The sequence below is a fragment of the Pecten maximus genome, chromosome 5 (genome assembly GCF_902652985.1).
Source record: "Pecten maximus chromosome 5, xPecMax1.1, whole genome shotgun sequence".
Taxonomy (NCBI): Eukaryota; Metazoa; Mollusca; class Bivalvia; order Pectinida; family Pectinidae; genus Pecten; species Pecten maximus.
Window position 1 is genome coordinate 12,558,240 of NC_047019.1, and position 140,745 is coordinate 12,698,984.

At 34.9% G+C, this 140,745-nt stretch overlaps 10 protein-coding genes across 10 annotated transcripts; 8 read left to right on the forward strand and 2 right to left on the reverse strand.

Moving 5' to 3' along the window:
* Positions 1 to 11,537: 11,537 nt before the first annotated feature.
* On the forward strand, positions 11,538 to 18,668 carry LOC117327187. The gene is made up of 10 exons (XM_033884042.1): positions 11,538 to 11,765; positions 12,537 to 12,682; positions 12,996 to 13,158; positions 14,821 to 14,878; positions 15,049 to 15,112; positions 15,771 to 15,926; positions 16,208 to 16,266; positions 16,796 to 16,901; positions 17,595 to 17,654; positions 18,216 to 18,668. Exons 1-10 carry the CDS (start codon positions 11,637 to 11,639, stop codon positions 18,361 to 18,363), a joined length of 1,089 nt encoding a protein of 362 aa, XP_033739933.1. The 5' UTR covers positions 11,538 to 11,636; the 3' UTR covers positions 18,364 to 18,668.
* Positions 18,669 to 18,678: 10 nt separating this feature from the next.
* LOC117327190 (nuclear migration protein nudC-like) lies at positions 18,679 to 38,773 on the reverse strand. The gene is made up of 10 exons (XM_033884045.1): positions 38,556 to 38,773; positions 25,954 to 26,031; positions 24,663 to 24,887; positions 24,029 to 24,091; positions 23,144 to 23,251; positions 22,546 to 22,614; positions 21,665 to 21,790; positions 20,312 to 20,395; positions 19,649 to 19,767; positions 18,679 to 19,242 (listed from the first exon to the last, which is right to left on the reverse strand). Exons 1-10 carry the CDS (start codon positions 38,625 to 38,627, stop codon positions 19,191 to 19,193), a joined length of 996 nt encoding a protein of 331 aa, XP_033739936.1. The 5' UTR covers positions 38,628 to 38,773; the 3' UTR covers positions 18,679 to 19,190.
* Positions 38,774 to 38,856: 83 nt separating this feature from the next.
* Positions 38,857 to 45,109, forward strand: LOC117327188. The gene is made up of 4 exons (XM_033884043.1): positions 38,857 to 38,969; positions 40,093 to 40,772; positions 41,830 to 41,974; positions 43,103 to 45,109. Exons 1-4 carry the CDS (start codon positions 38,881 to 38,883, stop codon positions 43,254 to 43,256), a joined length of 1,068 nt encoding a protein of 355 aa, XP_033739934.1. The 5' UTR covers positions 38,857 to 38,880; the 3' UTR covers positions 43,257 to 45,109.
* Positions 44,999 to 49,944, reverse strand: LOC117327189 (biotin--protein ligase-like). Its single transcript, XM_033884044.1, has 4 exons — positions 49,862 to 49,944; positions 49,017 to 49,191; positions 48,480 to 48,707; positions 44,999 to 47,777 (listed from the first exon to the last, which is right to left on the reverse strand). The coding sequence occupies exons 1-4, from the start codon at positions 49,892 to 49,894 to the stop codon at positions 47,194 to 47,196; spliced, it is 1,020 nt and encodes a 339-aa protein (XP_033739935.1). The 5' UTR covers positions 49,895 to 49,944; the 3' UTR covers positions 44,999 to 47,193.
* A 4,289-nt stretch (positions 49,945 to 54,233) lies between these two features.
* On the forward strand, positions 54,234 to 58,930 carry LOC117328542 (betaine--homocysteine S-methyltransferase 1-like). Its single transcript, XM_033886074.1, has 7 exons — positions 54,234 to 54,365; positions 55,187 to 55,377; positions 55,700 to 55,894; positions 56,924 to 57,035; positions 57,430 to 57,608; positions 57,776 to 57,857; positions 58,605 to 58,930. Exons 1-7 carry the CDS (start codon positions 54,353 to 54,355, stop codon positions 58,871 to 58,873), a joined length of 1,041 nt encoding a protein of 346 aa, XP_033741965.1. The 5' UTR covers positions 54,234 to 54,352; the 3' UTR covers positions 58,874 to 58,930.
* Positions 58,931 to 61,486: 2,556 nt separating this feature from the next.
* On the forward strand, positions 61,487 to 68,067 carry LOC117326857 (betaine--homocysteine S-methyltransferase 1-like). Its single transcript, XM_033883641.1, has 8 exons — positions 61,487 to 61,511; positions 62,995 to 63,048; positions 64,783 to 64,973; positions 65,271 to 65,465; positions 66,239 to 66,350; positions 66,699 to 66,877; positions 67,067 to 67,148; positions 67,799 to 68,067. Exons 1-8 carry the CDS (start codon positions 61,487 to 61,489, stop codon positions 68,065 to 68,067), a joined length of 1,107 nt encoding a protein of 368 aa, XP_033739532.1.
* Positions 68,068 to 92,239: 24,172 nt separating this feature from the next.
* On the forward strand, positions 92,240 to 99,092 carry LOC117327192 (betaine--homocysteine S-methyltransferase 1-like). Its single transcript, XM_033884046.1, has 7 exons — positions 92,240 to 92,431; positions 93,099 to 93,289; positions 93,967 to 94,161; positions 94,709 to 94,820; positions 96,504 to 96,682; positions 97,587 to 97,668; positions 98,342 to 99,092. The coding sequence occupies exons 1-7, from the start codon at positions 92,419 to 92,421 to the stop codon at positions 98,611 to 98,613; spliced, it is 1,044 nt and encodes a 347-aa protein (XP_033739937.1). The 5' UTR covers positions 92,240 to 92,418; the 3' UTR covers positions 98,614 to 99,092.
* A 4,478-nt stretch (positions 99,093 to 103,570) lies between these two features.
* Positions 103,571 to 109,878, forward strand: LOC117326858 (betaine--homocysteine S-methyltransferase 1-like). The gene is made up of 6 exons (XM_033883642.1): positions 103,571 to 103,807; positions 104,895 to 105,089; positions 105,946 to 106,057; positions 106,934 to 107,112; positions 108,497 to 108,578; positions 108,747 to 109,878. Exons 1-6 carry the CDS (start codon positions 103,571 to 103,573, stop codon positions 109,016 to 109,018), a joined length of 1,077 nt encoding a protein of 358 aa, XP_033739533.1. The 3' UTR covers positions 109,019 to 109,878.
* Positions 109,879 to 111,318: 1,440 nt separating this feature from the next.
* LOC117326859 (betaine--homocysteine S-methyltransferase 1-like) lies at positions 111,319 to 116,441 on the forward strand. The gene is made up of 6 exons (XM_033883644.1): positions 111,319 to 111,331; positions 113,360 to 113,550; positions 114,127 to 114,321; positions 114,576 to 114,687; positions 115,378 to 115,556; positions 116,250 to 116,441. Exons 1-6 carry the CDS (start codon positions 111,319 to 111,321, stop codon positions 116,439 to 116,441), a joined length of 882 nt encoding a protein of 293 aa, XP_033739535.1.
* An 8,818-nt stretch (positions 116,442 to 125,259) lies between these two features.
* On the forward strand, positions 125,260 to 133,866 carry LOC117327194 (betaine--homocysteine S-methyltransferase 1-like). The gene is made up of 7 exons (XM_033884048.1): positions 125,260 to 125,293; positions 128,716 to 128,906; positions 129,383 to 129,577; positions 130,562 to 130,673; positions 131,532 to 131,710; positions 133,104 to 133,185; positions 133,282 to 133,866. Exons 1-7 carry the CDS (start codon positions 125,281 to 125,283, stop codon positions 133,551 to 133,553), a joined length of 1,044 nt encoding a protein of 347 aa, XP_033739939.1. The 5' UTR covers positions 125,260 to 125,280; the 3' UTR covers positions 133,554 to 133,866.
* Positions 133,867 to 140,745: the final 6,879 nt, after the last annotated feature.

The following is a 140,745-nucleotide window of genomic DNA, read 5'->3' on the forward strand; positions in this document are numbered from 1 at the left end:
CATTTAATTTTTCTAATTCTGGAATTAATTCTGGAAACGATATAACAATTAGGCACTTAGCGCTTTAGCACCATTGGCAGCTGTATGATACAGGCTAATTCTTTGGTTCTATTTTTTCTAACTCTCAGTATGTATTGGCAGGTTCTGTATTGTGTGTCCTCTGCACCCCTTTGATTCAAGCTTTTTCCAGATCTATCAAGCGTTTTTTTTTATCGAGGTACCAGGACCGTCTCACAGCAGTCAGCAGTGTTGAGATCGGAAAGCCAACAGAATTGTGCAATAGCTGATATTTAGTGAAGTATTTGTAATGTTTGTTATGTCAAATGTTTTTGTTTACGTAGTTTCGAACGAACAGGATCAAATTCAGCTGTACTAAGTAATTGATATTGATTGTTCGTTTCCTTTATGTATTGTAACTATACTCATTCTTCTTTAAAATATCCGGAAGTGCCTTTTCAATCTTCAATTTATTTTATCAATTATATGCAGTGGTATGTCTATGCAGAAGTTGGGGTTTAAAGTCTACAGAAGGGTGAGCTTTTAAGTCTATACATCAGCGGAATAAGGAACGGTGAGCTTTTAATCTATACATCAGCGGAATAAGGAACGGTGAGCTTTTAATCTATACATCAGCGGAATAAGGAACGGTGAGCTTTTAATCTATACATCAGCGGAATAAGGAACGGTGAGCTGTAAAGTATTTACATCAGCGGAATAAGGAACGGTGAGCTGTAAAGTATTTACATCAGCGGAACACAGAAGGGTGAGCTTTTAATCTATACATCAGCGGAATACAGAAGGGTGAGCTGTTAAGTCTATACATCAGCGGAATAAGGAACGGTGAGCTGTAAAGTATTTACATCAGCGGAACACAGAAGGGTGAGCTGTAAAGTATTTACATCAGCGGAACACAGAAGGGTGAGCTGTAAAGTATTTACATCAGCGGAACACAGAAGGGTGAGCTGTAAAGTATTTACATCAGCGGAACACAGAAGGGTGAGCTGTAAAGTATTTACATCAGCGGAACACAGAAGGGTGAGCTGTAAAGTATTTACATCAGCGGAACACAGAAGGGTGAGCTTTTAAGTCTATACATCAGCGGAATACAGAAGGGTGAGCTGTAAAGTATTTACATCAGCGGAATACAGAAGGGTGAGCTGTAAAGTATTTACATCAGCGGAACACAGAAGGGTGAGCTATAAAGTATTTACATCAGCGGAACACAGAAGGGTGAGCTTTTAAGTCTATACATCAGCGGAATACAGAAGGGTGAGCTGTAAAGTATTTACATCAGCGGAACACAGAAGGGTGAGCTTTTAGTCTATACATCAGCGGAACACAGAAGGGTGAGCTGTAAAGTATTTACATCAGCGGAATACAGAAGGGTGAGCTGTAAAGTATTTACATCAGCGGAACACAGAAGGGTGAGCTTTTAAGTCTATACATCAGCGGAATACAGAAGGGTGAGCTGTAAAGTATTTACATCAGCGGAATACAGAAGGGTGAGCTGTAAAGTATTTACATCAGCGGAACACAGAAGGGTGAGCTGTAAAGTATTTACATCAGCGGAACACAGAAGGGTGAGCTTTAAAGTCTATACATCAGCGGAATACAGAAGGGTGAGCTGTAAAGTATTTACATCAGCGGAACACAGAAGGGTGAGCTTTTAAGTCTATACATCAGCGGAACACAGAAGGGTGAGCTTTTAAGTCTATACATCAGCGGAACACAGAAGGGTGAGCTGTGAAGTATTTACATATGCGGAACACAGAAGGGTGAGTTGTTAAGTCTATAATACATCAGCGGAATACGGAAGAGTAAGCTGTTAAGTTTACATAGCAGGGTTGGTTTGCTTTGGTTTCCGGGTTATACGTCTCCTTTCACAGCGATTTCTGTGTTCAGGCGACTTGAGGGGACTGGTGGTCGAGTTCCGCCGGTGTCTGTATCCCATCAAGTAAATCATACCTTCCTGTACGTCCAGAGGGCCGGGCATTTCCCTGTTACTGACATGGGCGCGGCGAGGTTGTTCTTCTGGGTCCTGTGTCAAACGCCATATATAGACTTTTCAGTCTGTTGGTATTTGATTTTTGACTAAGGCGTTGCAACTTTACTTACATATATTGTTTCCATAAAGTGCTACAATATTGTACCTGTTTATTGTTGGCAACTGCATCTCGCTAAAGCGACAAATATAAGATTATAAGTTTGCGTGTCTTGTTTCTTGATACATGTAATCAATAGCTTACCTTATCTTTATTTTAATGATATTTGAGACATGAATAATATACCAGCCATGTTTTCTAAGTCGTTTCACTTGTTTGTATTTGACCAGATTGTTGTTAGTGTCAATAACCATTGAGATCAGTAAAATAAAGCCTTATTTGGGTCTTTTTTATCATAAGTTTTAGAGGATGAGAGATGAATTTAAGAGATTTTGCTCATTAAGCAATCGTTTTTAATCACCTTAAGAGACTGTAATATGTGTTTGAGAGACATGTTGAGCTGTTAAATATTTAACAGAGACACAGACTAGACATTTAATGATTATTGATTTATGATCTATGTAATATTGAAACTTTCTATTTGTCTAGTTGGTTGGTTTACAAGTTGATAAGGTTATGTACCGATGTAAGTTTTCCCATTTTTAGTTTCAATGATTGTTTTTACCTGAACTGTCCAAAATCTCCAATGATCAGCACTTGAAGATTTACACTTGTTGCTTTGTCTACAATTGATCAAATATGTCAATCCAAGAAATATCTGTGACAGGGGGTCTACGTACATATATAGTGAAGATTATTTTCACTGTGACAGTAATATGAAGCTATATACATGTACCTTCATTCATTTATTCTGAGTCAGTCATTGTATGGGGGCATTATCTTAAATACATGTAACAAGACCTCCATCAGCTCGGGTTTGTCTGTAACTAACGATTTCTGATCAGACTAATGAGTACATGAAGAACATGGAGAGTGTGATTGTGTTGTGATAAAACCTACTGTTATTATACTGTAACTACCTAGGTGTAACCCCTTACATGGAAAACTCAATGTATCCAAATTATTGTTGAAATGAGATGTATTGTCATCTGACTATTTTGTGGAGATTTGTATGATTGACTTGGATGAAAACAGTGAGATTGTACTTCTATTTGTACATTATGTAGTCATAGTTTATCTACAGCTAGTACTGCAATATATGTGCCACCTTAGGTATAGACATTTTACTGTTTGGTATTTCTTTTCAAATATAGACATTGGTAAACATCTGTATTCTATTTTTGTCTTTATATTATTTTTGTTTCCTTTTTTCTAGCGTGCATGATTTGTAAGATGTAAGATTTCAATACAGGGAGATGTATCGTTTTATCAATTTTCATGGCATCAAAGAGGTTAACACGCACACGTACACTTTTCTCAATGAATGTCGTAAGCGATAAATGGTAAATATGTCCAGAAAACCAAGGTTATGCCCTCGTGAATGTTAAAAAATACATTTCATTCCTTATATCTACATAATTATTATTTTTTATTTACATCATGATTATTTTTATATACATCATGATCATTTTTTATTTACATCATGATTATTTTTATTTGCATCATGATTATTTTTATATACATCATGATTATTTTTTATTTACATCATGATTATTTTTTTATTTACATCATGATTATTTTTATATACATCATGATTATTTTTTATTTACATCATGATTATTTTTTATTTACATCATGATTATTTCTTCTTTTATCTGTTAAAGCACACAATACTCAAAAATGCATTGTTCAATGTGTACTATTTTTTCAGCTGTTAGATAGACGTAGCAAGACAGATGTTGTCTTTTGACATATATCTTGATGTCTAAATGAATTATTTTGTTGATCCCTATGAATTGAAAACAAGCCATTTTAAACCATTTTATGATTTTTTTTTATTTTACACCACCGTTATACAACGCATACCATGCAAAGAAGGAGCCTAAAAAGACCAAAGTTGTGCCTATTAACAAAATGCCATGTGCCTATTATCAAAATGCCATGTGCTATAAGTATAGACAAAAACTAGATGGCATACAGGTGGAAACCATCACTAAGAACCCCGCGGTTGCACATCTCCATGCTTGAAAGTTTGTTGAATTATGGCAATCGGTTTTAGAGGAGTTGTAGATTAACTCATTCACCCCTTTGATGATCAACTTTTTCTTGAGACTTTGTTAATGAATATAAGGGGAAAAACTATATCTCATGCAGTATATAAAAAGAAATTACAAAATTTGAATGAAAATAAGCTTATAGATTCCATTAAAGAGTTAGAACAACAAAATATACTAAATTTAGCAGAAATTGATAATAAGAAAAAGGACCTGGAAGAAATTAGAATAAAAAAGATTAAAGGTTGTATTGTAAGATCCAGGGCTAAATGGGACGAAGAAGGGGAGAAACCAACCAGTTATTTTTTCAGTTTAGAAAACAGAAATTATATATCAAAAATTGTTCCCCAAATTCAGCTTGACAATGGTAAAGTTATAACAAATCAAGAGGAAATCTTACAAGAAATTAGATGTTTTTATGAAAAGCTCTATAGTTCAGATGATAACCTAGAAGACGCAACTCTAGATTCTATACTTGATTTTGAGAATATTCCAAAACTTACTGCTTCAGAGTCTATAAAATTAGAAGGATTGATATCAGTAGAAGAGGCTGGCAGAACTTTGAAAAAAATGAAAAATAACAAAAGCCCTGGATCTGACGGATACACTGTAGAATTTTTTTAATTTTTCTGGAAGCAGTTAGGTAACTTTATTGTGCGATCTCTAAACTATGGGTATATGAAGGGGGAACTATCTATTACACAACGCCATGGGATAATTACTTGCATTCCAAAAAAGGACAAACCACGTCATTTTATTAAGAATTGGAGACCTATAACACTATTGAACATTATATATAAAATAGCATCAGTGGTAATAGCCAATAGAATTAAGTCAGTTTTAAATAAAATTATTAGCAAGGATCAAACAGGATTTTTGGCGGGGAGGTACATAGGGGAAAATACTAGGCTTTTATTTGATGTAATGCAATATACAGAAGAAAATGACATCCCAGGAATGGTTTTAATGGTTGACTTTGAAAAAGCTTTCGATTCGGTCTCCTGGAATTTTATAATTAAAGTTTTAAGATTTTTTGGTTTTGGAAACGACATATTAAAATGGGTTAAACTTTTCAATTTTAATGTGGGGGCCACTGTAAATCAAGGGGGAAATCTTTCGTCTTTTTTCAAAATTAATAGAGGTTGTAGACAGGGCGACCCGATTGCACCATACATCTTCATTTTATGTGCAGAAATCCTTGCGATTCGATTTAGGAATAATAGGAATATACATGGTGTTAATATTGAAAATACAGATATTTTACTATCGCAATATGCAGATGACACTTATTTGACATTAGATGGAACGGAACAGTCTCTGAAAGAATCATTAAAGGAATTGAATATGTTTGCATCTATTTCAGGTTTGAAAATAAATATTGATAAAACAGAGATCATATGGATAGGTAGTAAAAAGTATAGCCAGGAAATTTTTTTACCTGAATATAACTTACAATGGGGGAAAGAGAGGTTTACATTATTAGGAATCGATTTCTGTGTGGATCTACATAAAATGGTGAAAATGAACTTTGATAAAAAAATAGTTAAACTAAAATGTATAATCAATGCTTGGAAAAGGAGAAACATAACACCAATAGGGAAAATCCACTTAATCAAATCCCTTATGATATCACAATTTAATCATTTATTTATTACACTACCTAACCCAGATGAAAAAACAATAAAAAATATCAATTCCGTACTTTTTGAATTTTTGTGGAATAGTAAAGTAGATAAGGTGAAAAGATCTGTTGTAATGCAGGAATATAATAAAGGTGGCTTAAAAATGTTAAATATTCACAATTTTGTTGATTCACTAAAACTTAGCTGGGTAAAAAGATTATATTCATCCTCAGGAAAATGGAAATCACTGTTGTCAAAAGCTGTAAATTTAAATAAACTCTTGAAATTCGGAGGAAATTTTATAAATATAAGTCAAGAAATATCAAGTAATATATTTTGGAAAGATGTGCTAGGGGCATGGTCAAGACTGGAAAACTGTTATAATATGAAAGTAGTCAAAGGGAGATCACTCATACAAACCCCAGTATGGTACAATAACAATATAAGAATTGGTGGTGAGACTGTTTTTTATTCAAAATGGCATGAAAAGGGTGTTTATCTGATTAGTGATTTTTTAAAAGATATCAGATCCAAATCTTTTTTCTCATATGAAGAATTTTCAATTAGATATAACATTAATACAATTTTTTTGAAATATAATGGAATATTATCTGCCATTAGAAAATATTTACAAAATTTGGATACAAGTGATATTGAATTGTTATATCCTGTGTTGCCAACACATATTTCAGTATTCCGTGGAAATATCAAGGGGGTGAAAAGAATATACAAATTATTGAATACCAAAAACACACTTGAAGCCAACGGCAAAGAAAAATGGGAAGAACACTTTGAATATAATGATGAAGATTGGATAACTATTTATACTCTTCCTTATAAAATAACTAAAAATTCTAAACTGCAGTGGCTACAATTTAGAATTTCTCATCACATTCTAACAACCAACTCTCTACTGTTTAAAACAAAATTATTAAATAACCCTTTTTGTAACCTTTGCCATTCGGATAGAGAAACAATTGTGCATTTATTTTGGGAGTGTGATGAAGTACAAAATTTTTTGGAAAGCTTTGATGAGCTGTTGATTGCATTATACATCCCTTTCACAATAAATAAACAAACTTTGTTATTTGGTAAAATAGATAATAACAACAATCCAGCTTTTAAAGTGGACAATTTAATTATTTTACTGATTAAGCAGTACATTTATAGGTGTAGATGTTTGCATAAATCGCTAAATATTCAATCATTTTTGTATTCTATTGTAGATCACTATAAAATACAGAAATTCATTACCAACAAGAAATGCCAGGTTACAAAATACAAATTTGTAAATGATTGGAAGAAATGGGAAAAACTAATACAAATTTTTGGTTAAGACATGTTTATTTCTTACATCCAGTTGAACATTGTTATAATTATTTTCCTCCATCTTATTTATATAATTTTTAGGTCTATGACCTCAGCCCTGATATGTCAGTAGTGCCTATATCTAGGTTTTGCCATCGTCTCTCCATCCTTCTCTCGCTCTATTTCCCTCTCTCTTTTTCTCTCTCTTTTTCATAAGAAATTGATTTTACAGGAATTTCAATCCTCTCATTTTTTTTCTTCGTCTTTTCTTCTTTCTTCTTCATTTTTATTTTCTGTGTGTGTAAGTGAGTGCATGTGTAAGATTGGTTGTGTATATGTGTACTGTAAGTATATAAAAATTTCTATACGTCTGTTAAATGAATGTAGATGTATGTAAGGAAGTGCATGCGAGTGATATGTACTCATTCACCCCTAAAGACACTTAACCTCTTCCAATTCATAGGTAGGAATGGTTCATTAGGAAAGTTCAGGGGTAAATGAGATATCAAAGTGGGACAACACTGACCACGAATGACGATGACGACAGATAGAGACCATTATAAGTTCTGTACTTCATTATATAGGATACAAGGAAAAGTCATAAGTTTGAGAAGTTGACCTATGAAGGACAAATTCAGTATGCGACTCTAATCGTATACTGGTTAACACTCATGCAAAGTTTCATCTCTCTTCTAGGCCTAGTAATGAAACGGACACAAATGTGTAACGGACAGACATGCACGCGGACTCCTTAAGTTTGAGAACTTGACATTTTATGGCCAAATACGAATTTTGTATGCGTCACAAGTTTCATACCTGTACTATGACTGGTTAGAGAGTAATGAAGCGGACAATAGTGTTTCAGACGGACACACGGACAGAGCGATCCCTAAAGGGCGTCCATCACTATGTGGCGGTGCCCTAATGGCCCTTTGTGTTGAACGTCACATGGAAGACGCATGTCAAGTGTTTTGGGAAGTCAACATTTCTGTTTCATCAGTGCGAATTTCAACGTAAGGGTTAAGGTTTGAGCTGATTCTCACTGGTGGAACGTAAATATGCTTTGTTAAGGAAAAACATTATTGCAGAATCATGTTAGAATATATATATATATAAACACTAAACATATATATAAACACTTGACATATATATATATATGAGGTATTCCCACTTGTTGTGTACAATATCAAATTTCCGGATGTAAGGACCATTTCATCTGTAGTAGCGTGATCACTCTTTATCAACCAAGTTTATGCTCCCATATAATTTATCACCGTGTCTATAATATGAATACAACTGTCAAAGTTAAAATGCGCAGGTGTATTGCGTTACACCAAGTCAAATATGAGATGAGATAAATTAGAATGTGCAAAACATGTAAAGACAACCCTTAACTATATATATGGAAATCATTTTATGTACATATGTAGAATTTGTTAAAATGCAAAGAAATAAAATTAAAAGTGTTTTGTTAAGAAGCTTTACAGAATATACATGTAATAATATCTATATAATTATGACGTTGTCAATAACATATAACCATTTTATATGACATATGTACATTATGCATCTAAATATTTTTGTAAATATATATAAAAAAAACAACAACAACAAAAAGCATAAAAAACACAAACAAACAAAACAACAAAGTCAAATGACCTAAGAAACGAGCAATCACAAAGTGTGCCATGGCCCTGACACACAACACATGGGAATCTGATGCGAAATGCAGTGTGCACGCATGGTCACTCATTCGTATCAAAATGTGATTGTTACTCATTTCTGTCATTTTAAACAGTTAAAATTTTTAAAAATCACGACTTACAAAAAGTATATACAACTTGGTAACCATCCAGATTGATATGTATAACTTTTGTATTTGGAACTAGTTAATCCAATGGTAACAGGTAAGTCACCCTATTTGTAATAAAATAAGGCAAACGCCATTGATAGGGTACTAGCCTTATACGAGTACAAAGTTTTCTAGAGATTAGTTTCAACGGTGTTATAGATGAGCTGCAGACCAGAAAATTTTACAAGTGTTAAGTAAATTATGAAAAACTAACATTTGTTTCCATGGTAACAGGTAAGATATCGAAAGTGACATCTGTCTATCGTTATACAAAATGTATATTGGACAGTGAGAAGTGTGCTCGTGATTCCGTCTTTGCCTCAGGATGACAATATAATATATATCTGATTCATTTCATTAAGTATACGGTTATACTGGATACAACAACTGCAACAAACAATGTATACATCATCAGAAAAACAAGCGCCGATCCATGTCCGGCACCGGTCAAAAACGTGGTCACCTCACCTCCTCCCAGAAATGTGCTGGCCATCCAACCCGAGCTCCTGATCCGCCTCGAAAGCTGTTCGGCACTGAGCCCACTGGCGGTTGCCTGTGAGATACGTCTGTTCACCTCTTCTTCTAAGTCCCCGTGGTTGCTACAGTAGGCCAACAGTTGAACGCAGAACTCCTTGGAGAACTCTACGCAGTCGTCGAGTATAACGTTATATCTGTGTGGCGCGGCTCTCAACGCTGCAAACTCAAAAGCCTTGATGTTTACATCTTTGTACCTCCCAATGTAATACGATTTGGTGATTCTATGGACAGTGTCTTTAAACAAGCCCATTTTACTTCTGATTTTGTAAGTCCCAAGCTGTTCGTTTTCGAAACACAGCTCCAATTCACTCACCATTAATAACCCTGGAATGTCAAATGGATCTTTAGACAACATATCTGCGAATAGTTCCCCTTCGACCTTGTTAGCGGCACATAAAATAAACGCATGCCAGTACTTATTGACACAGATAAAAACATCATAGTCCGTCTTCAGACCGTCCTGAAGGATTTCCTCGATTTTGGCCGAGTCTTTGTCCTTGAATGCTTTCACGATTGCTGGATCGAATTCCGAGATATTGTTGACATAATACCGCATTGGATCATAGCTTCGTAATACTTGAGCTGCCATTTTTCAAGATTTGCAGCTTGATCCTATATGAATTATACGTTTCAGTAATGAGATAACTTGCCCCTGAAATAAAACCGTTTGATATGTATGTAGGTATTTAACATCCTGTTTGTGGCTTCCAGGTATTGTGGTACATATAAGCATAGAACACAGGCAATCACTCTAAAAATACTCCTGTCAATGGACTTTATATGTGCACACGTACATATAGCACAATGGCATTTAATGTACATGTAATATAAGACTACATATATATATACTAGACCTGTGAATGATTTAAAACCAATTAACTGGTCCGTTCTAGCATGTAAATGTTTGCCAGTGAAAGATAGAAATTTATCAAACTAATAAAACTTATATTTTCACTGCAGCGATGAGCAGTGAAAATATAATATTTTGCAGTGAAACTATAAGTTTTGCAGTAAAGATATAAGTTTTCCGTTTTTGACCAATCAGAGCGGACCTTTGTATTCACCTCGTTGTATCTTGCCGATTTTTCCAATCGAAGCGGGGATAGATTAATTGGTTATTTCGCTGTATTTCTGATATTTTCAGACTAGTTTTTGACAAAATACCCACTTGACGTTAGCTATTCATGCACAGATTCTCCTATAACAGCAGAAAACGCTTAAATTGCGTTGATCAGGCCTTTCAAAATAGCAGAAAATATAGATATTTTGTCAAACTCGTGAAATATATGTTATATTAAACGGGAAACCATTCAATATCCTCTATATATTCAAATAGTTCTTCCTCCGTGGTCCTGCCATAAACAATTGCTTTTATCGCTATTTCCTTTGATGTTATTGTACCCATTATTTTTACCTGATCGGGAAATCGAAATGGCTTACAGGTAGCCTACTTGGCTTTCGACGGTTCACATTTCTTACTATCACGTCCAATCGGGACCTATATGACTGACGGTAGTTTGCAGGTATCAAATTTGACGGAACACCGACTTGTAAATACTTTTCAGTAAACGCTTCTATACATGTATATGTCAAACATTGTGTGCATTTATAGATATAAGGGTTTTTTTCACGCTATATTCACTGACCAAGGCTATAGGGAAAGTAATTATCCGCAAATATAAGCAACTGTACAGTATGTAAACACCGGCAGAGACCCAAACTGACAACAGTATAAAAACAACAGAAGAAACGAAAGAAGAACAAACGAAAAGAGAAAACTAATAGAGGTAAGACAGACTTATGTAGAAACAACAAGATATATGGGACTCCAAATGGAAAAAGGGCGACATCTTCAAGGTCTAAGAAAATAGGAAACATGCGAAAAGACGCCAGAACAGGGGACGATAAAAGGAGACATATACGAAGTTCTAAAATAAAGAAAAGACAATGAGAATATAGGAGACAATGGAATATAGTAAGAACTGGATTTAATGAAGAACGAAAATAAAGACATCAATGTACAGCGTTATATTTGAGGCTTCTTTACAAATATTGTGATATTAGTGCAGGAAAAGCTGACGTAAAACGTTCCTCGAGATTCCCTTGTTTCCCTAAAACAATTGATTGTCAAGCTACACTTGTACCTCCTACCAAGGTTATCATGATACGTGACTCGTATACTATCGTATTGTGTCAACAGCTGATGTGTCGAGCACAAACTTGTAAGTTTGATAACAAGGCAAGGAGACAGGTAAATACACCAGGTAGCACACAACAAAACCACCTTGAGGTAGGTAATGTGTGACCTTGAATTATGTTCGAATTATGTTTTCATGTTTAGTACATTGGTTACTGTTTCAACTGAACTATTCTTTATGGTTCATAGTCACAACATATTATGGATAATACTTTATAATGCAAGATTTCAACAGATAAGATGTAAGCCACAAAGGTAGATGCACTTCGTCATATATGAATTAACTTATACGATGCCAACAGAACACGTACTATACAGCCGTCAAGACAAACCCTGGCAATAGGCAAGGCCAGAAATAACTCGCATACCATAAGCACTATATGTGTTATTATTTTTCAGGCCATTACGTACGTATGATAAACCTGGTATATAAGTATCCTTTTATTTGATAACAACCAGGATATATAGAGTCTCTCTTATATTTTGGAAAACAAAATCAAAATATCAGGAAATGTTTAATTGTGATGAATTCTCTACAGGGTATATATAGTCAACGTGTTTTACATAGGGACATTTTGACCGGTATATTTATTTATATAAGAAGTCATGCATGATAAATCGCATTATTCATATTAAGAAAAATACAACATGTGATATTACTTATTATTTGTTTATTTAATTGCAAAAATATACATTCCAAAATCCAAACTGGAGTGATGCCCCTTTAACTGTCTATAAAATGCTGTATGTGTTTTGTGTATTGTGTATTACTGTATACTTACTGCAGAATATGAATATATGTTTAATTACGAAAGGATTTTAACAGTATTAAGTGTATGCTAACAACGTTCCCGCTGTCCTCAGATGTCTATGGCTACCAATCAACCCCGATTCGTGGAGCTTGGGACACGTGCTTTGAAGTTTCCCTCGCCTGAACTCCAGGAATTGCAGGATTCGAACCATTTACTCGGAAATACAAAGGCATTGCGAGACAAGCTGCAAGAACAAGGGTAGGTCTTAATAGCTACAACAACTAGGTAGATTATTATTATCCCTACCATCAATACTATGTATTTAATAACTTTAACCACCACCGGATTTCAATCATTTTAAGAACTGGAATATCTTGGGGACAATAAATTGATCCTAATGTTCTCAACGGCATTTATAGATTTAAATTCCCCTTAAATTCATTAACGGTTTTCACTTATTCTCAGGATCGAATGGAACATCATCTCTTTTTAAACATAGCATGTGTTGTAATTGGTGATAAAATCTAGCAGACCCGAATTATGGTAGTTTGTAGAATTTCGGTTTTCACAGGTACCTGTTTATCCGAGGGTTTCACGACAGGGAAGAGGTTCTAAAAGCTCGGGAGGCAGTGATACGCCATGTGGTCTCGGAAGGCGATGGAAAGATTACGGAACCTGCAACAAAAGGAATACTAGACTCCAGATGTGGCATCGGATGCATACCTTTCATGGAGGTAAAATATCAAAGAAATACACGTGCCAGGAAATAAGCAACGCCTATTTCTAAACTAAAGGTATTTATCAGAACACAAATATATTTAAATTACATATGGTCAAAAGGGTATGTTTGGCCAGTAATATGCTGAGTTGTAAGCCTATCATATCCGTTTGAATGAATTATTCTCAAACGAGGGCTGATTGATATGTTGTGAGCCTTATATTGAAGGATTTGAATTTTGACGGACATCTTGTATTACTTTTCAATACAATCTCCTTCAGTATCTATACACTTTTGCCGGTGGTTTTTCAGGGCCTCAATGCCACTTTTATAGAATTCCTTTTCTTGGCTGTTCAAAAAGTCATCCTCTATTGTATTACGACTATATGTATTACGACATCATCGGACTGAAAGTGGGTGCCTGAAATAGCTGTTTTCAGTTTTGGAAATAGATGAAAGTCTGATGGAGCAAAAGCAGTTGAAAAAGGTGGATGCTCAAACAATAAAAGCCACAGACAGACTTGTGAACATGAGCATTGTCCTGATGAAATAACACACCTTTAGTGAGCTTTCCGCGGCGCTTAAGTTTAATATTTTCCCGTTACTGCCTCAGAACTGAAGCATGGTATGTGCCATTGATTGTTTTTCCCTTTTGGAGATAATCTATCAGCAGAATACCATCTGCATTCCAGAAAACTAGTATTTGCCTTCTTTGGCGGGGAGAGCCAGGCTGCTTCCATTGTTTCGATCGCTGCTTGGCCTCTGGGGTAACATGATTGATCCATGTTTCATCCACAGTGACAAATCTCTGAAGAAAATTGGTAAGCTCTTCCTCAAATAGGTTAAGATGAGCACGCGATAATGAGCGCCTTGTGTGCTTCTGATCAACTGTCAGAAGTCTTGGTACCCATCGGGATGAAATCATTCTCATTGCAAGATCCTCTTGTCAGAATGGAATGTACTCTTTCCGGAGAAATGCCAACTCTACTGGCTAGTCATAACAATATCCTGAACTTTATTGACCATTTCTGGGGTTGCAACATTGACAGGCCTTCCGAGTCGGGGGTCATCCTCAAGGCTCTGTCGACCCCTAGTGTTGCTACCATATCATTATGGATATCTTTAGGTGTTAAATTAGTTTATGCAAATATTGGATCACTGCTCTTTCACGGTTTTTTTTTTTCATTTTGCAAAAGCCGCTTGCATTGTTTACTTTAGAGTGCTACCTCGTGGAAATAAACTAACCAAATGAGACCAGTCCTTGGTACACGGACCTTTATAGTCAGAGAATAGTTGGACTTTAAAAGAACATCCTTCGGGTCCTCCTTCAATACAACATATCAATCATCCCTCGAATACTTTTAAGTTCATAGGGGTTTTTAATTTAAATGTTTTAAATGTTAAATGATAAGAAAGTTTTGTTTAACTTCGAAGTTTGAAATATTAGAGATGTGACAAAGGACTACAAAGAACGGGAATGGCTGATTGAAATTGACATGCATTAAAGATTTCAAAAAAGTCTTCACTTCATGACATAAGCTGAAGAACAGAATAGTGCAGCGAAAAGCGAAACCTTGCAGGACACCTGATATAAGTACAATTAATATATTTGATGCACTGGGGTCAAAAATATATTTGATGTTGATAAGAAACCCGTATATTTCAATCTCACCTTTAGGGGCGAAATGACATCACACACGCTGAAGAAGTAATTCGTGTCCTTGAGGGTCCAAGACGTAAGTATAAATCGATATATTGAAACCATGTGTGTTAATACAGTTTAACAGGTTATGTAAGACAATTGGATCTACCTACGCAAGGTTACAGGGTTAAATTTGTTGAAACGACTTCTTTTGAATAACCAAAAACCGCTGAATCATTATATCCCTATGTGTATATTTTTCAGCCAAGAAGTTTTTCAAAGAGTTGTTTGGATCCGACGGCATCACGTTTGACTACAAATGGCTAAGGTAAGCTACTGTATCCAAATTGTAATCAATTTCCATTGATACAGGTAACTACAAAATACCAGTAAGTTAGTGTATCCAAATTGTAATCAATTTCCATTAATACAGGTAACTACAAAATACCAGTCAAGTTAATTAAGAAGGTTAAATATTCATTCCATCAATGCACAGGCGTCTGCTTCTAGCTAGCATTGATAGAATTTTTAAGACCTTACTCATACATATGTTGATTTAGTAGGGGTTAATGTATTGTTCTTTATCAATACTAACCAAACGCAGACGCCTGTGATCAATGTGCCAATGCTATCATTTCAAACTGTTTGGATATACTGGTGTAGCAGTCTTCAACCGTTTATTATTGCCCCTCCCATATGTCTCCAGTAGGAAGACAACTATCTGACTGCAGTCGTCCGTCCGTCGTCCAGAGCTACGTTATCTCAGCTAACATGAGGGTTTATGATTCCTCTGATGGCAGAAATTTAAGGCCTCTAGTTCAGATACTTTTTGGCTATCTATCCACTTTAATATATTGCATATATCACTAGCATCCACTGCCTTCACTCTATTATAGATAGTCTTAATCATCCAGACTAAATGGTCTCCTACTATTTATACGATTCCTTTCATCGTTATTGTTGCCCTATATATGTCTTTATTTCAGGGGAATCCACCGTCGCGGGTTTACCGGAGCGCACGTGGATAACGTGTACATGGGGCGTGGCAGCAAGAATTTAGTGACATTGTGGACACCGTTCGGTGACGTCACTGTTGAAATGGGGACGCTTTGTATGTGTGAGGGGTCACACAAGCTAGAAGGGTGTGTTATGTTTGATATATAGCTTTGTCACGCCTCTTATATGGAATTTCTGTTAAAGTTCTGTTTAAGGACCAAAGTACATGCAAATCTGACGATAGAGATGAGCAAAGCTAATACAATTAAGTAAGAATCCTTACTTGGAAACATCGTGACGATGAGAACTTTCACTTGCTCTATAAAATGTGATGAACTTAATGAATAACATCTTGAAACTGATGTGTACATCAACTAAATGGACGTTTTAAATTAAAACAATAATAAAACAAAAACCTTCATTGCAGCTTTAAGCGGTTCCAGGAAACATACGGAAGCTTAGACGCCGAAGCTGCCAATCTAAAAGGTATGCATGAACAGATTCATTGGAAGAAATTAAATTGCCACAGTAAATATAGTATGCAAATAAAATGACTTTTTTGTCAAAAAGTGCATATAAAATCGTAAATACAATAGACTCTAACAACAGTATTTTATTGTCAAACATTATTGTGTATCAAGTTCATTTCCCGGTGAAAAATTATAGGAGTAGAAATACTGCTACATCATGATACTCTAATTTATCAACCTTCTCAGATGGACTCTTCCCTTTTCACTTATAATATCTTTTAAAGAAATCTTAGCAATCAGCAATTCCTTCAACATTGAGCACATTCGCATTAAATAAATTTTACTGTTAACATGGAGGGTCAATGGGCAAAAACTGACTTGTAAACAAAATCATTCAGAATCGATCACCGAGAGCAAAATATGAACATCAGAAAGAGAGAATGCTCTTGGAAACAATAATTATAGATCTATAGTTTATAAAGTATATTTTAACAGACATTGCTAATTCTTTCTCTTCAATTCGATCCATGCTGGTTACTGTTTAGGGAGCGGGTGGTTTACACACGATCCCGACGAGATCAGCGCCAAGTTTGGTGGTCAGTGGAAAACAACAGATTTCAAGGCTGGAGATGTCATATTGTTTACCATGAGGTTTGATATAACTTACTTCTGTACATAATTTAGTGGTATAATTGTACTTTGGATGCATCACTTACTCATTATGCTTGAATTCAGTCTGATTTGAGTACTCCAAAATAAGAACGCTATCAGGACATAATCATGAGATATAGCACAGGCCTTTGAAGTTTTGACTGTAAACTGAGATATAATACCATATAAAAAATAAGGGTATTTACTATTGTTATAGTAAATACCCTTATGTTTTATGTGGTATTATATCCCAGTTTGCAATCAGAACTTCAAACGCCTGTGGATATAGTATCGTCGTCACAGTCCCCATGTTACATTACATTTATATTCATTTACCAAAAATATAATTTCTTGTACAGTTATTGGCCAAAAGTAAATCTCCCAAAAATTGACCATAACATAAATTTGCACGCTTTGAGTTATTGGTTCATTCCGTTGCCATTATTAGCGAAATCAAACATGGAATTTTTGCGACGCAATTTTGACGATACTTTGGTAAGCGCATGAAGGAACACGGTGCCGCATGGCATTTGGTTTTGTTGTTAATTTTAATTTCTTCCAACATAAAGTCATCGTAATTGATAAAGAAAATTTGAATAAAAAATAATTTACAGTAGAATTAAATTTTCAGAACTTACTTTTGTACACTGAATGAATTAAGTAAATATTAAATTGTCCTTTTTTGCATGTCAGAACTGTCCATATGTCGACCTCCAACTTGACAGATTTCATGCGGATAAGCTGTGATACGCGGTACGTAGACACTTAAACATGGCCTAATATAAAATCATTATGATAGGACAGTGCATTTTTATTGTGAGAATGTTGAAAACATCATTAATCATATTCATGATTAAATCATAACTTGTTAGCATGATACAGAATTAGATTGATAATACTTTTAGTCATATGTATTTCATTCTCTTTACAAGGTGGACCAAGATACAATACAATAATCAACTTATTACCACAATGTGTACATCCAGTAGCTTTTCAAGTTTTTTTTTTCTAGAAATTTTCTAATATTGGGTGAAACTATTTAATAAATATGCGGTTAACAGCCCGTGAAAATCCTCCTTTAGTGTTGCGGATGATTTATCATGAGAAATGAAAAAGATATCATTGGATTGGAGATTTATTCTGAGATAATGTAATGTTTTTCAGATTGAAAAATTTTATAAAGAAATTCCATATCAACGATTGAAAGTCTTTTTCTTTTACAATCGAAATATCAAAATTATACAAGGAGGTTTTCGAATATCACCTGACTAACGTTAATGAAACAGATTTGAATTATATTGATTGCATTTGCAGGTGGCAACCTGCCTGCGACAATGTTGACAAGAGGTTCATGGGCCATTTTGCTGCTGAAAACGAGGTTCAGTATGGTCTATATGCAGACAGTGACGTAGTGTCGGATTCGGTTACCATGGAAACATTACGAAATGAATGGGGAATATAGCAGAATATAACATTTGCTCCATATATAAAAAAAGACAATGTTTGGACTTGTGTTAATTGTTTCATACTTCATACGCATTTAAAATTGTATAAATTTACCACCGGCCCAGTAAAGAAATATGATGACTAGTATGGAGTGTTGTTAGCGGTAACGGTTCACTGACAAAATCACTTCTATATTGACCTTTGCAATGACAAGCTTTCCTTTACATACATGCATTAACAGCAATATTTGTTATGGTCTGTGTAAATTCAAGCTGTAATAAGAAATTATCATCAGGTAATTAAAATACAGACATAAAACAATACAAGGAAATCATGTTTATTTTTCATTTATTCCAATTCTTGTTCCATGTCTCCATCATATTTGTCATCAAATACAAAATAAAAATGTGAATGCTTGGTGTGCTTTACCAATCCACTAATGATCAATGTATGTAATAAATCTGGTATGATTGTAATCATAAAACACATAAACAGTAAATGAAATATGAATTATTTCTTTATAAGGAACATCTTCAGTGGCTTGGTAAACAGTTGTTTTCTCAATGTAAATTATCTCTTTATTGGATTTCTCCTCAAAGGATTTATCTGTAATATTAATTTGCTGAAATGCTTGGCATCTCCTAGATGTACATGTAGTGTTGTATCAAAGTCATTCATAAAACGCAAATCAACAGATGTAGTATTAATCTCTAGTTGAAGATATCCACCGTGATGGGCAGTAATGGTCCGAAGTCCACAGTAACAACTGATGCCGAGTGTCCAGTCAAATTTTAGTAACATTTATGCATTTTCCATAAAAAAATGTCTCTCTTGTTGAAATGATCAGTTGAATTTACACTTGGAAAAGTCCATTTCTGGATGTTGTGACATAAATCTGAAGTAAAAACACAAAAAAACATTTTTAGATCATTTAAACATCTGTTACAAAATATGGTCAATGTTATGGCTATAAACTGTTAAGTCCCATGTCTTGTATTTTCCTGTAGTAAAATATCTCTAAATCTCTACATTGCAGTGAAATTAATTTGCTGTAAAATCTTGGAAATATCCTCAATGTCTTAAATTATTTTGATAATATAACATTTATGAACACATTTTAAATGAAAAATATCCAAATTTGGAGATCACTTATAAACACCATATCAACTCCTTCATGAATATATGCACTCATATTTTCATGTTGTAAAGACTGAAATATACCTACTCGACATGTTAAGAAAATTCAAATTTCCACTTGTCCATGTATAATTCAGTAAATTTTGTGGTAATTATTGACTTACTTTTTCATGATATCTGCCTTCTTTTGTTCCTCTGAGGTTGGTAGCCCCATCTCCTTCTGTCGCTGGTCATACATCATCTTCTCAACCAGTGATCGTGTGTCTCCGTCGAGATCAGACAACTGATTGTTATGAAAAAAAAAAAATTAAAACTGATATCATCTCGACCATTGACTGTCTCCATCCAGATCAGACAACTGATTGTTACGAAAAAATTCTGACATCAGTTAGAGAAATTTATTTAAATATAAGTTTCTTGTTTACAAACTCATCATTTTGATGTTATGACATAATTCAGCCTATAACTCAGTAAATCATATCAAAACATAAAAGTAATTATATTTATCACCTACCTACTCTTAAATGTGGTCAAGTGTGTCTTTTGAACTTGACCGATGAACATCAAAATGAGATTATCTTGTACACAAGCTTCGCATTAATGGACGAGTGGATGCCTGGGTACACAGACACTCAAAGTATTTCTATAACCCACCCCTCCCACTAATTTACTAAGTGGAGGTATGATAAGCAACAGTAGAGTAAAATTAAATTACTGACATTAAGTTTTTGCTATCTACTGATCTATGAAATTAAACATGCACACATTTATATAGGAATGTTTTGAGATATTTAGTTAAACTGGTTTCACAGTAGTTGTAGACTTACCTTTGAGTTTTCTGGTGAAACTTTCTTAGTGTTGATTTCAGGATCTGTCATGACTATTCGACTCCACCATTCCATTTTATTTATCTGGATAGAAACAATAAAACTAATCACATTCAGCTTAAACAGAAATGATATGCAATCCAAATCAAATTTAAAACAATGATGATAGAAGTTATATAACACAACCAATATTTTATGAACAAAAGACGCCAAGGGACACTAAATTCATATGACTATTTATTATACTAATACATTGGGCTAACAGCTATAACAGCTGTGGTGCTTAACTCTCTCTACTAGGTGACCTTGCCAACATAAAATTTAAAGATATATACTAAAAACCCAATGTAAACTAGCCCAAATTGAAGATGTACCACAGCTGATGTAACATTTCGATGACTACACTGTCACTTTCATCTCTATGAAGATCCTTTGACACTAAGTTTGAAAATAGTATGACGAGATGGTAAAAATAAAATGGAATCAAAGAAGTATTCAAGATGGTATGATTGTACTGTAGTCGAATCGGCTACGTATTGTTTAACACTTGGACATGGAAGATGAAGGTGACCATGAAATCATTGAAACGTCCTGCTCTTAAATATCATATCGGTTGTGTTGTGTAACCTCTATCATATTTACATTACAAACCCGAAGAAAATGTTCCAGAATAAAAAGAAATGATATTTCAGTGTAATGACTTAAATAAACAAGACATGGAAATATTTAATGTTAACAGACGTTTAATATCTTTGATGTATATTAAATTAACTAAACAAGACATTGAAACAGTTAAGACATGGAAAAAAGTTAATATTGACAAATGTTTAATATATTTGATGTATATTGATCTAACTAAACAAGACATGGAAACAGTTTAATATTGACAGACTTTTTATCATCTTTGATGTATATTGCATTAACTAGACAAGACTTCGAAAAATTCAATATTGACAGAATTTTTAATTTTTGATGTATATTGACCTAACTAGACAAGACTTGGAAATATTTAATATTGACATACTTTTTAATATTAACAAAGAATAGTACAGAACTCTTACAAGAGAACTACAAACCACAAAATTACATATATAATAAAAGATCAAACTGTATCATAAGGCCGGTTTATCCTTCTAGGTCTCATAAGTGAAGTAACGGAAGATTGCATGAAAATCTAGACGATCAGAGGGTAAACCAGGAAAACGAAAAGAAAGATGTCCAACAACATTTCTAGGTCAACAAAGGAATTGTAAGTGATTTCTACTGAGGTTTAGGCTTCAACAGACACAGGGACTCTGACTCTTTACATGTTGACAATCATATTGTTGCCAACTGTATGCTGCATCGACTTACTTTTTCTATGTTAACTATAAGCTCCTTCCTGTCCTCAATACACCACGTTGACTCCTCTACCTTGATATCGTTGTATGTATCACCCTCAAGCACAGGAGGATGTCCTTTAAGTCCAACTTTGATGTGCTACAACAGTAAAGGTACACTCATCATTATTTATCATCAGTTCTCTTCAGTGTTTCAGCATTTATCTAATAAGCAAGCATACTGGATATTGCTAAAGCATGTCTCCTACTGGACTCTGCTAAAAATAGAAACAGTGACCTTGACCCAAAACCCCTTGAACACAAACTTGTTATGAGATATTATGGTCCTTTATCACTGTTTATATATATAATTTGATCAAAATTCCTGCAAGGAATCAAGCTACTAGAGAGCTGACAATCTTTGGCATTATGTACATACATATAAGATGGATGGAAAGGAAACCTATAATTCAACTGGTTTCACCAGTAGCAGGCTAATAATACACTAATTTGTATTTGCTTAAATAGGAATAGGACAAAAAACTCTCACTAGGAGAAAAACTTCTTGAAATCTGGCTAAATTTTTCCCTTTTCTGTACGTAGTCATCAGGGATGAATACAAACCTTTGGAAGAGGTTGGAGTAAACACTAAATTAAAGTGTAAGGGGATAAAGGTGAAATTAGGGTACTTACATTATATACTACATGTAAACTCAATCAGGGGTGTATCAAAATATTATTAAGCATGTAGAAATAGCCAGCATTAACCTCAGGTATCACATTGTAATTAAACCTCAGAGTATCAACTTTTAATACCCTATAATTATGATATAATAATTATGCTTAAACAATTCACCTACAATGACATCCCTGATTTCTTTTCAAGCATTCAAGTTGAAATATGGTGGTACCTACCCGTTTGTCAATCTGTACCACCAAATCTTTTCCTTTCAGAGGGAATGAAACATTAAATGGCACTCTCAGCTGTAATGACAACAAGATTTATCAATAACGGGAAATCAAAATTTCATTTATAACCAGAAAATCAATATTATATAAACTAGAAAATCAATATCTATATTTATAACAAAAGAAGTCAATATTTACCTAAATCAGAAAGGTATTATTCATTTATAATAAATTGTTCTCATGACAAATGGGTAATACAGTTGATTTTGAAGCAGAAATTGATTATAACTTCAGATTGAAATAGACTATAACTTTCTAAACAGAGATGTAACATTTTTATCTAGGACTGGAAGATTTCTGTTGAGAAAAATCTTCATGCATAAAAGATATTGGTAATATCTTAAAAGAATACTTCAAATAACACAAGTTTTTCTTCAGCACCCCACAAAAAAAACTTAAACAAAAACTTAAGTCATTCATAGCTTTCTTGTTTTTGTCAGCCCAGTCTAACCAGAACTTAATTTTTCATATAATTAACTTGTTAGTGGCAACATCATTTTTGTCAGCCTTGTCTAGCCAGAACTTATATTTTTTTTATAATTACCTCAACTTCTTCCAGTGTCTGTGTCCACTTGTAGTTGGGCATGTCTGCTCCGTTTCCTGAATTTGGTTTCAATTTTCCCTTGTCTTTTTCATCTTCCTCTTCATCTGACTGGAGAGATTAATAGAAACCTATATTAATATGTATCTGACTGAGACCATTTGTTATCCAGTGCCAGAAGACAGATTGGTGTCCTTTCAACATCATAGGATAACAACCAACAGATCTGAAATTAATATTCAGCTGTAATATATGTCTAATCCCTTACAATTTCCTCAATAATGTATCTGGTCCAGACACTCTGTCACTTCACCATTATTAACCAATTCACTTAAAAGGCAGAGTATGTCTATTTCATAGTTTAAGAAGGTTTTTCAAGCATTTCAATTTTACTAATTACACTAGACCCCTATTAAGTAAAATATTATGAACAAGTATGCTGTTTTAAAAGACAAAGAGATGTTTTATATCAAAATAAATTAAAATAATGATACTAGTAAAAAGTTAAACAAAACAAGCAGTGAGCCTAACACTGAATGTAAACATTGAATACTTCATTAATCCTGATGGTAACAACGCCTATACCATAAATTATACAGTTGTTCTTAAAATGTTATGACTGGTGTACAAGAAGAGAGTTAATTTTGAGTTGAATTCAAGAGCTTATTTTAAAATTGAAATTGTTTCATTCTACTCAATGATTGACTGTTCTCAATAATTGATTGCTTTAGATTAAAACTTCAAAATCCTTAAACATTGAGACACCTGATAAAAATGTTACAATATTACAATGACATCAAAAAAACTTTCATCACACCCAGGATCTGATATTTACCTAAAACGATTCGACAATAACATTAAGCTTATATATTCAGACATGAATATTACCTTGTCTCCATTTTCTGCCTTCGGCGTTTCTTCTTCCGGTGTTGCTGTGTTCTCGGATTTTTCCTAATGGAGAAAATCTAAATTTATAGATTTGATCCAGAATGGTCGACACAACAACATACATGGACATTGAAGCTTTAGATATCATAAATTACATCAAGGCAACATCCTTTTATAAAGGAGGACTTGTCTTTTGAACTGTTCTAACAAACATATAGCTCTTTTAATGGGTGACAATACATCAAAGTTATATTGTATAACATTACAAATAAAGCTGTTGTGGTTTCTTTACTATAGATAATAAATGTTAATTTAAAATCATCTCTTAAATGGACTTTAATCATTGATCAATTTAAATACAAACAAGTGTTAATACCGAGACTCATGCCTAAACTTTTGAAATACTATGAGGAAACATTTTTCTACTTGAGATTACATCAGGTTTTGCAATAAGATTCTCATTCCAGACCATACAGGTAAATTTCAGGTACAAAATAAGGGTGGTTTAACACTTTACGAATTCTGATTATGAGAACTAAAAGAGACGTTCATAACACAATAATAAAGATCTTGATAACTATTGTGGCAAAATAGAATTCCAAGGAAGAATACTACAGAATAAATGTTTAAATACCGTATCCAATTCATTCTGAAGTTGTTGTGCCTCCTCATCTGTAAGCTCCTTAATTTTAGGTTCCTCTTCTTTAGATTTATTTTCTTGTGCTTTTTTCTCTGCCTCTGCTTTTTTCTTGGCGAGACGTTCTTTCCTACGGATTTCCTCCTGTTCTCGTTCCTCTCTCAACTTTCGTTTCTCCTCTTCTGCATCTTTTTGGTATTTTTTGAATACATCCATAACAATCTGACAAATATAGAGATTATCACCAAGTATTAATACTTCATACATATATCCTATTGATTTGTAACATCCCTTCAACAGAAATAATGCAGGGCGGAACATTATATATACGCCCATCAAATGGCAAACATACTATCTTGCATGAAAATAAGATTTGCATCACCTTAAGAGTAGCTAGCTAGCACAATATAAATCGTACCTTTCACTACACAGTCAATGTTTAATTTTAAAGTTTAAACAGTTTGAGGAAAATATGTACATGTAATCCAAAATCTCCAACTCACTAAACACAACTTGATTATCTGATTGTAATGCCTACCAACTTTCAAAGAAATTGATAGAAAGCTGTAGTTCTAAGGAAATCTACAGACAAGATTCAAGTACTGAATATAAACAAAGGGAAATAACTTCTGCAAAAATATTCAAATCAATTTTTTTTTGTTGGAAATAACTTTTATATCATGATTATAATGCATTCCATGTTTGAAAGTAATTAGTTGAGAAATGGAGAGCTCTGGACAAAAATATCAAATACTTAAAAAAGGACAATATTATTTTGCAAAATACAAGGATATGTAGTCAAATTATAATTCTTTTCAGGGAAACATAAAAATGTATCATAATCAGAGCCTACCATGTTTCAAAGGACTTAGTCAAAAATCAAGGAGATCTCATGACCAAAAAAAAAAATTAGAATTAACAAAAGGCAATAACTTTCATAAAGATAGTCAGATCAAAATTCATTTTAGGGGGAAACAACAATATATCATGATGATAATATATTCCAAGTTCCATAGAAATTGGTCGAAAAATGTAGGAGATCTCTGGACGAACAGAATATCATAATACTCTCATCATATGTAACTGACGTATAAAAAGTATTAATGCATCCATGACATTTGGTTGCACAAAATTTCACTTTTCCGATATAAATCAGGCAAATACATTATTGATGTATATATGTATCTAATTTGATAAACTATGTATACATTGATGTGATCTTGATCAAACTTGATCAATTTTATCATCATGGTATGAAGTTTGGCACTTTAAAAACCTCGTTTCTTACCTCCTCAGCTAGACCTTCCTTTCCACCAGTATAAAAATCTGTCTTTCTTGATAGAAAGCTGAATAGGCAATCCAGAATCTGTAACAAAGCATCAGTAATAAAATTAATTCATATGTGCAGGTATTAATCTAAATAGAGACCTGATTTGAACATTGCATGATTTCACATTCAGCAGAAATGGAACAGGCTTAACCCTGGCGGCCAGATATCTCTAATGGTTAGAGCATCTGTCTCGCGTTCGGAGGCTGTGCTCAAGTCCTGGTATAGTTGTTGCCATTTTCTCCTATTATATCCTGACTATCCCCCACCTCTCCCAGGAAGGTGGTATAAGTCTTGTCTGTAATGGAACTTGACTGGGCCAGTGGCCATTAAGCTCAATTGGTTGACCTCTAGAACATATCTCAGAGTTTGGAGGTCCTTGGTTTGAATCCAGGCTGCAGTCTGGTTATTTCATTTTCCTCTACTATTTGCCTTCTCCCCTACACAGACTTAGTACTGTCACATAAAATATCCAATTCTTGTAGTTTTAATCAAGTTCACCAATCATCAAGAGCTGACTGCTTCCTGTCTTTCTTTTCTTTAAAACTAGAAGCAAATAGAGGACTATTTGACTGTATGACATCATTAGGGGGGGGAAACCACCAACTAGGGTATGATATGCATATATACTTGCCAATTATTAGTCCAAATTTTCTGATACTCTTGCTATAGGCCTATATAACAGCTTAAATGTGATATTAACATCACAGCCCTTAATTAGATTAGCCTATTACATATATGCCATATGCCTTTGTTTACTAAGAACAAGAGGCCCAGATGGCCTCCATTGCTCACCTGGATATTTCAGTAATTATTGCAAAATTACATTTAGAGATTTTTTAAAAAAGAGGTGAATGGTCCTGATGCTGTGCGAGCAGATATTTTCCCCCCATTCCTTTTTAAGTTAACTCATATATGAGTAAATAACAGAAAAAACAATGAGTTGCATTTTAAAAAATCCAAGAACTATTTATTGACACTGTTCTTTGATAAAATTAAACTTGTCAATTGTAAAAAAAAAATAACAAAAATAGCAGAAAATTGGTGAATGAGAGGAATGATTTTGAAGAAACAAAATATCACAGAACTACATTTTTCATACATATTTATTTAATAGGCTGGAAACCTAAACAGAACAGAGAAAGTAATAGACCCCTTTCACAATCCCCGCAATCGACTACAATTTAGAGTTATTTCCCTTGAATATTTCTGAAAACGAGGCTCAGCCTGCTGAGAGACACTTCCGTGTTTGTCTCCAATGTCAACAATGTCGGCTTTGAATTTTAAGTTGAACAACACGGAAGATTTAAACAAACTGAAGGTTGCTGAGTTGAAAGAGATTTAAAAATACAGCGGTGAGAATGTAACAGGAAACAAATCTGCTCTAATAGCGAGACGTATTTCTCTTAAAATCAAGTTAAATGCCGCGGATAATATAGATGCCAGTGATGTATCGGACTCTACTGCCGGGATTGACCTATTTAAGGCGCTTGACGTAGAGAAAGAAATTTCCTACGAGCAATTGCAAATGTCAGCAAAAGATCGCATATGGAGTGGAGACTTGAGGAAAATGGTCGAATTTAATTTTCACCAACTCCATAATTATCTCGTAGGCATGGATCACTGGTAATTAATTAAACTGCTGAAACCTTTTTTCAAAGTGCTTCATGACACTTTTTTCATTGATGTTTGACTCCGAAAATAGCCGGTTTGTGCTGCTCCTTTTACATGTAATTAACACATTTATGATAAATCAATGAATTGCTATAAGATACTTGAATTAGAGGTTTTAATATATAATTGAACAATATATAGCAATGATTAATAGGGTAAAGTAACTTATACATTATATATAAGCTAATGTGCTGGTAATTTGTTATTAATACATAAAATTTGTCAATTTCTGAAAAGTTGTCCTGTACAAACAGGTTGACAGGTGAATAACGTCATGGTTCGTCAATAAAATTTGTTAAAGTGAATGCGTGTCCTGAGCGTTTTTTTCACGCCCCGTAATTCATTAAATGATATTTCAAAATTATAGTACCTGTATCATATAGATGGACATCTAATAGATTAACATGCAAAATTTGACTCTGATTAGACTAGTGCATAATATGCAAATGTACCGGCGAAGTTACGGTGCAATACATATACATATGTCCTGTGAGGAATGAGTAACCTGTGAGGAATGAGTGTCCTGTGAGAGTTTTTGCCCCGTAATTCGTTAAATAGTATTTTCTGTTAATTCCTTCTGCATCATACGGATGAACATCGAACCTATTAACATGCAAAAATTGACATCGAGTTTGATGCGAAGAAAGCATAATAATTCATTCATTTTCGGTGCAGTGTCCTGTGCGGTATTTGCACACCCCACAATTCGTACATATATACGCGATGTCTATTACTATCAATCTGCAAAATTTGACTTTGATAGAACAAGTCCATTTTAGCAAATGCTACGACGAATTTACAGTAAGTGTAAGATGAGTGTCCTATCAGTTTTTTGCACATTTTGTTAAATTGATAGGCGTGTAATAGATATGAATATTAACTAATAGTATAACTGATTTTGAAGTCATTACTGGGTACAGGGTAAATAGGTTAAGATTTTTGCGCTACTCTACGAAATAAAGGCCATACATTTTAAATGTTAAAAACAACTGCTATCGGTAATGTACGAAAAAGCAGTACTGCCGTCAATTATATATTTAGATGTATTTAAACTTTATAAGTGCGTTAACTATGTAGACAGTGTATTTGCACTTTTAATAAATACGTGTAATTAGAAATTACATTAAAAGTTAAAACTGTGCATTTTCTTGGTGTACATGTTGATCGTGAGCGTTAGTTAAATATTGAAGGATTTTACTTTTCATTATATTTTATTAACCATAATTATTTGTAGACATCGTTCTTTTTTCAAAAGGTGATTAACAGTATATGAATTGATTAGTGATGCCAACTAACTCACTGTAAATTATTGCCTCAGTTATGTGAAGTGGTTGATGACTTGTCAATGACCAGTTTTGTTTCGCGACTATTCAATTCAGCCCCATGCTGTGTCGATGTCAATGTATGGGTCATGGACATTATCATGGACATTATCGCAACAAAAGGCAGTAACGAATGCAAGTGTAACAGGACAATTATTATACCTTTTGTTAATTTTCTGTTTGCTTTTTATTTTATGTGATGCGTATTTTCGAGTGATTAAATAAAAGAGGTGTATATATATATACTCTAATAAGTATCACAGATATCCTCTATATTATATGTATGTTTTATATACATGTGCATAAATGTACAGATGTGTGTGTTGGTCATATAGTAATAACAACAATATTTTCTATACATGGGAAGGTATGCATATCACAAGTTATTTCTTGTATAATTTTAATATACGGACTTAGGGAGAAAATACGTATATTTCAGGAGTAATAAAGTTATTTCCACGGTATAATTCTAATAAACGGACTTTGGGAGAAAATACGTATATAGATCTACGTGTATTTGTAATTCTTATATAACGGACACATGTACAGTTTTAAAGTTTGAGCAGTTCGATCACCAGTGATCATGACCATGCCTGCGGCAAAGTACCCGAGGTTGGCACGGCGCCACAGGACACTCACTAGTTAGTACACCACAGGTACTTGTGGACATGATTATGATGTTTTTAATTTAAATGTTTTATTATAGACGATTAAATTATTGTATCACAATCGCATGCTTAATTTGTAAAAAAAAATATACTAAATTTATAAGGCCGAGGTACGATATATTTTTTTTACAAATTAAGCATGCGATTGTGATACAATAATTTAATCGTCTATAATAAAACATTTAAATTAAAAACATCATAATCATGTCCACAAGTCCACCTGTGAACAAAAATCACGGGGCGTGCGAACACCCCGCGGGACACCCTGCAATGTAACTTCGACAGTACATTTAAATAATATGCACTCGTGCAATCAAAGTCAACTTTTGCATGGTAATAGGCTCAATGTTTATCTGTATGATACAGAAAACATAGTTTCAAAATATCATTTAATGAGTTACGGGGCATGTAAAAGCAATCACAGGACACTCATTCCTCACAGGACACTCGTATGTTTATGGCACCGTAACTTCGTGTTCGCCGGTACATTTGTATAATATGCACTCGTTATATCAAAGTCAAATTTGACATCTTCATAGGTTATATATTCATCTGTATGATACAGAAAAAAATATTTAATAATATCACTTAACGAAATGCGGGGCGTGCAAAAACCCTCACAGGACACTCATTAGGCACACCCCTTGTGACTTGTGACCGTCAACTTGTCAGCAGGCTGAGCCTCGTTTTCGCGAAATTCAGGGGAAATAACTCTTTACATTTTGCGATTGTGAAACTGGCCTATTGGACTTTAATAATTACTCCTGACTATTGACTATATTACAATAAAATGCAATATATCCTAGATCTCAAAGTGAAATTGTATACATCTTGGAAGATTGACGGAAAATAATACTGATTATTATATTACACATTTACATTTCAACTCTGCACACTCAGACAGAGCCATGGTTTTATAAGATATTTCAATTGATTCAAGTTTCAAAGGCGTAGCTGAAATTTTAATTTTCTCCAGATTATCCAGAGGCATTTCAGAGGTTGCGTGCGTTAATCAGCTTGATGAATAAATCGCAAAATGTTTCATCATCATTAGCCCTGATGGCCATGTTAGACATTAGTGCAGCTGCAACCCTTATGTACACTTACTATCAAAAACCCATATTAATTCTAAAAGTACACCAGAAGTCAGTTTCCTGTATTAATTGTAAACATACATTGGAAAGTACCAGAAATTGATGCAATACTTCGATAGGGAAACATCAAGTTTCCAAGTAAACAATGGTTTCAGTAAACATCTTTTAGTAAACTACAGTTGAGTGTACATGTAAGCTAATATAACCTTTACACCTAGTGCACTAGTAGTGCACTACGTTTAAACTAGTAGTGCACTACATTTAAACTACAGGTAAACTAGTAGTGCACTACACCCTAAGAGGCAATGAACAGCAAAATCCCCATACATGTAATTGGCAGTACCCAAGGCTACCTGTGATTTTTACCTGCACTGTATATATATCGCTATCTAGCAGTTATATTCAAAGAGTTATTAAAAAGGTTTGGAAGCTTAGTTTGATGTTATATATTTCAACCTTTCTATTCTTGTTAGTTATACACTGTAACTAAGTTAAGAGAAATTTACTTTATAAATCCTTTAACTAAGTTAAATTGTTCAAGCCAAGTTTCATTTATCTTTTGGTTCTTTATATTTTGAAATGATTAATCAGTTATATATTTCACATGTTTAATTCCAGTAATTTTGTTTTCATCACATGAAATATATAATAAAACATTTGACAACAATTATCGTTACTTGATGTGATATTATATGCTTATTAAAACCTTATTCAGTCCATAATATATGTTGTACATTCTATGTGTATACATCCAATGCTTAAAGTCAGAAACCTGAACACATAAAGAAATTGATTAAACATTTATTTAACATGTAAAGAATATATTATAACACATGTGGATCATGTGGACCTTAATTTTTTACAGTTCATGCTAACATGTTTTTTGCAATATTGTTTCAAAACTAAATTTTGGGATACATTTTGATCAGCATTTAAGTGTTTTCCTAGTATTGCATTAAGAAAATGATTAATTGTTCTTTACCTTAAAATGTATAACTGATGGGGATTTTACTTCTTCTTGTAAATAAAGGAAATCAGCTTATAAACTATATTTATTGAATATCTTTATTGTGAAGAAAAATGTATATAAAAATTAATTATTTTTTTGCGATGATTCACAAAAAAAAAAAAAAAAAATTGAAAAAACATCCACAGCTAGATATTATATATGGGTAGTGTTAGATGCTAATTTTTTTTTTTCAATTTCAATTTCTTTATTGACTGTGGGCCATATTGCCCATTAGCACATATTTTAATATACAAAGTCATAATATACGTGAACAGCAATAGAAATTACAAAGTGGAGAACGAGTTCAGAGTTTGTACATATAGCCAGGATCTTATTGGCTTCGAAAATAAGATTTGCATATACAATTCACTGACATAAGTTATATTAAATATAAAAGTCTATACTTAGTCAAATCATGTACTATTGGTTACATATAATATTGATATAATAACAGTATATTAAAAGCTATGTATTTGATCCAAATGAATGATCTCAACGGTGAGGGAGATGCGAGAGTGGTTGGGGATACCCCTACCAGAAACTCGCACATCCCCCGTTGAGATCAGGCAGATCTGATTGTATGGTGAAATACTTATGTGTATCAAGTTAAAATATATGGAGCGAATGTAGGGGAAAGTGAACAAGTTAAAGACATGCGGCTCGAATCTTATTAGCTTCGAAAATAAATTTGCCTAAACGAGTTAGCTGTTTGATATTATTTACATTCAATAGCTGTATCAATTTAAACATTGAAGGTTTCTGCCAGTAATATTTTTTAATGAGACGACGTCTTAAGTTATTGTACATGTTACATTTCAATATAAAATGGTATTCATCCTCTACTTCAGTCGCTGACTTACAAATTATACAATATCTCTTATGTCGATCAATATTCTTGAAGCGGCCGGTTTCGATTGCTAAAGAATGCGCAGACATACGAATTTTCGATAAACATATTCTGTAATTCATAGGTATATATTTTGTTAAGTAAAATTGAATGGAAAAATTGTCCACAATATACTGATATAAAAAGCATTTAGAAGACTTTTCTAAGAGATCTCTTAAATATTGCCTAGCTTGATCAAAAATTCTTTGACGTATACAAGATAAAGTAGCTTTAGAATTATGTGATGATTGGCAGAGCCATACATCACCAAAACCTAAGGAGCAAAGCAGATCCTTTACACATTGTACCCAATTAAAACATGACCCAGTGTTCTTAGTTAACAAAAAGTTGTACGCAGTATTTAAAATACAATTTTTCGTGTCAAGTAGTTTGAACCAGTATTTTATTATCCTATATCTCCTTGTGTATTCTAAAGGGAAACGGCCAAGTTCCCAGTATACCATTGCATTATTTGTAGATTTTTTAACTTTAAGTAATCTCTTACAAAAATGTAAATGGACCTGTTCAATATCTAACCCTTTGGTCGACCCCCAAACTTCACATGAATAGAATAAAATGCTACTTACATAGGTGTCAAACATACTCAGCATGGTTTTACAATTTAGATTCATGTTTACACATTTAGAAAACAAAGCAAACATAGCTTTACGTCCTTGGTCAGACAATTTTTTTTGTACATTCGTGAATTTATTATTGTATCTAAAGTTTACGCCAAGATAGGAGAAATCGTCAACACAATTTTTTTCTCGCGGTAAGACCATATTTCACAGTTACGGATTTTCCCGCCTTTACGGAAAACCATAACTTTTGTTTTCTCAATATTGACTGTTAGTTTCCATTTGTCACAATAAGTTGCGAGATTATTTAATAATTCCTGTAAGCCTTCGACAGTTTCAGAGAACAAGACTAAATCGTCAGCATACAGCATCAGAAATAAGCTTAATTCGCCAAAATCGTAATTTTGGTTACATTTCGATATAAAAAAAGATTCAAAATCATTTACGTACATGGAAAATAATATCGGCGACAAAGTTTCGCCTTGCATTAAACCAATATCGTTTGAGAAAAAATCAGATAAACAACCTTTAAATTTGACACAAGATTTAACATTGTTATAAATTGATTTAATTATTTGAAGAAGCTTGCCCCTGACACCTAATTTCGAGAGTTTATACCATAAATTAATTCTGTTCACATAGTCAAACGCCTTGCGAAAGTCGACAAAGCAACAATACAAACGTTTATTTTCACTTAAGGATTTAGTAATAATAGAGTGTAAGGCAAAAATCGCATCTACAGTGCTTAATCCACTACGAAATCCAAATTGTGCATCTGTAATTGTCTCATAAGTTTCGGACCAACGTATCAATCTTAAATTCAGAATGGACGTAAATAATTTGCCCAAACAACTTAGCAAGCTGATACCTCTAAAATTGTTGGGATCAGTTTTTACACCTTTTTTATGAACAGGAGTTATTATTGCCACAGACCACTCGGTTGGGAAGTAACCAGAGTTCAAAATTGAATTAAAAAGTGTACATAAAACAGGCATAATTATTTCTTTTCCAACTAAAAAACATTCGTTCAAAATTCCATCTATTCCATGTGACTTGCCATGATTTAAGTTATTAATAGCCTTCTTAATTTCATCAATACTAATTGGACTGTCTAATTCCTCATATAATGGGACAGTATTTTCTTCAGAATCGTGATTACAAAAGGTACCAGTTTCATCACCATCATTGGTGGCTAAACCTTTGAAATGTTCAAACAATGTACTGATTTTCATTTCTGGACCTGATGACTTGGAAGATGAAAACTTTTTATAGAACTGTTTTGGGTTGTACTTCCTTAGGTATTCAAGCATATCCCCTTCAAATCTAATATACATCCTTTTCTTTGTAAGTTCGGCTAATTTATATAACCTTTTCTTATCAATTAATATTTTATGATTATTTATGGATTTACATCTATTGAAAATATTCAATGCGTTTTTATAATTGTAAAACATTTTTTTTAACTCTGTGTCAAACCAGGGTTTGTCCTCGCACACGTGTGAACCTCTAGTTCGGTTCGTCTGGTCATGCCCTGTTGCACCTTTGGTGTGTGTATCGCACGTACGAGTAGTCAGAGTAAACGGGCGCATCGTCCGGGTGAATTCGTCGGTAAAGCGACTTACACAGGAATCGATTGAATGTTGAGTGACCTCACCCGAAATTACAACGGACGCGTTAATATTATCAAGATTACTAGTAAGGTTATCTAAGAACTGACCACTATGTTCCTCATTCCAGCGATAATTCGGTATTTGTTTGTGTTCGGTTGATTCCGCATACGCGGTGTCGCGCTCGTCCAATGAGAATCGTGTAGACAATTCCAGGTGCAAGGGGGCGTGGTCAGACAAAACATTGAAATTACACACTATGAATTTTTTAACTAAGTTTATAAGGCATGGGTTTAAAATCAAATAGTCAATAACACTCATACCATTATGACCACAATATGTATAATCATTAGAATAACCGTCTACATCTCTACCGTTAAATATGCGTATTCCAGTAGATTTACATAAATCAATTAACCGATTGCCAAACTGGTTAACAGTGTCGTCAGGGTTGGACCGTGTACAATATTCATCGTCAGGGATGTAGTGGAACATATTAGAGAGTTGCCTCTCTAAACTGACATGGATATTATCATTTTGGACAAAATCAGATTGTGTGCCTGTGCGGCTATTAAAGTCGCCGATTAACATAAGTTTACCTTCGCTACTATAGCAATTAATACAAGCTTCAAGCTCAAAAAATAAATCACAGTTATATTTGCTGTAAAAAATAGAATTTGCGGGTGGTATGTACACGCCCGCTAAATAGACATCCTCAGTTTCTAGTAATAAACATTTATCTATCTTCAGCCATACAATCGAATCGTGAATTATGTCACAAACAGAAATATGTTGTTTCAATTTAGAATCAATTAAGACTACAATACCGCCACCTTGAGTAGTATTGGTAAGTTTCCTAGGTACCACATGGGAGTCGAAACCATCAATATCAACTTGATAATCGTTTGGAATCCAACATTCAGTAAGGATGATTATATCATATGTTTTCAAAAATAATTGTAAACTAATAGATTGTAATTTTCTGTCCAAACCACCATTTATGTTCCATGATAACAGGCTAATGCCGGTACATAATGACTGTGATATAGAGTCTGGGTTTGACTCATACTCCACGTTGTCCTATTTACGAACGTTTTTGGGGGCACCCTTGGTAGGTACACGGACGGACTGGACGGACGAATCGGGATCCTTGTAAAGGTCACCATTTATGTACAATTTGTCTTTCACAAACACTGCCCTTTTCTTTTCGCCACGTGCTTGTTTCCAGATTGGCCATAGTTTCTTCCTGGTTTCCTGGATCTCCTTGGGATACTGGTCCGATATGAAAACGTCACTCCCCTTCAATTTTTTAGAGTTTTTTTTCACTCTCTCTTTCTGCTGAAACTGATTGAATTTGGCTACTATGGGTCTGATCTTACCCGTCGTCTTAGGACCAATCCTGTGCGCCCTGTCAATGAGTAGATCTTCAGTAAAGTCCATCTTATCAACCGCTAAGGATTTGATTTTTTGGATACAATCCTCATTTGGTTCACGTACTTGGGCCCCTGTAACAACATCCGTTCGATCAACATAATCAGGACCATCTTCTTCCTTAACACCAAAAAATAGCAAGTTGTCCCTCATTGAACGACATTTAAGATCCATGATGTCATCATTTGCACGGTCAAGACTCCGTTGAATTTGGCCGAGGTCGGCATAATTTTGACGATTATCTTCAAACTGTTTGTTGATAAAAGCTTGAGAACCCTCAATGTCGTCCAATCGTACCTTAAAGTTTTTAACATCCTCGTGGTGTTCACGGAAAACTTTCTCAAGAGAGTCCAGCTTAGATAATTTGCCTGTCAATGCATCCACTTTCGATATTAAAGGTGTAATAAGAGAAAGTGCCCAAGCGGGGGGGTTGTCCATAGATGGCGGCGGGGTGTGGGGTTGACTGGCCGGAGTCATCGGTGTAGGAGACGCCATATTGTTATAAAACATGTTCTGAGGCTGGCCGTTATTCATATAGGGTTGTCCATTATACCATTGGTTACTTTGTGGTTGAAACATAGGGCCCGGGCTGGGGGCCGGAGGTGGACACGACATATTGGTATTACACGTGTACACGTTAGCACTGTTCATGCATGGATTACCACTATATGCAGTACTGCTCACCTGTGGGTCGTCACTTTCGCTGGCTTTTTTAGTATTTGTACCCTTGACACGTTTCTTCGGAGGCATAGTAATTAGTTACAGATTTATATCTACTCCAACATGGTATACAACACCAAAAAACGTTCATAACTCGTAGAATAAGACCGTGCATATCGGAGCTCCGACATGCACGTCCGCACTGTCTCACGCCGGAAGTCAAAACCTAATTACAGGTAGGTAACGCAGAGGAGCCTGGCACAGCATGCTATAAATGGACCCCTGGGGGGTAATTGGGGACTTGACAAAACTATAGCCAGGTGTTAAAACAGGCACACCTTAAGACTAATCCTCATCTGATACATGGCGTACATGTTATGGGGGTCCATAAGGTGGTGGTGAGGTGGGGTTTGGGCCCTGGGGCCCAGGTGGCCATGACAACAGGCATGTCCTGAGAGTACCAATTATACATAAAGGTACAGGTACATAACTTGTTGTGTAGATATTATATGTCTCTTACAGTACATAAATGAGAATATCTTTGAAACTTAAGATTCTTGATTATATACTATGAAATGATTTCATTGTTGAATTAACAGATATTAGTGAAGTAACAATACATTGAATTTAAATATATTTTTGTCTGATAAAATAATACATATTAAAATGTATACATATACAGTGTACTTGAGAAAAAATCTACAAACAGTCATCAAGGCCTATTAAGGTAGAATTAATCATAACATAAATGTATATTAACTACATCTAAAAAGATAAATGAAAAGCATCAAAATTTTGAAATCAGGAAGATAAACCTTAATTTTACACTATAATGAAATCTTTTCAAAAAAGATAATGATAAAAACCCCACTACAAATCCAGTTGATTGAGTTTTAATTCCTCTTGTGCAATATATCATATAAGAACCGCAGCCAATTTTATTTTCAGTTAATTTTATATGAAATTTTATCAACATTTAAATATCCCTGGTAAAGTCAGGATGACAGAAATAAGCCTAAGGCAGGCAATTTACACAGGGCTGTATATGTAACAACTACAATATACAGGTATGTAACACAGGTGTCCAGTGGCACTGTCCATTACCTGACTGGACGTAGTGCACTATTAGTTTACCTGTAGCTTAAATGTAGTGTACTACTAGTTTAAACGTAGTGCACTAGGGTGTAATGGTTAGCTTACACTCAACTGTTTTATTTACATGTACCTTGTCGTGAATTAATGCGTCATTAAATAATGTATTGCAAAATTTACTATTTTAGCGATTTCGTCTATTTCGGCAATTTTCAGCAACAAATCCATACTCTAACTGTTGTATGATAAGCGAGTTTGCGTATTAGCATTTAGGCCCATTTATATACAAGTTGGCGGGTTTCCACAACATTATCAACATACAGCACATAAATTATATACATAAAAGACTATTCCTCATGAAATGACCAGAGCAGATAATAACAATTATTAAATAACTGTTCTAGTAATTATATCATACAACAAAACAATTCAATGGAATTATTATTCCTACAACAATCGTTTGGTGTGAGCATTGACAGAAACATCTAGAACATGCGATATCGTTCTTGTTTCGTTTTCAAAACATGGAAAGACTAGTCTACCTCTTTGACTCCACCTTCACATTGCTGGGCCATAGCTAGCAGCATTCCATCGAATCTCTCAGGATCGCCCATGGTATCTGTGCTCTTTATGTAATTTACACAAATTGTAAATATTCCTTGTAAGAAAGCACTGTTAAGTTAAGTTCGCATGTACGCAGTCGATACCTTCTGCACGCCTTTCTACTTCCACGTCTTGTATGTGCTTGTAACACAAGTCACGACTCGTTAAGCGTTTAAGTGCTTGGCTGACACAGAAGTAATACTAAAACAGGAAACTGATACACGCATGCGTTGTATCTAATCACTTTCACTTCCGTAAACAAATATGTCGGTGGCAGCAGGTTTTGGCCGAATTCAAGGCTTCAGGAATCCAGATGAAGATTTTGTTCTACATGGACGTTCTTCTTCTTACTGGTAATTAGTGACCAATGCATACGCACGGTTTTGCTGAAACACTAGAGGAAGGACCACATTGGAAATTGCATATGCCTACTGTCACTCAATTTATATTCTGTGCAGATTCCAATAGATTACTCAGGCAGTCCCAATTGTTGTTTTGATTGCAATAGTTTAACGTCTAACGAATATGGCACTCCCAAACATATCGTTTTTATCATTAAGCAATATATGGATTTATTGCACCCGTTCAGATGGATATCCACTAGTCAGAAGTTAGCGGTATTTAAATACACTAAATCTTACTTTGAATGGCGGGAAATTTAAGATGTGTTATTGCTTGTCCAATATCCGATGTATTTGTTGACATTCTCAGCACTAAGTATTGTTCGCATGTATTAATTGTCTTTTTCAAACTACCTGTCACCAAAACCTTTAACAATACAGTTGCTAATTTAATATTTGCATACAGCATATACTTTTATTTTACATTTATTAATAACATACATGTATATAGGCTAACGACTTATTCATAGTACAAAAGTAACAATATTGCATGAAAATATGAAAAAGGGATGGTTGACAGGTATGATGAAATTGTACCATGTTTGGCTGTAATCTGAATGTATTTGTATTATTTTATGACTTTTGTTGTCTAACAAAAAGTCCCCTAATTAGATGGCCCAGGGATTGAGGGAACTCTGGTTGGGATAAGAGTAGTCCGAATTTTCTGACGATCTTACTACATAGATCCACAAGGCAGCTTGAAAGGCGATATTAACATCAGAACCCTTTGGATTAGGATAAGAGTTGATAGAAAGCAGCTCCCGCTCAATGAAAGATTTATGAAACAAAGCTATGTAAATTTAATATTTCCCAACATGATCGGTGCCAGTGTACATATCAAGCATCATTATTTTTCAATGGTTTACTGGACTTACAGTCTACTAGATGCGCACAAGATCAAGCAAAACTAACTTTCCTTAGAGGAATTGATACCGATCTTCTAGTATTTTACCTGGAAAACACTTAACAGACCTGTATCAATCAGAAACAACAAGTTGTCAACAAATTTTACAATTATTTCTTGCATGAAAACTGATCATTATTCCATAATATGTATTTTCTTCCTTTTTTTCAGGGAAAAACCAAGTTATCTAAATAATTCCCAAATCACTAATTCATCATCAAGACTTACAAGTCAACATACAATGTTCAACCCTGCAAAATACAGCGACAAACACCATGTCAAATCCTTGGGGGATATAGCAAACAAACTAGGAAACCTCCGTGCAAATCTAGACAGAAATGTCTCTTTCAGCAACAAATTGCAATCAAGAGAAATCAGCAATAATTCTCTTAGAACAAATTTCATTGACACTGATGATGAATTATCACGACTCCGATCACAGACTTCTGACTTGAGCTTTAGAGGTCAGCCTTTAAGAGAAAATGAAAATGATTGGTTGAACAGATCAAACTCATTGATGTCTCAAAGGATAACCAACACATACAAAACAAGCTATCCATATCAAGGTGAGATGGAGGAAGAGGAGGAATTCACAAAACAGGAGAAAATGGAGTACCCTCTCAGTACCAAAGACTCTCTGTCTCTCCGATACTTTCCTGTCACTATGTCTGCTCCTTATGAACTGTCTTACTTAGATATCAATGTTCCTTCCAATAAAAAACACAACATACGACCTAAATCTGCCCCACGATTCACGTCCATGTCTGGTAAATCCAAGTCAAAGGTGGGCCCGTTCAACAGAAGTGATGTAGATAAAATGTTTCTTATGTCGTCTGAAGCCCCTGCTACAGGTAAACATTCAAACTACAATTTTTGCATGCAGTTTATTTGCTTTCAATTTAGACAAGTTGTATGCATGTATAATTATAAGAACTGAAAATGTAGAAAGAAAACAAAATAATAATAATTATGTAAATTAAAACACCTTTATCATATGCTTCAGATTCAGCATGCATGAACAATAACTACATGTAAATTACTGTATATTGGCTTAGTAACATCATGTCGGTCACTGAGGAATAAGATAGCAGGAAAATTCATCAGTTGAATTATTTGTTTATATCTGAATTTCGCCTTTCATGTAGAAAGCAAGAAGCTGTAGATATGATCATTTTTTTTATCACATGAAAAAATAGTTAATAGATATTTTTGAAAAGTGTAAATAATGACTTGTATTTGGCAAAATGTTACGAGTACAAATTTTGTAAATTAACAGTGGTTTAGTTTAATTCAACACAGATATAATCAAGTGCATCTCGTATAACAAATGTCTGTGTTATATAAAACAGACATACTCCATTACCTTTATCTTAGCTGATATCCTTTTACTGCTTTTATAGATGTAGATAAATGCTAGATTTTTTTTAACTTTGTTTGTTTCCTTTCTGAATCTGTTGTGATCGTTGCTTCTTTAGTTTGTGCTTATATACTGTACCTGTTATTTCCTGATCTTTTAAATGTGCTCATTCTTGAATGTATTGTAAATTATATATATAAAAAAAAAAAATATTAATTGTCAAAATATGCTGGTTATAATATGCTAGATATTTAATCATCTATGGAAGGAAAAATTTCTCTCATGAATATCAGTATATATCTATAATAAAATTTGAAATTGTTTGAAACAGCAAACTGATTTCTTTGTTCGCTATAGATTAATGTAGGTATGTGTCATATGTCATAAAACATCATATTTTTATGACGCAATCTGATTCATTCGGTTACTGTGCAGGATATAATAGAGTTGTCAATTTTAATTGTATAATCTTTATAAATGGATATTATTGATATGGAATTAAATGCTCTGTATTTCACTCAAAGCTGACTACGGAATTTTGTTTTCCAAAGCATTATCATCAAAAGTGATTACCTCCCCTTACCAGCCAGAGATTGCCAGACTCCGAATGGAACGTTTACGTATTGAACAAGACAGATTGTTGGAGATGAAACGTTGTGAAGAAATTGAAAGAATTCGAGGACCGAATGCTAGATGGTAAATAATTAGATACTTTTATTTAAAAGAATAGATAGACAAAAGGCCTAAAGGGCCTGAATTAACTACTCCTTATTTAACGTTTCTTTTGTAATTTTACTAGTCTTCATATTACCATTCTTCTTCGACCTCCCTCTTCCACATCATTCATTTTCCTTGACCCAGTGCTGGTGCATTCCAGATTTAGTGTAAATCCCTTTAATTGTTATGGACAAATAGAATGAAATTATTTTATAAAATATATCATTTTCGTTGACGACAGATATCACACATGACATAAAGGTCACTTGGTTCATCCAGGTGAGCTTAGAACACACCATGACAGAAGTTCAATTCATTCATATGGGTGAGCATAACAAGAGGCCTAAAGCGCCTGTATCGCTCACTTGGTTTTACCAAACATCAAAATAATGTTCTTGTTCAATTCGTTAATAGCTTTATTTGTTGATGCCTAACAATGCTGAATATAGTTATGGCGTGGGATCTCTGCTTTAAAGATATAACCCAGAAAAGAAGACCAGACTCCCTCATTGCGGAGAAAGACCCCAGACACTATTTTTACATCAGCATTGTGGTTATTTCTTGATGTCCAACAATGCTATATATGGTTATAAATTATGGGGTTGGGATCTCAATGGTTTCAAAAATACAAGTAGCAATTAAAAGGACTCAGTTCCCCTATTGGGCCCACCCCTCTGGTCCCAGGGGGGGGGGTCAGAGTCACAATTTATGCCCAATCTATACCCCTTCTGTCTTGGATGTTTCTGACTAAATTTAGTTAAAATATATTAAGGACTTTTTTGACTAGAAATGATTAAAAACAAAAGTTGACGGATGGCGGACAGAGGGACGAATCCGACGCCATGCCATGGCTTTTTCGGGCCAGGTGAGCATAGAACACACACCACACAATGACATAAGTTCACTTAGGTCATCCAGGTGGGCATGACATCACACACCACACCAAGTAATAAGTTCATTTAGTTCATCCAAGTGAGCATGACAACACACACCACACCAAGTAATAGGTTCATTAAGTTCATTTAAAGGAAAATGAAATTCTTATAAAAATGTTTTACATTTCATCCTACCATTATTTTGAATTTATGTTTTCTTTAACCATTGCAGGTATGAGTCTAAAGGTCCAGATTTCCATTATGAGTGTGGTAAAAACACAGAAATGATGAAACACGAAAACCATTGGGATGAGTTGGTGGATTATCGCAACAGTCTCTTAGACTGTTCAAAAGATTTCAGGAAATCGTATGAAACATTTGCTTAAGTGGTATTTGTTTCCATAAACACTATTGAAATCCATTAAGAGAAAATACATATTGACAAGAAATTATCGTTTAGCCAGATAGAGCTATAGATTTTTCTGGTCCAGCTTGATGTTTTAAATATATAAACATTCCAAAGATACAGGAAAGATCATAAGTTCTTAATAATAATACTAAACAAATACACACAAAGTGAAACAACAATTAGATTTTTATTTGATTGTTATCTATTTGCTCACATTTGCTTTGTTATTGTGTTTCTATAATTGTCATTCATGTGTAGACTTAATTGTGATGTCAGAGTAACAGGAATGCTTTCAAAGTATTGTTTTTACTTACTAGAATTTATTTTCATAGAAGATTCACTTGATAAAAATTTAGTTTCCAATATTATCGGAAAAAATATACAACTATTCTGTTGCATGTAACTGTCGCAAATCATAAGGGCTTTGTACACACCAGAATATACAAGAAATATAAAATGGACTGCGGTTTGAGAATTTGCCAAGTCCCTGTGTCACAAATGTCAGTATAAACAATTGTGTCCTCCAGTTAATATGTCATTAGACATTTGTGATAAATGATAAAAATAATTGTACTGAACATGTTATTTTCATTGACAAGAAAATGCACATTTAATATTGCACTTGCTCACCTACATGAAAGCAGCATTACTGATTTCAACATGAATATTCCTCAATTTGCTTGTAGCTTGTATATTGCTTTAACCTTTTGATAGATGAGTGATATGTTTTGTATAGAAGTTTTCAATAAATCTTCACATGCCATACTCGACTGGCAATGAAGCCCAACCCTAGTTGGAAATAAGGGAATTTTAAAATGAGGGGGCTTATTGTCGAATGTAAGACTGATTCCCAAACAGGTTTTGTACAAACTTAATATGTTTTCAGCAATGAGAGATTGATACATAAAATAAGAGAGGCTATTCCAAACATTTTGTTGTAATTAAAATACATGTATATGCTGACCCTTTAAAATGCAGTGTAAGGCTTCTGTTTGTATTACAGACATTCCCAGTTGTATTTTCATTACTTGAGAATAATTTTCCTAAGCAATAACTTAGGCTTAGCTACAAACTGATGACAAATTAAAAATGTACATATCAAGAATGTATGGTGGGTAACTGCTTGGTTTCATTATACAAGATAATAAACATATTTATTTAGACTGTGTAGGGGAGACACCTGTTAAACAGTATAAACGATTGTGTCCTCCAGTTTATATGTACATGTAATATATATCAGTATTATATGTAATAATTTCTATGTTCATGTTATTAAATTTATTTATCATTTTAGCAATATATATGTAAGAGACAAAATAGCAAAGCTGTGATATACAGATGTGATTTTTTATGTCAAACATTTGAATTGTTAAGTTTAACAAGTTTTACAATTCAGTACTTCTTTCTTAACATTCACCCAGTACATGTAACAGTTGGACTAATTATCATTTATCTTAGGTGTGACTTTTAATGTTTGATAAACTTTTGAGCATAGATATAAATATACAAAAAAATTCAATTGATAAACAAGAATGAATTTCATAAAAGATGTTTCTTTGGTAGTGTAAATTTTCATTATGATGTTCAAAAGTGCCCATACTGTACATGTATGTCAAGTATGCATATTGGTATTCACCAAATTGTGTGGCTCAATGAAGAACCTGGACAGATTACAGTTTATATAAAATTTTCACCTTGTTTTTGTAAATAAAACTTTTAGTTCACGTGTATTTTCCTAAACATCTGATCATAAAAACAAGGCAGCATTCCTACTGCACAAGGCACTGAAACGTATGTATTTGCTGTATATGTCATGGGATGAATTTAAAATTCAAAAAAAAAAAAAAAAAAAATAGGTATAGATTTTGCTTTTGGGTAATTTTCATTGTAAAGATTTAGTTTTTGGGGAATTTTTCAGTAAAATTTTCCCCGGTATCTACTGGTGTCTACCTTCAACAACTGAAGATTTTGTCGTATTTTTTGTCATACCTCACATATTAATATTCATGTATGTCATGTAAAAGTTCCAGTAAAGATGTACTGCACATTCATGTTAAATAGTAAGCACAGTATTAGACGGCTTTATGCTTTTATTTGGTCAGTGTGACCACAGCTATATGTCAAATGTATTTAATTGAATCTCAAGACAGAAAACAACAATTTATATATATAGTATAATTGTTTTTACCATTAAACAATGATTTGTTGCAAATTTTGTGATCCTTTGAGCTGTATTACAATGACAATAATTATTTGTTCTTGTTTGTTCAGATTAGTCATTGTCAAAATACAATGTTATTCTTTTTGTTTTCCTCTGGCATGAACTATTTGTTTTCATTATAGTGTATAATGTATGCTACAGCATACCTATTTCTTATTTGGAGAAGTATGTATCAATTTACATAATTTCATTCTCCTTAATATAGATTGTCCTTCAGGCTTAAAGCTTGCTTTTCCTTTTCTAATATTTTTACTTCTTTGATCGAGTTGAAAGAAAAAATGTTTCAACAGAAAATGGAATACATATTACATATTCCACTACATACCATACATATCAAAACTATTTTACAAAAGATGAAATATATAGGAGATAAAATTTCATTATTTTACACAGCATTAATATTCTCCAGTGGCGATGGAAGTATACAATCTATCCTAATTTGATCTTCAGTTATGTCTGCTTTTGCCAGCTATATAATTACAAATTATTTTAATGTTGTAGGTTAAACAGAAAAAGAAATAAATAATTGCACATTATTATAAATTTTGTTGTTTTTTCTAAAAAAAAGAAATTGTAATTTTCTTATTTGGTAATCCTTTCGGTGTGACCTTTGGACCCTTCCTCTATATCAACCCTTCCCAATCTAGAGTTTAAGAGCTGTGTTTTTATTCATCTAAGGTTTTATATCCACACAGTGGTCAATATCACTTGATGATAGTGTCCAACAGATCATTGGACCATTTTAAAGTGTTATCACCCTGAAATGTCCAAACTATATACATGCAGTCACAAGAACCCCCCTTCTCCCAAGGTTATATTGAAAGTTTTCAAGAACAATCTTGTTTATGGTGTATGAGGGAAGATACAAGTTCAATATCAGTAGACGTTTGAATGATAAAAAAAATGTTGGACTCCTGCAACCTGAAATATCAGTTAAGGTTGTATCTTTATATTGAAAACTTTGCTTGGTCTTAACCCAGGTCAGCGCTATGATAGCTCAGTTGGTTTGAGCTTATGGTAGGCCAGGTGAGATTACAATAAATAAATTCAGTTAAATTGAAAACATACACTCTACTTTGTCCATAATCAAACAAAACTGAACAGGGTTTTAGATCAGAATCAACACAAATGTTTTTATTTTCAGGTAATCTTTTCTCAGAATTAAACAGCAATAACAATGAACACATTTTGATACTAACAAATTACATCACTTGCATATAACACAAATTAATCAATGTACCATACTTCACACATTTCAGTTAAGCTTCAACACTTACCTATACATAAATACCTGAACACATAAGTATATATGTTTACCATATTTATCCTGTTATAAGCCCTGGAAGCAAATGCATAAGCTTTGACTCAAATTAATTGGCGGGCTTACTGAAGGATAATGAAATAAGCATTGTTAAAAGATTTACTACAATACACATTGGAGGGCTTATTACCAGATAAATATGACAACTTTCATGTGTTTAAAATGATTTAAAAAATAATACAATTTTGAAAAACATTCCTGGCTACAGTTTCACCAATAAATCTCAACTTGAGAAAACTTTGTGTAAAATTTTCCAAAGGAAAGTTTTTAAAAAAAGAGTTCTTTTAATTAACTAGAATTCTTCCTTATATCCAATATAATTTTCCTTTGGAATGTTGATGAAACAGGACCAGCTATATCGGTATATGAAATTCAGTCTGAACTTGATGTCAGCACATCCAATCCTGCATGACGTAACAAAGAACCAAAGCACTTCTCACGCTCCCCATCGTAGGATGTAAGCTGAGTGATGATTGGCTTTAAGAATTTGTCCTCTTTGTTCAGGCTCTGGCTGTCCATCTCCAGATGAACAGCTGACAACACGGCCAATCCGCCACCCACCTTACATGTTAACGCTGCCAACGGTTGACCTTTGACCTCAGCAAAATGACAAAGAATGTCTTTGATAGTTCCAGATTGTTGATCGTTACCATTTTCATCTTGTTTCATTTCCATTTCTGCATCCACACCCAAAACATGTCTGTCTTTGATCTCTTGACGGATTTTGTCATCTTCGTCATTACCAAGATTTTGGTCGTAATTCTCTGAGTCTCTAGTAATTTTACTTCTGTTAAACAGTTCCTGTGGTAGAAACATCCCACCACCATTAAAATAACCACATAAGGATGTGCTTTGTTGGGGGTTCCAGTTCGGGTCAGAGAACTGGATAGGTACTGCCCTAGCACTGACCTTGACATTGTAGTTGTAGGGGCCGTGTACAGGGCCAACACACACTCCTGTAATATATAAATAGAACTATATTTGACCTTGACATTGTAGCTGAAGGGCCCATGGACAGGGCCAACACACACATATAATGTATAAATAAAATTAAATTTGACCTTGACATTGTAGCTGTAGGGGCACTGGACAGGTCCAACACCGACCTATAATGTATAAATAGAATTCCATTTGACCTTGACATTGTAGTACAAGGCACATAAACCTGTCTATATTGCAGCTGCCTTACCAATCAGCATCCCATGTTTGAGTTTTTTGGGGGGTTTTTTTATAAAAAAGATAATTTTCATTTCTCAGTAACATTTGAGAGATACCAGGTTTGGAAATATTAGATTCAGTGCAATTCTTACAAAATGTTGCCTTTCACAGGCAACCTCTCTGGGGTTTCAATATTTTTGCTGTTTTGGTCACTTTTAACCCATCATTAATGTGTTTTAATAACAATGTAGAGACAATGATGTATGTCAACTTCAACATGATGGTGTTAATGCCTTGACACCTTTATCCACTGTTCTCTGATATAAAACAGTGTTATTGGTGTATAACTATATCACAAAGTAGCCATGTATGTTAAAAAGCTTGGTGCCATGTTTAGTGATGAGCTAGGGGCAGGCTGAAAATAACCTGAAACATTTGATAAATATGACAGAACAGAAACTATTCTTCTATAAGATACTTTAAGACACAAAATAACTTACCTGGGAAAAACCTGAGGATCCTGTCTCCACACACCTGCTGTGGTCCTCCCTTGTCAAACTCTATACTGTTACATGCGAAGTATGCCCCAGCACAAATACCTAGGTACCTGCCACCTGCCCGTACATAGTCACGGATCTTCAGCGTACCCTCATCTCCAAGTGCCCTAATGAAGCCCAGATCATATCCCCCTCCTATCACATATAGAGCTGTTGATGATGTCCAAGTTCCTAAAATATCGAAAAATCATGTATTTAAGTTGACAATTTCATGATCACGATTTTTTTGGGTCAATTTTGGTGACTTATGAATTAAAAATCACTCATTTAAAATAGTTTATGTTTCAAACTCAGAAAACCAACAAAAAACCCCAACAAATTTCGAATCTTACATGAAAAAAGTCTGAGAAAAGTTAACATGAGTTAAAATATACTACATTGTACATTCTGTAATCATACATACCTGACATTTCGTCTATATTAATGTACAGTATATGTTTTCATAGTGATAGTATGATATAAATCTACATACACATTTACCTTTTTTGGTTTCTTCAGGAGAAATGGTCTTGATGTTGTATTTAGCTGGTGATGTATATTTTGATATTTGCTTCAGGAGTTGTTCAACATTTTCCTCTTTGGCACCCTCTCCTTTGTATATTAAAACATTACTTGGACGGGAAGACATGTTACAAAATGTCACTGCTTTAACAGCCTGGAAGGGGGAAAAAAACCAAGAAATAAATGTACATTTTGTATTTAAGTACAGAAAGTGCATGCATGGCCATTAGATCATAATCACTACACAGGTGCTTGACAAGTTCCTTTGACCCAGAATGAAATATCTAACACGGGGATCCAACCCCAAATCAGTTATAAAACTGATCTGACTGATCTGGGGGTCGTACCTTTGGGTTAAATTCTGAGCAATCATCTACAACATACTGTATACATTTTGTATTTATGACAATACGTTATACACCTAGGCACATAGCCCGAGTTTTCTTTGGCCCTGTCACCATATCTGGTACACCAGACATGGTGACAGGGCCAGAGAAAACTCGGGCTACTAGGCACAAATGATACAATACATTGTACATGTATATGAGATGGGTTGCACACGCGCACACATACCCCCCCCCCCCCCCCCCCCCCCACACACACACACATACATGTAAATACAAACACATGACATCTATAGTATGGGTACAGTAGAGATATCAGTAAGTGTCATTTTAAACTTACCTGTATGCCACTTGCTAACCAAAATATGCCATGACACTACTTCAATTTACCTTTTCCCCCAGAAGATGTTAAATAACGCACGTTTGAAGTCGTTATCTCATTAATTTTGTAGAGTTTATAACTGCCTTTAAAATACTTACATGAAATAATCTAGAAATGCGCTTGTTCCACATGTACACCTTCCGGTATATCGCTGAGATAAAACGAAAGTAGACGTTCAGCGGAAGTCGATAAAATATTAGACGGATCACGGATTTACATCACCATGATAACGCTTCCGATGAAAGATGGGTTTTCCCCCAAAACAAAAATTATATAGTTATTTTTTTAGAACCTAGGATATTTAGCATATCAATATCCTAAACGTCAAACCTTTTTTTTTGTTGAAATAAAAGAGAAAAATAACAAATATTGAAATAAATAAATGAATAAATAAAAAAAAATTGTGCGGTTTGTGCTCTTATTCTATTTTCATTTTTGTTATAGCCCGATTAGTACGTTTTTGAAGTCAACTAAGATGCTATCCTTTAATCTAGCTGTAATGCTTCCCTATGGCACATTTTAAGTTAAGGGACGTTGTAGCCTACACGATCGAGACACGGTGTCATGGCCAGATGAAACTCGGCTATGGACATTGATGAAACCGGACCATACTAACCATTGATTCAGCTGATCATGATATAGGTTTTGTGTGAACAATAAATAAACAAACAAAAAATGCTTGCTGCCAACACTGTGTACTTCTTTTCATTATCTATTTAGTGCTTAATGCCCACTGCCCACTGCCTTCTGGCCACTGACTTCTACCAACTACAGTGTACTTACTGCCGACTGCCTAATGTTTACTGCCTACTACATTTGTACTTGCCCATTGCCTACTACTTACTGCCCACTTCTTCATTATACCTACTGTCTATACTGTCTACTGCCCACTGCCTACTACCCACTGCCAACTACTTACTACCCACAGCCTACTGCCCACTGCCTACTACTCACTACCCACTACTTACTACCCACAGCCTACTACTCACTGCTTACTTCTTACAAAGAATTAGTTATAACATTGCAAAATAACACAACCGTTGTGTAAAGACAGAGAGACTCTCCACTGGGAAGTCGTCAGTAGACAGTATGGCTTACTAGTTGACCGTAAGCAGCATATACAGTAGGCAGTTGGCAGTAATCAGTAGATTGTAGGCAGCTTACAGTCATCAATATACAGTGGACAGTAGGCAGTACGATAGGATGCTGGCGGTTATGGAATTCAACAATATTGCCAATTATCTATATTCCAACAAAAAGTCATTTTAACACGGGATAGACCTAGCCTTCCTTAACAACAAAAACTCTAATGGGAGAAAAGCGACAAAGTGTAGAGGAAAAACAAGGACATAACCCTACCAAATAGTAGTGATAGCAGAGATCAAATTCTACAACAGCCTATTCCTGTTTTTAATGTTTTAGAATTACTGTTTTTCCGAGATGCAGTATATTAGAGATCAACAGAATAAAAATGCGCATGTGAAATATTTTTTGTACCTATTTAGAGATATACGGAGATTATTGCAATGTTACAAACTTCTAGCTTCAAGATTACTTGTTTTAGAATAATAAATTACATGTACAATAATCTATGTAGAAGTAATGAAACTTGTGATGAATGTCATTATATTTTAGAATGTGCGGAATGTAATATACTTAGTATGAACCGTTCTAAGTATTTATCAAATGTGACAATGACAAAATCTGTTCTGTGTAAAAAAAAACAAAAAAACTACAATATATGCTGTACAAATATATGTATATTATGTTAATGTATTATGTCTGTACCATTAAGTTGGATGAGAAATAAATGAATCTTGAATAATATACAATGTAAACATTTGAGGAACTGATGACCCTTTCCTGATAAGACATAACTACCTGTGCAGCAATCATTACGCTTTGGCTAAAGGTTAGTAGGCGAGGTCCTGACCAACACGCGTGCTGCTTGTTCAGTTTGATCAACCAAGGGAAAGGTATCTGCTACAATCCCGCGCAAGAGCTCATCATAGGGCAACATTAGTCAATATCACCGAAAACTGCAGGTAAAAATTAAATATATGCTATAATTCACGTTTCATTGAAATTGTTTCTGCTTAAGGTTAAATAATTAGCATGAAAATTCTTCTGATCTTTTTAATATTTGTCGATTTTGTAGTCATGTTTTACTTAGAGAATGTAGTATATACACAGTCGTAAAAATACCTTCTTTAGACTTTTTGGTATATTATTGGCCCAAAAGAAATCTTTAACTGTTGCTATTTCTTATGTTTTACTAATTTGTCACTGACAAACTGGAGTGACAGGGAGAGTCCAGGGAGATATTGTGAAGTGATTTAGTTTAATGAAATTTCTGAAAAAAGGCACAGTGTGACAAAAAAGTGTATCTTGTAGATGTTTAATGATAGAATATAAAAAACAATACGATACGATAGAAGTAATAAAACAAAATGTACTCGTACAATGTTTCTCCAGATAAGACCTAGATATTTAAAATCTATCCAGCATTTTGTAGAGATAAGGTATAACAAGATGTTTTTTTAATTATGTAATAGATTGGCATTCAGTTCACAGTCTCACTTACCAACTAAGAAATGTACATGCACCCAGAATGTATACGGAAGCTATTCTAGAAAGAGTCTAAGACCAAACGATCTACTTAAGAGTTATTTCCCACACATTAATTTTATGATTTTTAGTGAACATCTGCATGTGTGTGTGTGTGTGTGAGGGTGTGTGTGTGTGTGTGTGTATGTAGGTATGTAGGTATCTTTGTATGCTTGTATATCTGTACATGTATGTATGTAGGTATGTAGGTATCTATGTATGCTTGTATATGTGTGTGTGTGTGTGTGTGTGTGTATGTATGCATGTGTGTATGTATGTGTGTATGTATGTATGACCTATCATAGCATACACAATGATCTTTTGAATGCTGTGGGTGCGAGTGTGCAAGTGATTGTTTGTTGATGTCTATTTATGTATACCATGTAAAATGTTTGAAAATAAAAGAAATATAAAAAAAAAAAAGGATATTAGTGGACTGCATATTTAATTGCATGTGTTCGTTGCCAAAGCAACTACACGAAGGCTCCTGATTGGTCGAAAATTTAATATTGTCCGATTCTGACGAAAGTTTGTATATATGGGTATTATATGGTGTTCCCTTAGGGCCAACTTTCCAATATCGCTCCTTTGCTCCTTCGACCTAAACGCGAAGGGGCGAAGGAGTGAAAACTCGATGGGGAAGGATCGATGGAACTTCGCTCCGTGGCCATCGTGTCTTCGCTCCTTAGCGACGTGTTTTCGCTTCATTCGCCATCGTGTTTTCGCTCCGCTGCTCCTTCGCGTTTAGGTCGAAGGAGCAAAGGAGCGATATTGGAAAGTTGGCCCTAACCAATCAATTGGGTATAAGCAATCCCTATAGTCCTGTTTAATAGTATAATCCTTATAGTATTGTTTAATAGAACACTCCTTATAGTTATGTTTCACAGTACAATCCTAATAGTCATGTTTCACAGTACAACCCTTATAGTCATGTTTCACAGTACAACCCTTATAGTCATGTTTCACAGTACAACCCTTATAGTCATGTTTCACAGTACAATCCTTATAGTCATGTTCCACAGTACAATCCTTATAGTCATGTTTCACAGTACAATCCTTATAGTCATGCTTTACAGAGAAGGTACTTGTCATTGGTATATTGATTTATACATTAATGTATTTATAGTGTGATGATAATTTTCTTACATACAAAGAAACAAGCAAAATGTACTTTTTCCAGAAAAGAGTGTCTCTTGTCTAATCAGTATACTAACCTCTTTTAATTGATTAAGATTAATTGTTAGGTATGAAGATGTTAATTTGACTTTAGTGTCGAAAGTATGAATAAGGACATTTGTACTCAGACAATGGCGCTCGGGATGAGCTTGGTGTGCCTTAATATCTACGTATTTAGCATATAGACGATTCTAATAAACTGTCTGTACTGTACAGACATTGTGTTAAGATATTATGTATTTTTTTGGCTGCCATCCGCAATGCCTGGTCAATAATTGTGTCATCTCTTGAGGTGTACGTTAATACCACACCATTATACGCCACGAGATTTTACATAGTGAAACCAGCCAAAAATAGAAGCTATTAAGTACGTTTGTGCTGTCTGACCGACAAGTAGGTAATGCTATGCTCAAGTACTTATGTAACTGATCTCCAGTGATATTTACATGTATCTCTATTGTAAATTAGTTCAAGAGTTGACACATGTAAATTTTGTTGCTTTTTTAATCTGAATATGGCATTGAGTTTTAACAAGCCACTTTCGCATCAACCTGACAGCACAGTTTGAATGACTTTTTCATGCTCTTCCGTGTAGTTACATAGATATGCATATTTTTGCATTGTGTTATTACATGTAAATCATCATCAAATCCTGCTACCAGATAATTCAGTATTAACATAGGTGAGATTCGTTCCATTAATATTTAAATATTAAATATCATAATATTTATTCTACACCATACATCATACTGACCTGTCACAGTTTTCAGTCATTCAAGGAGAACCAACAGCACAATATTCACGACATGAGTTCCAAAGGTAAGGGCACATTCTAATGTTATGTATATAACTAACATCAGTAATATTATCATATATTGTAATTTATATTGTCATTTACCAAACGATTATACCTGTTAAACAATTAGGGTATCGATCTAAACAAACAACTATAAAACTTACCAAAGCGGCATAAATATCGCATATTTGATAAAACGCCGTATTGCAATCTCGAGCAAACTGGCGGACACGTGTTCGAAAAATCTGATTGGCTGAAATTATGTGACGTCACAGATCAATCGCACGAGCGTGCAAGATAATGTTTTATCACTGTCGCACGGCGCAATTCTATGTTAAATGGTGTAACACATGAACGGATGTAGATAATTTGATACATTATTGAAAATATAATAACATTCGACATTGAGCGAATATAATATACCAATACAGGAGCTCACCACTATACTACCTCCATTCTATATATCCTGGTGTGTGATATCTATTTTATATTCTGTTACTCTTTTCAGGACTCATATCAATGCTTGTTCGATAGAATAATGCCTGCTGTTCAACAAAATGTTTATGAACAATGATAAAAGCGGACTTGAATTGCTTATTATTGAAAAGTGTCACCATGACAAGAAATGACAATTTATTTATTTACAAATTTCCTGAAAACCTTGTATCTTTAAAGCGTTTCACATTATTTGATGAATGAAGTTTTCAATTGGCTTACCAGTAAATATCGATAGTCGATTAAGAAAAATATATTTCATCAATGGACCAATCGAATTTACGAAGCAATACATTTGATATTGAAATTGTGTTCCGTCTAATTATTGTTCATCTCCCTTGATATCAAGGTCTGTTGGAGCGTCTACAGAATGGCGGAAATGTCCTGATAGCAGAGGGATATGTCATAGAAATTGAGAGAAGAGGATACTTGCAGGCAGGGGGATTTGTACCGGAAGTTGTTTTAGAACATCCGGAAATAGTCAAGGGCCTGCATAGAGAATTTATCCACGCCGGAACTGACGTGGTAGAAGCATTAACGGTAATAATAATTACTAATACTGTAATCTAAGAAGTAAAATGATTTTATATGCCAATATAAACATGCAATATTATGGACTAGTTTCTTGTCATCTTGTTAGTCAGTTTGCCGTAACGTAATAATGGGAGCCATCTAGATTGCTATTTTCTGTTTCTAAGGGTTCCATTATATCGTGTTAGATATTAAGAATAAAGTAATAGCATTGCTGCTTTTCCATGCTTTAGTTTTTCATTCCTGCTCTCTAGAAATGTCTTTTATATTTTATACTGAAAATACCAACGAATCCTGCCTTAAATATTATATCGCTGTACACATTTTGCAGTATTTCGGACACAGGGAGAAACTTAAGGCCGTTGGTCGTGAAAATGATCTGGAAAATCTCAATAGGACTGCTCTCAAAATAGCACGAGACTTGGCGAATGAAACTGGAACTTTGATGGCTGGTGGACTTTGCTGTACAACTATTTATGACGTAAATAATCCTGACACCCACGACAAAGTCAGGTCAATATTCAAGGTAATCAAGATCTATTTATAACCAAAATCAGCGTAACATTTACATAAACCACAAGGAATCAATGATATATACTGTATTTCTATTTCAACTATTAATCCTGAACATCATTAGCTCACATACTACACAGAGTGAGCCCATGGTTGCAAGGGATGTAGTAGGCGTTCTCACACGGGGTAGGGAAATGAATGCCGACATGCGTTATAACGTCATCACTTTATGTAGGGTAACCACGTCGTAAATTGCTAACCTCATCAATTTCGACGCACATTTCCAAGATGGCGCGATGACAAGGATTCACAATACTTTACAATGTTACCTTTTAACTGAATTATGTGAGTAAAATAATCAGATGTGCCTATACGTGGACAGGGAAATCACAATGCTTGCCGAGTAGTGCTGGTCAGCAAAACTCTTACACGAGGGTTGAGATTTCCCTGTCAACGGAGCAGGCTAATTAATAATTTCATCTGGAAATATCATTTTTCCTTGCGAGAAATGTCAAACTTGTTCGATCATTGATGTTATGCCTATTGGTTTTGTTTCATCATCCTAGAGCTCACTTTGAGGATGTGACTTTACCCGAATTTCACTTAGATTTACATGTTGGGTGTCGTCGTGACCTAGATTTACATGTCGGGTGTCGTCGTGACCTAGATTTACATGGCGGGTGTCGTCTTGACCTAGATTTACATGTCGGGTGTCGTCGTGACCTAGATTAACATGATGGGTGTCGTCATGACATAGATTTACATGTCGGGTGTCGTCGTGACCTGGATTTTCATGTCGGGTGTTGTCTTGACCTAAATGTACCTTTCAGGAGTCGTCGAAGAAGCAGAAGGCGTTCACCCTTCCGAAACAATGTTTCATAAATACGAGCCTTGGCCTTATTCCCCTTGTTCTGTTTCAGAGCTTTCTATGTAAACCTTAATATTGATTTAGAGTTTTTTTATTACGACTTCTCAGTTAAATATCGACTTAACATTGATCATCTTTAGCATGTTAATACCCACTTGTGTTATATTACTACAGGAGCAGGTGGAATGGGCCGTTACAGAGGGGGCAGACTATATGATTGCGGAGACGATACATTCTTACGGGGAAGCCAAACTGGCACTGGAGGCAATACAGCAGTATGGCAAAGGTATACGTGATGTCACCAAGTATATCATACATTGTATTTAACAACTGAATATCTGTCACCAACACCATCAATTGTCCAATTCTTATTTGTATTTATTGATAAGCGATCATTGAGAATAAATTGACATGCGTGTAGTAAAGTAATTGTCATGATTTACGGACAGGAGATGTTTTGTTGTTTACCACAACAAAACTATTGTACTTAATCTGTTATGTCGGGAAATAATTCTGTTATCGGGTTTACCGTGCAATAACAATACAGATAATATGCTTTTAGTGATATTGTCAATACGCTATTTGCTTTAACATCAGCACGAATTAATTTGACGTCTTGCAGTTCTTTCTTCGTCTTGAACAGTTAATTTCTAGTCATGTTCTAATCTGAATTATTTCAGGGATGCCAGCTGTGATTACTCTCACGTGCTTAATTCCGGACGAGACGACGGATGGCGTTCCCATAGCGGAGGCGTGTCGCAAACTTCAGGAGGCGGGAGCAGCCGTAGTTGGCCTTAACTGTGGGCGTGGCCCCAGTACCATGCTTCCGGCCCTTAGGGAGATCAGAAAGGCATGCAAGGTGTGTTGTCAAATGATCAACTGTGAACTTTTGGAAGGTCAAATAAATTTAACAAATTTTTATCACTCTGTTGACTTGCACACTCCACACATATTATCATACCTTCATTTAATTGTTCTCAAGATTAAGTAACACTGATTATTATGACAGATATGTTGTTTGAATAGGGTCCAATAGCCGCTCTTCCAGTGACCTACAGGACGAGAGAGGATTGCCGAACATGGCACTCCCTGAAGGATCCAGACACCGGTGGGTCTTCGTCAAACATAAAAAAAAAGTTTTGAACTTAGATATGATGGCAGAAATAAATTCCATTTTGTTGCTTTTGCTGTGAGCGTTCTGCTTAATTAATTTGATAGTGTATCAGTCAAACATTAGTAGAACCAAACGAATGCTTCATTATTCTAGGATTCTTAAATGATACTTCGAGGGAAAGTGAGATTAACTAGAAGGGAAATTGGTGACGTCATAATGGCATCAACAGATGTATTTCGATAAAAGAAGATTATTTGTACTACTTTATTTACTGAAATCGATAAAGATTGGATATTGGTTCATTTTAAAAGAACATCAAATGCATGTGTGTATTCTGAACCGGCACCACTGTTCATATGAATTGCTGGCTTGCAGGATAATGACTGCAAACATCAAGAAATGTATAATCAAATAGCACCGTTTACTCTTCATCATTCTAAAAGGAGTGTACAAAAACACATAAATAGAAACAGCGTCAAAACGTTTTGATAATAAATTATCAGGCTATAACTACAAATATCGATAATTATTTACAGATAATGTCATCATACGTAGTAATCTAACTGATGATAAATGTGATTTCAGATTTAAATGCAGCATGTTATTGACAGACATAATGTTCGCTGTATTGAGCAGTACATTATTTCTTACCTAATACAATGCAGTATCGTTCTAATTCTTTGGGATCATACTACATGTATCATTATATCCGAAATGAAGTTTTACTTTTCTACTTGATAGGAAAAGGTGTATTTCCGAAGAACCTGGCCTGTGTAATGAGCAGCAGGGATGACATCCGGGAATTCGCGGAGGAGGCAAAGGCGATTGGAGTAAATTACATTGGACTTTGCTGTGGCAATTCTCCATTCTACTTCCGGGAGTTGGCAGAGGTGTATGGGCGGAAACCGGAAGCTTGCAAATACTCACCAGATCTTTCACTTAATGTTATTTTGGAGGGTACTAATTCATCTTTACAAAAATTACGGGAATATGCGTTTGGAAAGAAGTAGAAAATAAATCTATGCCTCAGTTTATATAAAGACCTTCACTTGTATATTTTAGCTTCAATTACCTTACTACCATTATTATGTAGTTTGTATTTGTATTTGTTGTTGTTGTTGTTTTTTTTTTTTTTTTTTTTTTTAAATAAGATTGAACATGAGAGACAGTGAAAATATCAGTTGTACCTTTGAAAACTGCTGATGAAATAGTTCCCTTCATTTTTCTTAGAAACCGAGAAAGATAATAGCAATGATTATTCGTATGCATGGTCTACAATTTTGAATGTGTTTACAAAATGGCTGGTAGCCATCGTTTTTATTTACATATCCAGGGAAAATGATGGCGAGTAGAAACTACACACTGATATTCGACATGAGCATTTGTAGTTTTATGATCCTGTTACGAATTCAACAATATTTTATAAAGAGGAGAACGTAGATTGTAAACAATTCGCTTGAGAGGTTGTCACTTGTTTTATCTAAAATATTATATTTGTACTGAGGGTTTGTGTTTGGATCAATTAAGAGCTATACAGTATGACTAGTATGCATGTGCATATCTTATACTGTATATAATGAATATTCATATTAACATAATAGAGGCCCACAAAGCCTTCATAATAAGCATCCTGTCATGCATGTCACATTTACATACAAGTACACGTTAAGTGCATTCTTTAGACGTAACGTTCTAGTTATTCCTGTTGTTACGTTCCCGAACATGTAAATCTTAATTATGAAACAGATTTTGGTCAACATCTTAAACTACAGCCTTTCACTGGCGGCCATATTGGATAAAATCTGGAACCTCAAATAAGTCGGTCTTGAAGAAAGGTTCATGCCGGTGGAATGTCGCGTTCTATTTATTGAAACGGCTTGTTCAATCCAGCCCAACTGGGAAAACCCGGTAAATGGTACTCAGCTTCACGTCAAAAAAGTCAAAGAATTTTTCCATTCTTCATCCCGATGATATAACAAAATGAAGGATGAAAACAGACATTCACAAAAAACCTACCCTTTTTGATGAATATTCTGCTACCATTAGTACATCGATAGACTTTCCATAATTCTCCGATAAAAATATACATTTTATATCTAACAGAAAATAATAATAATGATATGTAAATGAGTTACACTAAAACATTTTAACTATGCCAGCAATTATCTAAGATTATGATTGAAATCTACATTAATGATTCGTTAAGCTAATGAGGAGTTTTTATCCTTTTTTCAAATTAGCTCCCTCAAAAAGCAAAACATCTTACATCTTCATTTTAGCCATTTTAAATTTCTATGCTGTACTCATTGATCTGAAAGGAAACCTATACATTTCCTTACTCAATTTAACGTATTCGCTGCAGATTTTTTTTTTTTAATTTTACTTCAATTACAACAGTAAATAAAGCATCAATTGATGCTTGGAAATGCTAGTTAAATTATTTTACACTCGAAACCAGGATATATCAATATAATACAATATGTCCATCTTAAATAGATATCCAGATAATACAAAGTAGAACGCATAATTTAATACCACAATATTGTCATAACACGAATGAGTACTATAACCACTTCACCGATCTGATGGTCCATATATTGTTGTCCATATATTATAAATTCCGTCGATTTTAAACGACAAATTATATAAGATATCTGACATATTAGATAAGATATCTTATGTGTTTATGATATATCTTATATGTTTATCAGATATCTTATTGAAAGTTTATAAGATCTATCTTGTAAAGAACGAGTCTCTCGTGGGACCGGCAAAACCTGAACGTTAGAGAATGACTGCTCCCTCCGTAAGGTAACCCTCTGTCGCGACCACGATCGGCAGATGTGTTCGAGCAAACATGAATATATGGCAATTATAAATATGTTTCAAACATTGTATGTAGTTTCGACTTCATCTCGGCTACTTCATCGAGTGGAGGAGAGTTCATTATCTAAAATTCAAATCTCGTCCTTTATAAGATATCTTACAATCAAATTATATAAGATGTAAAGATATCTTATATCTTTTATGTGATATCTTGTATATTATATAAGGTATCCTATAAAATTGATAAGATATCTTATGTAAGTATATAAGATATCTTATGTGATTTTTGGTAAAATCCTGGATCAACGTTGCTCCGTGAATAATGACAACTTGTCTTGCCATAGTGTCGTGTTGATGAATGCACTGTCACCATTTTCGGACCAATAACCGGTGTGTATACATGTGCACTAATGCTTGAAGTCTATAGCTGATCGTTATCATTTCGACTTCATTATAATCTGATGTACAAAAATAGTTTGACTTGGTTTATTAACACACAGAAGAGCTAAAACAGGAAGGTCGATGCCCGCATAAAAGTATTAATAATGTAACACTGTTACTGGTCGAAAATTTATTTGATTATGTATGTTGGTGGTTGCATATATTTACTTGTCATGTTTTCTTGATTGATAGTATGGAACATTAAAGGCAACCATGAATAAATCAAGTGCAATTCAAACTCATAGGAGCTATGCCATTTCTTCACAAAAGCATCGTATGTTTTTCTAGATTCATCTATATAATTGACAATGAAAAAACGCCTGCAACTTTCATTTATCCTGAGCATTTCCGAAGAAATGGGATTTTGCACGCTGGATATCGGTAGGTTATTATTATCAATGAGGCTTTCAAATATAATTATGTATAAGACAGGCGACCTTCGCCTCCTCTCGGATGGTATGTTTATCTCTGCAGACAACCATTTGACGTTATCGTTATTTAATGTCCTATTCGAACCTGACTATATTACCTTACCGATCAAGACAATGACAATGAGTTAGTCCGAATTTTAGGAGACAATATTATATATCATCGTCTCTACCCACGTGTTGTAATGCAATCAACTGTGGATATCCGATGATGATATATTGGAAATAGTAAAAACGGACACAGACACAAATTAGCACTTCCACTCAATCATGGGAGCTCTTCAGACTTTTTATTCAAAGCAAAAAAGACAACTAGTGCAATATTGCTTCCAACGAATAGTAGATAATTTCAGATTCAAGTTATTCTTCTAATGATTGAATGTTAAGTTAATAATGCAATAACTTTAATACCGGGTCAATGTACTTCTGTAGGTGATATTTATTCAGACTTGTAATTTTTTAAATGACATCCTGTCTGTTTCGTTTGACCCCTGGCACCACTGACGAGTCCTTGAAGGACGGAACAGCTGTATGGTGTCCCTAACATCACGGATCACTCCTGAATAGGCGGGACAGCTGTATGATGTCCCTAACACCGATGACGAGTCCTAGAAGGGACGGGACAGCTGAATGATGTCTTATGCATCACTAACGAGTCATAAAAGGACGGAAGAGTTGTATGGTATCTCTAGCATTACAGATGACTCCTAGAAGGATGGAACAACTGGATAGTGTCCCTAGCATCACTGACGAGTCTTAGAAGGAAGGAAGAGCTGTATGGTGACCCTAGAATCACTTTATTTGTCAGTCTTATATTTCGTCCTTAAGAATACAGTATATAACAGTATATAAAGGTGTTATTCATTTATGCCTGGTTATTTGTCTGGTTGTCATCGCCTGAGGTGTAGGATAATATCATACCAGTATAACCCACTTAAGTTTTTCCTTTCACGAGACTTTACATAAAAACAGCCAAAGTGAAAATTACGCTTGTAGTGTCTGACCGACAAATAGGTAACCATGTGATCAAACACTAACTGGTAGAACAAACTACACGTAGATGTATATGTAATTTATATTGCAAATAAATTCAATAGATGACACATGCAAACCTTGTTGATATTTAAATCTGAATATGGCAGTCGAGATCAAGTTTCAACAAGCCACTCTCCCATCAACCAGCCAGCGCACAGCATAAGTTGAATGACCTTTTAATGCTGATAACGACAGCAGTTTGAATTAAAACGCAATAACTAAATTGCTGTTTTGCAATATACACATTCCATGCGTGTACTTACATAAATATGCATATTTTTGCATTGGGTTATGACATGTAAATCATCAACAAAGCCAGCTTCCAGATCATTCAAAATCATGATAGGTAGGGTTCATTCACTTATTTATTCTACACCATATATCATATTGACCTGTCACAGTCTTCAGCCACTTCAAGGACAACCAGCAGCACAATATGCACATGGGTTCCAAAGGTAAGGACACATATTAATGTTTTGTATCCAATTAACATGAGCAATATTATCATTTATTATACAATTATAGCATGTTGATAAGGTCGATACATGATTATATCGACCTCAGGAATTTTTTTTAAGTCGATATCAATATGTGTCGACCAAAATCAAAACGCTACAATTGCTTTATCATTTATCTCATTTTAAATTATCATTATCATTAATTTTTAAATTTTGTTCTTATTTTTGTTTTTTTATTTTTAAATGTATTTTTTTATTTATTTTTTGTTTGTTTTTTCATTTTTCTTGATTGAAAATTTTAAAAATTGAAACAAAAACTAAATATATTTTCTTGTCTCTGTAATGTAAACATGGTAAATCGAGACATTTTTTTTAAACTTTAAGTCAGAATTGTAAACATTGAATGATTGAACTGTTCACACATGGTGTGTCATCAAATTCGTTTGAACGATTGTTCAACGTCAGATACTCCCCTAGTAATTTCACCGCTGTCATTGTGGTCCTTTTGTATTGGCTGAATCCGAGTTATACAATATAGATTTAATATCCTCTCCACTGAGCGAGGGGAATCGTGATGCTTTCGGCCCTTTATCCTTACATCTGCTTCTTTCATTTTGCCAAAAGAGCGTCGCTTCGTAACTAGGTCTTCAGAGCGCTTGATTGGACTTGATGCACCATTCAAGCTCCAATCTGATATACTGCGGGGATTCCCCTAGGTCTATTCACAACCGTGCAATATTCTTTTTACCAACGTTTTTTGCTTCTATCAAGTCAATATACCTTTAACTTTTCTACGCGACACAGTTCTATCCAATAATTGGGCACGAAAAACAAGAAAAATAATAATCTAATTTATATTGTCATTTACCAAACAATAATACGTGATGTACAATCATTATTCTTCTATTGATATTGATCGAAACCAACAACAGTTTAATTACATTTCGGTATGAGATCCAGAGCACATAATACTCAGGGTATGATCTCATGCCATTCAAACAGCGTCTTATTCCATATTATTCACCAAAGCGTCATAAGTATCGCATGATAAAACACTGTATTGTACTCTCGCGCAAATTGGCGTACACGTGTTCGATAAATCTGATGGACTGAAATGATGCGACGTAACAGACCAATCGCTCAACCATGCCATTTGTTGGTTTATTGCTGTCACCGAGTGCAAATCACTGTTAAATGGTGAAACACGTGATGGGATGTAGACCAATCAGCATCTGATACAAAATTGAAATTGTAATGACATCGATATCGAGCCGATCTAATACACCACATAAAGGATCTCACCAATATACTACTTCCATTCGGGGAGGATCACTATGTATATCTATTTTCTATTCTGTTATTTTTTCAGAACTTATGTCAATATTTTTTCCATTTAATAATGTCTACTGTCTAAAAAAATGTAATAATAAACGAATAATGCTAATAGCTGACTTGAATTAGGTGTTATTGAAATGACGTGTAACCTTGAGTAATGGCAATTAATCTATTTGAACAACTCCTGGAATTTTTTTTTTATTTTTAAAATGTTTTCCATTGTTTAAGTTGTCAATTGTTATGACAGCAAATATCGAACTCGATTGGGGAACATTTATTTGCGTGTTTTCAAAAGATATTTCCTTTTACAAATGGCCAAATCAAAATAACTAAGTAATATACTTAACATTGAAATGATATACCATCCACTGATTTTACATGTCCATTGCTATCAAGGTTTGTTGGAGCGTCTACAGAATGGTGGATATGTCCTTATAGCAGAAGGATATGTTATGGAAATTGAGAGAAGAGGATACTTGCAGGCAGGGGGATTTGTGCCGGAAGTTGTTTTAGAACATCCTGAAATAGTCAAGGGCCTGCACAGAGAATTCATCCACGCCGGAACTGACGTGGTAGAAGCATTAATGGTAATGCGGATACATTATGAATACAAGGGATTGATACTGGGATTTAGGTAGTATAAGGATTCAATGTACCAATACAAATAGGCAATGATATAAGCTAGTTTCTTGTCATCTTGAAAGGTATCTATAGGAGCTGGCAGGATTGCTGTTTTCAATTAATAAAAATACCACCATATAGTCGTAATATTCGTTGCTTTAACCTTTTAATCCTACCTAATAGAAACATCTAGTATACTTTAAACTATGAGAATACCAACGAAAGCCTGTCTTAAATATGATATCGTTATACACGTTTTGCAGTATTTTGGACATAGGGAGAAACTTAAGGCCGTCGGTCGTGAAAATGACCTGGAAAATCTCAATAGGACTGCTCTCAAAATAGCACGAGACTTGGCGAATGAAACTGGAACCCTGATGGCTGGTGGACTCTGCTGTACGACTATTTATGACGTCGATAATCCCGATACACACGGCAAAGTCAGGTCGATATTCAAGGTAATCAAAATCTATCTATCGTCAAAATCTGTGTAACATTTACATGTTTACTATTTACTGTGTATTCTTTTAATCATTAACAACATGTCCTTTTCAGATAAGCAATTTCTGTTACCTTAAAAATCATTAGCTCACATTCTTCACAAGTTGAGCCCATGATTGCTAGGTATGGGGTAAGCGATCTCACACGGGTAGGGAATGGCAGTCGACATACGTTATGACGCCACTCACAATAGAGTAACCCCATCACTATAAGTTGGGTAACCATGTCGGAAATCGATAACCTCATCAACTAATACGCACATTTTCATGACAGCACGATGACAATATCAGAGAATTTTACTTTTTTAGTGCAGTATGTGAATAAAATAATCAAACATCGACTAATTGCGTGGGCAAGTATAGCTTAACCCTCATGTAAGCGTTTGGCTTGCCGATTAGTGCTGACCAGCAAAATCTCATTTGGAAACATCATTTTTCCTTGCGAGATAGGTCATCTATGTCCTTACATTGGTGATATGCCTAGCGGTTCCGATGTCACCAACCTAGAACTGATAATGATGATGTGACTTAACCCTGATTTGACCTAGATTTGCTGACTAATCAGAAGCAAACGACGCATATCCTTCCAGAATACCAGGTCTTATTCTCCTTGTACTGTTTCAGGGCTTTCCATGCATTTCTTTACTTTTTCTTTATTATTTTATTTCTCTATCGACTTAACATTGTTCAACTTTAGCATGTTTATACCCACTTGTGTTATATTACTACAGGAGCAGGTGGAATGGGCCGTTACAGAGGGGGCAGACTATATGATTGCGGAGACGATACATTCTTACGGGGAAGCCAAACTGGCACTGGAGGCAATACAGCAGTATGGCAAAGGTATAAGTGATGGCATGTATATTATACAGTGTATTATATAACTGAAAATCTGTCATCTATATAATCATCTGATTATATTTATTATGTATTGATAAGTGATCATCGAGAATAAATTGATATGCGAGTAGCAAATTGAATGACGGACAGATGTTTAATTATTTACCACCCCAAAGTTATGGTATTGAATCTGTCACGTCGGGAAACAGTTCAGTGATCGGGTTTGCCTTGAAATGTATTTGAAATGATAATAGACTTTAAATATAATCACAAATTAATTTGACGTCTTGCATTTCTTTCTTCGTCTTGGACTGATAATTTCTTGTTCTGTTCTTATCTGAATTATTTCAGGGATGCCAGCTGTGGTTACTCTCACGTGCTTAATTCCGGACGAGACGACGGATGGCGTTCCCATAGCGGAGGCATGTCGCAAACTTGAGGAGGCAGGAGCAGCCGTAGTTGGCCTTAACTGTGGGCGTGGCCCCAGTACCATGCTTCCGGCCCTTAGGGAGATCAGAAAGGCATGCAAGGTGTGTTGTTACATGATCACATGTGAACTTTTAGCATATCAAATGAATTATTCAACTTTTAACCAATTTTCATTACTTGTTTTAAAGGTGATATTGACATGCAGACTATCGTATACTACCGTACCTTAATTTAACTGTTCTAAAGCTTGAATTGCATTGATTATTATGAAAGATATGTTGTTTAAACAGGGTCCAATAGCCGCTCTTCCAGTCACCTACAGGACGAGAGAGGATTGCCGATCATGGTCCTCGCTGAAGGATCCGGTCTCCGGTGGGTCTTTGTTAAATACAAATTGGCAACTAAGTTATAATGGCAGAAATAAGTTCCATTTTTGTTGTTTTAGTTTGGAATGTTATTTATTTAATTGAAGGAGCATCAGTTAAATATTATTCTAGGGTTCTGAATGATACTTTAGGGGAAAAAGAAAAATCCGAAGGGAAATGGGTAACATCAAAATGGGCATAAACAAATGTTTTTCTATAAAAAAAGTTATAATACGTTCTCCTGTATTTACTAGAATGGATAAAGGTTGGATATTGATTCATTTTAAAAGAGCATCAAATGCGTGTGTGTGTTTTCATATGAATCTAAACGTGACTTGCAAGATAATTTGTTGCAAATACCGTACATTATAATATCAAAAATCAGCGTTTGCTATCAAACTAAAATAGAAACAGCGTCAAATATAATCATAAAAAAATATCACGTCATAATCACAAATAGTGATACTTATATACGAATATTATTATAATAAATAACAATGAAATAAAATGTGATTTCATATATCATTGTTGCATTGAGTGAGTAATATATTCAGTCGTACGTTTTCGCTTTTATCTTATTTATTACGATGCGGTATCTATATTATTCTTTATGATAACATTATATCCCAAATTAAGTTTTATTTTTCTATTTGATAGGAAAGAGTTTATATCCAAAAAATCTGGCCTGTGTAATGAGTAGCAGGGATGACATCCGGGAATTTGCAGAGGAAGCAAATGCGATTGGAGTGAATTACATTGGGCTTTGTTGTGGGAATGCTCCATTCTACTTCCGGGAGCTGGCAGAGGTGTATGGACGGAAACCGGAAGCTTGCAAATATTCTCCAGATCTTTCACTTAATGTTATTTTGGAAGGTACAAATTCATCTTTACAAAAGTTACGAGAATATGCATTCGGAAAAAAGTAAATAATAAAGATATTATTATTAAACAGTAAATCTGTCACAAAGCATATATGAAGACCTTCACTTGTAAATAGCATCTTCAGTTACCTCGCAATCATCATTATGCAATTTGTATTTCTTGTATTACATTTTGTGAAATAGATTGAATATTGATAAGTCACTGAAATGGTCAGTTGTACCTGTGAAAACTGCTGATGAAATCGTTCCCTTAAATTGTCTTAGAAACCGAGAAGCCATTAACAATGATTATTCGTAAGCATGATCAACAATTATGAATTCATGTGTTTAGCAAATGGGGGACAACCATCTTTTATGCTTACATGTCCAGGGAAAATTATGTTAAACATGACCTAAATACGGAGAGCGTTCGTGGGCATGTAGTTTCATGATCCTGTTACGAATTAAACAATATTTTGTAAAAAGGAGAACGTAGAATGTAAACAATTCGCTTGAGAGGTTGTCACCTGTTTTACTCAAATCATATTTGTATAGAGGCCTTGTGTATACGATGACCGATAGCGGACGGTCAAATTTGCTTGACTAACGACGTTTTGTATCAAAATGTGCTACAACATTAAGTAAAAACAGCTGTTAGTGACAGCGTTTTTTTAACAAATTACAACTAAAATAATTGGTACAAAATATCAATTGTGTTAAAATGATTAAGTTTAAAATGTCATTAGTAACAACATTTTTGTACCTATTATTCTTGTAATATGTACAGAAAGCGCTATCACTAATAGATGTTTGTACTTAATGTTGTAACATATCTTTGTACAAAAATTCGTTAGTCAAGCAACGTTTTGTCAGTCCGCTGTTGGCCATCGTATGTGTATGGAGTAATAAAAAAGTACACAGCATGACTAGTATGTAAATGCATATTTTATCGTGTATATGATGAATATTAATAATAACATAGTAAAGGTACACAAAGCCTTCATAATAAGCATCCTGTCATACATTTACATGTGAAATATGAATTATTTGGGCGGAACGTTCCTTTTGATTCTTGTTGGAAAAGTTTGTTCTTCATTACGTTCCTGAACATGTAAATCTTAAAAATTATATTTGATTTTTGTCAAAATCTAAGATGATTGCCTTTCACTGACGGCCATATTGGATTAAAACTGGAACCCTCAAATAAGGCGTTCTCGAAGAAGAATTTCATTCCGGTGGAATGTCGCGTTCTATTTATTGGAACGGCTTGTTCGATCCAGCTGAACTAGGACATCTCGGTGAATGTCAGACGCTTCATGGATCACCAAATTCCAAATTCATTGTGATGCAGTTAAAATAGAGTAAAAAAATGATATTTCATCAACCAGACTCAGATATTTTTATTTTCGTTAATAAAGTCAATATATTTGTATTAATAAATAATAATAAATACGTTTTAACACATTATTAGTAAAACATACTTATACATCAATGGGTTAGTTAAAACAACGTATGAGGTAAAATAATAACATAGATATTCCATATAGATACACAATACATACATTGTTAACTCTTTGAAAGAGACAGTTACTGTTACAATAGATGGTGAAAATAACAGTATCTGGGAGATTGTTTAAAATTCAAGTAAATGTTTGAGTAGTTTTCTTTAAAAATTGGTAAAACAGTTGGTTTCCACGAGGGAAAACATTCCAGTCTTTCATATTAGATATAAAAAAAAAACGGTTTGAGTAAAAAACAGTTTTGTGTTTTGGCACCAAAAAAAATTATCACATGCATATCTTCTAGTTTTATTGTGACTGCTTCTATCAAAGATACATTACTGGTTAAGTAGTCAGAGACTTTTTCATTGAGACATTTAAGAATCATCCATAACCTTCTAAATTTAAAATATTTATCTATAGGCACCCACCGTAATGATTCAAACATGTCTTCGGAAGGCGTAATTAATGGACAATAAGAAACATTCTGGCTGCCTGTTTCTGAATCTGCAGGAGCTTACCCATTTAAACACCCTGACCAACAGTTCTACAGTATTCAAAACATGGGATATGGTAGATATGGTAGATATGGACTTATACGACGAAAAATGCTCAATCTTTGCTTTATTTTGCTCAAAGTAGATGAAATATGGTGTGACCATGTCAAAGTAATTGGAAGACAGGTCACGCCCACCGCCGCTGCAGAGGAGAGAGCGAAATCGCAGTTAACAGAAGCAGTCAAAGAAGACAACTCTCCTGTTCCAGTGGGTATAAAACAGAACAAAACAGACAAATCTGACAGTTCGAAGAGAACATGCAAGGGAGAGACAACGTCCAAACAACGGTCATCGGGAAAAAGGAAGAAACTTTCGGGGGAAAGTAAAGCCATTCAGGAAGGACGAACCATTTTAACAAATTACAACTAAAAAAAACCATGGCTTTTTGAGCGACAAACTTTGAAGACATAGCACAACCTGTCGAGCTGTCTCTTTTCGCGGTTCCTAACCAAGCTGCCGTAGAAAAAATATACTTTTCTGAATGTAGACCCGTATCGTCGTTCAGTATTGAAGATGCACCGATCGAAATATCTGTACCCGGTCTGGGAAGTGAATACATGGACTTGCGGAGATCGAGACGACAAAGGGAGAATATCAAAGGCCGACGGCACTACACTCGCATCCCAGGAGAAGACAGGCATCATCAACTTACCGTGGTAATATGTGGTCACAGATAGACACCTACATGAACGGTGTCCCTCAACCCCAGTAATTACCCATAGAAAGCATATCTCAAAGTCCTGTTTTCCAGTGGAGAGGACGTGACACAATCCCAGCTCCAGTCCTAACTGTACAACCAGAATGGTTACGACATGGACGACCCCGACGCTGCTACAGGGTCAAACATCGGTTTGATATATAGATACGACTTTACACAGTCAAGTCGAGTATTTGACATGGAGGGACCCCTGTACGAAGTACCTCGTCAATGGAGTGGACTTACACTTTAAACTATTTCGTAACAAGACCCCTTTTGTGCCTGAAGTTGGTTCTGAGTTCCGAGTTCCGTTTGAGAAAAACGGAACTAAGAACCAGTTCCAAGTTCCGCTTAAGAAAAACGGAACTTCAATATATTAGCTTTACGGGTTTTGGTCCCAGTTCCGACTTCCGTTAAAGAAAATAGAAATACTATGTATTAGTTGGATTGGTTTTGGTCCCAGTTCCGAGTTCCGTTTAAGATAAACCGAACTAGGAACCAGTTCCGAGTTCCGTTTAAGAAAAACGAAACTAGGAATAAGTTTCCAAATTCATTAAAGAAAATATTCTACGTACTTTATCTCAATATAAGACCCGAATCTGAAAAGAAATGCTATTTCAATGAGTGTAAGGACACTTATCAGTCAGGTATAAACTTTGCGGGACTTGGTCTTTGCTCCCAGTTCCGTTTAAAATAAATGAAACTAGAAACTTTTTCCGAGTAAAACGGAACTAGGAACCAGTTCCGAGTTCCGTTTAAGATAAGTAGGAACCAGTTCCGAGTTCCGTTTAAGAAAAATGTAACTGCAATGTATTAGCTTTACGGGTTTTGGTCCCAGTTCCGAGTTCCGTTTAAAAAAAACAGAATTACTATGTATAAGCTTTACGGGTTTTGGTCCCAGTTCCGAGTTCCGTATAAGGTAAACGAACTAGGAACCAGTTCCGTGTTCCGTTTACTAAAAATGGAACTGCAATGTATTGGCTTTACAGGTTTTGGTCCCAGTTACGAGTTCCGTTTAAGTAAAACGGAACTCGGAAGTTCCGAGTTCCGTTAAAGGTAATATAAGTATGTAGAAGATTTACTGGATTTGGTCCCGGTTCCGAGTTCCGTTTAAGGTAACCGGAACAAGGAACCAGTTCCGAGTTCCGTTTTAGAAAAACAGAATTACTATTTATAAGCTTTACGGGTTTTGGTCCCAGTTCCGAGTTCCGTTTATGGTAAACAGAACTAGGAACCAGTTCCGAGTTCCGTTTAAGAAAAACAGAACTACTCTGTATAAGCTTCACGGGTTTTGGTCCCAAACGGAACTACTATGTAAAAGATTTACGGGTTTTGGTCCCTGTTCCGAGTTCCGTTTAAGATAAACGGAACTAGGAACCAGCTCCCAGTTCTGTTTAAGAAAATATTGCATGCGTTGTAACTTCTGGGGAAAAGGATAACAACACGACTGTTGTAAAATTACGAGAAATTGTTGTGTTGTAACCTTCAAGAGAGAATGTTACAACGCAGTTTTCGTTCATGGTACATTTCTTTATTTTTATCCTTTCGTAAATTACAAGTAGCTTGTAAAAGCAGCTTTCTAGATATCGTGAAATGTGAGTCCATGGAGGGAGATATGAGTTTTTATTTGTAGTTGATGTATCTATGTACATGTGTGAAGTTAAAGTACGCAAACAAAGCATATTTCATACACCATTTTGTTTTTCAATATGGCTTCTACTGTTGAGGTGAAATGTCTATATGACGACTGGGAAAAAAACTTTCATTGGTATTACTGAAGATTTGAATAATATTGAACAGTTCTTTCATTGGCACCTGGAAACATAGAAATACGCGGGGAAGGCCATCATCATCATCATCATCATCATCATCATCATCATCACTCGATATATCCCCATTTTCATAATTTTCATGCTATACAATATTCAGTTACATACACTAATTATCTCACAAATAGTGACCAAAATCACTATCATCATCATCATCATCATCATCATCATCATCATCATGCAACATTGCAACATAATCATATATAATTGATATGATATCATCAACATCATCCTAAATCATCATCATCATTACCCTCATTTATATTCATTATGATAATATCATTATCCATTAGTAAAATAAGAAAATCATCATCATCCACGCATTTACATTATGACAGTAATCATCAACCTACACACATTCTCCATACCCTCACACAAATCATCACATACATTCCACAACAACAGAAAAGAAAAACAAAAAACAAAAACAGAAGACATATTTGGTACAAAGGTTCCGTGAGAGGAGGGGGATGTACATGCTTGATTTGAGGTCCACAGGTCAAAGGTTACTTGACCTGTTTTTTTCCACGTTAACTTACTTTCTTACCGACCAATTCTGTCCATCTTTAGTCTTACAGATACTATATGAGGAGTGGACGCATAGGCTTGCATTTTAATTCGGTAGGTCAAATGGTCCCGTTATATGTTACTTTTATTATTATTTTCCTTTTTTTTTCGCCTGAATCTTGTCCCGATACATTTCTTGAAATCCGTCAGCTGAATCCCGATGAAACTTTGAAGGAATATTATTTGGCAAATGTAGATGTGCCTTTTTGCATTCGTTTTTTTCCGATCCTCCTACCAATATGGCCGCCTTGGCATCTGAGTGGTCGAAAAGTTGGTATGCAAGAATTTTGAGGGAACGCAAACGAAAAACTTTTACTGCACGTCTTCCAACCCGACATGTCCGCCGTGCGATCTGATTGGTCAACATTTTAACACGGTCCAATTAAGATGGCATTTCGTGCGAGTTGTATTAAAAGACTGTGACCTTAACCGCAACATTTCTGTCTGGCGTTTTGTGTACTTTCCTTAACGACTCCCGTTCCAAATATACCTTGTTCAATTATTTATATCATAAATTCGAACTAATGATCGACAACATTAATTCGATTCATTCATATCGCTTATTCAATGAATCAAATAATATCCTAAATGCGAATACTTAGAGATAATAACAATTTGAACATGTAAATTTCTAGATCGTCCCGGTATTATCCCGCGACCACCATATTAGTCCGAGGGACTTTGATAATAACATTAATTAACGCGAGGATCAACATCAAACATGTTACAGAGGAATTATTGATATCACACATTCGAATTAGTAATATCACTAAATGCCCAAAATTCATGAATTCTAATTAAATGTATCACTTATAGTATTGCGATTAAATTATATCAATATATTGATTAATGATGTAAATATTGTTTTTGTGATCGAAGCACCCAACTCCTGATAGTTTGATCAGCATTTTCTTATAACTGTTGAAAGGCCTCGACTAATGACAAGACATTATCTTTGTTTTTAGAATAGAAAAGTAAAATGTTGTTACCATGTTTTACAACTTTATCATTTTGCATTTGAAATGAGCATTGAACTGGTCCATTTAGTCAAATTAAGAATCCGACCCAGTGGTAGACTTAACAGCCATATGTACAGTTTCAAAATTGATCTTAAGATTTCCTCAATCTTCAGGAGGCAAATTGAATTTGAATTAATACCTAAGTTTTGAAGCATTGCTGTTGAATTGAATCGGTTTTAAGGAGAATTGCTAAGCATTGCCTTTTTAAAGTTAGAGACATTTTATCAGATCCGTTGTGTAACAGGGCTCTGTTTCAAATTCAATCAAATATATTTGTCTTGAAGCATATTCTTATGCATAGCATTAGGAAGTTGTCATTTAATGTGTCTGATGTAGGTAATTGTCTCTGATACTCCGGTCCCTTCAACGACTCAAACTGGTTCCTTGTTCCGTATAACTTGAACGGAACTGGAATTGGATGCTATTTTAATACAGTTAAAACGGAACTCGGAACTACAAACAATATTTTCTTAAACGAAACTTATTCGTATCCAGACTAGGGGTTCATATTAGGGTGACGTACAACACAACATTTTTTTAAACAGAACTGGGAACTTTATCCTAATCCCTTGAAGCTTAAACGGAACAGGGAAACTACATACAATTCGTAAACGGACCTCGGAACTGGTTCATAGATAGGATATTTTAAATGGAACTCGGACTGGGACCAAACCAATAAAGCAAATACACAGTATTTAAGTTTTTCTTCAACGGAACTCTGAACTGGGACCAAAACCCGTAAATCTTCTACATACCTACATAACCTAAACGGAACTCGGAACTGGTTCCGTTTTACTTAAAAGGAACTCGGAAATGGTTTCTAGTTCCATTTATCTTCAACGGAACTGGGAGCAAAGACCAAGTCCCGTAAAGTTTATACCTGACTGATAAGTGTCCTTACACTCATTGACATATTATTTCTTTTCAGATTCGGGTCTTATATTGAGGTAAAGTACATAGAATATTTTCTTTAAGGAATTTAGAAACTTATTCCTAGTTCCGTTTCTCTTGTTCCGAGTTCCGTTTATCTTAAACGGAACTCGGAAATAGTTTCTAGTTTCATTTATCTTAAACGGAACTGAGAGCAAAGACTAAGTCCCGTAAAGTTTATACCTGACTGATAATTGTCCTTACACTCATTGACATATCATTTCTTTTCAGACACATGTAGTTTTTTTCCTTCTGATTCGGGTCTCATATTGAGATATAGTAAATAGAATGTTTTCTTAAACGGAGCTCCAATTTTCGGTTTTCTTACACGGAACTGAAAACTAGGACCAAGTCCCGTAAAACTGGTTCTTAGTTCCGTTTATCTTAAACGGAACTCGGAACTGGGACCAAAACCAATCCAGCTAATGCAAAGTATTTTAGTTTTTCTTAAACGGAACTCGGAACTGGGACCAAAACCCGTAAATCTTCTACATACCTACATTACCTTAAACGGAACTCGGAATTGGTGAAACGGAACTGGGTTCCGAGTTCCGTTTTACTTAAAAGGAACTCGGAACTGGTTTCTAGTTTCATTTATTTTAAACGGAACTGGGAGCAAAGACCAAGTCCCGTAAAATTTATACCTGGCTGATAAGTGTCCTTACACTCACTGACATGTCATTTCTTTTCAGATTGGGGTCTTGTAATGAGATAAAGTACGTAGAATATTTTCTTTAATGAATTTGGAAACAAATTACTAGTTCCGTTTATCTTAAACGGAACTCGGAACTGGTTCCTAACCCGGAACTCGGAACTGGTTCCTAGTTCCGTTTATCTTAAATATGATAGACATTTATAATTTGAGTGTAAAATAGTTTTTAATTTTTTTTTCATTTTGTTAATAAACTTTCCATCGATTTTTCATTTACCAATGGGATTGGTTTATTTTTGTTTTATTGCTTCAGAAATTTTTTAATATTAACACGACACAATTCATGACTGTAGTGAGCGTATCGAACCTTCCAGACATTCGTTTATCCAACAGATGTACACGTCGTCCTCTTCGAGCGATAGTCCTCGTCAACATGCATTTTGAAAAGGCATTTAAAACAACTTGGCATGCATTGTTAGTAGTCTTGGCACTTTCATTCCTGATAGTTGCTAGCCAACAACTGCTACCGATGGTACCCCTTGATGGAAGATTCCCGCCGGCATATAAAACGTTTGAAAAGTTCGGAGGAATTACTTCCGTTTACCAGTGTATGGAGATTTGCTGGACATATAAACTCTGTAAAACTCTATTATATCACGAACAGATATGCGAACTCATAAACGTCTATGTCGGTGCCCCTGGTGTATATAGGATGGCAGCAAGTGGTATTGTCTTGACGCGGACACAGTTACCTCAGGTAAATAACTTACCTTGCGTATTCCTTACTAATATAAACAAAATATTAAAAGAATTCAATACATGCAATAGCTAATACAATTCGCAATATTTCCACGATTTCATGAATTTGTCGAGGTTGTGTATTTGTATTTGTGTTATGTATTAAAACTGACAATTCTGTTGCAGACTATTTCTGGTATCTGTCGGGATCATAATTGCAGCATAGGCAAGGTGTGTGTTTCGGCATCTAGCGGATACACCTGTGTCAAGCATGGTAGGTTCAAACGACAACTTATTTTTGCTGATATAAAATTATCATTTGTTCCATCGAAGATTCAGAGACATTCTCTTTCACCGTTCTGCGCAGGCAATTTATGACGTCATAGTATGTAAGTGAAACCTATTCGTATCAGCAGCAGATGAATGTTGAATATGTTATATACATTAAAAGAATCGCAAAGGGCAACGAGAATAGGTATTTATTGAATCAGTTGTGAATTATTTGAAGTGTTAAAAATCAATGTCGAAATATTTAGTATTTGGTCAATTTTATTTGATGAAGATTTGTATCATTGGTGATATGGAGAAAGTGGAACGCATTAGTTTTTATAGACTGTGTGTGGTTTTAATGTTTTCCTTATACAGCTAATTATAAACAGGCTAAACAAGCACAGACAATACGGACATAATAATAAAACTGCAATTCACCCCTGAGATTAATGAAATGAGTGCGTAAACATCAGAGAATACCGTCACAGTAACACAACTGTAATCCACTAATTAATGGATTGAGGGCGTGAATGATAGCGAATACCAATGTAATAACAATATGGTTATCCACACTTAAGATTAATGAATTGAGGCCATACCCAACAGATACTACCAATATAATAACAAAACTGTAATCCTACTTAAGATTAATGAATTGAGGCCATACCCAACAGATACTACCAATATTATAACAAAACTGTAATCCACACTTAAGATTATTGAAATGAGGGCGTAAACAACAGAGAATACGGACGCAATGGCAAAATTGTTATTCACACTTAAGATTAATGAATTGAGGCCATACCCAACAGATAATACCAATATAATAACAAAACTGTAATCCACACTTAAGATTATAGAAATGAGGGCGTGAATGATAGCGAATACAAATATAATAACAAAACTGTAATCAACACTTAAGATTATTGAAATGAGGGCGTGAATGATAGCGAATACCAATATAATAACAAAACTGTAATCAAAATTAAGGATTATTGAAATGAGGGCGTGTATGATAGCGAATACCAATATAATAACAAAACTGTAATCCACACTTAAGATTAATGAATTGAGGCCATACCCAACAGATAATACCAATATAATAACAAAATTGTAATCCACACTTAAGATAAATGAAATGAGGGTATGAATGATAGCGAATACTGATATAATAATAAAATTGTAATCTTCACTTAGGATTATTGAAATGAGGGCGTGACTGAAAGCGGATACCAATATAATAACAAAACTGTAATCCACATTTAAGATTATTGAAATGAGGGCGTGAATGATAGCGAATACCGAAACAATAACAAAATTGTAATCCACACTTAAGATTAATGAATTGAGGCCATACCCAACAGACACTACCAATATAATAACAAAACTGTAATCCACACTTAAGATTATTGAAATGAGGGCGTAAACAACAGCGAATACGGACGCAATGGCAAAATTGTTATCCACACTTAAGATTAATGAAATGAGGGCGTGAATGATAGCGAATACCAATATAATAACAAAATTGTAATCCACACTTAAGATAAATGAAATGAGGGTATGAATGATAGCGAATACTGACATAATAATAAAATTGTAATCTTCACTTAGGATTATTGAAATGAGGGCGTGACTGAAAGCGGATACCAATATAATAACAAAACTGTAATCCACACTTAAGATTAATGAATTGAGGCCATACCCAACAGATACTACCAATATAATAACAAAACTGTAATCCACACTTAGGATTATTGAAATGAGGGCGTGACTGAAAGCGGTTACCAATATAATAACAAAACTGTAATCCACACTTAAGATTAATGAAATGAGGCCATATACAACAGATACTACCAATATAAAAACAAAACTGTAATCCACACTTAGGATTATTGAAATGAGGGCGTGACTGAAAGCGGTTACCAATATAATAACAAAACTGTAATCCACACTTAAGATTAATGAAATGAGGCCATATACAACAGATACTACCAATATAAAAACAAAACTGTAATCCACACTTAGGATTATTAAAATGAGGGCGTGACTGAAAGCGAATACATACATAATAACAAAACTGTAATCCACACTGAAGATTAATTAATTTAGGCCATACCCAATAGATACTACCAATATAATAACAAAACTGTAATCCACACTTAAGATTAATAAAAAGAGAGCGTGAATGATAGCGAATATCGAAACAATAACAAAACTGTAATCCACACTGAAGATTTATAAATGAGAGTATAATTAACATATGATACTGACATGATAACAAAACTATATTATGCACTGAAGATTATTGAAATCAGAGCATAAACAACAAATACAAACGACATAATAACAAAACTGTAATCCATGGTAAAGATCAATAAAATGAGGGAATAAAAAACAGAAATACCAACATTATAACTAAATCGTAAAGTCAAGATATAAACAGTGCATGTAGATTTGCATGGAAACCTTGAAAACATATAAAGATAATTCTTCATGCATGCTTGGCCGGTTTGCTAAAAAAATAATAAGATAAAGAAAAAGTTGGAGATTCCTTTTTGTAGTCAAACCATAAAATATACTATTACGGTCTGTGTTGGCATTTGTAGGTCCGTAAGGATTTATGCACGACATGTCAGATTCATTAAACAGGCAAACCGTTTGGTCGATATGGAACAAAAAGCTCCTGTAGTTAGCACTGACAGATATCATATAAGAATCTTGTGTTGTGTTGAAGCCTTCATTTTTTTGTACTGAGAATCCTCAGTGATTGCCTAGGGAGTATGTTGTAGGCATGTAGTGTTACAGTGCGTATTGTGTTATTTATTATTATCGGTTTTACCGTGTTTATGATCACCCTGGAGCTGTTAATTAATCAGATAGAGGCTATATGGATGTGGTCCCGGTTAGATTATGACTCTCTTGTTGTTCACAGTTGAAAGCAGATTAACCTTGACACGTTTGTACATTTTCTTTAGAACAAAAAAAGATTTTACTAGTTGTACAGAAGGTTAAAACTGGAGGTAGACAAGTAGTGATCCAACACTTTATAGTCCGAAGCCCTGTGGATACAGATGATTGCTATAGCTGCCTTATCTATATAGTATTTGATTGTTATGAATATTAAAAAAACAAGAGGCCCATGGGCAGTAACGGTCACCCAAGTTTTGTTATATTTAAGCACATTTGGCCTCCTGCGACCTTGAGTTCAAGGTCATCCATTTGAACAAACTTGGTAGCCTATCATCCCAGCATGCTTAAGACCTAATAGTTGGTCTCTGCATCTTTTGGTTATCCAGAAAAAGACATTTAAAGAGTTCAGCATATTTGACCCATGTGACCTTGAATAATGATCAAGGTCATTCGCATGCTGCAGATATAATTTTGGGTCTCTGGGCCTTTTGGTTATCAAGAAGAAGTCGTTCAAAGATTTTAGCATATTTGACCCCTGTGACCTTGAATGAAGTTCAAGGTCATCCATTTGAACAAAGTTGGTAGCCCTTTATCCCATCATGCTACATACCCAATATCAAGTCTCAGCGCCTTTTGGTTATTAAGAAGAAGTCATTTAAATATTCTAGCATATTTTATCCATGTGACCTTGAATGAAGGTTAAGGTCATCCATTTGAGCAAATTTAGTAGCCCTTCATCCAAGCTTGCTACAGATAATATTGGGTCTCTGGGCCTTTTGGTTAATAAGAACAAGTTGTTCAAAAAAATTAGCAAATTTGACCCCTATGACCTTGAATGAAGGTCAAGGTCATCCATTTAAACAAACTTGGTAGCCCTTTATCTCAGCATGCTATAGGTCAAATATTAGGTCTCTGGGCCTTTTGGTTATCAAGAAGATGTCGTTCAAAGAGTTTAGCATATTTGAGCCCTGTGACCTTGAATGAAGGTATATGGGCCTGTTGGTAATTGAGATGAAGTTGAAAATGTAAATTGTTTACGACGCACGACGCACGACGCACGACGCACACCGCACGACGCCTAGACGCTAGACGCCGGACAAAAGGCGATCACAATAGGTCCACTGAGAGTTCGTCTCAGGACTTAAAAATCCATATTTTGAAAATAAAACATTGACACAGACACAATAATAACACTTCGAGTTACATATATTGTTTCACGTCCTAGAGCTGAATAATCAGTTTTATATATACTTTCTATTTTGTATTTAACACTGAACCCTTATATTAGCCAAATAGAACGTTTACTGACCAAAATCTTTTAACAGTTTAACTGTTTCCAAAGCAAATCAACAATATGTCGTGTGGGAGGAAAGACACCCAACCGAACTCGATTTTTAACGAAAACTGTTGAGTGACAATTTATCAAACTGAGATCACTAATTCACGCTTTGTATTCCGTAGTTATTGTGAATACTACTCATCACAGGAAACACTTGTATAAACACTGTTTGCCTATCTTGTAGGGCTTAGTGAGGTTGAAATCACAATGTCAGAACAATCTTTGATATATGATTTAGGTCTATCCAATCGCAAAATATTGGCCAATTCCGTAATTATCGAGCCTCAAAGGAATAGGCTGAGATGTTAAGCTTGGCTGTCTATCACGTACAAAGTATTGCCAGTATTTACATTTCATTAATGATACTGAACCAAGTAGCTTATTTAGTATCGTGGTATCATGTATGGATATTCTCACGATAGTTAGTGTTTAATGGTACTCACATATTTATATTTTACCAGAGTTCAGTACTGTCAGATGTCCGCTAACCTCGGGCCAAATTAATGACATTTGTGTTTGGCCGGTTTTCCAGAAAATGACAAGGAATGAAGCAAAGGTATGCATTTCTTGCTATTGTCGTTATTTCCGTGCTCAACTTAAGTATAAATCAATCATATCAACAATTTCATACAGGTTACGTTCAGTAAAATGTTCTTTTAACGTGGATGTGAATTTTTTAAGATCAAGACGTAGATCAACCACATATGGTTACTTGTGTGTCGCTTAGTTCTCTTACCGTAACGAAACATGTTATTAATACCACTATTGAGATATCGATTCACTACTTTCGATCTACGCTTCACAGAGTCTACTTTTGATTTTCTCCCCAGCGGGACATTGCGTACTGTAGTATAAAAAGAAAACCAGAACACTTCACATACTATTAGCCTTGCATGCTTTTTTTATTCTTTTGAAACTACATGTATCAATAATTATTTTTCCTTTGTTTTCATGGTAAATACTCAAATGTGATTGGTCGAAAAATTCTTTTCATTCTTCTATGAAAGAAATTCCGAGAATGGCGCAAAAAATGTGACGTCACAATACGTCAATTGACGTTGCGTATTGATTTGAGAAAAAGAATCCCATTTAAAACCAGTAAAATTGTACATAAAACATGTTTTAAATTAGAAAATCATTTTCAAAAATTAATTATAAGCGTTGATGTCAATTATGTTTTAGTTTCATCGGGGTATGAAACAAATTCTGTTTGCAAACTTCTGTAAGAATCCGCTGCGGATTCATACAGTTTGCAAATAAAATTTGTTTCATACCCCGATGAAACTAAAAACAATGACATCAATGCTTAAATGAATTAAGTATGAATAGGAGTACAATGTATGACCAAGCAATAATACGTTTAGAGAGATTGCCTAAGAGAAGATTTTACGCTTAGAGCCCAAACACCTAACCATGTTGGCTTGACTACACAGCTACATGATATTGTTACTGAACTGTACAACTTGTAATTAGTTTATGTACATCATGGGGGTATTTTATTAAGCTGTCTGGATGAGGAACTATACTATAATTCATGTATAAAACGTCGATGTGTAGAAAACCGTTTGATGTAGTATATATCCAAGGAAGATGATTCTTAAACAATTAAAAAATAGGGAATCGTTGCATCAGGTGAAGCAAGTGTTTAAAAGTCAGTGATAATGTTACGCACACACTGCTAACAGAAAGCAATATAGAACTTATCGCCCGTTTTACATAAATCTCGTAAAGATATAAAGCATGATAATAAATCAAACTTCGTTTTCTCGAACTCTGATAAACCAAAGACCCTGTTTAACTCAAACGAAAAATTCAGTTCCGAGAGGAAAAAGCTATATTGATATACTTGGTAACCTCATGTACCCCAAAATCTTTTCATTGCCTTATCGAGTTCGAAATAACGAGGTTCAACTGTATATCAATATTAACGACCCTTACCTATTTTGCTTTTACCAGGGTGCATGTGGAAACGGTGCCTCCCTAGTGGAAATATATTCGTCGGAGTTTGATTTGTTTGTACAATCCGTTGTAGAATTTCTTTGTCGTAAGTCTTTTTTTTTGATGAACCTTCATTATGATCGAGAATTATTGTATCTTATTGTTGCAATGCGTGTGTAGTAACGACAAATGAGTCAATATAGAATTTCATTATTTCTTAGCCTATCTGCGTAATTTGCTCATTCTATTCAATCCACTTATTGTCAATCTGAGCTTGATCTTCGAAAAACACAAAACATACCTATTCAAAATAAATAAGCAAATAACAAGAGCATTATATACAATAACATTAATGCTATATAGTTATATACCTGATTTGATTTTGGTAGTTGTCAGACAAGGGTAATGACCAAATGCCACTATTGACCACTTCATAGTTAAAAATGAAGGTTCAAAATTTTTGAAATAAAAAATTGTGTACAGTATTTCATGAACCCCAGAACAAAACTATTTGATTTATCTAATCAAGCCCTTCTCATTATGTTTTTATGATTTTGAAAATAGGTATGTAAATTTATGCCTACAGTTTACCACTCGATATGCGAATTTCCAAGAAGTTTCTGGTTTGGTCTCGAATACTCAGATGAGATGTCTACTCTGGTCTGGAATACATCTGGACAGACACTTACGTCAGCAGACTTCCACAAAATCCAGACGTTCCCCCCGACCATTGCAAGTGGACAGTGTATCGGAATGCGTCAGGAGGTAGGAAGTGGACGACCACTATACTGGATACCAATGAACTGCGAGGATAGGAACCTGGTCGTCTGTTATTCTGTGTAAGTATATGTATCTTACTTATCTATCAATGCAGATTCCTGTCTATTTGTACTATTATGTACAAAGAAATCAACTATGTATGGTCATTTAGGAGAAGCCTGCTCGTGGAAGAGGAAACGTTGGCCCTACTGAATTATAAGTTTACGCGAACAACGAGGATAAATAATCATGCATATAACCTATTTTCCTTCTTCAGGACAATGTTTGGTGTCTCAATCGCAACTATTTGATTATTTACATATTTGTGCCAGGGAATGATATAATATATCCAAATATTGAAACTGAACAATATTGGGTGAGAAAGCACAATATGTTTGTTTAGTTTTAATCTAGAACTCAATATATTTATACAATTATAATTTAGAACTCAATATATTTATACAATTCAAATCCAGACCCCAATTCAAATCCAGTACCCAATATGTTTGTATAGTTCTAATCCAGATCTAAATACCATGTTTGTAAAGTTCTAATCTAGACCCAAATACCATGTTTGAATAGTTCTAATCCAGATCTAAATACCATGTTTGTATAGTTCTAATCCAGATCTAAATACCATGTTTGTGTAGTTCTAATCTAGACCCAAATACCATGTCTGAATAGTTCTAATCGTGATCTAAATACTATGTTTGTATAGTTATAATTTAGATCAAAATACCATGTTTGAATAGTTCTAATCCAGATCTAAATCCCATGTTTGTATAGTTCTAATTTAGGTCCAACTACCATGTTTGAATAGTTCTAATCCAGATCTAAATACCATGTTTGAATAGTTCTAATCCAGATCTCAATATCATATTTGTATAGTTCCAATTTAGATCCAAATACTATGTTTGTAAAGTTCTAATCCAGATATAAATACCATGTTTGCATAGTTCTAATCCAGAACCCAGTATGTTTGTATAGTTTTAATCCAGAACCTAAAATGTTTGTACATTTCTAATCTAGAACCCAATATGTTTGTATAGTTCTAATCCAGAGTAAAATATATTTGTACAGTTCTCCTCTAGAACTCAATATGTTTAAATAATTCTTATTCAGATCTAAATACCATGTTTGTATTGTTCTAATCCAGATCTACATACCATTTTTGTATTGTTCTAATCCAGAACCCAGTATGTTTGTATAGTTCTAACCCAGAAACCAACATGTTTGTATAGTTCTTATTCAGGACCCAATATGTTTGGGTTTCTGGTTTTTGATGGTCGGGTCGTCCGGTGATAACGCGATCGCGTTTCTTAATTGTATCTTTATGCCGAGATACAGAAAATGATGCGCTTTCCGCAGAATACAAATATATATGGTTAATGTAGATACTCCGCCATGTCTTTTAATCCATAATACTGTAACCGACCAAGTATTTCTATAGCACTTACTACGTACTCTATTTAATACTGTTGATTTATATCTTCAGCAACGCAACACACTTGACATGATTTCCGATCGATAAATGTGACTCATCCACGGAGAAAAATTAATATTGAAAGATTTGACTTGATCTAAACGTTTTGGACCTAACGTTCCACCCAATGAATTGGATCAGAAGACTAAAGAACGAAACATAAGCACATTGCACATATATGTTGAAGAGGAAAATTACCGTTGAAATATTGGGCTAAATCTTTATATATATTACAATCAAAAGCTTTATATCACATGTATTAAGCATCGTGTTTTTTATACTTATATAGATATAGGTAGATTTTGATTTCTTACTACCTATTGAAGTATACTATATGGAATGCTTTATATACAGTACTGTATTAACATGTTGAAGGTACTTAAGAAATAACCTTGACCTTTAGTTAACGAGATTATCAATTCAATGGATCACAAGATAAATTTTGTAAAAGCCAAGCTTTTTTTTAGTATTCTCAAGTAATGTCCTTGCACCCATCACATAGAACTAAACAGACACACCCACACATCATTCCTACGCATAAACACCTATCCTCCTATACTAGATCAAATCGGCGGTAACTCTGAAAAAAAGGGTGCAAATAATAATACTGTAATTGAAAAAAAACCCATTATCTTCCATTGTGGTTTAGACAAACAAACTAAACAACGTTAGTACAGTCAATGAATTGTTGGGAAATCCACATAAGTATCAGGGGAGGTAATTCCAGTGATTAAAAAAATATAGCTATAAACATTTATATTAAATTGAAGTGAGGTTGTACAAAGAAATCATGAATTGAAGATGTTTACCAGACTTTTCATAGTTTGTTCCATACATCAATAGGCATGTTTTTAGATGCCAGTGTTTTCTCGATGTTGTATCGGTAAGTAAAAAGGAAAAACCCAAAATAGAAAAATAGAATATTTATGTAAATATTTTTTCTGGAGAGGATATAAATGAAATATTTTGTGTTATGTAGAAAAAAAACTTAAGGAAAATATGCTTTAACATTAGTTGCCACTCCAAAAAGAGCCGATGTAAAGTTAAGCTCAAATCAGTCTTAAATGCTATCCAATTTCTTAATTTTACCAAAACGTCTTTATCTTGTCACATTCCCAAAAAGTGTGGTACTTCTGAATTACATACATTGCATTGAGTACAGCTTCTTACTCAATGATTTTTAAATAAACATTTAAAGGTAAAATTCTATGTTGCAGTCTAAATACTTAGTATTGTAGTGCCTTGACAAAGTTTAAAGTCATTCTTGTAAATAGGTCTCCAATTATCTAATTATTAACATAGATATGAGGGTTTGCAAACCATTTTGATTCTGAAGTATATGTGATTTGTGTTGTACACATATACATATTTATAAAATCCATAAGATATCTTCATATAATATAATGTGGTTTCTATGAGATATCTTAATTCGTGCATGGATTTTTTTTCTTTCTTCTTTTTCCAAAAATTATCATACTGTTTAAGTTTTTGACATTATTTTGAATCATCATTTTGAGCCCCCATCCATCCCCACCAGTTCCGAGTTCCGTTTAAGATAAACGGAACTATGGATTAGTTCCAAAATTCCTTAAAGAAGATATTCTACGTACTTTATCTCATTACAAGACCCGAATCTGAAAAGAAACGATATGTCAATTAGTGTAAGGACACTTATCAGTCAGGTATACACTTTACGGGACTTGGTCTTTGCTTCCAGTTCCGTTTAAAATAAATTAAACTAGGAACCAGTTCCGAGTTCCGTTTAACATCAGTAGGAACCAGTTCCGAGTTCCGTTTAATAAAAAAGGAACTGCAATGTATTAGCTTTACAGGTTTTGGTCCCAGTTACGAGTTCCGTTTAAGTAAAACGGAACTCGGAACCAGTTCCGAGTTCCGTTTAAGGTAATGAACACTTGTAGGTATGTAGAAGATTTACGGGTTTTGGTCCCTGTTCCGAGTTCCGTTTAAGAAAAAACAGAATTACTATGTATAAGCTTTACGGGTTTTAGTCCCAGTTCCGAGTTCCGTTTAGGAAACACTGATATACTATGTATTAGCTTTATTGGTTTTGGTCCCAGTTCCGAGTTCCGTTGAAGACAAACGAACTACTATGTATAAACTTTACGGGACTTGGTCCCACTTATCTTAAACGGAACTCGGAACTCGGAACCAACTTCAGGCTCCCCCTTTTGTTGTGATGAGTGGGGAAAGCAGTCCGTCATACAAGTTTGAAATACTCGACGTGTCATTCAAAGCATGCATGATAAGGGTGGATAGTGGCGTTCTCATAAATCACGCCGAAATACTGAAAGGATGTCACGGCAAAGTATCTTCTAACTAGAACGAAGGTAAAGATGAACACGTGCCCTTCTGGATCAGGATCGTTCATATGGTCCTATAATCTTCATTCAAAGGTGTATTTTGCTTTTGTCAAACAGACGGCCGTGAATGGAGATTATGCTAAAAATCCGTTCACGTTCCTGAACCTTGCTGAGGAAATCGGCTTGTACGTTAATGGTGAAAGTATTACTGCACGTCCCATGAAGATGGACGTGGGAGACAACAAAAAAAATTACGTCACACCATTCGTAAATCTATTTGAAGTTGAAGAAAAATGGAACGATGATGCTGGACTCACAATCACTAGAGAAAATTTCTCTCGGGGCTTTACGGTTTCCGGATTTACTCTGGCACCTAGTGGACTCAGAGATGAATATAAACCTTGTCAGGCGGGTCATTGTATAATAATAAACGAGTTCAAAGAAAAGGAACATTCAACTGTGGATATCACGTTTTGTTTTATGTCTTAATGAAATGTAGAATTGTGTCTATGCTTGATATTGTAATTAAATTAAAAAAAACAGTAGTTCATCAGATCAATTTGTATACGAGTACGTATCACATTATTTCAAATGTGTTTGAAAATAAAATAGTTTGTAGTCAAAGCACCTGTATATGTTGTTGTCTATATGAGTTGAAAACGCATATTTATGTCTGCATTTAATGTTTAAACTTAGAGGAGAATACATCATGTCTTCGGAGCACTGTACGCACTAATGAGAAACGAAATCTCTATTACCATTTAAATCCCCCACTACGATACTGACATCTGGAGCCACGATGTCCGGGAAGACGACCTTGACCATTGATATTTTAAAACAAGCCTCTGGAATGTTTGAGGAAAAACCTACGAAAATAGTGTTTGCGTACCGAGAATATCAGCCGTTACTAGAACAGATGGAAAAGGATATACCAGGTCTAATCTTACACCATGGGCCTACCGTCCAGAGAAGAGATACACGAATGGAGTGGGGGAAATGGTCATACCGTTCTCGTTTTGGATGACATGATGAATCAGGTGGCTAAAGACAAAAACACTCTGCATCTATTTACAGCCACAGGTCACCATCGGCGAATATCTATCTTTTTTCTTTCCCAAAACCTATTCATGGTTGGCAAGTTTGCTCGAAGCATTTCTCTCAGTTGTCATTACGTGATTTTTTTCAGAAACATCAGAGATGCCCGACAAATCTTAACATTTGGAAGTCAAGTATTTCCTTGGAAAGGTAGTTTCTTTAAACAGGCATACGATAAAGCTATTTCACCCTATAGTTATCTGCTAGTGTCAATCGATCAGAGCACAGGCGTGTTATTTACAATTATTGTACCAGGCAAGCGTTAAACAGAGAAGGGCATTGATACAGACGATAACGAATGACCAATTACATGCGGTGTGTGAAGTCGCCCTGAACGTTTACAGGGACTCTTTTGACCTTTCTGACGCTTACATAAAGAAACTCAAAACTTTCAAAACTGTCATTTGATCGATGATAAGCAATACTTTTGAGACGGCACGGTTTATTACCGTTATCGATAAAACCTGCTCTACAGACACTTAAGGAATACAATAGCTCAAGAATTCATTATGATACCCAAGATGAAATACGACATGATGAACAACTAATAAAGATAGTATACATGAAAAAAATGTCACGATTCAGCAGGAAAACCTCACGACAAACTCGATCTCACAGGCGACAGACCCATTTCTGGACATTTAAGGAGTGAATAATGTTATGTTGAGGTGTATGCGGGTATAAACCTCAATAGGTCTTGAGACAAATTTTATGAATTGTTCGCAGTTCATATTTGTCTCAAGACCTATTGAGGTTTATACCCCAATACACCTTAACATAACATTATTCAATCCTTATATTTTGATATTTTGTACAATATTTTGTCCTTGACAAGTAGGGACTTGCGCAAGTCTACCACGGAACTTACCGAAATGTACGTCATCACTCTTCGTCTACATATGGTTATACTTTCAGGATTTCTTTCGTGAACAAGCTTAATAACGAATTAAAACAAATATTAGTTTTAAAGGAATTTATTTCAAATAAAAAAAGGAATTTAAAAAAATATAGTCCAAGGTCGACAAATGTATTCCTACGCCGGACTTGATATAGTTCATTGAAAAATGACTTGAGTTAAATGTGGTAGGTTCATTGAGTCTGAATTGAGTGGAAATATAAATATTATGAGATGTATTATTCCAAGTAAACTTCAGAAGAAAGCAGATGGCCTATTGGATTTCCTCAAAAGACACGACGACCCCGTTTTAAAGTGGAACACACCAGGTGAATTGATGTACAAAGGAAACATAATAGAAGGTTACCACATTATGGATATCATTAGGGACGCCGTGACCGCCCGCACAACACAGAGTCCACGTGGATATAAACAATTTTACAGTGGCCTGAGAGAACTACACACGCCCATTTCGTTTATCAACAACACTGACCTTAAATCAATCTTATTGGACGATATACCCCCATTCAACATGGTAATGGATATAAAGTCAAAGGACTACGAATGGAGCACCCCCGGGCCAACAAGTGTCAAAGAAAACTAAAAAGACAGACATCAAATAGATTGAATTTTAATGAACAATGATTAGTATATGTATTTGCAATTAATTTCAAATATATAAAAAATATATCAATACAATTTTTATATAGTTTATATTCTTTAGAGCTGATAATTATCACCCCAGTATAGTATAGATGTGAACTCTCTGAGAGGCTGATACATTTACTGATAACAAACATATAGTGATTATGTTAACAAGGAAACTCCCAGACATAGAAAACATATATACACACAGTGGAATTACTGAATTTACTGGTTTTATCGTTACCAAAATGTACTAAAAATGCATACATGAACCGAAATTGTTACGTTGAGCTGTACAAAAAAACCATCGCATGAATAAGAAATGAAGATTTCTTTGTCGAAAAATCGGAACATGACATGAACAGCAATTTAATTTTGATATGTTACATATATAAAATAAAGAAGGTTATTTAAAAAAAATCATTACACTTACAAGTGATTATTTTTTTGTTCATGAATCAAAAATGTTTTTTTTTCTGTAACAAAAGCGAGACACAAACACAATTCCTTTCGTAGAATTGCACGATAATTGTTTCGTGAACAAAATATGAACAACTCGTAAAAAAATCATATGATCAAAAGTTGTATGATATTTGATACGCTGGTACTATAAAATAAAGAGGGTTAATTTATAAAACAGTACACATATGTCTCATAAATGATTTATTTTTCTTCTTATCAAATCAAAATGGAAACGATCCGTTATAGCAAAAAAGGACCATGAACAGTAAATGGTTCAAGGAGATTTACAACAATCTTTTGGTTTCTAATATCCCAAGGGTACATTTTAAAAGCTAATATCCAAAAGGTACAGTGTCAAGAGTATCCCACTGAATTACCCGTTTAGTATAAACAATTTTGTAGTGTTTTTCTTCTACCGAAGAAAAATGTTCCTTTTGCGTTGTTTTCTGGTGATTTTATTGGCGTTAACAATAGAAATAGAGCCGTTTGTCCAATTAGGCTCAATCAAATTCAGCATGGATTCAATATTCAGCAATTTGCAATTAGTATAATTCAAAGTAAAACCGCGAATTTTACATTCATGCTTCCGTTGGGCAGTTTTATATTCATACTGTTTTGGTCCTCCCGACACAAAATGTGCTATATAGTCATTGTCATCCAGTTCGTCTGTCAACTGTACTGTGAGGAATTTTTATAATTTGTGTAAATTCGCATCCTTGTATGTAAATACATTGCGATCGAGGTATTCATATCATCTAATAGACGACTTCCACAATGATCGTGTCAGTGTATCAGGCCGACCATCACTGCGCCATTGATACGTTCTTTTTAAGAACGCCGATGTAACGCAGCAGTATAGGCTGCGGGTATTTCTGGCTAGGCACATTGTACACATATTACAAATATTCATCGAGTACAACTACGACAGGAAATTCAAATCTTTATCTTTACTCGCGATCTACGGCACCCAATCGCCTAGCCAGAATACGATTGTGTGCCGTAGATCGTGAGTTCGAGGCCCGGTTAGTGCACGAGTCATAAAGTTGTCCTCCTTCGTCAATTGTGTTACTATGTTATATATCAAATAATTAGCACAATGTATCATATGCACTATGTGTTGGTGATCCGAAGATAAAGATTTGAATTACCTGTCATAGTTGTACTCCATCTTTATCTTCAGATCATCACCGCATAGTGCATATGAAAAATAACGCCGATGTGGTCATTTATGGCTAGGCGATTGGGTGCCGTATATCGTGAGTTAGAGACCCGGTCAGGGCACGAGTCATAAAGTTGTCTTCCTTCGTCAATTGTGTTACTATGTTATATATGTTATGCTTGATATACATCGATAAATATTTTGTTTGACTACCCTTACAAGCAGGAATTCGGCAAACACGAACACATTTATATTAATTTAACCATCCGTAAATGTGCTAATGCAGCCAAACCATTATGTGACACGCACTGATGCACTAGAATGCTTACACCGTACATACCCGCGGCATGTTATTGAATGTCAGAGCTATCGACTGAAAGAGGTCACAAATGAGGTCAGTATGGATGACGTAAACTAATGTTTATTAAAATGAGCTATCCAAGTCATGCTAAACATTATGCCCATCTTAAATAGACATACAGATAACACAACACAACGTAGAATTTGATTATCATAACACGAAAGAGTACTATAGGCCTTTTACCGGTCTGGTGTTCCATAGGTTGATGTCTACATATTGTAAGCAAGCTCCGTCGATGATTCATCCACACATGTCCAGCCAGAAAAGAAAAGCGTCAACGTTCTGAAACATAATGTCATCTAAAGGTAAAAACAATATTACTACCATTTTCTGTAAACTGTGACAAATAAGAAATGTAAAAGAAGTGTATGGTAGAGTCAAACAACAGCAAGAAATGCACCGTCAAGATGGCGGGGGTATAAAGTTAGATTAGGTGGATGTGTGTTCACTCACTGTATGCTATGCTAAACATTATTTAATCTATAAATAACGCTTTCTTAATATAGCAGCCTAGTGTGGGATGTGAAAAGTATGTAAATGTATCGTGAATGTGCCAACATATATAGCTACCCTTAGCTTGTGAGGTTAATAGAGAGAGAGAGAGAGAGAGAGAGAGAGATAGAGAGTTTTTTTTTTTTTTTTGGTGGGGGGGGGGGGGGGGGGGGGGGGGGGATTAAAAAGCCGATTAATGGTTTGCCAATGAGTCATATATACCTTTTTTTTTAGAATGTTTACCAGTATTGATTAGCATATATATTTATAATGTTAATAAACTTCCATTTACCGTAGTTATCGTGGCGTGTCGATGACTACACTATTACCTTGATCAGATAAATAACACGTGAAATGTATGCATATTCACTGAGGCCTGAAGTCTAGGAAATCATTATCATATCGGCATTATTACTTATTTGAATAATTACAGTAATATGTTGAAACAGACATATTCCTAGTCTTTTTTGTATCCCAAAGGATTGATTGAGCGCCTTGCAAATGGCGGACAAGTCCTCATTGCGGAAGGTTATCTGATAGAATTGGAAAGAAGAGGTTATCTGCAGTCGGGAGGATTTATACCGGAAGTAGTTTTAGAACATCCGGAGATTGTCCGAGGACTACATCGAGAGTTTGTACATGCTGGCACCGATGTGGTAGAAGCATTTACAGTAAATATATACCTTATATACCGACTGCTCTGTGATACAATGTGCAATGTTCAGTTATCATACACATTAATTTTAAGTCTTTTCTATTTACTGAAACATTGTATTCGTGATTTGTGTTGCCATGGCATAAAGTTTTGCTTACTTAGCAGAATTTTCACTGAACATAAATTTTTGATACATTTCTTTTAATGCATGTATTTAGAATACATTTTGACTACCATTTTATTATTTAACGGGTGTTTTATTGCATTGTACTTGGTAAATAATACATGGTATATATTGTATATATAAGAATAAAGTGAGATAATACATGAAAGATCAAAAGCGAATAGCTGAAACATGCAATGTGAGAAAGAGACCTGTTTGAGGTTACATGTTGTTGGGGCCGCGGTGGTCGAGTCTCTAGGTTGCGAGTTCGAAAACTACAAGGGGCAGTTGCCAGGTACTGACCGTAGGCCGGTGTTTTTTCTCCGGGTACTCCGGCTTTCCTCCACCTCCAAAACCTGGCACGTCCTTAAATGACCCTGGCTGTTAATAGGACGTTAAACAAAAACAAACCAAACTATTGTTAGCGAGATAAACAGGGCTCCAATAACTGGCGTTTCACAAGTGATACTTAGAGGGGGGTAACTCAACCTGATATTTTTGATAATAAGAAATAAATAAACATCTTTCAGTACTACGGTCATAGGGAGAAACTGCGAACAATTGGACGTGAGGATGACTTAGAGAGACTCAATAGGACTGCTCTTAAAATGGCTAGAGAAGTGGCAGACGAGGCTGGAGCTTTGATGGCTGGCAATATTTGCAACTCCAACCTATATGACAAAGACAATCGTGACGGAGATGAGAAAATAAGGGCAATGTTCAAGGTAAAGTCATCAAAGGAAACTCACTGAATTAAAGCTCATTATTGGATTATAAACAAAGAGAGATATGCCTGCTTGTAACTGAAACTATAATACTAACTCGATAACAAAAAAGAAACCATTGCAAAAGTGCTATCGACCTGGCGTTCCAGAAGGCAAAGTAAGGAAAATTTCTCTACTTAATTGAACATTTTCTATCAGCATTCGACATACTTAAGTCAAAATTATATACTTATTATAACCGATACCATGTAGACAATGTGTAATTAGAAAACATCTTAGTTTTATATTTGTGTTTATTGAGTTCTTGAAAAATATATTGTAAACTTTGAGATATATAACAAACAATATACCAGGTAAATCTATATTCTGACTTTCATTTCTTCGTCGTAGCCAATGTGATGTATAAGTATGCATTTTAACATTTGTTTCTTAAATCTGGTCAATAAAGATCAGCTTCCTCTCTTGCGAAAAAAGGCTGATGGGTAACCTCTAAATGAACGATGCTAATGTTTAAGTCTTTGCAATATTATGTACGACATCAATTCAGGAGCAAGTGGAGTGGGCAGTGGAGGAAGGGGCCGACTACATCATAGCTGAGACAATAAGTAACTACGGAGAGGCTAAACTAGCGCTAGAGGCAATCCAAAAATACGGAAAAGGTAAAGGTTCCGATAGCCATTACTATGACATGTTGTGTGCATGATACTAATGTAATCCTCTTATGAATGATTTAGTGGTGCCAATTCATTAGGTGTTTTGTTCTTCGTAGTTCCATCAGTTGGATTTAACTCAAACTTGCCTTAAATGATCTTGAGATGGTTCTGTCCAGGTGTGGTTGTTTTCTACAGTCATAATACCTCATAGAAAGTATCCGGATACTTTTTATCCTGTATAAAACTACCCGGAATTATTATACCCCTACCAAAACGTACCTCCCTTGCATAAAGGTACCTCCCCTACCAAAAATCTTTTATTTTTACCTATTATGACTTAGGATCAACATAGGAAGCCTCCAAACAAAAGACATTTTCCAACTTCCGGCTGCTTTTGATGGTTCGGTAAGAAAGGAAAAAAATTGGCCTCGTGGTGGGGAATTGGTGGGGTGGGGTCAGAAACATTTCAAATGTGTCGTCTATTCATATCTTCACTATATTAGATTGATCATGTTAAAATAAAACATTTTTGTAGGGGTCACTTCTTAAGCAAAGGGGAACATTTTATGCAGGAATAAAACGTATCTAAATACCTGGGTAAGGGTACATTTTATGCATGATACCCGGTTAGTGAAAATTACACTGAAGATGATCGAGTATTGTTATTTTCAAACTGATCCATAATCCATTTTATAACGTTATTGCATAATCACTGTTTTCGTTAAGTACCCATGTTAAAATTCTTCTTTAGTTGTAACAATAAACACGTCGGTTTCTTATTTCCATTCTGGCTTGGCGAAGAGTGTATGCAATACTGGATTTGAAGAAGAGTATACACGCAGGCATTATATTATTTTCTATTCGAAATCCTCCTATATGTATATATGATTTGTATTGTGATGTGTGTACTTGAATGTTAATAAAGATATTGTTTAAACTCAATCCTCTTAGTATGGAAGCAGGATTAGTACAATGTATATGGCGTTATATATGTGTAGCGGAACTGGACTGGGTCGATCATCGGCGACCAGGTAGCTCAGTGGTAGAGTGTCCGTCTAGAGTTCGGAGGGTCCCGGGTTCGAACCCTGATCTGGCTGCTACATTTTCTCCTCTCCTGTTACATAATTGGCGAGCTTGCCTACCCTTGTTTAAAGCATTGGGAGTATGCTTAGCAAGGTGATGCCCGAACTTGTGGTCTTCGGGGGCGAAGACTTGAAAAAAGGGAGGGAGGAATGTAGCGGAACTGGACTGGGTCGATCATCGGCGACCAGGTATCTCAGTAGTAGAGTGTCCGTCTAGAGTTCGAACCCTGGTCTGGCTGCTACATGTTTCCTCTCCTGTTACATATGAACTGCGACGTAGGGATGACCATATCAGAAACTGACACAGTCAAAGAAAAATCATGACCTGTTTTCATTTTTTTTTTCTAAAATATAATCAAAATGAATTTCCTTAATTATTTTAAGGTATTTAGTACCAGAACATTAATTTTCGTTAAATCTCAATATACTAAAACCCTTTGATTCACGTTTAATGAATCTCACTTAGGATGTTAAGTCAAGGCTGTTCTGATTGGTCGATGCTGTGCTATTGTGTATTCAAAAGTGAAGATTCTATTTTATGAATTTCAATATTAATATAGTAAAATGTAATAAGTTTTGCTATTAATATTGTTTCTGTTATATAAAGGTGTCCCAGCTGTGATAACTATGGCAATTTATGTACCGGATAAGACGATGGATGGACTACCGATAGCCGAGGCATGTCGTAAACTGGAGGAGGAGGGAGCGGCCGTGGTGGGTCTAAACTGTGGGCGTGGCCCCAGGACAATGTTACCTACAATCAGAGATATAAGGAAAGTATGCAAGGTAAGGAAAGGGTACGTCAATACATCTCAGTCTTTCAGGCCAGAGTAAAATTTATCCTTGCATTGTACGATACTAATTCTGTATCATGTTCATCTTAAAACCATTAATCATAAATATTATAAAGGACAAACATTGGATTCATTTACCTTTTTGCAAGCTGAAGCATGCGTTTGTTATGTCGCATAAGTAAACATCCATGGTAATTACAGTTTTCCTGTGCACAAAAAGTGCACTTAATGTAGCTTACGTTTTCTTATTAATGCAAAAAACGCGTACGTTCACACGTTTGTGAATGAAAACATTTCAACTAATTAAGCCATTTTCATTTACTTATATTAAGCATATAATGCAATACAGAACATGTTTTATTACCAAGTTATAACAAATCCATAGTTTAGCTTTGTCTAAGATGACATGTCCGACAAAAAAAAATCAGATAAACTTTAAAGTAGTTGCGGTGTCAAACCTGGCTTACAAGAATTAGTCAGCAATTGTTTTAGCCTATATCTGTTGTTGTTCTAAGATGGAAATATTAGATTCAGTGTTGTTCAAAATTGCTTACAAAATACATACTTTAAGTAAATTGTACAGTCTGGTTAAATGTAAACGATTACAAATGTCATGTTTTGTATTGAAGTCAGTACTATGCAGAATAATTCACTCTCGCAGTTCAATCGACCTGCTTTATAAACTTATTCATATATGATATTTAAAACAGTGAAATATTGGAAGTGAATAAAAAACACATTCAATAAATGAATATTATCTAAATATATTAAATAATATCAAATGAATAATTACAATAAGTAAACATTAAATAAGACAAGATTATCATTACGACAGAAGTGCATACTGTTGCTTTGTTTAAGTACAAACTTCCCCTTATCCATATGTTATTCTTCAGGGACCAATAGCTGCTCTTCCTGTGACATTCCGGACGACAGATAAGTGTCGCACATGGCTCTCCCTTAAAGATCCGGATACTGGTAAGTTCGGACTCCCGTAAATAAAATCCAAAACTCAGGTTAGTTGAGACTAAATTCTGGTTAATATACTGGCTTTTGAAATCCTCAATTTATTCTCATATTATATATAATTTAAAAGAACACATCTTAAAACAATCCTAAAAAACATTTAAGCGAAACGGTCTGGTTTATCATTATAAAAATAAGGTTCAAATTATACGTAGTATAACCATTAAGATATTTTGCAAAATGTGCTAACAAGTAATCAACAATAAAAACATTTTACTCAAAATGCAAGCTTAAGATTAGTGTCCAAAATCAGTATGACCCTCCTGTCATTATCCAATATCTCCCTCATGTCTTGTAATCATTAGTGCTCTCCTATCATGTAATAATTATTATTACCCCATTCTGTTATCAATACCACTCTCCTATTCTGTATGCGATATGACCCTCCTATTCTGTAATCAATATAACCCTATATAATCCTTGTATTCATATTACCCTGACATCCTGTAACAAATAGCATCCTAAAATCCTGTTTTGGTCCTGTTGGAAACGCAATTGTTTTCACTAAGTAAGAGCCCATCATAATTTGCAAGAAAGGCAAAAATCACATACAAGCCGAATACTCATTACATATCTGATAAGATAAATTAAGAATGCGTAATATGTTGTAATTTTCTTATTGTAGGAAATGACGTGTATCCGGCAAACGTATCATGTGTTATGTGTAGTCGGGATGACATCAGACAATTTGCAGAGGAAGCGAAGGCGATTGGTGTAAATTACATCGGGCTTTGCTGCGGAAATGCACCATTCTTCTTCCGGGAGGTAGCGGAAGTGTATGGTCGGAAACCTGATGCGTGCAAATATGCACCAGATGTATCTGCTAATTCGGCTGTAGGCAAACAAACAGATCATTCGCAAAAAATGAAAGATATATCGAGAGTTGACAATGTTTAAGGTTCGATATGCATTTATTAGATCATCTTAAATGTTTATTATTATCTATTTTGAATTGCTACTTTCACACCTTTCACCGTTACTGCTCAAGAAAGTAGCGGCATAGATATTTCTAGGAAATTATCTCAACAAACTCACTACTACAGCATACATTTATTTCAGAGTAACAGTGATTCCCGATAAAAAGTCTTGTTGAGAGACTTGAAAAAAAAAAGAATAAAAAGAAAGAAAAAGAAACAAGTGAAAAGCTGGTAGACTGAATGTCTCTAAACATATATTATGCATTTGTGACAATTTTTATGATTCAGTGTACTTATAACGTATTTTAATGCAAAAGAATACTGTTTTTATTCTGTTGTGCTTAAAAGGTATAAATATTTACAAATACTTCACATACTATCATTACATGTTCAAATATGGTTTGTAATTGTTTTATCTAAATACAAATATTCACTTTATAATAAAACTATTATACATCCTTTTGATTCAGTCAATCCATGGTTTCATTAACAAAAATAACAAATATTTAAAGATGGCGGGCAAAGTTGACATTATTATACATTTTGAAAATATCTTCTATTTTCGAAAGTATTTAACAATCGATAGGCTTATTTAGACACTCATTAGCTTCTAGGGTGTGTCTCTTGACCCCTTTGAGTGGTGTATTTAATCATTATTAGGATAGGTTAGACATTTATAAGCTTCCAAAGTGTGGCTCTTGACCTCTTTCGTTTATCTGTATTTTTTATTACTGGTTAGATAAGAACCTTATAAACTTCTAGAGTGTGTCTCTTTGTTGCTTTGAGCTGTCTTAATTTCTTTTATCAAGGTATTTACCACTTGATTATATATAATGAGCGAAGGATAAGTGATCAAATTGAGTAGGGTGTCTCCTTTTAAACAAAAGTCAATACTGACAATATAAAGCTTATAGAGATGTATTGAAGCTGTGCCTTAGGAGACGGTATTGCACGCTACCAAAAACTACCAACTTATAACTGCAGTTTTTGTCACATCTTTTATATCTAGTTTATACCATTACAAAACTATACAAAAACAAATTTATTTCAGAAATACATTAAATATGTCTGTATTTGAGCGGAGACGAATTATTCATAAATATTTACTCACCCGATATATACTGAAATGTTCAAGTACTCTGACGTACGCAGTGTGGTGTTATGGAACATCAGAGATGTCTTTCATTTGACAAATTTAAAGTGAATACAGCACTGTCAAATACACATTGAAAGTTATAAACAGAGACAAATATATGGAATAGCGTCGCACATTTATTTCTATTTACAGTATATATATGAGCTAGTCAATTCGTCGTTATCAGATGAAACACAAATTATTCATTCAGGTTTAGTCAACTGGAATCAAGGGGTCATCAGTGATGCCTAGAGACGACACATAAGGTGTTATCTTCATATATTTATCAACCTGATATCTAATACAAACACAAGCTTTACGGGGGAAAAAAAAATATATATACATATAATAATCATGTGATGGCATGAATGAGCATAGGACGAGGAAGAGATTAAAGATCGTTCCATAGATCATTGCCGTCGGGGCGCCACATTTTGCTGTTTACAAACACCAGACCAGTACAGAAGGATTCTACGTTCTAGAATAAAATGCCATCGAAAGGTATGTATTTATATTTGTTTACCACATCTATGTGTTTTCTGATAACATAACATAAACGGTTCGAAATACTTCGCCAGGAACGCTTGACGTAAACAGAAGAGGATAAAAGTTTCCGCTGACCCAAACACCGTGCCAGAGCGCATTACCATATGAAAAAGTGAAATTCTCCGGCACTATTTGGTGCTTGGTGCAGACAAAATAAATCGGGCGTGGCATAGAACCTACCTTAGAAATATGGATAAATGTAATATTTATTTAACCTCAAAACACCCATTTAGTCCCATATCGATTTTTGTCCGTCCGTACCTATTCTCGTTTTACACTGGCCAAAATTTTACACATGACTCGACGCCATATTGCAAACTTAGTAGGACGCCGTAGTAGCACTATGTGTCGAAATGGAAAGATACAAGATCTATTTCTATATAGTTTACAATACCGATTATACTATGTGCACAAATGTACTCTTGCATTAGCTATCTCAGGTATTTGAAAATGATAAGCCTAGTTTTCTTGAATGAAACTATGTGAGAAGAAAACAAAATAAATGGTCTTTTCGAGTCATTGCGTTTCGATTCGGATGGTTTAGTAGCCCTTTCACTAAAAAAAATGCGGGTTAACATACCCGCATCATCTGAATCGGAACGCAATGACCCGAAAAGACCATTTATTTTGTATTCTTCTCATATGGTATTAAATTTGAACAGGGGAAAATGTGAATATAGTAATGTATAATAATATATATTAGCGAAAAAGAAACTAAAGTCTATTTTCGATAGTTATCATTTTACATGATTCTTGATGATGTGTTCATGGTGTGGGTTTCTCGATTATTTCATCATTACTGAATACCATTTGATGATTTTTACTCTCATATCACAGACGATATTTGCATTTATACGGTTAAAATAAGAGTACCCTACGTTGTTTCCTAATCCAAATCAGTAGCATGCGTGACCACCCCGATATCAGTCGCTGCTCTTACTCTCCTTAACATTGACCACATCAAGGTGTTTATTGCCCTTTGAGGGATACTATTCCACTCCTGTATAAGGGCCTGCTTGAGTTTAGCGACTTTATATGGGACGCTTCATAACCCTTCTGTCTAAGTCGTCCCTCAAATGCTTGATTGGGGACGTATCTGGACTGTCTGGTGGTGGCAAATTAAGAACCGGAACCGTGTTTTGAGCCATAAAGTCCCGACAAACCTTAGCAACATAGGGCCTTGCGTTGTCCTGTTCCAACGTAATGTTACATTGATGGATACGAGGAGGAAGTGTGGTCTCAATACCTGATCGACTTCACTCCATCGCGGCATTTTGCTGTAGAAATGTACATGTATTGTAACTGATCTGTACTGTTCCAATGTTCGATTTGAAATGATGTATAAGCAAATATGATGCAAGAGTACCACTGGTGAACGCTTTCTTAAAAAGTCTGCTGAAAGCATGCAGCATCGACCGGGCCAAGATCAACTGAATTTTTACTACAGAACATTTCAAAGTAAACGGAGGTAGCGCTGTGTGAAATTCAGTTGAATAATCACAGTATCAGGTGTATTTGTCTTATCTATGTGTAAGAAGGTCCATTAAAAATACGTACTATAAATCTTAATCTATTCACAACTTATATATATACAAGGGTCATTATTGACAAGTGATCTCCTTTATGTTAAGGATTTTATAGAAACTAATGTAGTATATGTCTATTTTATGACATCATGATTAGTATATATACACATGCCAAGCTGGGCGGAGAAGTGCACAGATACATGTGTATGCAGCATTTACAAATAAAGTATACGGAATGTAAATATGTTGATGGTCTCAAACAAGGGACTTTAACAACCTGAAAAAATAGCCACTTGACAATACACGTGTGTGCTGTAAGTGCATGTGTATTATATATATAACTTAGCAACACAAATGACGAAGGAAGACAACTTTTTGACTCGTGCCCTGACCGGGCCTCGAACTCACGATCTACGGCACCCAATCCCCTAGCCAGAAATATCCGCAGCTTATGCCGCTGCGCCACATCGGCGTTCTAACAATATGTACATCATATATATGTTCCATCCTTCAATTAAGGTGAGTTAGGGGGGAAAAGTTTGCTAATTAAAAGGGAATGTGAGAGAAATCTTGTCTTTCTATACAAATGTAAATATTAGAAATTGTCCGGAAAATAAAAAAGATAATGATGAATCTTAAATGATGTAATTATAAAGATAGGGAGCCACCCTGTCATGGAAGTGATCATGGTATTGAACCTCCTGTTGATATACAATAGTAAGGTTCCATTCCCTATTCAACGCCAAAATATACTGAGTAACATCTTTTGGAGCGTTCGGCCTATGTCGTCTCCTTCTGTCCAACTCGTCCTATAAATGTTCTGTCGGTAGTTGGTCAACCTGAAATTTAACGTCGATACTAAACGTCAATTGATGAAATTTTCACAACAACGTTATTACATTCTATAACATCCTTTTTGTTTTCCACAAACCTGGCGTTTTTTTTTTATTACTACACGGTACATTAAAGGGACGCTTTACTCCAAAGTATAGCCCTTTGATTTGTTTATGACACGAAGAGGGAAAATAAGACAAACTCCTAGGGATGTCAAGTGATGTTCTTGGAAATTCAATTTCGCATGCAAATTTACAACAACTGATGTAGAACACCTTCTTTGCGGACTAAATAAACTGTTGTAGAATTACAATGATTAATCTCGCTATTACTATATTCTTCGGCAAATAACGTTAGAGTTAACTCTGAATGACAAGTAAATTGAATCAAATACCGGCCATTTTTCGATGACTACAGTGATGAAGAGGCCCTCCTAAAGAACCCGACCGATTTAATTTGCATATACGAAGACATGTTCCGATAAAAGAAGACATCCCCATTCCGACACCCTAATGCAAATAACACGGAATTAAAGAAAATATAAAGAATACACTATGTTTAAATATTGATCTTATTCCACAAATATGCGAGGTGTGTGGTACAATCTAATGAACTTTGGATCACTTTAAATGCGCAAACAGAAATAAAGTATAAAAAAAAAAAAAAAAAAAACAGTCTAAAATAAGATTACTGTCGTATTACTCCGATACAGCAATCCGAATTGACGGGTTTTAGTTTTAGTATGTAAACCTATGAACTTCATGATCAGCCAATCGTAACCGTAAACCCAAAACCTTATGGGGAAACTTCGCAAGCTCATTCACGTTTACTCGTTACCGGTCAGTCAATGAATTTCTGTTCAAAATATATCATTATCTATTTGTACAATACGAGAAATGTACCCCAATAAACAAATTTCTTATTCTTACTCTTATCTGAAAGGATTGTTGGAGCGTCTTGCAAATGGCGGACAAGTTCTCATTGCGGAAGGATATGTAATAGAACTGGAGAGAAGAGGTTATCTGCAGTCCGGAGGTTTTATACCGGAAGTAGTTTTAGAACATCCGGAGATTGTCCGAGGACTACATCGAGAGTTTGTACATGCTGGCACCGATGTGGTAGAAGCATTTACAGTAAGTTTATATCTTTTTTACCAGCCGCTGTAGTGCATAAGTACCATGTTTGAATTATCATCGGCAAGTTATACATGTAACCAACCGCTTTAGTGAATAAGTACCATATTTAAATTATCACCAGCATGCAGTGCATTGATATCAGCTGTTGTAGGGAACTGGTGTGTAGCTTAGGCTTTCTTGCAATCAAATAATTATATCTAGTTTTGTATGAACGAGCATTTATTTCATTAAAAGAGATGAACGAGCATTTATTTCATTAAAGAGAAAATGAATTAATTATGTTTTTTATGTATTCTTATAGAATTAGTAATATCATTTGATGACCGTTTTCTGTTCCTATCACAGTCCTTATGGTTGTGCATATTACATGTATGAGAATGAATGTATGAATTAATGGTTGGAAAATGAAAATAATTCAAAATGAGAAAAATATTTCTCTCAACCTGGACAGGGATATCCGCATTTTTACCGGAGTAAGATTTTCTTATCTCACCCTAGGGATAAGACAATATGCACGTGCTCTTTCAACATGTTCTTGTTCTCGATAAGGTGACGTCACTATTACTTACGACCCGGAACGTTTTAATGCTAAATATCAATATTATTCACAAAAGAAATCAAAATAAGTATTAATTATCAGAGTTAAGTGAGTGTTTGATATTCTTTTTGACAAGCTAATCGGAACTATATTTTGTATGAAATCAACATCGTAAGATGTAAAACCTCTGCTGCAGTCTTATCACAACTGTCACCCGCCGTCCACGTGTTGTTGTTTACATACGTTTGAATTTGCTTCACACTTTGTTTTGAAAACAGGATAAGAAAAAAATAATCATTCACCCCTTTTTGGGATGAGATGGGGGATCCCAACTCTCGAAGGTAGATTGTTAAGATCCAAAACACTCGGCAAGCCTCGGGTTTGGGTATTCAACAATCCCCCTCATCGGGTTGAGATCTTCCTATCTTACCCGAAAAGGGATGAACGATTCCATTACTCCTTTCAAAGATTAGTGAGTTGAATATATGGCTCCAAACCCTGGCATTTATCATATTCACACCATGATATATGTAAGGTATATTTCAGTACTACGGTCATAGGGAGAAACTGCGAACAATCGGACGTGAGGACGACTTAGAGAGGCTAAATAGAACAGCTCTTAAGATCGCGCGAGAAGTGGCAGACGAGACTGGAACTTTGATGGCTGGCGGACTTTGTAACACTAACATATATGACAAAGATGATGTTACTACACATGACCAAGTCAAGGAGATGTTTAAGGTGAAGTAATTATGGATTACAAATAAGGCCATCGATGCAAATTACCTTAAAACATATCAATAATGAAAAAAAAAAATGCATAAACATGTTGTATGATATATTTTTTACCCTGAAGATGACGCAATGTATGAATCAATACCGTAGTTACTCATAATATGAATTCAAGCCAGAAACATTGCCTTTAATGGAGAATCTATATGTACATGACCTGCAGGAAAATGTGTCATGCATGCATGCGCAAACTGAAGAATGGTGGACAGGCGATCAATGCCACGCATCAGAGACCCAACGTTCATCAGACAGACTGGTTGCGGCAGCGAAGGTAATGAAAAGGATATCGGAAAATCAGGACATCATCTACGACTAACAGAGTCAACACGAGTCTGTTGGATGAAAATCAAAGATAGACTAAATGTGAAAAGACATCACGATTTGGCTGTGAAAGGTCTCAGCATTTGAAAAATAATGCCATGCTTTCTTTTCATCTGGGGGAAGAGATAACTCATTGCACGCAGGGCCGGTTTACCATCTATTATTAGATGTATATTACTTTCTTCGGAACTTATGAATTGTTCACGGAACTGAACAGGTTTGACGGCAATAAAATCAATATACAACAATAGGGAGATTATATAATTTGATTTGGTAGTTCTATATCTATAAACAAAAATGATTGTGTTCTTACAATCATCTAGGTTTAATATGTACAAGAATAATTCTGTGTTACCCTTTTTTTTTCTTGAATAAGACACACTTTAATAAGTTCAATCTCCAGATGTTAAGTTTAAGATGTGTATTATTCACATATCAAACGCTCATTACATTTTTATTACATTTTCATTTCGTATGACCACAGGAACAGGTAGAGTGGGCGGTGGAGGAGGGGGTGGACTACATCATAGCGGAGACAATGAGCTACTACGGGGAGGCTAAACTAGCGCTGGAGGCAATAAAACAGTATGGGAAAGGTAGACGTAGCAATACCCATCATTGTGTTTGAGAGTCCATTTCTTATTTATTGAATGATAGAATTTTATTACTATAGGGATGTTTTAGCTGTAAAATAAATCATTCTTCGTTATTTCATGAACAAATCTAGTTAACGCTATGATGATTTGTTGATTAATTTTGTGCTTCTTTTTATGGAATTATATATTTCAAAGTATCAGAAACAGAGAAAACCGACAAGCAGTTAAAGCATAATTTGGACGTCAAAACTGAACAAGGGCAAATATGAACTTTTAGATCTGTATCGATACCGATGAAAAAGTGGGGGGGGGGGGGGGGGGGGGGGGGGGGGGGGGGGGGTATACCATTATCTTCACCATCAAAACATGACGTTAAGAAGCTGATATTTAAGATTTCATGTTTCATTGCAGTCTGAGAAAGGGGGGGGGGGGGAGGGGGGGATTTAAAAAAAAATTCTTATAGTCTACTTGATAAAACTCGATTCGATTTTTTGTTTTATCTTTACAGAATCTAGTGAACGTGGAATTCTCACGTTTTTATCTATAAAATGTGTGAAATCAATTCCTACGGAAAGAAACCGTATCTCAGCTACACTTGTTGCTTATCAAACTTGTTCTATTACAGCTTTGTTCTGATGAATATTGCATACCATACGAGTTATTATAGGACATAATAAAAATCATGTCTATGGAAGGGAAACATGTGGTGTTATTTAACACAAAAGGAGACACTGTGTAATTTTGCCTGTTAAACATTTAAGAATCAAGATAAGATAGCTAAATTATACACACACGCACACACAAAATTATGAAATGGCAACACTTAAGCTTGATTTCTCTATCTGTCATGACTTCTAAAATTTGTTTAAAATAAAGGTGTCCCAGCCGTGATAACTATGTCAATTCATGTACCGGAAAAGACGGTGGATGGACTACCAATAGCTGAGGCATGTCGTAAACTAGAGGAGGAGGGAGCGGCCGTAGTGGGTCTAAACTGTGGGCGTGGCCCAAGGACAATGTTACCTACAATCAGAGATATAAGGAAAGTATGCAAGGTAAGTGGTATAGCGGGCCAATCATCACATTAGACGAGTATATAAACAGAAAAAAATATATAAAAGTTTTAAAGTAAATGTGAGGGTTAGGATAAGACGGCTGCAACTGAATCATATAATCTCATCTTATTATCTCTACAAAGAGGGATTACACATGTTTGTACATTAAAAACTACAATACTACGATTTCTACAACAATGAGAAATTGCAGATGTATGTCTTTTAAATTAGCTGTAGCTTCAAAAATAGAACAGTCGCAAGGTATTGGTATTAACGAACAAGACCCTTCATATTGATTTACAATCAGTGCTTAATTGGGCAATATTTTCTGTGATATATTCAGTATAAATTTGCCTAAAGAAAATTGTTTCAGTAAGAATGAATCACTCAACATATACATCTCTATTATCATTTTAACATTTTAGGTAAAGAATACAGTCAAGTTAAACCTACACTTTTACGATCGAAAGCATGTTGTATTTATGTCAGTTTGGAAAGAATAATTCCTCATCTTACAATCTGTTTTACAGATTTGACTAACCACTATGTAAGCATGATATCTTTTCGCTGTCAATACACACACAGCATAACTCAACACAATGGAATCGAGAAACAATTTAGACGAGAGAAAAGTTTGCCTTTAAATCCATTACACATGTATTAATTACCATTTCTAGATAGTAACATTCCTCTTACTACGGTAATTCATATGTCCAAATTGATTCGATATTCAAACACGCTCCCTATTTTCAGTATTTCCGTGACAAATATTGACTACTGAGGTAGCAGTGTACAGTAAAAATGGTCAACTCTGAAAAATAAGGCACCTGATTTAGATATGTAGAAATTCCAAGTTAACCCTACTTATTACTTACACTAAAGTATATATCTGTATGATATACAGCATTTTTAATTTTGATACAGTTGTTAAGGAAAGGATTATTTTTTTTCCATATTTTCAGACCTGTGAATACCATGGCAACCACATCAAAAACAAACTTTGCAAATGCAAAATATCATGATATTTGACAAAAAGCCACAATTCCCGACACTTTTTTTTCCTGAAACCTATATGAAATTAAACATCATATCTCTATTCCACATTTGGAATATTTTGCTTAATAAAAATAAATAAAATAAAAGCAAATCACCAATCTGTTCTACTGTAGTGTAATACCTACAATAAAAACAGCAATACAACCTTCCGGGAAACATCTGTTTTTAAATGCCCTTTTATTGTGATGGACATCATGATCTTATCTGCAAATATTCTTATAAGCATCTCGTTGCACGCTTTCATTTTTTGTGCAAAAAAATATATTTTTTGTTCGTGTGTTGCCCTCGTTTTACCTTGAAGCTGCAAATATTGATGTATTTTTTACAGGGTCCGATAGCCGCCCTTCCCGTGACATTTCGGACTACAGATAAATATCCCTCGTGGATCGCTTTAAAAGATCCGGATACAGGTATATTAGTTCAGACTCCATGCTGTAAACAAAACTACACTACCATCATGAGCTAAATTTTGTCATTTAGAAATAGCAACAAATATTGCAATCTTATTCCAATATAAGGTATACACCTCAAATATGAGAAATTCAACAAGCTAAGATATGTTATAATTGTCTTTGCAGAAAAGGACGTGTATCCGACGAATTTGTCCTGTGTTGCATGTAGCCGGGATGACATCAGACAATTTGCAGAAGAAGCGAAGGCGATTGGTGTCAATTACGTCGGACTTTGCTGCGGAAATGCTCCATTCTTCTTCCGGGAGCTAGCGGAAGTGTATGGTCGGAAACCTGATGCGTGCAAATATTCTCCCGATGTATCTGCAAACGTGATTGTTGGCAAGCATACAAAACATTCACAAAAAATGAAGGAAATTGTAACAGCTGACAATATTTAAAGGTCCGACTAATTGGTTTTACTCACTGGAATTTCTACTTCGACAAGTTTACTCGGGATAATGATCATTAAAGAACAAAACGACGTCGATATTTCAGGAAATTAACACAGCGAACTTATCTTACAATCACAGACCATTTTCAACTATTTCAAAGCTGAAACTTCTCGCATAACAATAATTCCACAGCGGACATTTTCTACTAACTTAAACTATACTACAAAATGCATGTTCACATAATATACTAATAAAACAAGTCAGAAATTTAGTAAATCAACGCAGAAATTAATTAGGAGTTTGTTGCTGTATTATATTGTTAATTTCTAAAAATCGCCAGTTAGACTAAAAGAAGAGGTATAATTTACTGAAACTGCATTTTTTGTTTTTTAGTGGTTTGTTTAAATTGATGAGATATAACAAAACAATATTAACAACACGATGTACGAATAAAGTTTTACGAAAAAAAAACAAGCCAGGTTTAAGACTTCTACTTTCACATTGTCATCGCATTCCTGATCGTAATTGGCATATGCTGTTATGGCAACGATGAAGATCGTGGTTTTGCCATGATATTGCATTTACCTACTTTTACTTATAGTTGACAATATACTACACGATACATTCTGTCTGAAATTATCAGCATAACCAATCAAATAAATTATAGTCCGTTGCATTCGTGTTTAAATTTTGATCGTTTTTGTGCAATCTTTCGATACTGAAAAACTGAGTTCAAAAATCGCACCATAAACATTAACATCGAAAGCTATTTTTTCCTAAGTACAACCATGTTTCCAACATGCAAAATGATAAAAAAAAAAAAGGTTTTTGGTTACGATATTGTGTATTGTTTTACTTTTAATGTGTATTTAACACATACAACATTGAAAACAGAGAAATAAAGACAAGAAAGTACTGGTGTTGTAATTAATGTGTCTTAATAATGTAGGACAACAATAACAGTGATACGTAATCCATCACATTCATCATATTGGATAATGACGCAAATTGTAATGTAATGCAGATATAGCACTAGTGTCGTGGTAGAGAACACACTTTGTTCTTGAAAGTTCTTGAATTGTATTGCAACAGAGAAACCGTGCAACATCAAGAAAACGTACCCATACGCTCTCATGCGTGTGAATTGGCAAGGCATTTGCATAATAGTTAGAACAGCGGTATGATTATATTACATATATATATAGCTAAATCTATATACATATCATACAAACTACAGCACTATAATGTAATTAGATACTGAGAACGGCTGTCGCCAATGTAATCAACTTGTAGAAGATTTGCATAGATACAGTGTTAAAGTAAATATATAGAAAATACTGAGACCATGATGTTTCTCACGAAGCGCTAAGTAACGCAGACCTGCGGCCTTGGGCCACTGATTCTTAAAGGAACCACGGAACCGATTGATTTCCTATAGCCGTTAATGTTAACGTTTATCACTGTCCTGCTTGAATGGATTTTTAACACTAGACCATTAGTCTCGTACACCTATAAATAGAACATTTAAAACTTCTACCAATCTGGGTAGGGGTGTGGTTGAGGTGTGGTTGGGCGAGGTTGGGGTGGGGTGGGGTTGGGGTTGGATTGGGTTAAGGGTGGGATGCAAAAGCCCCAATATTCAATATTATAGTTTTCAATATTGATTTCTTTCATATGCCTCGACATAGATGCTAATGTCTTTTTTAACCATCCATGACATATTAATGATGTTTTTTGTGTCCTTTAGCTCCATTTTGATAAAAGAGCTTTCTATATACAATATATATTACAGCTGTTCAATATGTTTTTATTAGAGCAGACACGAATTACTCATAAATGTTTACTCACCAGATACCAGTGTGGTGTTATGGAACCTCAGAGATGTCTTTCATTTGACAAATGAAGTAAATCTCGATGGCGACAATGTTAATTAACACGGATTGTACAAAAGATAAACAAGATATTTCATCACCTTTAAATACAAATTGGAGCGTTAGATACAGTACAGCCAAAATTAAAAATAACTAATGCAATATGCAGCTGTTTTGTCTTTTTAGGGAGATGCCATACAGTAATGCCTATGATTTAAGTGTCGATACGTAATGAATTGTCTTCGTCATAAACCTGCATCGTTACTTAAATACCCGCGAAAAAACATACAAAAATTGATGGCACAAAATGAGTGTACTACGAAGAAACCCTATATACCCCTTCAGACGTTCCATATATTTTTGCCCATGTGTTGCCACCGTTGGCTGTTCGCATACACCAGACAGATAAAGAGGGATTCCGCGTTCTAGAACAAAATGTCATCAAAAGGTATGTACATGTTTTGACATTTTATTACTTTAATTTTATTCACGATATAATACGGCATAGTGTATTATTTTAAGGACATAAAAACCGTTCAAAGTACTCAATCAGGACTGCTTGATGTTAACAGAAGATAATAGTTTGCCGAACTTTCTGTCGACTTGTACATACTTGTGGGATATATCTATTTTATAAAATTATGGTTCAAATATATATGCATTAATCACGCTTTGATGGGAAGTGTAGATATATTCACCCTTTAAAGAGAAGGTTTACGTAATGTATATCTTATCAATTATCTCAAATAAGGTACTGTTACGACACAGGGATAATAGCCACCTTAAAAGCACATACATTTTATTTTGAAAACGCCTATTTTCACAGCTGAAAAGAAGTACAGTATATCGTTTTGCCTGCATTAAAATCTGACTCCAAAAACAAAACATTAAAAAGATAAATAAATGACTAAAGCAAAAATAAATAAATAAAAATAATGCAAGACATGTAAATATCCTTTTACACATATGTTGCATTGTTGCATCATGCTATTCAGCAATGCTTATGGGATCAAATGTATGGCCATTCCACAGGGATATTGGGGAAATGCAAACTAAAGTTACTTAAAACTACCAAGACTAACTAAACAAATCAAAGAGGTTAAAAGAAAAGGTAATGCGACATTCGCGATTGTCGTGCGCAAGCGACGAAGAGTGTCAGCTTGTGTTAGCTATTGAAATGCCCTGTGTGTATGCAAAGATAAGATAAATCAATCTGAACAAAAAAATCATGTGACCTTCACTAGGTCAATGCGAGTTGTTGAAGGTCAAAAACCTGCGTTTCACGTGACGAAATGGTGTATATATGTAATACCGGTGTGAGTTTCTGTTTAACATGATAAGAAATACTCATAAAAATCTATCTCCTGAGAAAATTAGTTCAAAGCAAACGTCAGATCTACATGTACGTTTGAGTACAGCTTGTAATAGTTTTCCTCCTGTGAGTGTTGACACATATTAGATGTAGCCAGAAGATTTGTTGGTGGTGTCACCAGAAAAAAACACAGAGCAAAGCAATGAGCTATATGGGGACGGAGGGTATGTGATATCACGATCAAAAGAAAAACCACAATAATATCATGTGGGTTTGTATTCCCAGGGTGAGGTAATGTTTTTATTATTTCATAATGTTCTGTTTGTCATAAATCATCACTACAAGAAAAATTATATAACTTTATTTATCACAAAAGCGCTAGACCATACCCCCAAAATAAATTCTTACTTGAAGGTAACGTTTCTTAACTACGATTCTCCCTGTAGCCACTAAAGATTGACAGAAAATTGCAGCGTTTTTCATCCTTGTTTTGAAAAAAAAATTGTTTCCAAAAAGTCTAGATTTCGGGAAAATTAACAGGAAAAATTATAGTTATATTTTCCAACAAATCAACTGATGGCGAAAAGATCAATCACAGCAATTTTCATGAAAATCGGTTCATTAATTTCTGATTATGTCATATCTCATTAAGTTAATTTGTGAATAGCGGTTTCGTCTCAGAATACAATAATTCAATTAGGTAATATCCAGAAAATATAACAAAAATAATAATAATAAAACAGATTAACAAAAAACTAAAAAAAATTGAATTCTAAAAATATAATTATGGAGTTAAGGCACCCACTCATCCATAATTCGGACACCCGTTTTGAATATTATTGATTGGTTACCTCACTTCGGGATTTTTCACAAACTTAGCCCTTCACATCACTGATGAGTCCAATACAATGTGAAATTTGAAAAAAATAACACAACATATTCGAATATCAAATCGCTCTTTTATCACTCCGAGACATCTAGCGACATTTTGGGCTTGACGCTGACACCGACATGGAAGCTTGTGGAAACATCAAGAGATTATGTACGGTTACTCGTTGCAATTAATTTAATGAGCGTGTGTTTGAATATATAATTATCTATTACATATAAAGAGAAATGTATCTCCATTGAATATATCTCTTGATCTCTTTTTTAATTAATAAGGATTGATTGAGCGTCTAGAAAATGGCGGACAAGTCCTCATTGCGGAAGGATATCTAATGGAATTGGAGAGAAGAGGTTATCTGCAGTCTGGGGGATTTATACCGGAAGTGGTTTTAGAACATCCGGAGGTAGTCCGAGAACTACATCGAGAGTTTGTACATGCTGGCACCGATGTGGTAGAAGCATTCACAGTAAATATATACCTTATTTACCAGTCGCTGTAGTGAATTAAAATCTTGCTTAAATTATTACCAGCAATCAGTGCATTATATACCAGCTGTTGTATGGAATATATTTGTAGCTTAAGTTATTATCCACGACCAAATCAGTATACATGTATATAGTGGAATTAATTTAGTTCTATATGAATAAGGATTTCTATCGATGAAGATATTTAATCATTGTTTGCTACCTTAGCATTTAGGTTTCATTTGTGAAGCAGCATTTTGACAAAACAATTATTTTTAAGTTTATAGAATAAGCCATGGTATTTCATATCGGACCGGCGTTTAATATTCCCCTTGCAGTTTTATTGTTTTACATATTGCATGTATGAGAATGAATTACTGAAAGTAAAGCGAGTACATAAGTGAGAAGCGAGTGAGAAGGAGACTTCCTGTCTGAGGCTACATTTTGTTAGTGAGATAAATCAAGAGATCCCAAAATAGGCATTTCACAAGTAATACTGCGGGAATAAAGCAACTGAACCCTATCTTATAGATATGAGAAATTAATGTAAATCTTGCTGTATCTAAGTTGTATTTCAGTATTATGGTCATAGAGAGAAATTGCGAACAATCGGACGCGAGGGCGACCTAGAGAGACTCAATAGAACAGCTCTTAAGATCGCGCGGGAAGTGGCAGACGAGACCGGAATTTTAATGGCTGGCGGACTTTGCAACACCAACATATATGACAAAGATGATGTTACTACACATAACCAAGTCAAGGCTATGTTTAAGGTGAAGTAATCACGGATTAGAAATAAGACCATGGATTCATTGACTTCACATTAATCGAATTTATTTCAAACTTACAGCTTGTTTTTTTAGAAAAAAATCATCTGTACGATATGTTAAATAAAAAAAATTGTATGAATTTTGGAAATAAGACACAATGTATTCGATTTTATCGGATCTCCAGGTTAAAACTACAAAATATCAACGATATGTTTTTCACATGTTGAACACAACATTTTTGTTTCGTACGACCACAGGAGCAGGTAGAGTGGGCGGTGGAGGAAGGGGCGGACTACATCATAGCGGAGACAATAAGCTACTACGGGGAGGCTAAACTAGCGCTAGAGGCAATACAGAAATACGGAAGAGGTAGAAGACCTAATAGTCATTATTGTGAGAGTCCTTGTCGGATGAATGATGATATCTTATTGATATACGGTAGTTATAACTACTAGTTATAGAGTTTGTCGTTTTTTTTGTTTGTTTGTTGTTTGGTTGGTTTTTTTTTTTTTTTTTTTTTTCACAATCAGAGAAAGAAGACAGACAAGCAAACCCTTTCTAACGTAAAAATCAACTGAAATAGCTAAAAATGTGAACAATACATTTGCAGGGATACCGATTAAAACAAAAGTTGATAAATCTTCGATTTGATTCCTATTGATATCATTGAATGCTGTTTTCAATGTTTCGTTTCATTGATATTGATGAAAACCTAACTGAAACTTTCAAAACTAATTACAAGTATTTAAAAAGTAATTCAATTCCGCAAGCTTGCTGTTCTCATATCAATACTATTTATGTGTATCATAATCTTTCAATAGATCTTTAAAATTTATATTCGATACATATAATTCCTGCGGTTTGTTTATGACAAAAGGGAGAAAATTTTGTAAGCTTTCAAGGACAGATAATTGGACATATCTATATCATTGGTGACGTCACAAATTTGTTGCGTCATCCAGCAAAAATGAGGCCCTAACCAACAAAGCTCTGCTAGCTGTTTGCATGTGTGAACATAACATTATGTATGTTAGGGCAGTTATTTATGATTACGTAAAGGTGCCCCAGCAGTGATAACTATAGCATGCTATGTACCGGACAAGACGCTTGAGGGGCTACCGATAGCCGAAGCATGTCGTAAATTGGAGGAGGATGGAGCGGCCGTGGTGGGTCTAAACTGTGGACGTGGTCCAAGGACAATGTTACCTACAATCAGAAAAATAAGGAAAGTTTGTAAGGTAAGGGGCATACTAAGCTTTATACATCTCTGTATAGAGAAGTCAGACGGAGAAACACAACAACATGGCAAACATCTGCCACCATGCATTTGCATTGATACTACTGTATTTATCATATATATAAGTTTATTCTGAATAGATACATTTCATATATATTTGTCACGCTTAAAGAAAATAAATAACATGAACAATCAAACAACAGAATAATGTAATTCTAAGATTTAGATGTGAAAATTGATATTTAAAAGAAAATTATACATGTGTCAAATTAGAAATATTTTTACTTTGTATGCTAGATGTTACATGGCAGACTGGCTGTGTGGATACAGAACAAGATATTTATGCTTTCTTGAGAGAAATATCCCTTGCCTAGAAAGTTCCTTCGTTGTTGTTCAGTGAAAAATTAAAGCAGTCCTGAATTGTAACTTTGTAAAGTTAAATAATGCACCTGCACCCTCACCTTAACAACAGCAAATATGTATATAACTACATTGTTAACAAGTACTATAGGCGCCTCAACAACACTGTATATTCCAGATAAGTATAGTTACTAATGCTTCCTCCAGAAGGTTCATTATATAGGGCAGGTTTGTAAAGATTGTAACCAAAGTACAAAGAGAGACTTTTCCGAAGAAGAGGTGTGCATAATAGCTGAATTGAACAAGTTCTATTGCATAATAATTAATCTTACAGGGACCGATAGCCGCCATTCCCGTGGCATTCAAGTCTACGGATAAGTGTCCCACGTGGATCATTTTGAAAGATCCGGACACAGGTAAGTCAGTCCTTAAACAGGTACGACTAGGCATGGGTAAATCTAGGATGGACACGGGGATAACCAAACACGAAACTGATGAGTCTAAACATGGGGTTACTTCACAGTAGACTTGGGGATATCCAAACCCGAAACTGGTGAGTCTAGACATAGGGTTACTTCACAGCAGACTTGGGGATATCCAAACTAGACACTGGTCAGTCTAAACATAGGGTTAGTTCACAGCAGACTTGGGGATATCCAGACCAGAAACTGGTGAGTCTAGACATAGGGTTAATTCACAGCAGACTTGGGGATATCCAAACCCGAAACTGATGAGTAGTCTAAACATAGGGTTAGTTCACAGCAGACTTGTGGATATCCAGACCCGAAACTGGTGAGTCTAGACATAGTTTAGTTCATAGCAGACTTGGGGATATCCAGGTATTCCTAGACATAGGTACTTTCAGAGCAGTCTCAGAGAAATGCGAACCAGAAACGGGTGAGTCTAGTCTCGGGTAAATCCAGAATAAAGTCGAGGAAATCTAGATCTGGGCTGAGTTTTACTAAGCATCTTAAGTAACGGAGTTTGGTAGGACGGAGATTTAACGTAACTTAAGGTTACGATACAAATCGTAACTTAAGATGCTGAGTTAAACTCAGTCCAGGAACTGGTGAGTCTAGACATGTTAACGTAAGTTCAAAGCAGCCTCAGGTAGGTCAACACCATATACTATTTCACTTCGTGGCCTGCCTAGTCTCAGCTATATTCCGACCTCAGGTTTTATTGCCATCCTTCTCCATCTGAGGTCGTCCGCTGAGTGTTGTGAATTGTGATGACATCACATTGTTTACAGCGCTTCGTTGTGTCTGCACTACCTGACGTGAAGTCTGCATTTTGTGTGTTCAGTGTTCTTGTTGGAATTAATTATAGTAAAACAATATTATTTATCAATACCTTGTATGAAAAAAGCTTTTTTATTTTTTATTTTAACAAAAAAAAACAATAAAAAAAAAACAACAACAAACAAACAAAAAACCCAACAGCCGACAAGTTATGCATAAAAACTAAGTTCATCAGCAGTAAGGATCAGCTTCTATTTCAACGATGGAGACTGTGGTTTTACCATGATACACACAACAATATAGGAAATTATACATCTTGTTTGTTTAACTTAAAGGAACCTGATTTTACTATCCCTGGGTTTTGATGTTATAGCTGGATGATTTATTTTTGCTGTCAACTGCCATGAATTTACATTTCGTGAGCTTCAACTTCATAAGCCAGTTTTCTGACCATTTCACAGTCAAGTCAATATTTTTTGTATTTCCTGGTTTTTCGTGGTTTTCACAGGTTTCTAGAAGATGTTGGTGTCGTCCACGAATAATTTAACTAGGTAGAATACCACTTCTTGTGTGTCGTTCACATAGATGAGTAAAAGTGTTGGTCCGAGGATACTTCCCTGATGAACACCGCTTGTTCCTGAGACACTGTTGGAACACTGTCCATCAATAAATACCATGGCATTGCAGACAAGAGGTTCTTGATCTATCAGAAGATTTCATTTAACTCCTTATTGCTCAATTTGGTGAAGTCGAAGACTGTGGCAGACTTTGTCAGATGCTCTACTAGAATCTAATTTAATAACATCAGTAGTGCAGCCTACATTCATTGCGATGATCCAGTCCTCTAGGGATTCGAGGGAATGAGTGGCAGAGGATCGCATAAATCGGAATCCGTGTTGTTACTTTGTGAAGAGATTACTCTCATCAATATGTTTAACCAGGTCATCCATAAATATCCTCTGTAAGATCTTATTTGGGAATGAAGTCAGGATAATCTTATAGGTCGATAATTTCCTGGATATTTTCCTGAACCCTTTTTTAAATGGGATACCTTTTTTCATGTGTCTGTGAGCTTTCTTTCCTTAATTGTATTGTAAAAAAGATAATAGAGATGATTCTTTTTATTTCATTGGCGGTTTTAATTATAAGTAGCTGGTGGATGTTGTCAGGGTCAGGAGATTTGTTAGGATTAACCTTCAAGATGACCTTCAAGACAAGGCTTTCTGTTATATGGATTTGGTTATTTATATCGTCTCTCGACAAGGGAAGATCTGGCATTCTTAGCATTTTCGTTGACGAAGACACTGACTGATAAGTAATTCATAATGTTGGCTATGTCTTCAGGTAATGATGGTATTTCACCTGATCTGATGGTTAAGTAATAACGCTGACTGTTGGTACTGGTTGGATCCTGGAGCGGACATATTTCCAAAAAGGTTTGGGATTGTTTTATTTTATCAGCTAAATATTGCTTATAGTGATTTTTAGAGTGTCTAATAGCATTAGTAGCCCAATTTCTCGCAGGCCCAAAAATTGCCCATAGTTGATTTTTGCATCTAATAATTTTCTTTTTGAAGTAAGGTTTGCGGTATTTATTTGCCGTCCTTTATACATTGGCATGTTTTCATCTATTTCTTTACGGAGGTGTTCCTTAAACATCTAATACATTGGAGCAGTTTACTATTTCCTCAGATTACTACGCATGGCTGTATAGTTTCCCATGTGAAAGTTCGGTCTATGATATTACCAGATGATCGACAATCCCTTCCTAGTTGGTAAAAATAAGGTCTAGGGTGTTGCTTTGTTGACCTGCTCTGTATATGTTTGTCTCTAAAACATGTTGTAAGAAGTAGCATTCTTTGATCTGGTAGTCCGGGTGGTTGTGTTCAAGTGCCAGTTTCATTAAAGTTTTACAGCTATACATATCCCCGTTAGATAACTGATACTCTTATTCACTTCATTCCCGGAAATTTACTTCCCCTCTCCAGTGTATTGCATTGATTTCAAAAATCTCATGGAAAACAGATCCAAATGATAGCCATTGCAGCCATCTTATATATCTGACTATAATTATTTTAACTGCCCTGTTGGACAACTGTCTTGATGTACATAATGAATTTAACTTGCCTGAAAGACATAATGGTTTTAATTCATCTTCAAGTGTTTCAAACAAACTTTCCCTTAAGTGTTTAGTGCATTTGTTGAATGCTTGACTAGGTCGTGTCTAACTTTAGACTTGAACATTGTAAACGTTACTGCAGGTATACACTTTTAACACGTGTATCATTAGGAGTAGTGTTATCGGTCCTATCCATGTCGGATGTTTAATCTATCATGTTCTGTTGTTTTTAGATATGCGATGAAGACTGCCTCTGCTCTGATAAATTAAAAGTCTGCTTTGTGATGACTAGACCGGCGATGGTGACGTCATTGTCTTTATGTTGGGGTGAAGTGAAATGGCGGGAAACATGTTTGAATTGGTCTCCGGCTCTGATACCGGTTAGGTGTCCGCTGAATCTAACTCGGATGGAGTAAACAAACTAGTCGCACTTTGAACAGAAAATCTTACCTGCAAAATGTGTGCGCCAGTGAACAAGGAACCAAGCCAAACTTTAGATTGGTTTTAGGAACCAACTGTTCTACTTATAAATTATTAACTCTGTCATACGTACTGTATCGATAAAGTTTTCTGAAACATAAGTGTAAATATATGCTACCGCATTTGATACGTTATACCTGCATTTTCAATTTGTTTTGATAACGATATTCCCTGTGTCGAAACTAGTCGACATTTGGATTAAAGCCGGGAAACCAAGCTAGACATTGTTATGGTCATCTTTTATTTCTTTCATTTCTATATGTAATCTATAGTTACATATTTAATCCTTAAATGTTTCAAACCAACTCTAAATTATCGTTTTAATTTTTCCTGTCCTAATGTACATCATGGTTTTAAATGTCTTAGTGTAAGTAAAGTGTTAATTGTCCCAATGAACATACCATATGGTACATGTAATGGTTTTAACTGTCCTGATGTACATAAAGGTTTTAACTATCCTAATGTACATAATGGTTTTAACTCTCCTAATGTCCATAATGGTTTTAACTATCCTAATGTACATAATGGTTTTAACTGTCCTGATGTCCATAATGGTTTTAACTGTCCTGATGTACGTAATGGTTTTAACTGTCCTGATGTACGTAATGGTTTTAACTGTCCTGATGTACGTAATGGTTTTAACTGTCCTGATGTACGTAATGGTTTTAACTATCCTAATGTACATAATAGTTTAAATCTGCCCTGTTGTGCATAATGGCTTTGACTGTCCTGGTGTACATAATGGTTTTTACTGTCTCGATGTTCATAATGGTTTTAACTGTCCTGATGTACATAATGGTTTTAACTGTCTCGATGTTCATAATGGTTTTAACTGTCCTGGTGTACATAATAATTTTAAATGTCCTGATGTACATGATGGTTTTAATCTTCCCTGATGTGCATAATAATTTCAACTGTCCTGATGTGCATGATGGTTTTAATCTGCCCTGATGTACATAATGGTTTTAACTGTCCCGATGTACATAATGGTTTTAACTGTCTCGATGTTCATAATGGTTTTAACTGTCCTGGTGTACATAATAATTTTAACCGTCCCCATTTACATTATGGTTTTAACAGTCCCAATGTACATATTGTATAAAATGTCGTGATGTACATAATGGTTTTAACTGCCCTGATATGCTTTTCTACGTAATGGTTTTTAATTGTTGTGACGTACATACTGGTTTTAGCTGGCGTTATGCATATAATGGTTTTAACCGGCCTGATGTACATTAAGGTTTTGACTGGTCTGATTTACGCAGTGGGTTATAAATGAAAATGATTATAAATAAGGTATATGTGCTCATAATAATAGAAGCAAACAGTAATCATTTTTGTTGGAAAATCAATTTTTCAGTTTGAAAATCCTAAAATTATCAGTTTTTAAAATCTTAAAAACAATTGTAAGGGGAGGGGGATGGGGGTTGGTGGGTGACGGTGTTGATGATGGGAGTGTATTGCTAATATGGGATAAAAGTCATGTATCTACCATTTACTATTAGAGTAATAGACTATTATTATGGGCGAGGAGGACATATTCCTAGACATTATAAAGGATTCAATATATGATGTATATTTAATTGCAATTTGAATTATGGTCTGATTTAAGATTTAAAAAAAGATGAAGAAACATGCTGATGGAGTGATCCATTTATTTGCCAGTGATCTTACGGACATAGAGAGTGATTGTTTATGTAATCAGATACGAATAAAGCATTTTCAAAAGAAGATACAACGAAGACAGGTATGTTTAAACGTAATTCATGCCAAAAGATCGTATCAGTAAACAAGGGACCATTGGAGGGTCACAACATACGCCCGACGTAATATTTGACACTTGGAAGGGTGTAGTGTCACAGGTTGTAATACTCCGGCTCATCAAGATGTTTATCTATGTCAAGTATAGAGCCTGGGTCGAGTAGTATAAGGGAGTAAGGGGCATGATTTTGGTATGCGACACTCCGGCTGACAAGATGTATATTTGTGTCAAGCATGGAGAGCCTGGGTCGAGTAGTACTGACGTTATGGTCCGGACAATTAAAATAATCAAAGGAGAATCACTCCGCAAATACGGGGGGTGAGGGGCATGATTTTAGTATGCAACACTCCGGCTCATCAAGATGTATATTTGTGTCAAGTATGGAGAGCCTGGGTCGAGTAGTACTGGAGTTATGGTCCGGACAAGTAAAATCACCAAAAGGGGAATAACTCCGCAAATTTGGAAGTAAGGTGTATGATTTTAGTATGCGACACGACGGCTCATCAATATGTGTATTTGTGTCAAGGATGGAGAGCCTGGGTCGAGTAGTACTGGAGTTATGGTCCGGACAAGTAAAATCACCAAAAGGGAAATAACTCCACAAATACGAGGGTAAGGGGCATGATTTTGGTATGCGACACTCCGGCTCATTAATATGTATATTTGTGTCAAGTATGGAGAGCCTGGGTCGAGTAGTACTGGGGTTATGGTCCGGACACCATATGTACCCGCCAACCCGCCCGCCCGCCCGCCCGCCATGATAACATAACACTTATCGTCATTCGTCGGGCGTATAAAAATAAATCTAGCATAACAAATGAGAATGAGTTTGATTACACAATGATTATTTATTTGCAATTAATTTTCACTTTACGGCTATCACAGCACTACCTATCTTTGTGGATATCACATGGTTGCTTTCAGTAGAAGACTGGTAAAGAATGTACAATGTGTATTTGATGACAAATGTCAAAAGTAGACTATATCAAAATCAATGAGATTCTATGAAGGTAGATACTCCGTGAGAGAAACAAAGGTAACACTCAAGTAAGATGAATGAAACAGACTACCGTTCTCACAACATTACTGCCTAAATGCTAAAACATCATAACACATAAGCTAGAGAAAGGAGAGAGAAAAAAAAAAAAAAAGCTTGACACACAACCTAGACAGTTTATTTGATTTTACATGAAGGTAAATGAGCGTTTTTATCATGAAAATTATCAATTATCAAAAGAACAATATTTTGATCTTTCGAACAAAACAAAACAAAAAAGTCCGACACGACGGAAAAATTCTAATGAACTGATATTTTCGGAACTGAAAAAAAGCTCTCTGAAATTGTCTCATTCATATAATTGATATGGAAATGTCTGCTTTTAATGTCCTCGTATCTCCTTACAAGTACATGTATACCACATCAAAGCATTTTTGGAGGGGTCATCACTGATAACAAACCGTTTAGTTATTTCTCAAATCTGATCCTGCACAATTGTACTGAATCCCCTTGAACTGGACACGTAAGTGACACACATACATCACGTGATGGCAAAAAATTATGAAACCAGGAAGAAGAGATATAAAGAACCGTTTTGACGTTTTATATCGATCGTTGCCTACGAGGGGCCACATTTGGGTGTTTGCAAACACAGGAAAAGTACAGACGGATTCTACGTTCTGGAAGAAAATGTCTTGGAAAGGTCTGCATTGATATTTTCCCAGTCCTATAACCCAAGTTTCCTCTGAACCTGACACAATGTCTAGTGTGGGAACCCCACATATGATGTAAGGCCAAGAGGAAACCCCGACTACTTTTTTTGGTACTTTCAATCGTGCAAATAACTTTTCAATTTTGTATTTGTATTAGTTCCTTCATTAAATAAACGCGACTTGGTTTTGAGCGAGATCAGTTTAAAGTGATTCTGGTTATTTTTAGTAACAACGCTATATACCTTAATTGGCTAATAATAGGTAAGTTTGCGTAGGCGTATTTCATACGCAAGTTGGCGGTTTCCGCCAACCTGTCATGCGATATCCCAGAACACAAAGAAACTATAGAAAATAAAAAGATAAAGAGCATCTAAGTCAATGCATATGCAAGACTGCCACTCAGCATTTAGCATGACCTGCAAGCCTCTATATCTAACCACGAACTCGGCAAACTTACGGTTTCAGCCATAGGCATTTGTATCTATAAGATACAAGAAATTTTATTTTCGTCAAATACACATGTAAAAGGTGCATTATTTCACCTTGAAATATAATATCCAGGTTCGGTGTTCTTTGGTCCGTCAGGTTATTATATCATTACATCCTAAGTTGTAGTTTGTAAGTAAAGTCTGGTAAATAAACACAAACTAAAGATATATAAAGTTGGGCAGTTCTATTAAAATATCAAATATTACCATATAATAAAGGACAGAACTATTGACACAAATATACAATACGCTAAAGGACGCCACGTGACTTATTATAAATACCAGAGCGTGCGTTATAAAATAATGGCTACATGTATGATAGACGAGCGTGTATTAATTTCAAACTCCTATATGTCTATACTAGTACATACGGGCGCCATGATTTACCCACATCTACCAAAATCTACTTAAACCCACCAAAGTCTTACCCAAATCTAATCTAAACAATTACTCTGGTTCCTAGCCCTTTCACTGTGTAACGGATTTGCAGACACTTCCAACTTATAACTGGATCCAGTTTTTGTCACATCTTTTATATCTAGTTCTACCACAATACCCTTCAACTCTCAGACCATCAGTTAATAATTACAGCTGTTGATTAACAATCTGTTTATACCATTTGATTGGCTAACACGATGAACTTTGACCCAAGCTGCAATTGTTATTGGCGTCATCAATAATCTAATGACGTCACATCACCGGGTCCCGGACGTCACCGGTACACTTTATTTGCATACGCGAAATTATACTTGGCCACGTTTCCCTTTGATTCAAGCCGATATTATTGTGGTGGAAACAGGTCACACGACTCGAAATTGTCGGATATGGAATTAATTTCACACTCGTAAGTTATTTCTTAAAAGTTGCAAAAAACACTCGCTAAAGCTACACGAGCTTTAGCGAGTGTTTTTTGCAACTTTTAAAAAGTAACTTACTCGTGTGAAATTAATTCCATATCTAACAACCACTAATTGTGTAACCTCTATTTATAACACGACAAAACTATACAAAAACAAATTTATTTCAGAAATACATTGAATGTGTCTGTATTTGAGCAGAGACGAATTATTCTTAAATGTTTAATCACCTGATATATACTGAAATGTTCAAGCACTCCGACGTGCGCAATGTGGTGTTATGGAACATCAGAGATGCCTTTCATTTGACATATTTAAGGTAAATCTCGATGATAACAATGCTAATGTACACGGATTTAAATACACAAGTTATATAGAGACAAATATATGGGATAGCGTCGCACAATTATTTCTATAAACAATATATATATAATGCATCTTTATCAGATCAAACACGAATTATTCATACAGGTTTAGTCAACTGGACTATAGGATTCATCAGTGATGCCTAGAGTCGATACATAGAGTGTTATCTTTATATATTTACCAACCTGATATATAATACAAACACAAGGTTTATGGGGATAAAACTAAACAAACAAACAAAAAAGATTACAGATCTTTCCATAGATCATTGGTATCGGACGCCACCTTTTACTGTTTGCAAACACCAGAGAAGTACGGAAGGATTCTACGTTCTGGAATAAAATGTCATCGAAAGGTATGTATTAATATTTTATTACTCTATTTAAGTGTTTTCTGATAACATTTCGTGATACAAAACGACGTAGAGTACATTTAGAGACATAAATGGTTCGAAATACTGCGCCAGGACCGCTTGACGTAAACAGAAGAGGATAAAAGTTTCCTCTGACCAAGACACCGTGCCAGAGCGCGTTACCATATGAAAAAGTGAAATTCTCTGGCACTATTTGGTGCTTGGTGAAGACAAAATAAATCGGGCGTGACATAGAACCCACCTTACAGTTATGGATAGATGTAATATTTATTTAACCCCCAAACCACCCATTTAGTCCCATATCGATTTTTTTCCGTCCGTACATAACCTCGTTTTACACTGGTCAAAATTCCACACACGACCCGACGCCATATTGCAAACTATGTATGTCGCCGTAGGAACACGGTGGGTCGAATTAACCTAGTTTTCTTGATTGAAAATATGAGAAGAAAACCAAATAAATTTTTTTCGGGTCATTGCGTTTCGATTAGGATGGTTTAATTGCCCTTTAACTAAAGAAAATGCGAGTTAACAGACGCAATGACCAGAAAAGACCATTTATTTTGTTTTCTTCTCACATAGTATTAAATTCAAACAGGGGAAAGAAAGAGGCTACACGGACGTTCCCAAATAAGTGTTGTTGTTTTTGTTTTTGTTGTTTTATATTTTGTTTTTTTGTTTTGTTTTGTTTTCTTTTTTTTTCTTTTTTTTTTTGTTTTGTTTTTTTTTTTTTTATTGTTTTTTTTTTTATTATTGTTTTTTTTTTTTGATTTATTTTTTTTTTTTTTTTTTTTTGCGGGGGGCAAACAGATATCCCATTTTTCGATATAAGTAAGATAGATTTTCTTTTATTCCAATTTTCGTGTAGTAATGCACTTTGCTTCTACACAAGAATTGGCGTTAGGGACAAAGGAAACAATGGCCCATACCAGATATAGTGTCAGGGACAGAGGAAACAATGGCCCATACCAGATATAGTGTTAGGGATAGAGGGGAAAATGGCCTATACTAGATATAGTGTCAGGAACAGAGGGAAAAATGGCCTATACCAGATAAAGTGTCAGGGATAGAGGGGAAAATGGCCTATACCAGATATAGTTTCAGGGATAGAGGGGAAAATGGCCTATACCAGATATAGTGTCAGGAACAGAGGGAAAATGGCCTATACCAGATATAGTGTCAGGAACAGAGGGAAAATGGCCTATACCAGATATAGTGTCAGGGACAGAGGAAAAATGGCCTATACCAGATATAGTGTCAGGGACAGAGGAAAAATGGCCTATACAAGATATAGTGTCAGGGACAAAGGAAACTCGGTCTACACCAGACATGGTGTCTGGGCCAGAGAAAACTCGGTCTTCATCAGTTATGGTGTGGGGCCAGGGGAAACTCAGCCTACACCAATCATGGTATCAAAGCCACAAGGACACAAAGTACTTATACATATGAATTAGACAATTACATAGACATCAATCCTTACTCATAAATGTATATATAATTGTAAATTAATAATTATTCACACACCAGCACAGGCTCCAGCACATATACATCCTACTTGCCTACATCATTCATGGTTTCATAGTTTCGACGAGAGAGAAATAATTCAGATCTAAAGGTGAAGGAAAAGATATTTCAAACATGGCTGCCCCTACCGGGGGCGCGAGAATATTCCCGTGGGACACGATTTCAAAGTTCAAAGGTAGGATTGGTTGGAAATATAGCTGGCGTGCTATGTTTAGGAGAGCTTTATTCACATTCCCTTCGGTCGTGTTGAGCTGCGCTCTTATAAAACTACCACTCAGCACCAAACATGACCTACAAGTACCTATACCTGACCACGGATCCGGCAAACAGTGGTTTAAGCTTACAGTGACATGCGACACTCAAGCGGCTTTACCATATATTACAAACCGGAAGTACATATATGAATAAGGAATTTACAAATGTTTGATTATCCAGATCACCAACTCAATATATACATTCAAATTAAATACTGAAGAAAAAATCAAATGTAGCTATTTCTAAGTTATTGAATTGCGAAAATAGGACTAGTCACATTGAATGTGAATATAGTAATGTATTATAATATATATATTAGCGGGAAAATAGAATTCAAGTCTATTTTCGATAGTTAACATTTTACATCATTCTTTGATGAGTATTCATGGTGTGAGTTTCTCGATTATTGCATCATTACTGAATTCATTTTGGTGATTTTTTACTGTCATATCACAGGCGATGTTTGCATTAATACCGTTAAAACAAGAGTATCCTACGCTGTTTCCTGATCCAAATCAGAAGCATGTGTGACCAACCCTGGCATCAGTCGCTGCTCTTTGACCACATCAATGTGTTTATTGCCCTTTAAGGGATATTATTCCACTCCTCTATAAGGGACTGCGTGAGTTTAGCGACTTTATATGTGACGTTAACACGGTTCCTACATAGGGCCTTGCCTTGTCCTGCTGCAAAGTAATGTTACATTGATGGATACGAGGAAGAAGTGTGGTCTCAATACCTGATCGACTTCACTCCATCGCGGCATTTTGCTGTAGAAATGTACATGTATTGTAACTGATCTGTACTGTTCCAATGTTCGATTTGAAATGATGTATAAGCACGTATGGTGCAAGAGTACCCCTGGTGGACGCTTTCTTAAAAAAAATCTGCTGAAAGCATGCAGCATCGACCGGGCCAGGATCGACTGAATTTTAACTAAAGATCATTTTGAAAGTACACGGCGCTGTGTGTAATTCAGTTGAATTTCGACCACGTGTCCAAACGTTATGTTACCAAAGCCAAACTTGTGTTTCTGTTCCCCGCTAGTATATTTAAACTCTAATGCACATGGATAGATATCAAAGGCATACAACACCATGTAAGTTTTTTTTAAATCACAGTATCAGGTGTATTCTTCTTATCTATGTGTAAGAAGGTCCATTAAAAATACCTACTATGAATCCTAATCTATTCACAACTTATATATCTGCAAGGGTCATCATGAACAAGTTATCTCCTTAGTGGTCAGGATATTATAGAAACTAATGTAGTATATGTCTATTTTATAACATTATTATTAGTATATATACACATGCCAAGCTTGGTTGAGAAGTACAGAGATACATTTGTATTTCAGCATTTACAAATAAAGCATACGTAATGCAATAGAAAGATAATGATGAATATTTAATGATGTAATTAAATAGATAGGGAACCACCCTGTCATGGAAGTGATCATGGTATTGAAAACGCAAAACCTTACGGGGAAACATCGCAAGCTCATTCACTTTCACTCCTACCGGTTAGTCAATGAATGTCTGTTAAAATATATCATTATCTATTTGTACAATACGAGAAATGTACCCCCAATAAACAAATTTCTTATTCTTTCTCTTTTCTGAAAGGATTGTTAGAGCGTCTCGCAAATGGCGGACAAGTTCTCATTGCGGAAGGATATGTGATAGAATTGGAGAGAAGAGGTTATCTGCAGTCGGGAGGATTTATACCGGAAGTAGTTTTAGAACATCCGGAGATTGTCCGAGGACTACATCGAGAGTTTGTACATGCTGGCACCGATGTGGTAGAAGCATTTACAGTAAGTTTATACCGTTTTTACCAGTCGTTGAAGTGCATAAGTATCCCGTTTAAATTATTATCAGCAAGCAATGCATATATTCCAGCCGCTGTAGTAAATAAGTACAATGTTTAGTTTGGCTTTTCCGCAATCAACTAATCATGTATAGTGGATATAATGTAGTTCTATATAAACAAGCATTTCTATCATTTAAAAATTTCTTCTTGATACATTTGCTTTTTATGTATGCTTATAGAATGAGTTATGTCATTTGATGGGCGTTTACTGTTTCTTTTACAGTCCTATTGTTTTGCAAATTGCATACATGAAAATGATTGTGGGAATAAATGAATTAATTAATGGCTGCAAAATGAAAAGAGTGCAAGATGAGAAAAATATCTCCTTTCCGAGATTAGTGAGTTGAATATGTGGCTCCAAATCCTAGCATTTATCATATTCACATAGCAATACCAAGATATATGTAAGGTATATTTCAGTACTACGGTCATAGGGAGAAACTGCGAACAATCGGACGTGAGGACGACTTAGAGAGACTCAATAGAACAGCTCTTAAGATCGCGCGAGAAGTGGCAGATGAAACCGGAACTTTGATGGCTGGCGGACTTTGTAACACCAACATATATGACAAAGATGATGTTACTACACATGACCAAGTCAAGGCGATGTTTAAGGTGAATTAATTATGGATTACAAATAAGACCATTGATGCAAGTTACCTTAAAATATCTCTATTTTTTCGTAACATATGAATAATGAAAAAATTGCATCAAAATGTTGAATGATAGATTATATACCCTAATGATGACGCAATGTATGAATCAATACCGTAGTTCTTCATAATTGCAATTAAAACCATGAACCTTACCTTTAATTACTGAGAATCGCCACTCTCTATATGTAAATGAACTGCGGAAAATGTGTCCTGCACGCATGCGCAAACTGAAGGATGCCGGACAGGCGATCAATGCCACGCTGACCCAAAGTCCATCAGACGGACTGGTTGCTGCTGCGAAGGTAATGAAAAGGATTTCGGAAAATAATGACATCATCTACTAAAGTCAACGTGAGTCTGTTGGATGAAAATCAAAGATAGATTAAATGTGAAAAGGCATCACGAATAGGCTGTGAAATGTCTCAGCATTTGAAAAATAAACCCATGCTTTTCTTTTATCAGCGCGCGCAGGGCCGGTTTACTATCTTTTATTATATGTATATTACTTTCTTTACTTAAGAACTTATGAAGTGTTCACGGTACTAAACAGGTTTGACGGCAATAAAGGGGATTATGCAATTTAATTCGGTAAGGTTTTTATCTGTAAACAAAAACAAAGAGTCTTTTACATAAATCAGTTTTAAATCAATCTCAATGATTGTGTTCTTACAATCAGCTCTGTTTAATATATAAAATAATATTTTTGTGGTTTTGTGGGATTTTTTTTTTTTTTTTTTTAGGAATAAGACGCACTTTAATTGTATTCTTATAATCAGCTCTGTTTAATACGTAAAATAATATTTTTGTGGGTTTTTTTTTTCTTTCTTTTTGAGGAATAAGACACACTTTAATAAGTTCAATCGGGTCTCCAGATGTTAAGTATACAACTATATAGTATTAACATATTAAACTTTCATTACATTTTAGTTTTTTATGATCACAGGAGCAGGTGGAGTGGGCGGTAGAGGAGGGGGCGGACTACATCATAGCGGAGACATTGAGCGACTACGGAGAGGCTAAACTAGCGCTAGAGGCAATAAACCAGTATGGGAAAGGTAGACGTCGCAATGCTTAACATTGTGTTTGAGAGTCCATTTTGTATAAATCTATTGAATGGTAGAAGTTTATTACTGTAGGTTAGTTTTAGCTTAAAAAAGCATTCTTCGTTATTTTATGTAAAAACGTTGTTAACACTATTTTGATATATTGATTATTTGTGTGCCTCTTTTTATGGAATTTCTCATGTTATAGTATGAGAAACAGAGAAAACCGACCAGCAGTTAAACCATAATTCTGACGTCAAAATCAACTGACATTGAAGACTTAAAGGCGGTCTGAGAAAAAAAATATTAAAACTTCATTTTTTATTTATATGATAATCTGTAGTACTCAATGTTTCAAATTCTTAACACATTGCTAGACTTCGAGTCCAAATTTCCGTTTTTTGTCAATTACGTGAATTCCTATTCAATACCAACCCAATATCTCAGCTACACTGTTTACTTATGAAACTTGCTCTTTTACAGCTTTATTGTGATAAATACGACATTCTTTAATACAATACGAGTTAGTATAGGATATATTGTAAATCCCCCCTCCAAATATACTGCGGCTTTTTATCGGCGAGATTATGGAAGGGAAACGAACATTTGGTGCTAACTGACACAAAGGGAGACAATGTATAACTTTGCCTTTTAAACATTCAAAAAAAGATTAAATTCTACCAAACAATTTTGAAATATGAAATTGCAATACTTTAGCTCGAGTTCTCTATCACTGTTAACGTCACAATGCTGCTGACGTCATGAAGCAACATGAGGCCCGTATTCCCGATCGCAGCTATGCTCGGTGTTTATTACATGTGAACATATAACATTTTGCTATGACTTCTATTTCTTTTTCTCAACATACAGGTGTCCCAGCTGTGATAACTATGTCACTTCATGTATCGGAAAAAACCGTAGACGGACTGCCAATAGCTGAGGCATGTCGTAAACTGGAAGAGGAGGGAGCGGCCGTGGTGGGTCTAAACTGTGGGCGTGGTCCAAGGACAATGTTACCTACAATCAGAGAAATAAGAAAAATATGCAAGGTAAGCGGTATAGCGGGCCTATCATTACATCAAACGAGTATATAAACAGCGAAAATATTATATTAAACTTTTAAAGTAAAGGCGAGGCGAAGGAAAGACGACTGAATCATATTATCTTATCTTATTATTTCTACAAAGAGCGATTGTAAATTAAAAACTACAAAACTACGATTTCTATAACAATGAGAAATTGCAGGTGAAACGAACATGTTTAAATCGATTGGTATTTGTCCAAAATGACATGACTTTTAAAGTAGTTGTAGCCTCAAAAATAGAGCAAGCGCATGATATTGGTATTAATGAACGAAACCATACATATTGAATTACAAATCACTGCTTAATTGGGCAATTATTTTCTGTGATATAGTCAGTATAAACATGCCTAAAGAAAATTGTTTCAGTATGAATGAATCATTTTATACATACATAGATATATCTAATATCATTTTAACGTTTGAGGTAAAGACTACAGTCAAGTTAAACCTATACTTTTACAATCGAAGCATGTTGTATTTATGTCAGTTTGTAAAGAAAGAATTCCTCATCTTACAATCCGTTTTACATATGTGACTAACCACTTAATAAACCAACTTAATCAATATGTATACAATCACAGCATAATTCCACACAATTGAATCGGGAAACAATTTAGAAGAGAGAAAATTTTGCCTTTAAATCCATTACACATTTATAACTTACCATTTCTAGATAGTAAAATTACTCTTACTGCGGTAATTCACGTGTCCAAATTGATTCGATATCCAAGGACCTTCCCTATTATCAGTATTTCCGTGACAAATATCGACTACTGGGGTAGCAGTGTACAGTAAAAATGGCCAACTCTGAAAAATAAGGCACCTGTTTTAGATATGTAGAAATACCAAGTTAACCCTACTTATTACTTACACTAAAGTATATATATTTGTAATCTATCCAACATTTTCAATTTTGATACAGTTATGAAGGATAAGAAAACTTATTCTTTTCCATGTTTTTCAGACCTGTGAATACCATGGCAACCACTTCAAAAAAAAACTTTACAAATGCAAAATATCATGATATTTGACAAAATGACACAATTCCCGACACATTTTTTTTCCTGAAACCTATATGAAATTAAACATCATATCTCTATTCCAAAGTTGGAATTGTTTAGCTTAATAAAAATAAATAAGATCAAAAGCAAATCACCAAGCTGTCCTACTGTAGTGTGATACCTGAAATAAAAACAACAATACAAGCTTTCGAGAGATATAGGTTGTTAAATACCATTTCAATGTGGTGGACATCATGATCTTATTTGCAAATATCATTAATTTATGAGCAACTCGATGCACGTTTTCAAATTTTACCTTGAAGCTTGAAGCCGCAAATATTGATGTTATTTTTTCAGGGACCGATAGCCGCTCTTCCCGTGACGTTTCGGACTACAGATAAATATCCCTCGTGGTTCGCTTTAAAAGATCCGGATACAGGTGAGTCAGATCAGACTCATTGTGCTGTGAACAATGTCGCTCTCCCAACATGAGCTAGATTAATCATGCTAAGATATGTTATAATTGTCTTTGCAGAAAAGGACGTGTATCCGACAAATTTGTCCTGTGTTGCATGTAGCCGGGATGACATCAGACAATTTGCAGAAGAAGCGAAGGCGATTGGTGTAAATTACGTCGGACTTTGCTGCGGAAATGCTCCATTCTTCTTCCGGGAGCTAGCGGAAGTGTATGGTCGGAAACCTGATGCGTGCAAATATTCTCCTGATGTATCTGCAAACGTGATTGTTGGCAAGCATACAAAACATTCACAAAAAATGAAGGAAATTGTAACGGCTGACAAGATTTAAAGGTCCGACGAATTGGTTTTACTCACTGGAATTTCTACTCAGACAAGTTTACTCGGGATAATGTCCGTTCAAGGACAAAACGACGTCGATATTTCTGGAAATATTATTACACGCCACAAATGTATTTTTCACATGATATATCAATGAAAAATGTTAGAATTTTTGTAAATCAACGCAGACATCAAACAGGAGTTCATTGCTGTATTATGTGGTTAATTTCTGAAATTAAGAATTATCAGTTAGACTAAAAGAAGAGAAAAATATCATGAAACTTATATTTCTATTCAAGTTACAATAAAATATATTCATTACATCTTTGATCATTGTGACTGATGAGTTTTCCATTGTTATGAAAACCGACATCATGCCATGTGTAGTGAACCATTATCTAATATTTTTATGATGTCATATTTTCATAATTCCTAAAACTAGAACATGAAATCAGACGTGATCGATATTTGGTTTGATATGCCCGGTAGTTTCGTTTCTATCACCGCAGTTCTCATTTTGAGATTGTGACTTAACCAACATTTTACCTAAAAGCTGAAGACCTATATTTTTTGAAGCACATGGTCTTACAAATCGTAGATGCGCTTGATATGTTTACGCTTTCGACTCTGTTGAATAACATATCGGCAAAATACAAAACAAAAAAACATACATTGTTGTGAATTGTGATGACATCACAGTGTTTACAGCGCTTCGTTGTGTCTGCACTACCTGACATGAAGTCTGCATTTTGTGTGTTTAGTGTTCTTGTTGGAATTAATTATAGTAAAACAATATTATTCATCAATACCCTGTATGAAAACAGCTTCTTTATTTTTTTTATTTTTACAAAAAAATAAAATAAAAACAAAACAAAAAACAAACAAACTAACTAACAAAAAACCAAAAGCCGACAAGTTATGCATAAACACTAAGTTCATTAGCAGTAAGGATCCGCTTTTATTTCAACGATGGAGACTGTGGTTTTACCATGATATTGAATACACAGAACATCGTAATATAGGAAATTACACATCTTGTTTGTTTAACTTAAAGGAACCTGATTTCACTATCCCTGGGTTTTGATGTTACAGCTGGACGATTTATTTTTGCTGTCATCTGCCATGAATTCACATTTCGTGAGATTCAACTTCATAAGCCAGTTTTCTGACCATTTCACAGTCAAGTCAATATTTTTTGTAGTTCTTGGTTTTTCGTGGTTTTCACAGGTTTCTAGAAGAGGTTGGTGTCGTCCACGAATAATTTCACTAGGTAGAATACCACTTCTTGTGTGTCGTTCACATAGATGAGTAAAAGTGTTGGTCCGAGGATACTTCCCTGACGAACACCGCTTGCTACAGAGATGATACTAAGACACTGTTGGAACACTGTCCATCAATAAATGCCATGCCATTCAAGTCAAGAGGTTCTTGATCTATCAGAAGATTTCATTGAACTCCTTATCATAGGTGTCCGCTGAATCTAACTCGGATGGAGTATACAAACTAGTCGCACTTTCAACAGAAAATCTTACCTGCAAAATGTGTGCGCCAGTGAACAAGGAACCAAGCCAAACTTTAGATTGGTTTTAGGAACCAACTGTTCTACTTATAAATTATTAACTCTGTCATACGTACTGTTTCGATAAGGTTTAAGGCAAGTGTAAATATATGCTATTCTATTAGGTTTATTTTGTGCATAAATGGTAGTATATTTTACTCTGCATTAACGAGCTCACAACATTTAGATATTTTCCCCGCCACCAGTGTTTACTATTTTTTTGATGACGCCATTTGACTGTTATCTATGTATTATGTCGTTCATAATAAGTTGTCGTTATTGTTAAAAGGCTAAGTACCGCATTTGATAAGTTATACCTGAATTTTGAATTTGTTTTGATAACCATATTCCCTAGTGCTGAAACTAGTCGACATCTGGATTAACGCCGGGAAACCAAGCTAGACGTTGTTATATATTTAATCCTTGAACGTTTCGAACCAACTGTAAATTATCGTTTTAATTTTCCCGATATACATAACACATTAAGACATACTGATAGGCATACTGGTTTTACCTGTCCTAATGTACATCATGGTTTTAAATGTCTTAGTGTAAATAAAGTGTTAATTGTCCTAATGAACATACCATATGGTACATGTAATGGTTTATACTGCCCTGATGTACATAAAGGTTTTAACTATCCTAATGTACATAATGGTTTTAACTCTCCTAATGTCCATAATGGTTTTAACTGTCCTGATGTACGTAATGGTTTTAACTGTCCTAATGTCCATAATGGTTTTAACTGTCCTGATGTACATAAGGGTTTTAATATGCCCTGATGTACATAAAGGTTTTAACTATCCTAATGTATATTTTGGTTTTAACTGTCCTAATGTCCATAATGATTTTAACTGTTCTAAAGTCCATAATGGGTTTAACTCTCCTAATGTTCATAATGGTTTTAACTGTCCTGATGTACGTAATAATTTTAACTATCCTAATGTACATAATAGATTAAATTTGCCCTGTTGTGCATAATGGTTTTAACTGTCTCGATATTCATAATGGTTTTAACTTCCTGATGTACATAATGGTTTTAACTTCCTGATGTACATAATGGTTTTAACTGTCTCGATGTTCATAATGGTTTTAACTGTCCTGATGTACATAATGTTTTTAACTGTCTCGATGTTCATAATGGTTTAAACTGTCCTGGTGTATATAATAATTTAACTGTCCTGATGTACATGACGGTTTTAATCTTCCCTGATGTGCATAATGGTTTTAACTATCCTGATGTACATTATTGTTTTAACTGTCCTGATGTATATAATGGTTTTAACGGTCTCGATGTGCATAATGGTTTAAACTGTCCTGATGTACATAATGGTTTTAACTGTCCTGATGTTCATCATGGTTTAACTGTCTCGATGTACCTCATGGTTTTAACTGTCCTGATGTACCTACTGGTTTTAACTATCCCGATATACACTGTGGTTTTAAATGTCCCAATTTACAAAATGATTTTAACTGTCCCCATTTACATAATGATTTTAACTGTCCCAATGCACATATTGTTTAAAATGTCGTGATGTACATAATGGTTTTAACTGTCCTGATGTGGTTTTGTACGTAATGGTTTTTAACTGTTGTGACGTACATAATGGTTTTAGCTGTCGTTATGTATATAATGGTTTTAACCAGCCTGGTGTACATAACGGTTTTAACTGCCCCGATGTACTTTTGTACGTAATGGTTTTTAACTTTATGATGTACATATTGGTTTTAACTGTCGTGATGTATATAATGGTTTTAACCGGCCTGGTGTACATAAAGGTTTTGACTGGCCTGATTTACGCAGTGGGTTATAAATGAAAATTATCATAAATCAGGTATATGTGCTCATAATAATACCAGCAAATTTTTGTTGGAAAATCAATTTTTCAGTTTGGAAATCCTCAAATTGTGACAAAACCACTAAATATTGAACCACATAACTAAATGTTGGCTTTTAAGAACCATCCTTATGGGCAGTTAAAGAGTGAGTGTCCAAATTAAAAAGAAAAACATGAATTCAGACAATATATTGATTGAAATCAGACTTCAGTTGATACCTATTCTAAAAATTATTTTTATGCGATGTTAGGCATATTGTTGGTGTTACCACACAAAGTCATTTGTATTTAGGAACAAAACTCTTTCTTTCTAATTGCTTAATTAGACAATTATTTTCTGTTTATATCCGTGATTAGTTAAGTATAAAAATTGTTTCAGTGAAACTGACTCACTTTATATATACGTATATATCAACAATTGAGATAAAGAATAGCCAGGATAAATGTCTATATTATTATCAATTAAGGTAAAGAACTCAACCAAGATAAATCTACAATTTTGAAATCGACGTATGTTGTATTCATGTCAGTTTGTACAGAATAATTCCTCATGGTACCATCTGTTTTGCAGATGTGACTTATCAGTTTATCAAATCAACTTAATAAATAGATATGTAAATTTTATTTCTTTTCATTGTCAATAAACGTACAGCATTACAGCAATTAAATCGGGTAACTGTAGCAGAAGAGGCCCAATGGAAGAAAAACATTTGTTTGCAAATCCGTTACACATTTGTTAATCAACCCTGTTGATACGGTATATTAATGTCGATATTCGAGGACGCTCTCCATTATCATGATTTAACAACATAATGTTTCTAGATATGTAAAAAATTGTAGGTTGATAAAGACCATGTTAAAGTGGTAGACATATTATGATTTAATCTATTTCCTTGTGTAATCTGAAGTCAGACATCTTTGAGGCTTATTGATATTCCAAATGGCTACGTTGTGACCAACCTATTTCATTTTTTGAAAATGTATCTGAAACCGGAATGGACCTGGATTGGTATGACGGTATCCTCAGTAATTCAGAAAACGCTTACTTTTTCGGAGCATCTGGTCATATTCTCCCTGTCCTTTTCAAAGGTCTCCATGCAAAAATTTATTTGCTGATATGTTGCCCTCGTTTTATTTATCAACCTCTATCTACGACTTCGTTCATATTCTCTGTTGCTTCTCGTATATACATGAAGTCGCCAATATTGACGTTATTTTCACAGGGACCGTTAGCCGCCCTTCCCATGACATTTCGAACTACCGATCAATATCCCTCGTTGATCGCTTTAAAAGATCCGGATACAGGTAAGTCAGATCAGACTCAGTGCTGTAAACAAAGCTACTCTCTCACCATGAGTTAAATTTTGTCATTAGAAAGAGCGACAAACAGTGGAGCCAAATTTTAAATCTTAAGTATAAACCTCAAATTTGATAAATGTGCTTCATTATGCTATAATTAATTCTGTATGGAATGACGTGTATCCGACAAATTTGGCATGTTTTACATGTAGTCGGGATGAAATAAGACAATTTGCAGAGGAAGCAAAGGAGATTGGTGTAAATTACATCGGGCTTTGCTGCGGAAATGCACCATTCTTCTTCCGAGAGCTAGCGGAAGTGTATGGTCGGAAACCTGCTGCGTGCAAATATTCTCCTGGTGTATCTGCAAATGTGATTGTAGGCAAGCATACAAAATATTTACAAACAATAATGGAAATTGTAACGGCTAACAATATTTAAAGGTCCAACGTATTGGTTTTACTCACTGGAAATTCTACTAAGACAAGTTTACTCGGGATAATGATCGTTAAAGGACAAAACGACGTCGATATTTCAGGAAATTAACACAGCGAACTTATTTTAGAGTCACAGACCATTTTCAACCATTTCAAAGCTCAAACTTCTCGCATAACAATAATTCCACGGCGGACATTTTCTACTAACTTAAACTATACTACAAAATGCATGTTCACATGATATACTAATAAAACAAGTTAGAAATTTAGTAAATCAACGCAGAAATTATATAGGAGTTTGTTGCTGTATTATATTGTTAATTTCTAAAAATCGCCAGTTAGACTAAAAGAAGAGGTATAATTTACTGAAACTGCATTTTTTGTTTTTAGTGGTTTGTTTGAATTGATGAGATATAGTAAAACAATATTAACAACATGATGTACGAATAAAGTTTTACGGAAAAAAACAAGTCACGTTTAAGACCTCTACTTTCGCATTGTCATCGCATTCCTGATCGTAATTAGCATATGCTGGCAACGATGAAGATTGTGGTTTTACCATGATATTGCATTTACCTACTTTTATTTATAGTTGACAATGTACTACACGATACATTCTGTCTGAAATTATCAGCATAACCAATCAAATAAATTATAGTCCGTTGCATTCATGTTTAAATTTTGATCGTTTTTGTGCAATCTTTCGATACTGAAAAACTGAGTTCAAAAATCACACCATAAACATTAACATCGAAAGCTATTTTTTCCTAAGTACAACCATGTTTCCAACATGAAAAATGATAAAAAAAAAAAGGTTTTTGGTTACGATATTGTGTATTGTTTTACTTTCAATATGTATTTAACACATACAACATTGAAAACATGGAAATAAAGACAAGAAAGTACTGGTGTTGTAATAAATGTGTCTTAATAATGTAGGACAACAATAACAGTGATACGTAATCCATCACATTCATCATATTAGATAATGACGCAAATTGTAATGTAATGCAGATATAGCACTAGTGTCGTGGTAGAGAACACACTTTGTTCTTGAAAGTTCTTGAATTGTATTGCAACAGAGAAACCTTGCAACATCAAGAAAACGCACCCATACGCTTTCATGCGTGTGAATTGGCAAGGCATTTGCATAATAGTTAGAACAGCGGTATGATTATATTACATATATATATAGCTAAATCTATATACATATCATACAAACTACAGCACTTTAATGTAATTAGATACTGAGAACGGCTGTTGCCAATGTAATCAACTTGTACAAGATTTGCATAGATACAGTGTTAAAGTATATATATAGAAAATACTGATACCATGATGTTTCTCACGAAGCGCTAATTAACGCAGACCTGCGGCCTTGGGCCGCTGATTCTTACAGGAACCACGGAACCGATTGATTTCCTATAGCCGTTAATGTTAACGTTTATCACTGTCCTACTTGAATGGATTTTCAACACTAGACCATTAGTCTCGTACACCTATAAATAGAACATTTAAAACTTCTACCAATCTGGGTAGGGGTGTGGTTGAGGTGTGGTTGGGCGAGGTTGGGGTGGGGTTGGGTTGGGGTTGGATGGGGTAGGGGTGGGATGCAAAAGCTCCAATATTCAATATTATAGTTTTCTTTCATATGCCTCGACATAGATGCTAATGTCTTTTTTAACCATCCATGACATATTAATGATGTTTTTTGTGTCCTTTAGCTCCATTTTGATAAAAGAGCTTTCTATATACAATATATATTACAGCTGTTCAATATGTTTTTATTAGAGCAGACACGAATTACTCCTAAATGTTTACTCACCCGATACCAGTGTGGTGTTATGGAACCTCAGAGATGTCTTTCATTTGACAAATGAAGTAAATCTCGATGGCGACAATGTTAATTAACACGGATTGTACAAAAGATAAACACGATATTTCATCACCTTTAAATACAAATTGGAGCGTTAGATACAGTACAGCCAAAATTAAAAATAACTAATGCAATATGCAGCTGTTTTGTCTTTTTAGGGAGATGCCATACAGTAATGCCTATGGCTTTAAGTG

Bases quoted from the DNA above. Each gene is read 5' to 3' on its own strand.
- LOC117327187 (XM_033884042.1), top strand. From the start codon at position 11,637: ATGATACGTGACTCGTATACTATCGTATTGTGTCAACAGCTGATGTGT. The intron at 11,766-12,536 runs GTAGGTAATGTG...CGCTGTCCTCAG, and splicing joins CACAACAAAACCACCTTGAG to ATGTCTATGGCTACCAATCA. The intron at 14,879-15,048 runs GTAAGTATAAAT...TATATTTTTCAG, and splicing joins TGTCCTTGAGGGTCCAAGAC to CCAAGAAGTTTTTCAAAGAG.
- LOC117327190 (XM_033884045.1), bottom strand. From the start codon at position 38,627: ATGGGCGATCCTGAGAGATTCGATGGAATGCTGCTAGCTATGGCCCAG. The intron at 24,888-25,953 runs GTAAGAAACGAG...TATATTTGTCAG, and splicing joins AGGAAGGTCTAGCTGAGGAG to ATTGTTATGGATGTATTCAA. The intron at 19,243-19,648 runs GTAAGTCAATAA...TTTTTACTTCAG, and splicing joins AAGGCAGATATCATGAAAAA to ATTTATGTCACAACATCCAG.
- LOC117327188 (XM_033884043.1), top strand. From the start codon at position 38,881: ATGTCGGTGGCAGCAGGTTTTGGCCGAATTCAAGGCTTCAGGAATCCA. The intron at 38,970-40,092 runs GTAATTAGTGAC...CCTTTTTTTCAG, and splicing joins GGACGTTCTTCTTCTTACTG to GGAAAAACCAAGTTATCTAA. The intron at 41,975-43,102 runs GTAAATAATTAG...TAACCATTGCAG, and splicing joins CGAGGACCGAATGCTAGATG to GTATGAGTCTAAAGGTCCAG.
- LOC117327189 (XM_033884044.1), bottom strand. From the start codon at position 49,894: ATGTGGAACAAGCGCATTTCTAGATTATTTCAT. The intron at 49,192-49,861 runs GTAAGTATTTTA...TCCCCCTTCCAG, and splicing joins GCATTTCTAGATTATTTCAT to GCTGTTAAAGCAGTGACATT. The intron at 48,708-49,016 runs GTAAATGTGTAT...TCGATATTTTAG, and splicing joins TCCTGAAGAAACCAAAAAAG to GAACTTGGACATCATCAACA.
- LOC117328542 (XM_033886074.1), top strand. The intron at 55,378-55,699 runs GTAATAATAATT...CACATTTTGCAG, and splicing joins ACGTGGTAGAAGCATTAACG to TATTTCGGACACAGGGAGAA. The intron at 57,858-58,604 runs GTGGGTCTTCGT...TCTACTTGATAG, and splicing joins CCTGAAGGATCCAGACACCG to GAAAAGGTGTATTTCCGAAG.
- LOC117326857 (XM_033883641.1), top strand. From the start codon at position 61,487: ATGGGATTTTGCACGCTGGATATCG. The intron at 64,974-65,270 runs GTAATGCGGATA...CACGTTTTGCAG, and splicing joins ACGTGGTAGAAGCATTAATG to TATTTTGGACATAGGGAGAA. The intron at 66,351-66,698 runs GTATAAGTGATG...GAATTATTTCAG, and splicing joins AATACAGCAGTATGGCAAAG to GGATGCCAGCTGTGGTTACT.
- LOC117327192 (XM_033884046.1), top strand. The intron at 93,290-93,966 runs GTAAATATATAC...AACATCTTTCAG, and splicing joins ATGTGGTAGAAGCATTTACA to TACTACGGTCATAGGGAGAA. The intron at 94,821-96,503 runs GTAAAGGTTCCG...TGTTATATAAAG, and splicing joins AATCCAAAAATACGGAAAAG to GTGTCCCAGCTGTGATAACT.
- LOC117326858 (XM_033883642.1), top strand. From the start codon at position 103,571: ATGTACCCCAATAAACAAATTTCTTATTCTTACTCTTATCTGAAAGGA. The intron at 106,058-106,933 runs GTAGACGTAGCA...TTTAAAATAAAG, and splicing joins AATAAAACAGTATGGGAAAG to GTGTCCCAGCCGTGATAACT. The intron at 108,579-108,746 runs GTATATTAGTTC...TTGTCTTTGCAG, and splicing joins TTTAAAAGATCCGGATACAG to AAAAGGACGTGTATCCGACG.
- LOC117326859 (XM_033883644.1), top strand. The intron at 114,322-114,575 runs GTGAAGTAATCA...GTACGACCACAG, and splicing joins AAGTCAAGGCTATGTTTAAG to GAGCAGGTAGAGTGGGCGGT. The intron at 114,688-115,377 runs GTAGAAGACCTA...GATTACGTAAAG, and splicing joins AATACAGAAATACGGAAGAG to GTGCCCCAGCAGTGATAACT.
- LOC117327194 (XM_033884048.1), top strand. The intron at 128,907-129,382 runs GTAAGTTTATAC...GGTATATTTCAG, and splicing joins ATGTGGTAGAAGCATTTACA to TACTACGGTCATAGGGAGAA. The intron at 129,578-130,561 runs GTGAATTAATTA...TTATGATCACAG, and splicing joins AAGTCAAGGCGATGTTTAAG to GAGCAGGTGGAGTGGGCGGT.